Source organism: Crocodylus siamensis, chromosome 5, assembly GCF_052110815.1.
Source record: "Crocodylus siamensis isolate JL-2025a chromosome 5, ASM5211081v1, whole genome shotgun sequence".
NCBI lineage: Eukaryota > Metazoa > Chordata > Crocodylia > Crocodylidae > Crocodylus > Crocodylus siamensis.
Genome location: NC_143399.1, coordinates 22,891,115 through 23,009,365, shown reverse-complemented (window position 1 = coordinate 23,009,365; position 118,251 = coordinate 22,891,115). Strand labels below are relative to the sequence as shown.

The 118,251-nt window shown below is 43.1% G+C and overlaps 1 protein-coding gene across 1 annotated transcript; it reads right to left on the bottom strand.

Annotated features, from left to right (window-relative positions):
* Positions 1 to 7,151: 7,151 nt before the first annotated feature.
* Positions 7,152 to 115,789, bottom strand: ST6GALNAC5 (ST6 N-acetylgalactosaminide alpha-2,6-sialyltransferase 5). Its single transcript, XM_090048870.1, has 5 exons — positions 113,875 to 115,789; positions 113,450 to 113,716; positions 21,671 to 22,080; positions 17,040 to 17,147; positions 7,152 to 8,639 (listed from the first exon to the last, which is right to left on the bottom strand). The coding sequence occupies exons 1-5, from the start codon at positions 113,887 to 113,889 to the stop codon at positions 8,408 to 8,410; spliced, it is 1,032 nt and encodes a 343-aa protein (XP_089904996.1). The 5' UTR covers positions 113,890 to 115,789; the 3' UTR covers positions 7,152 to 8,407.
* Between the last annotated feature and the right edge of the window lie 2,462 nt (positions 115,790 to 118,251).

Below are 118,251 nucleotides of genomic sequence, written 5' to 3'. Positions count from 1 at the left end.
GAAAGGCACCCACTTACTTGTAATTTACCCTTTCAAAGGGTTTGCCTTTAGTGTTAGGTAACAAAACACAAACCTCTCGGGGCTCTCCTAACTTGGCTGTTCCTAGGGTGTTCCTTACAGAACTCCTTGCTCTTCATTCGCTCTGCTTGCTGCGAGTTACTTAAACCTTTTTATTCTTCTGGATTATAGCTAATGGGATTCCTCCAGCTACCAGAGTGAGTCACTGGAGTCCAAGAAGCCAGTTCCTCACAACCTGAGATGACTTGGAGAATAAGTGAAAGTGGGTAGTAAAGCAAATGTTCAAGAATATGTTGTTTGGCATGCAAAAATAATGCTGCTTTTCCTATCGTCTAAGTGTTGTAAGTGTTGGCACTAGCTTCACTGGCAGCGAATGAGAAAGCACCCCCCGACACACACATCTAGAGCAGTGGTTCTCAACCTATTTGCCACAGTGGCCACACTTGCAATTCTGAATGTGTTATGTGGGTTACACCCACACAACTTACTTCCTGTGAAGCCATTAAAAAACTGTTTTAACAGGATGTCACATGGGTTGCAGCAGTGTGCTGACTGGCCCACATGTGGCTCATGGGCCATGAGTTGAGAACCACTGTCCTAGAGGAACTTGATTTTGCAGCTGCTTAGGGAACTCCCGTTGGTCTCTGTAGCACCCTCCCCTCCCCACATAAACAGCAGCTCTTAAACAGGGGCCTTATTGCCAAAGGCTTCTGAAAGATATAACTTTGTATTATCTGCTTTCCTCATTTGGTTTAAGTGTGTATGTCTCCATGTGAAATTAGACTGAATAAACTCCAGCACACTTCACATCAGATTTTATTGCTCCCAGGCACAGTATTTACGCATGTGCCCAAAACTGCAGCATGTGGAGCTGGGGCTCAGCCTGCCAGGCCAGGGCTGCTCTGACCCAGGTCGATGTGCTGCAGAGGGGCTGGCTGGGGCACAAGGGTGCTTCAGTGCTGGGCTAGCCAGTAGGCAGCCCCCATACTGAAGCACCCTTATGGCCCAGCCAGCTCCATCAGTGTGTACAGGTGAGCTGCAGCATGCTAAATAACACTCCCAGGGGATAGTACTAGTGTTGGGCAGTGCTATCCTACGGTTGTGTTCATTAGTTTATGTGTAGATGCTGATGTTTTACTGCAGAGCTAATAAGGCAATTCCACAGTAAACATCTCATGTAGATGTGCCCAGCAGGCATTTATTCTGACCTTGTTGCAGAGGTTAAAGGGAAAAGAGGAAGCAAGCAAACAAACTTCTCACTCTTCTGTCCACTGTGCAGCCCATCAACTCTCTGCACATCTGAGTGCAGAGCAGAGGTAAAACAGGGGATCACTTCCAAACTTTGCAGATGCCACCATGCTGCAACCCCTAATGCCTGCACTATTACAGAGAGCATCGTCTTCCAGCACTTCAACTGCATCACTGAACTTCGGTTTTATATGGCCAAGCTGGCACTGCCTGGCCACTTCATGTTCACGTTTCCCCATTGCTTTGGATGTGTTGAAAACATGTTTAGAGGACCCAGGAGCAGGGTTCAATCTTTATGGTGTGAACACAGCTATTTCCCTCCCCCTTCTTTAACTCTGTTGTGCTCCAGTACAGAGCAAGTCTTCACCATACTGTTGACTTTTCCAATTGTTGTTTTAGATTTCCTATGCATTTTTAAAAGAGTCTATTACTCCAAACAGCTTTCCTCATATACCATTACGTTTGTCATACCTTATATCTGCTGTGCTTTGCAATAGAGAGCTGGAAATTCAAATGGGTCTGAATTTTATTTCCTTTCAGCAATGGCTCATGGTGCTGATAGTAAGATCCTATTTTGTTACAATTTATTGATCTTCATATATTTCTGTTTAACTGTTTCTTTACCCATTATATTTTTATCTTTGAGCAATGATTTTTAGTAAATGATAATTAAAATGGAAAGTGGGTCTTTTTACATCAAATTATTTAAATCAAAGCACTTAGAGGTGATTATCATATTTTATTATTTGAAACTGCTATTGGTGGATAGATTCCCTATTCAATATGCAATGCTAACTAGTACATCATGTAATACATGTGTAAAATATTCCAATGGCAAATTCCTGTAGTACTAAGAGTCTTTGCCACTGAAGCCACTACTATTTTAGCTCTCTGAGATCCAGCCTATTTTAGGTGTTTACCTTGCAGAGTGATGACTACCATCATATCTAAAAGGCTATCATCAATTTATGTTGAGACAAAAAACATTGCTCCCTAAAATCCACAAATAAGGGAACCCAGACCTATAATATCGTATCCAACTATGGAACCTTAACTGGGGAAGTATAAAGTTTAATCAAATCCATCCTAAAACTTCTTGTTACCCAAAGACTGAGTTTTCTCCAAGGCACAACAGACTTTCTATGAAAATTTAAAAACAGACCACCTTCCCAGCAATACTCTCTTAGCCACCAGGGATATTCCAGCTAATATACTAACATCCCACACCAGAACGGCATGCAAGCCTGCCTGACATCTACAAGAGCAAGATTACAACTCAAGAGTACAGACTTCAAGATATTACTGAACGTATACGCTTAATCCTCACACACAACAACTTCAGTTTCAATAACCAACACTTCCACCAGAACATGGGCACAGCTTTAGGTATCAAAATGGTCCCACAATGTGCCAACCTTTTTATGGCCCACCTGGAAGAACTCAAGATCCTCAAGAATTGCACCATCAAACCCATGCAATACCTAAGATATATACATGTCATCTTCATCATTTGGACCAAAAACCTGGAGTCTCTGATTGATTCCATCATAAATTCAATAACCATCATGCCTCCATCAAACTATCTCTTGAATACTCCAGCACCAACATTTCCTTTCTAGACACTATGATCAATAACTAGAATGGTAAAATACAAACACCATATACAAGAAACCCACAGTCCAACATATATCTATACAGAACCAGCAATCACCCTAAACACACCAAGAAAGCTGTAAATACAGTAAGCCCTTTGATACCGCTGAATCTGCATGGAGGAGAATATCCACAATTGTCACCTCAACTCTCAAAAGGGCTTTCACCCAAGAAGCCCTGGACACTCCTTCAGAGAGCAAGACCACACTTTTGAAAGAGCCACTTGATACCATGTGAAAAATTGCTTCTGTACAAAAAGAAAATACCTATGAATCACACACTATTACTTATGACATATCACCCTTCCCTGGAACCTACATGGAAATTCCTCAAACAATTGCAACCCATACTAGAAGAAGATCCAGTCCTTAAAGAGATCTTTCCAGAACCACCCATGCTAGCCTTTAAACAAGCACCAAACCTCACTAACCTCATCACCAGAAGTCAACTTCCTATGGTCCAAAACACACTGAATGGATCCAGACCATGCCAGGACAAGGAATGTAAAACCTGCCAACACATCTCTACCACTTCCACAATATCTACACACCCCACAACAGAACCATCACCATTCCTGGCTCTTACACCTGCACCTCCAGAAATGTAATGCATCTCATCCAGTGCACTAAATGGTGAAACCAAACAACTGCATACCAGAATGACTGCACACCAAAATCTGCCAAAGATACCCAATTACTTGTGGGTGTACACTTCTCACAAGACAACCACTCTCTCTCCAAACCTCTCAGTTTTAATCCTCAAAGTGAACTTACAAAACACCTTTTGTAGATGAGCCTACAAACTTCATAAATCTACAGGATACAAAAAATAGATTAACTATAGACATTGGATTTATGGCACATGATAACCTGCCTGACATCTGATAACCCCAGGTAACTTGTCTGCAGTTTGCCAGCTTCATTCTATCACCAGTTCCCCCACCCCACCTACCTGCCTCTCACCTATTGTCGCCCTTTCCCTCTGATTCTCACTGCCAAGCATTTGCATTTTTACAGACCTGTATTTTGCATATCGACTTCCATTTCACCCAGGAGAGCACACAAACACCACAAGACTCTCCTGATACCTAGAGAAGGGTGTTTCTGCCCAAAAGCTTGCAAAGAACAATTTTTCCAACTAGTTGGTCTAATAAAATATATCACATTTATCCAAAGAACCTTGTCTGCCTATGTCCTTAGACTACATGGCTACAACCAACTACCCTTATTTCATTTAGCTAATTTCCCTGTTTCCTGATGTTTCCCTTTTATTTGTTGGAGTAACTGTCTTGTGGGTTAGGTGAGGATCTCATCAAAGAGCTTTCTTTTATTTACTTTACCTTCAAAGCATCCATCTGAGTATTTTCCTCCTAGTCATAAATCCTGATGTCCTTACACCCTACTTGGGTAGAACCGATTGGATGCATCCGGACTAGCACACACGTGCGGTATGTAATGCTGCAGACCTGCCTGCGGTGCCGCAAACCACACACGTTGCACATGTAGGCATTCACTATGCTGTTAATTTGAAGTGAAGCAGGTTTTTTGACACTGGGAGATCCTGGCACCAGAAAAACCTGTGTCTGAAAAAAAGCAGGGCAGTATACGTGGCAGCGGTGTGTGCCACTTGCAACTGGAGCCTGGCCAGCTCCACCTGCCGGCCAGGGGACCCTGCTGCCAGATTGTTCCCAGTGGAGCCCCAGGTAAGGCTGCTGGGGCCAGTCCAGGTGCTGGCCCCAGCTTCCCCTACTCCACATGGGGCAACTTGCCATGCGGTGGAGTGTACGTGCAGGGTCAATGCCCGGGGCAAGTACCAGCAGCACAACTGTGCCGCTGCTATTTGTCACCAGGGAAATGCATGTGTGCGCTCATCTAGATGCACCCATTGATCTCCATTAGAAGTTTTCCTGAGGAAGAACTGCAGGATTATACCCTTAAGATTTTTAAATATTTTTCTTGGATGAGTATTTACTTCACTACACTGTAAACATCTAGAATCTTTTTCCATGTGAAACAACTGATTCAGTCTGTGCAGTCTTTATTCCTGATGTTAAAGGTTAGTGCAGAGACTGTTTAACAGGAGACCTGAGTTCTGTTCTCTGATTTGGTACTATACTTCTAACATGACTTTGAACAAGTTACTTTACCTGTTTCTCAGTTTTGCTATCTCTAACTATGGGAATAAATAGTATTTGCTTAGCTTTGTAAAGTCCTTTGAGACCTTTGAATGAAAAGCTCTTTTAAAGTGCATAGTATTATTATTTTATAACCTAGTGTGGTTAGGCAAACATTTTTGTGATAAACAAATGCAACCAATTTCTCCATACCTGGTTGCAGAGATATTCCCTGTCATGTTCAGTTCCAGTTGCATATGTCATAACAGAATGATAGTTCTTAAACTGAAAAATTTCAGCTGTAATGAATCTGGGTAAACAAGAGAGAAGTAAATTGGATGTTCAAATTTAAAATTAAGTATATCTTAAAATTGATATCTGTAAGACTTGTTTAAAAAATCATTTTTAGTTTTTAAGCTGTACATTGAAGCTCACAAATCAATAACAACATGGAACATCAGACCTAGAATGAAAGCTTAAAAGAGAACGTGACAGTGGTACCTACATCAGTAGCCCTACATCTGTCTAGCCTGTCAATTATTATCACAAATTCATATTGAAGATGTGTTTTTAACCGGATGAGACAAAAAGTTCTTGCCATATAAATGACCAATACTGTTTAGAATCCTAAATTCGTGGCTTCAACAAATTCCTTGGGCAATGAATCTGAATTCTGCATTGCCCCCTTAGGAAACTGGTTTTTCATACAACGTGTAATCAGACTTGGAGTTAAAGTCAGAGGAACTCACTGAGGCCAAGACCATACCAAGACTTAAAAAGGGACTGAGTGTTTAGAAGGAGACCAAAACCATTGAGAGTTATAATGGTGACTGTTAACAAAAAAATTACATTCAGGATTTAAGCTTCAAGTAATTCTCTGAGTGCTCAAGACCTAACTGAGGTGCACATTATCTTCTAATTATTTATGCCTTTTTTGGCCTACTTCATATATTTCACTGTTGGAGACAGGGTATTGGATTACAAGGATCTCAAGTGTGATTTCTGTTTGACAATTCTTATTTCCCTATCTGCTATAGAGAAGGGTCTATTATAACTGTCTAATCTATTTTTAACAACAATTTGTTAAGAATTTTACTGCACAGACACATACCATGTCCTGCAGCCATAGATTGATGGAAGACCTAAGACTGCTATATTTTATCATGACAAAAGTCCTTTTATTATGAAACTATTAATAAAATATCTAAAAGATAGGCCATTGTAACATCAAAGGAGCCAATGTAATCTATAATAAAATCTTTTACAGTTGCATTAAAAATGACTTGTAAATCAGTTTGACAAAAGTTCATCAACTTGAACAATACTTGCTGGACTTGCCCCAGCAGCCAGGCTGAAATGGACGTGCAAATGATCATTAGGTTAAAATCCATTCTTTTCTTTCTAAGATTCCTTGAAATAACATGGGTTATTTCAACGCCATCAATAAAAGGTTTATGTTAAACATTGGGTGAAAATTGGCTAGTGAATGGTTGTAAATAAATAATTGGCAAAGCAGCTTAGCCTGTCCTAGATTAGGATTCAGGTTTTGCATTAGGAGATAGTGTGCAGGAGGGAAAAAACCCTAAGAGGGAGGTTTAACATAAAACAGAAGGGCTGATCTAATTTGTACCTCCTGTTAGTTCTTATACTGCTTCCCTTCCCACCTCTGTGCAGTGACTGTTCAGATGCACACGCAATGCTCAGTTGGTATAAATAAAGCTATTTCACTCGGCACATCTGTTATTGGACCAACCTCCCCCACTGAAAACAGTCCAGAAGCTTTCACGGGCTGGAAGTGATTCATATCAGGTCTGAATCTGGCCAGTCATTTCTACTTGCTGTGATCTTATTGAGGGCACTGGGTCATAATGGGCTTAAGTAACTCTGAATTTAGCTGCACTCCCATGACGTATTGCAGTTCAGGTCTGAGCTTCTTGGCTTTTAGTGTTTCAGGATGAACTACAAACAACTGCATCTTTCTAATTTTAGCGTTTGTATAATGAATGAGCTTTAGCACCTGAACTGTAGTGTTTAGTGTAATAAGTAAATTACCCCCAGCAATTACTTTGAAGGAGGAAGTTTTAGTATTTTGAAGTGAACGGGCAAAACACACTGCAAATGAAATCCTCTTTATTCAGAAGCCAGTTATAATCCAGTAAGACACAATGTGAGTTTCCATATACAGAACTATTCATGTCTACCACTTCGATTTGCTGGGACTAGCACTCTTGAGTGCATTATGAAGAAAGTGCCAAGTTTTTTGTCTTTATCAGGACCATTTCAGACTCAGAGAACTTAATTCACTCAGGATCTTAACTTTAATGCAATCCAGAATCTACAAGGAAAAAGTCAGTAAAGTTAATGAAACAGTGAAATGCAGTAAGTTTGGTGTGGCAATCTGATAAACCACAACTGATATATATTCTTCTGGCTGATGTAGACTGAGATCATTGTGTAAGAAATACCACTGTCTTCTGGAGGGGAAGGCACCTGATCACGTATTTTGAATCCACTTCTGGCTGTCTTAAGAAAGCTCTTAGACCTCCAGCATTGACTCCTCTCATTTCTTGATTATTTATACAATGCCACAGATGGTGATGAGAACTAAGAACATAATGCAGTAGACCTTGCCTTGCCGCTCCCCCATCCAGTTAAAAAAAAGAGAAGCCTGATGTTATAGCTGCAAATGTACATTTACATCAAAAGGAATTTTCTTTGCCATTTTCATATTAACATGAGCTGTAAGAATGTAGAGTCTTAACTAGACCTTCACACGGGAATGTTCTTGCTGTTAATGACTCCATGCTGGAGTCATTTAAAAAGAAATGCAACATTTCCAGATCAAATATTAATTACATGCTAGCTAGAATCATATTTTTCAAAGAGAAAACTTCTAAACAAGAAGCTAGGCCTTTCTAAACCATCAGCAATATTAATTTGGGAGTTGAGGGATTATGAAAGGTAAATCACCACATAATTGTGAATTAGAAAAATACTGGCCTAGGTTGCATAAAAACCCCTATTAAATAAGTACTATAAGTTTACACTATGAAAATTCAGGGGCATTGTGCCTTAAAAAACCATAATGAATTAAATATCTTATTAATGATGTTCAGGTTGCTTTTTACAAATCACATACACGTACAGGAAGTCAGACAGCTGGACAATTTATACAGTATATTGGATTAAGATACACTTCGATACAAAATGTCCTTTTAAGTATTCTCTCACAGTAACTTCCTGAATATTGTAGCATTTTCATCCACAATTCCTGTTAACCTTTCTCTTTTAGGCTGGTTTGCTGTTAGCAGAGGTTCAATACCCTGAAGCCTGATACAGTAGGTGATTGTGATTGCCGTCTTGTGCATTCATTCCTCAGAACACCGGTTTAATCTCAGGGTGATTTATAGTAAGTGATTCGGGTTTCCAGTCTGGTTGAAAAAAGTGAATGTTGTAGGTCCGTGCCCAGTTCTCAAATACTCGTTTCTCTGTGATAAAACGATGATGACTGCCCTTTCGTCCCCGCTCATGTGAAATGTACATTGTACATTCATCAGGTCCAAAAGGTTCATAATAATGATAAGGTACTGAAAGATGATTAGGATCCCTGTGGAAGAAAGAAAATAGATGGAAGCCCATGATGTTCTTTTTACTGATTGAAAAAAGATGTTATCTCTAATAAGCTGATGGGTTCAAATCGTTTTTTGTCCCAGTTAAACTGCATTTCCAGCAGCTTGCCTTTCACTAGCTTATTTAAACAGTATTTGAATAAAGCAAAGCCTTTTCCCCCCATCCTCTTCCAGTTAACTAAATAACAATAGGAGTTCAAAAACAAGGCATGCTGCAGTGCTGAAGCATGATGCTTGAGCAAGATTTGTATCTAGTTTGTGACTGGTGAGAAGACCGGCAGAGGCATTCATGGTACAGAACAGGGGGAAAGGACCTGATCCTGGTCACTGAATTCTCTCACATCAGCTCCTGTGAACAGCCTTGATGCAGTAACCCAGAAGGTAATCACCCAATTTCATTACCGCCTCCCAGATATACCAAGATGATGGTATAACCTACTGATGCTCATTTGATAATCAAGTAGACCAAGCACACAAATTTATTATACTATCACCCATGTCATCTTTTTGACCTTGTGACTGCATTGACAAAACTCAGCAGAAAACTTATCCTATAGTACAGAGATGTCAAGTATATGGGTCATAGGCTGGATTGGATGTATGGAACCATATGATCTGGCCCTATATACTAACTACAGGGCCAGTCTGGATTGGGCCACGCCAAAGCCAGTGTGCAGCCATGCCAGCCCCCCCCGTACTGTGCGCAGCGTGTGCAGGCAGTTCAGCCCCATGTGCTATATGCAGCACATGCTGGCTCTGTGGTTTGCTGTGCACATGGCAACCAGGGCTGGCACAGGAGAGATGCCGCATGTAGTGCACAGGTTGGACCCAGTGATATGTGTGACACAGGGGGTCTGGGGCAAGGGCTGCACTCTGTGCACTGGACTGGACCCCCTGTACTGCCTGCAGTGTCAGGTCCAGGCTGCACATCGCAGGTAGTACGTGCCCTGTGCCATGTGCAGTGAGGCCCAAGGTATGCATGTGTTGCATATGGCATGCAGGTGGCACTCAGCACCATGAGCACTGCACAGGGGATCAGTCCAGCTATGGCCCATAGACAAGACTAGCAACCTTCCCCCAGCTCACGGGGATGGCTTGACACCCCTGCTATAACACAACACTTCATAAAGATTTTCTGCGTGAAGGAGCGATTTATTTGGGTCAAAGATCATTTTAACCCTTTTTAACTTGGCATTGATGGTGCCAGCTTTTGAAAAGTTGCTTATATTTAAGTTTAATGGCACGATAAATTTATTTTCCAGATGCCTTCCTTGTGTCTCTCTCGCTGTTGTTTTGAAAACTATACAGATTACCCTCTACACTGCTTTTACTATGAGTCTAGTTAAGTTGGCCTCACAAAAAAGCATCCAAATTAATGTAATTCTGGCAAATTAAAGAGGATGTTATTTGCACTTGTAGAAAAACAAGATCTAGGAATATTTTCTAGCCAACATGAACCCACCATGATGGTTCTATAGCCTGCCTAGCCCCTCCCGTTGGCTACCTATCCTGCACTGGCATAGCATTGCAACTTAGAGGAGCCTTGCCTTACCACTAAGTGGTAAACTGGCTCCTTGATACATTGCAGGAACATGCTGATGCAGAATCAGGGCTGCCAGTTGTAAACAAGGCTTTATTATTTTTAGAAAAAGAAAATATTCAGCCCTTGAATTTCATTTCAGTCAAATATTCAGAAATATCTATCTGCATTTTGTTTGAGGCCATTATTATTATTTTATACAATCTGTCATCTACAGAAGTATTTAATTTTTTTCTGACTTTTCATCCTCTATATTGCATGTATAGCAGTAATGTAAAAAATTGCTGCTGCTTTCCATTTATTCCTTAGATTAACATTTTAATTCAATCAATCTAGCTTTCTAATAACACAACCCTGAGATCAATCTTATACACAACCACAATAACTATACAATTACATTTTTGAAAATAAGATTGATTCTGAACTTATTGTACATAGCCACCCTGAAACTTAGAGAAATCTATTAATACATCTATATACGCACAGTTTTGAATTAAAAAATGGGGCTTATATATATATGTGTACCAAACATAGATTACTTATCTATCATCAAGTATAGAGTGCTAGATCTCAATTTTAAATTAATTTCACATGCTTTAAGTTTATTATAAAAGGTCCAAGATATTATAAAGGAAAACAGTCTCCTAGATGAATGTGTTTGTACCATTGCCATAAATCCAATACGTTATATTTTAATGTGATATTTAAATAAAAAGACTCACAATATATTTACAGGTATATGCCTTTGTTTTAGAGTATTGTTCCTTTCCATGAAGACTGATTTTACCCTGATTTCTCCAGTGTTGTATAATTCCATTTAAATCAGTAGAAATTCACAGGTATAAAATCAGTGCTGATAAGATCTGGCCCATGATATCCATACAATAAATGTACTTACTTTGGATTGCATTTGACTTAACTGCTGATGGGCAAATCATGCTATATTTGCTCTAGATTTGCCAAGCCTGGCTCTTCCTGGCCTCTTAAACTGTTGAAGGTTACATTATATTAAGGAAAGGTAGCCCATTTGGGATTAAGCTATGTTAGGACTGGATTAGGCAGAAATCCCATGCCTCCAGGGGGAAGATCTAAGCTATTAGGAACTGACCAGTCCCCGACTATTTAAAGGAGTTAATTCAAATGTATTATTCAGGGTTCTGAGTTAGGAACCCAAGAACTTGGAAAGGAAGAAGAAAGGAAGCTGGAACTCATCCATTGTATGTCCCCTTACTCTTTCCTTGCAAACATATAATCAGATTAATGTGGTGGGTCTTACTTTTTGCTTTGTTAGGGAGTTTCTATAGTAGGCCAAACTTCCTCATAGTAGGGCAGCCAGCTATAGCTGGCAAGGTCTATAACTTCTTGGCTTTTCTTTTAATAGGATTTAGATACCTAACATCAATGACCCTCTTTGTGAGGTTGGCTTTATAGCTACTGTATAGCTTAACAATACATTATTTTAGGCCCCAATCCAGGAAGTGACTCCAGTGGGACATCATAGGAACAGATATCTGCCCATGACATCATTTCCAGGATCAGTCTTTTACCCATTCTGTATAAAGTTAACAAGCAGAAATGGGTCTGAACCAAAACCATCTGCCTAAACCTGCCAAATTTAGGGGATGAGAACATCCAGATTTAGATTGGAATTTAGGGCTATAAACACAAAGGGGTCTTAAGCATAGCACTATAAAACCTGACTTTATCTTCTCCATACTGGAATTCAAAGCCTTGAGTTAGAGGCTGTGGCTGCTTATACAGTGCATAGGAAAAGAATTAGAAGCTTTGGTACCTATACAGTGCACCTAAGAATTAGATCTGCAAACAGCCAGTAAGATGGTGGGGGACTGGGTGGGAGACATTTAAACTAGCCAAAAGGGAATGCTGAGAAGGGAAGCAGGGTTTAGAGTTAAGCACCTAAGACCAGTCAATTTGTTTGCATGTATTTGGGAGGAGAGGAGGATGGCAGTCGTCTTCCCTCATTTTACCCAACAAATCCGTACTTAAAGCAGTCACCTAGTATGAGGGACTTAGCTAAGAGCCACCTCTGTCTCATTTGAAGCAAGGATTTGAAACTTGAGGTATGTAAAGTATCTCAGTGACTTAACCATCAAGCAAGTGGGTATTCTAAGAAGGTATCTCAGTCTCTCCTGTTAATGCTATTCCACTTTGCATTACATACATATTCATGGAGATGCCAGACCCAGGGTCTTACAGACAAAACCTCTAACCACCAAGCTATAGCCTCTCTCTGTATGAAGCTCAGTTTGGCTGCCATCCTCTAAAAACACTACTGAATCAGGCCCGGCAGGCAAAGGAGCTCTTAGGGTCTCCATCCTGGTGGGCTCTGGGCATGGACCAGCACTGTCCTGCCTATCAGGACTTGTGTGGTTTTGTGCACATCCCCTGCTAGAAGTGTAGATATTTTCTCAGAGGAGGCTGAAGAACCGATGGATTTCAAGCAACTCCTGAGTTAGATGGAACCAAAGCGAAGTGTCAGAGTATTAAAGTCTAAATTTAGGTGCCCACCATAGCAATTAGGCACTTAGATCTCTGTATGGATCTGCCTTTTTATACCTACTCTCTACTCCTCATCTGAATAACATACTACCATCCCAGCATGGAGTACCATCAGTTTCAAGGAAGTTAGATTTGAATCTGAACTGTGTGGCTTGGGTTACTAACATGAAACCCAAATTAACTGTACCATGTTATCTCCTAGCTCTGCAATTAACTTGTGTCACCAGAAAATGAAATGCATTAGTAATTTCTATGAGGAAATTGCTAGCCACATCATTTATTAGCATTAAAACAGATGCTATATTACTACTGACTGATACTGGACATTAATCAGTATTTTGTCAGTGTTAGCATGCATATTAATATCACAGCTGGGAGGAATCTGGGGAAGGCAGTTTGTAAAATATACTATATTTTCCAACTAATAGCCTGCCAGCGCTGTGACACAATAAGCACTTGTACCCAGTGTCAATCATTTACTCTTCACCACTTCAGTGCACATTTTTCCACAGATGGTATCCACCCACACAGGTACCTGAAAAATACAGCAAATTGTGTCTGTATTAAAAGGAACAAGGCAGAAAAACAAGGCCATCCCATATCCTGTTGCAGTCAACCTCTTGATTTACAAATTAAAATAGTTATAAATCAGGCTGATATGCACTTCCCCACTTCGGGTAAGTAATATATACGTTTTGAATGGTGAGTAAATTATCATTATTCTTTATTATCATGTCAAACAATGGATTTTGTGCCAGAGCTGTAAATATTTCTAGATTATTTTGCCTCCTCTTCCTAATGTCCTACTGCTCGTCTTATTTCTTATTGAGGACAGTTAAAATTGTTCCAAGCACCTATTACAACTTGCTTCTGACGATACAGATCCAAATCATGCATCCCTTACTCAGGAAATACTCCCACTTAGACCAAGGAGGATGGACTAAAAGAGATGGGGTCTCATGAATATTTGCCACATGTCTGGAAATATAATGCATAATTCCACCACATACAATTAAGCTACATAACATTTGCAAGGAGGCAGCTGGAAGTTGGGAGTGGGAGGTGGCAAGACCATCACATTTAGATGTGGTGGCCAAAGGAATAAATTACAGCACTTCTAACACAAATTTCCAAGCAAATTATCACAGGTAGGAAATGGCTTAGCTTCCAAAAAAAGGATCCTCTGTAGGAAAACAACATGCTTTTTTAACATGGCTCTGAACTGCCTCTGAAATTGGTCTGTAAAGATTTAGGGTCTTGTTATGCAATTACATTAATGGACAGAGTACACTCTGGGTGGGATGAACTCCATGGGGTCCGTGCAGAAGGCAGCAAATGGTATAGCACCATCCTCCCTCACCCAGCACTCTTTTGCAACTCACAGCTCAGGGAATTTGGGAATATTCTCCGTGATATTCTCCCTGATTTGATTGCCTTAAGCACCTGGTGGATGTTCTCTCTGGAGTTACTATTGCTAGAGGTAACACTAAGCCCCTGTGTCATTTCAACAGATAATACTGAGCAGCCCCAGGAGACGCAGGAACAGAAAAGGCAGCTGCTATGTTACCAAGCAAGGACCTTGGTAAGGATGACACTTCCTCATACTTTCGTAGGGCTGGAAGGGATCTCACGAACAGAGTCAATCTTATTTGTGCATTTATGGCCATCAAATATTCACAATAATCAAATCTACAATTCTACTTCCACTGCAACTGCCAACAAAAGCTAATAGTTCAGTTACATGCATAAATCACTCAAAAAACTATGGAGTGCTGGCACTAAGGCTGAAACCTTTTCATTCTGTAGCACAGATTCCTTCAGCTAGAATTCTTTTCCCTGCTCTGGTTTAAAGCAATTTGGTTAATGAACTTAAGCTAATAATTTTAACAGAATCAACTATGTGATATTCATGATACCTTTGAGATGCCCTTCACATTACAGATGTGATATTAATGTAGTTCCATGACAGTGATCACCCAGACTCATTACTCAACTAATTAATACTTAAGAAATAATGGGCCACAGTTACAGTTGTAAATTTGGTGGTATGCTAACTCTGAACAGAAATAAAAATTATACTTCACAAATCCCTCATATTTAATACTGATTATTTTGCTGAATATCAAAAACTGCATGCCTATCTGTATTTACCTGTATCAATATAGGAAACAGATCTTTTTACTGCACATTTGTACTGTACCTGAACTAGAATGTGTTATAAGTATACTACAGAAGCACAGCTTAGATGTCAAGATATTTCACAGCTCATTTCTATGAATCTTTGCTATAGCAATTTATGCAGGTTATCAGTTTCAGCTAACATACTGAATCACTTTTAGTAGTTTGTTAAAATGAATGTTGCTGCCCTGTCTTTGAAAATAAGCATCATGAAGTAGTTGCTAGAATATATTAGATTTTAATTAAAGAACTAAAGACAAACCAAGTGGTTCATGCTACAGTTACAAGAGCACCAGGTTCTTTTTCAAGGTGTTCTATGCGTGACCTTCCCCAGGCAAAGCCTCTGCAGTCTTACTAGGCACACTGAAGATATTTTAAATTTTGTTCATTAGGAAGCTGCATCTCCCCTTTACACAAGTAGGTAAATGAACCTTTGTGCTATAATTTGTTAATACCGGCTATAAACGTTAACTATGTATATCAATAGCAGTAAATATTATTTCTTGTGTTACAATTTACTATTATGCCATTTGGCTACAATGCATTAATTCTCATGAAGGTTTTACACATGTTCAAAGAAAGACTGTCTTGCTTTACGCTGAATTAAAGCATTATAAAGATTTATAACCGATGAAGGCATAAGGAACATTTTATTTACCACTGGAATACAACAATTTCTGGGCTAGGACAAGGCAGCCATTAAAATGGGTGCCAAAAACATTATCATTTTAGAGTAGGAAGTGCACAAGAATGTCTTATTGAAGTGATATGACAGAGAAGAAGCAGGCACTGTCAGCAGGAGTTATTTATGATGCCTGAGTCAGACTGTTTCCTTCAAGAGTTCCCAATGAAATCTGGGATCCCTGGTAGGGACAAGCCTTCCTTTCCTTTCCTTTCTCGTGCCCTTTTGACAAGGGATTTAGAAGAATTTGCAGATTCATTGGCATCTGACAGGGTCATGGCACGAGTGCTTCTGCTCTTACCTCAAACTTGCGACCTTTGGCCTGTCAATCACAAGTCTTAGCACTTGCACCATACCAACCCCAAGGACAGTCCAAGTTATAACATATGTCCTCAGTGCTTTTAGGAATTGAAACAAATTCTCCCCAAGCATAATTTGGTGTTATGTTCTTGTTTTGCATTTTGTGGGATCTTTAGTTCCTACCCTGAACAATTGCAAGGCCTTTAGCAGTTGCTTTTCAAGGCTCAAGGAATTAAAAACGATAAAAGCAGCCTTGACAATGAATATAATGAGCCAAGCTCTCTCTGAAACCTTGCTTTTATTGCAAAGTTGAATGATATGTCATTATAAAATAGACTTCACTAAGATAAAAAAGTTTGCTGTGGAAACGTCAGAGAAAAAACAATACTTGGAATGGGGAGTGTGCCAACTTGAGCAAGTAATGAAATGCTGTACTGGACCCATTTGGTTGTAAGCCCCGAGAATATGGTCTTTGTCTTGTAAAACAGATCAATAACAGACCTTTTTTTCCCTAGCATGATACCTCTGAAGGGTTAACTCCCAGTACTGGTAAATTTTCCAAAACAACAATTATGCTCCTCCCAACCTGCCAAAAATCACTGTGTGCCTGCAAAACTACATCTCTGTTTACAAAATGGGGAGCAAACACTTTTAACAATTCACTTTGCAAATTCAGATTTTGTAGGGCCAGGTTAGGGCTCCCTTGTTCCAGGCTTTTTGTGATGGGGGAAATAAGGGTCTTAATTAGGGCTGCTGAAAAGTTGAATTTAGAAACTAGACAAATTAGTTTCCTACCTTCACTGGTAGAAAAAATATCCCTTCAGAAATAATTCACTTTATTTAAGACTGATATTTTCTCTTGTTTTTTCCAGATTAATTTCATGCCAATTATTGCATTACTCTTAGCTGATAAATATTCAGAGGCTAAAAGAAAGCCAAAAGATGGATTAATTCTCCCTCAGTATGAACAAAAATTTTTAATATTTTATATAACATAATTAAATGCTGTTTGTTGTTTTCAGAACCAGATCTTGGGATGTGTTAATTAATTGCTTTGAGAGGACTGCAGACATGTTTCATGAATAAAAATTAAAGATTCAGATATGTATCTACAATGTTCACCCTTGCTGGCTAATATGCTTCCTGAATAAATCTTACCTGCAGAAATCCGGTGGCACCATGCCATAAACATTTATCCTGTCACAGAGCTCAACTGCGATACTCATCGTGAACCATCCCGTGCTAAGCCAAGTGTTGGATATCTTCCTGAAAGCAAAGACATAATTAAGTTTCCAGGGTGACAAATACTCTTGAGATATCTGAAGTAATTTCTGGGCAGTTTTTTTTCCAGTCTTGGGAAAGGCAATGAAAATTAGGCAACGAAAGACTACTCATTCATCACTTAATGAGTACCTTTGTGTCCTTTCTGTCAGTGGACTAATATATTTGTTGTCATTAATTTTGGACACTGTCACGTTAATAGTTAGCTGAACTTTTTGTTAAGTTTACCTTAGTTAACTATAGACTATGTCATTCTGATCCCTTATGATTTCTGCTATACTGGAAATAATATAGCTACGTGTATTCTAGATACAAGGACCATGTTCTGGTGCAGTAGCTACCTCCCTGAGCCACACTCCTAACTTCCTGCTCTTCGGGCCCTACATATTGTCCCCTCTTGAAGAGGTGGAGGGAGCCACTACAGTGCCTAGCATATAGCCTGGTGGTCAGAGCCCCTTGCTAGGAAGTGGGAGATGTATGTTTAAAGCCCCTTCAGCTTGTACGCTCATTGTCTGATGAGCATAAGACCTACACATACACTAATCACTGGTCTCTTGGGCTAAAAGGTGAAAGGGAACTTGTTTGCAACTAATACTGAGTTATGCACAATCCTCAGAGGTGGGAGGAAGGTGCTAAAGTTACCCCAAAAGCCAATGACATGGCCATGCTCTTCCTTTGGCCCCATAAGTTTTGTGCTTTTGGCTACCCAGTGGGCCAGGAAATGTGGAAGAATGCCTCCCCCAGTGTAATCAATAGCTTGGTGGTCAAAGCACTTTGCTGACAAGGAGAGATGAGAGTTCAAATCCCTTCAGGACCTAGGACTCAAGGTCTCTGACTTCCTGGACAGGTGCTCCTGCTACAAGTATCACTACCAGCAGAGGGCTCGTGTACTTCATAGTTCAGATACATGCTGCCCTTTGAATCCTGACATAAAGAAAGCACCTTTTTCACAGCCCTGAGTGAGACCCCTAAGCTCTGAAGAGCAGTAGGAAATCAGACACAACCTCTGTTTCCTATTGCTACCTGTAGGCACCTTCCTACAGAGCAAGAGGTGATCTGGGTCACACCTGGGAAACATCTAGGTCTCACTGTAGTCCTGTACAGTCTCAGTTCCTAACCTGTTGCTTCAGATCACCCTCCGGGGTCAGACGCTCACATTTTATTGCAGCCCCTAAAGAAGGTGAGCTAGAATCTCGGCCTGAACTCCTCAGGGCCAACATTGCTCTCTCACTATCCATGTATATGCAGCACCTAACACAATGGGGCCCTGATCTCAGTTGGAGTATGACGGATAACAGTAATAAAATGTAATTTCCAGATCAGCAGTGACTAAGTGGAGAGGGAAGGGACAAGAACTCATAGAGAAGGATTGCTTTTGAGATGCGAGAGGTTTAGTCAAGATCCCCTCCCCACCCCCAAGCATCTAGTCTGCTCAGAACACCCAGCTGGGCTTGGCCATTTTAGGTTAGACACAATTATTTTGCTAGTTACTCTGACATAGTTTCAATAAATAGGAAAATAATGGGCTATAACAAACTAATTGAAAAGGCAAACAATGGAAATAAAGAAGTTAAATGTGAAAAGTTGAACAAGCACCATTCTAGCTTCCTTAACTGCTTCAAATGCCAACACTGCAAGATGACAGTGTAGAAGCAGGGTTACATTGTCTTGCCTTTTCACAGAATATTTCAACAAGATTCAAACAAAAGAATGTCTACTGTTTTTACACCTAATCAGCTGTAATGAAAGAATATGAAGAGCTGTCATGTGCTTATTAGGGAGAATTATCAGATATTCTTTTATATGATGAACTAACACACTGTGCTGATAATTCTGTAGTGCACACTAAATTACAATTAAAGGCCTTTATGCTCCACCAAAATCTCGTTTATAATCTCTATGGAAATATTCTTCCTGCAGTTATTTCATTTATGCTTCCTTTATCTAATTACAGTAATATTGGTTCTGAATCATATTTTCCTAATGTCCCCATATTCAATTATAAAGTTATTTCAAGTACAGTTACTTTGCAATATCAACTATATTACTCTGGAGTCTTTGTCATTCACTGGACTACTTAATTGGTGATGTTTTTTGGAAGGGTTTCCTTTAGTTTTTAAATCTGCCCTTTTTATAACCATAATGCATACAATTACTTCTTTTCTTGTAACAGCAAAAGCAGAATATATGCCTTAATTATTGCAACCTTGCATTTAGATTTGTTCCCTTCCTCCACCATCACCATTTTTCTGTAGATAATCACTGAAAAGTGTTCAGTAAAAGAGAAATTATAATAGAGAACATTCCAGGTTGTTCAATGTTTTTCTTGCCCCCACAGCTCTGTAAATTGTCTTTTTCTACAAATTTCTTGTACTCATGTTTCCTTTCATCTTCCTTTCCTTTTACTGTGCTGCCTATTCATTTATTTTCATCTCTCGTTTTAACCTTCTTAGTCCTTCAAGTATGTCATACGTGCCCTCTGAAGGAGCATTTCTTTAAAGGAATATTTCTGCTACAGCGCAGTGTGTACACTCTTCTATCCAAAGAACCTGTTTGTAAGACTGAATTGCATAAGGATCTAAGTGCCCTTGATTCGTATTGGGACTTGACTTTATTCAGGACTGGGCCTAAAATACACTTAGTTATAGTGTAATTAAAATCTAAACTTCCCTCTGTGCCTTTCAGGAGATGGGTCGTCTGAAGGCCATTGCAGAAGTGCGAAGCCCTGACCTCACTGCACAGCCTCATACGGCTTGCTCAAATCACTCCCACGTACCAGAGCAGTAACTACATACCTGATACTCCCACAAGTTTTATAGGTTGAAATCGGAGAAGATTATAACTCCCCTTCCATTATAAGTCCCCCTCCCCTTCTTTGCTCTGGGTGAACAGATTAGGAGAAAGAAGTGACTTCACTACGCTGGTAGTATCCCTGCTGCTATCATTCCTCACAACCGTAGATGGGGCGGAAAGGGGGAAAGAGTCCCCACCACCACATCCCAGGCAAAGTTGAGGGGACTTTACTACATGGTTAATGTTTGTAGAGCAATGGTGCACACAGACCTCTGCAACATGGTGGGCTGCCAGGCCAGGATCAACGCTTTGTAATCACATGAGGCCCTGAGCACCTTCGTGATGTTTTCAATTAAATGTTAGCTGGTGGGGATGCATGGCAGTTCATGAGAAACTCTCAGGGTTGACAGTGATCCTTTGCTTCAGAGGCGATAAAGATAGAGACAGTGTGGGAGGGACAAGCCTTGGAGGGCTATGCTGAAACCCCACTGCAGGATGGATTCAGATACCTCAGAGGGGTGCTAACTATGGCAAGGGTGGTTAGGGCTAGAAGACTCCCTGCTGCTTTGTTCTTGTAATCCTCCACCTTGTAGGCTGGACTCATAAAGATCGGGCATGGAGAACTCTCTCTCAACTTCGCTATTAATGTCTTACTTGTATTATGGCAGACCCAAGGAGCCCTGATGGGCCACAGTCACGTTGTCCCAGGCTAGGAACAAACAGAGCCAGGAGATAGTCCTTTCAGCCAACAAAGTGCAATAGTCTCCTATGGAGGAGCTCTGGTTGTGTCCTGGAGCCTGAAAGACTGAAAGGCATGCCCCCCCAACACCATGTCCAGGTTTGGGCTTGAACTCTGCATGCAGTTTATGGTTGGGTAAACGACACTTCCTCAAGACTTACAGCATTGTAAACTCAGCTCTTCATTTGTATTAAGTGGGGACTCTTATACTGCTTTTAATTATGCCTATTTAATACATAAAAGCATTCATTCATTTAAAATAATACATCTGGGGCTTTTTCCTTTAGACAATAGCTTAAATACCCTTTTTTTTACATTATACATAACAAAGTTCTTGCATTGCATTGGGTCACTTATTAAAAATGTGATTTGTAAGTCTGTAAATAACACAGTTTCATAAAGATGTAACTATCATAACAACTCCCCTTTTCCCAGTTGGAAGTGTAAGATGAGCTATTCAGAAGCATCTAATGTATGAATAATGTGTATTTGTTTTACAAGAAGCTTTACAGCTCCAGTGTTCCAAGAATGCTTAAATTCAATAAACAGCCATTATAATTCACAGAACAGTGGCATTTCCTCTATAGGAAAGCATAACCTATCAATTTTGATTTTTCAAAACCAGTAAAAAACTGCTTTCAGGTATATTCCCCCAAAGTGAGATTTAACCACCATTTCTACCTCTCTGTTGTTTGTTTTTGTAATGTTCTTCCTTGGTTGCATATTGCCTGGTCCATTTTTATATTAAAATTTGATGGGGAAATATTCAATACATATTATTTGGATGTACATTTTTTACTTAAGTTACAAAGAGTAAGTGTTATTTGGCATGCAAAATCATATTACAACTAATAAGACAAGCACATTTAATGGGTGCAATGTTCCCTTTGATTTGATCTGAAGCTGATAAAAACAAACTACATTGTCCTTCAGCTGTAGAAATTGCCTTCAAATATACCTGTGTAGGTTTTCTCACCTGTCTTTGCCAGTTTCCCGCTTGAACAGGTCATCAAACTGAAGCATCTTGTGCCGAGAAATCATATATACTTTTAACTGAGGTAGTATTTGGTTCATCAGTTGCAGATTATTGTAAACCAAACCTTTTCCATCTCTCCTCATGTAGCTGCTGGGACCCCAGAAGATAAACACAGTACCTTGGCTCATATTTAACAGTTCATTGCGATTTCGTAGAATTCTCTGGATACTAGAGTGCGCAATGACTCGGAGGCTAGTTTTGTTCCCAACATCTTTTCCATAACCTCGAGTGGGCGCATCATTCATTCGTATGACACACTCAGTCTGGTCAATTTTGTTGCCCTGTTTGCTTCCCAGGAGGTGTCCAGAACTGGTTACTAGTGCACAACTCTTGCAGTGCATTTTTAGAGGCTGCAAAATATACATATAACTTCAAATCAATTACATTTTTCCGTTTTGTAGAAAATGAACAAACTAATATTAATACATTTGAGTGTAGAGATCATAAAACACTCTAGAAATACCTCTCACAGCTGTCCTGCCAGGTATCTAAACCCAGTTTATATACCCATTTGACAGATAGGGAGCTGAGGCACTGCCTGGTTACATGCTAGATCTACAAAGGGACTTGACTGCTTATTATAGCAGGCCTGTAAGTCCAAAATGTCAGTCCTCTGCTCAGTTGCTGCTTAACCCTGGAAGTGCCTGAAGTCTGTAGGCACCGAAGTGTCCAATCATAAATTTCCTTACGTGCCTCAAGTTTCTCTCAGCCTCTCTAGTGCCTACAGGGCTCAGTCTGGTAGGTGTTCCCAGGACCTTCCTAATGGCTCCGGCTCTGCACAGAAGATGGGGTTGGGGTGTAAGGACTGGAATCCAGGCTCCTCGCAAAGAATGTAGTAACCATTAAACTACAGAATCCAGCACAATCTCTCTTCTCCTCCCTGGCCCAATTAATATTCCTTGTCTTCAGTGCATAGAGTTAGTCACAGACTGAGAATTAGTGCTTTGAACTTTCTCTAGATTGTTTTTCAAACCAGTCATCTTCAAAAGATATACAGTAAAAAAGAGAAAGGAAATGTCCATATAATGTGTGCTAATAAGGCAAGATAAGAGAGAAGGGGAAACAAACTTAGATGAAAATTAAAAGTACCTTCTAAATCAGATTAAGAGACACTTCTGCCATTAGTAGAGGTACGTAAATATATTTTAGCCCTTTGATTAACATGAGAATTAAGGAGGAGAAATACAGAACGCTCATGATAATGGACTTCATGGCATCTATCAGGATGCAGCAAGTTCCTATTTGTGGTACAGTGAACCAAGAGGTAAAGACTGTTTCATGATGTGGCCATGAAGTGGATTTTAGAGAACAATGATGCCTTGCAATATCACTCACATTTTAAAGAACAGTTCTAAATGATCTCTCTTCTGTGTGTATCTCCTTCAACTTACTGTGCTACTTTTGGTCCTTTGTTTCTCAGACTTCTGGCAGACATTACACTTAAGACAACCAGTTAATTGTAACTTTAATAGTAACCTGGCCCCATGTTCAGGCAATTAGTGGTGTGATAAAATGGGAAATAAGACAAAAAATGATTCCACAAAAAATGTGTAATAATTTTGCAGCTGGTTTCGTTTGTGTCCTAAATTAAACATGTGACAGGATCCCTGCCATGCAGCCTTATGCTGACTGCATGGCAGGGTTTTGGGACAGGTCCTTGTGTGGCCTAGGGCTGGCTGTCAGTCTTAGCCCTGGGATTGCACCAGAGTCTCAAACTCCCCTAGTACGATTCTGGTGCTGAGATCACAATTGGCAGATGGTTGGTCTCAGCCTGGGACTGCACCAGAGTCTCCAACTGGTTCCAATGTGGTCGTGGAACCGAGACTGACAACCAGCTAATTGTCAGTCCCACCCCCAGGACACACCAGTTCACTGGGCACCCGGCTTTCTACTTGCTGGTGGGGGCTGGGATCATGACCCCGGGCTCCCTACACTGGCAAATAGTAATGGTGCAAGTAGAATCTGATCCCTGATCCCAAAATGTTGTGTCCTCCCATGGCAAGAGACACAACTGTTGGGATCATTGTTGGGATCACTGCACCATTAACACATGCAGTGGCCAAAGGACATAATCCTGGCCTTGCATTGTCCCACCTCTTACTCTATGTTTCTGCAAGGAAACTAAATACACCTATGTAGCAAGATCTCTGGCCCAAGATGCTAAGAGCAGAAAAAAGTATTTTGGTCTAGGAAAAATGTTTCTGGACCTTCATCTATGAGAATTTCCATCAGATTCCCAAAGGTCCAGTGTGAGGTCTTTCTATTTTGGTCTGTATAACACTAAAAAGACAATTATACATCTTTCTGGATTTTTTTTGAAAGTTCTTCTGGGCATTGAGCACAATTTGATTCCTTTATTTAAATCTTGTACAAGAGCTCAGATACTCTATCTGAAAATAGGTATTCTAGAATTCAATAAATAAATTCTATTAACTACATCTTAAATTTTTGCAAGAAGTAAGCAAATTCTCTAGGCATTGAAGTATCAGTTAGGAACTAATTTACCCTTGTAACCACAGAGCTGTATGAAACAGCACTGAAAACAAATGCATTTTTTGAATGGTGAAAGAAAATTCATAGTAAGTGGGGCCAATAAAATGACAATAATGTTAACTGTAACATTACATTTGACAACCATACATAGGAACATTGTGTAAAATACTGATTCATTAATGGAGTGAAAGCCATTGTTTCAGAACTAAGATTGCAAATGAGTTTTTATTTAAAGCCAAATTTCAGCCCCATCTTTTACATGCCTCATTTCAAAAAATATTTTTTTTCTACCAAATAATGTGCAATTCAGACAAAGTGATCCTTAATTTTAAGACTTTAAGAATAAAGCTGCTGAATATCATTTTAGGTTTCTACTGGTCTGTTACGTCTTAGAAAGAAGTAAAAAAAAAAAGGAGGGGGAAGAACTTGAAAGGGAGAGAGAAGCAACTGGAATCACCCTTTGTTGAAGCATTGCGCCAGGAACAAAAATGGTGCTGATTAAACTCAAATGACCAAAGTCACTACAAAATTCTTTGGCATCTCTACTAAGGAATATCAGCTCTGGTGTTATTAGTGTAGCTCATTATGTAAATGCTGTGCACCTTCAAGGCCTATTTAAGAATAGAAAGAGGAATGGATTAATGAGCCCTACTACCATCACCACTTCCTGCAGAACTCAGCCAGCCAAGAGGACAGGATGACAAAGCTTCCTTATCGAGCCTCTGTCAATCCCCAGTCCCAGGGGAAAAATATGAAAATTGCCCCCCAGGATCCTTATTAAGACCCTTATTATTGAAGACACACAGCAGTGCTTCATGATGTGCAGCCTTTCACAATCAGTAAGGTGAACAAACATGTCACCAATATGAAAAAGGGCTGCCCTAAGGTTAATATATGGGAGGCAGACAGTTAATGTTATCCTTCTCAAGCAACCCTCTCTCCCCCACCAACTGTCCTAACTCTGCAACCCCAGCACTGGCCTAGGGATAGAGATCCTGCTGGAAGCATTCAGGGCTACCAGGTACTTCTGAGCATAGACCATAACAGCAAGTGTTAGGATCAGATCTATAGGTAAGTTTTGGGATCAGATTCTACCTTATTTTTGAAAGAACCATCTCTGGGGTCCTGGTGGCAGAATCTGGCTCACCGTGCCTGAGCCACAGAGTGGCTTCCTTTTTAAGGCTATCCACATCCGCATAAAAGCCTTTTACAAGCTCCTAATCAGACATAAAGCATGCTGAAGAACCATTTACCACTTCTGATCCTGCAAGATAATTCAGGCATTAGGTGTCCATCGATTTCAACAGGAGCTACGTGCCTAAATACCTTGAAGCACATGAGCCTTAGTGCCTCAGCAGAAGGGCTCAGCAGACTCAGGCCTCGTCAATCCTTGTAGCAGCAATTGCCCATGTCATTAGACACTGGACTAGCGTCTTTCTCTGTCATTAGACAGAGAGCATGTCTCCATATATAACTCTCAGATGTGCGTCAGAATAGAGCAGAAGTTATTGCAGTGACATATTATCACACTTAGCATCAGAGACATGTATATACGAAACAAATTATTAAATCAATGTTCTGTGGTGCACATCTTTAATACTTTACAGCAGTGGCTGGCAACCTTTTCAAGCTGCAAGCTGGAACAACTGCCGCTGGTGTGACACGGGCTGCATAGCTTCAGTGCCATATCAGCAACAGGGTGGCTTTCTCTGTACCTGTGCCAGGGCTATGCAGCTGGGAGCTGTGCCCACACTACTGATGCTTCTCCTGGCCCCCCACTGCCTGGCTACAACGTCAGCACAGCTTCCAACCAATGGGCAGCTGTACTGGGACTAGGGCTGGGCTGCGTCCACACTCCCGCTGCTTCTCCCTGTACCCCCACACCCCTGTTCCCGATTGTGGTGGAGACACTGCTGGAAGCTGTCTGACCCCAGTGCAAGTTCCCACTGGCTGGAAATTGTGCCCATGCTGAAGCTGGTGGAGGAGGGGAGAAGGTGGTGGTGTGGGCACAGCTCAAAGTTGCCCAGCCCTAATGTATGCACACACACAGGCAAAGCCCTCTGGCTCTGTAGGCTGGATACAGCTCATGGGCCTTATGCTACCAACCCCTGTTCTACAGGTTAAGAAGGCAGGAGGGAGGCTGGCATCACCGTAGATTGGAGTCAAGATTGCTTGGATGCCCTGTTTGAGAAGTTCTGGGTTTCTTGGAATGCAACACATATTCAAACTGCTAAAACATGGCTGTAATCTGAACGTAATGAAGGTTTTATGTGAGAATATTCTATGAAATATGACTTATTTGATTATGCATACTTTAATTAAAACAAAGCAACTGTTTATGGAGGATTATTTTTTTTAATTGCCAGCAAATTGTCCCTTATTCCTATCTTTCCCACAAAACTAAGCCATTTTCATTCACACGTATGCATTACTATAATCCAGAGAAACCTAATGATATGGGTAGAAATATTCATGCTTTGTGAACTAAGGTTCCTAATGCAGTATTTACATGTATTTTCCTTTAAGCTTTCATCTGCCACTTTGATGAATTACTTACCAAAAGGCACTAAGGTGAACTTGCTGCTCTAGCACCATGCTTGGGAAAGCAAGATGAAGTGCTAATGAGGTTAAAGAAAATGTAGTCAGCACCAATGTTAACTCATATAAGTTGGAATATTTACATAGCAAGACATTTTCACCTAAAACAATCTCTGCTGCTTTCTTGCCTACTGAGCTACAACTTATTTGTTTCTTTTGAAAATCTGCCAAAAAACCCATCAATTGTAAGGAAACATGGGCAACCATGAAAACTTTTTTTTTAAAGAGAGAAATGTCAACGTTCACAAAAATCTGTTACTGCCCCTCTCTGACATACCTGCTCCAGTTTTCCCCAGTAAATTACTATATTTACTTCAATCTAAGATGACCCTGAATTTAAGATGAGCCCACCCTAATAAGTTTCTACACATGGAAAATGTATAAATGTTATAATTTTCCATGTATAGAATCTATTTACTAGAGGGTTGTCTTTAATTTATCCCCTACCCCCCCGCCCCACTGCTGCAAGAGGGGCAGGCAGTGAGGGATGGCCAAGACCAAGTAGCTTGCCCCCTGCTTCTGTCTGGCCCCCTGCCACCTCTGCCCCCTCCCTGCACCCCTGCAGCCTCAGGCCCCCACATCCCCCGAGCCTCTGCTCCCTACCCTATCCCCAGCGTCTACTCCCCCCTGGTCCTTGCCCACCAGCCTCTGCTCTCCCCCTTCCCTTCCAGCCTCAGCTTTCCCCTCCTCTTCCCCTCTTGCCTCTGCTCCAGGTAAAGACTGGAGCCTGAGCCACAGCAGCCACGTGCCACCCCTCAACACTCAATTCTAAGACCAGGGGCTTTCTTCCCCATGTTAAATTGGGGGTGAGGGGGAGGACCTTGGGGAGGACCTTGTCTTAGAATCAATCAAATACGGTACTTGTAAAAAAACCTCCATTACATAACATTCATTGATTTGACAGTTACTTCCTGAACTGCACAAAGAGGTAAGAGTATTCTGCAAGCAACTCTGATACACTTCACCAAGAATTTTATTTATTCCCAAACTATACCTATGGAATGTGGCCCCCAAAGGTGTGATTCTAGGTAAATCTACAGCAATGACATACCATATTTTGGATGCCAGTTGTTTTCAGTACCTTAGCACAGATAGCCAAAAGGGTATGTGAGTGTATTTTGCTAACATTTTTTCAGTGGAAGGCACTGGTTGTAAAAACTGTCACCTCCTTAAGCAATAATAATAGAAGAGCAAGACATTTCCTTGGGATTGATGACCAGATGGGAGAAGCTGGTGGCCTGAGAGACAGCTACAGGCCATTAAACCCAGGTAGTCATTAATTCCATGGAATGCCCTCTGTTAAGGTAATTATTACTGTTATATGTGGAAAATCCTTAAAAAAGGCCATTCCCAGACATATGCATTATGTTTTAAGAAGGCAGTGCAGATTTATGAACCATTAACATCATCTTAAGACACATCTTTTGAGATGCATACTGAAAAAATATGTAGGCTAAGGGGCATGCAGCTAGGAGATGTTTTTACCCATTATTTTGAAAGAGCATATGTAATGCATAATCAAGTAGTTAACATATTTAACTGCAACTCTCCTCACCAATTGTGAGCTCGTAGGTTGTTAAGCTTTTCCAGCTGAGATACAGAAAGTATGCTGTGCATTCAGTGAACCTGGGATAATGTGATTAGGGCATTCAGGTACTTTGATAATGCCAATAACAATAATAATAATATTCAGGACATTTTTAGAAAACATATGAGCCACACATCAGTCAAGGAAGTTGTTTGAATTCTCTTTCAGTGTTCCACTGACCTGAGCATATGTACATTTTTACTGCATACTTGATATATTCCCTATCTGAAGCCAACACAAATAAGGCAGAATAATTTGGGGAATAACTTAGTTAACTATGTCCTTTTTAAAACTGGCCATCTAGGATTAACCGCAGAGATTTATCATTCTGACTCAGTTTATTTTGCAGCTAAATATACTGACTAAAAAACCTCATGAGAGGCAAGTATACTTTTGGACCAACCCCACTGTTGGAAGAGATTTTAGATAAGCTTGCAATCACAAGTTGATCTCCTTCAGGTCTGAGAAAGCAGCAGATGCCACTTGAACTAGGTACTAAGCCCCCCAAAACCAACAGCCTGCAAAACCGGGGTTTTTCACAAGCTATTGTTCTATTGGTTACCTAGCTCAAGCTGCATCTGCTTTTTCTCTGGCTGGGAGGAGAATAATCTGTGCTTAAAAACTTACCTAAAATTTATCTCAAGCTTGTGGTTGGTCCAATAAAAGATACCACCAGCAAAAGTATTTTTGCCTCTCACATATTTCCATCACAGTTATACAACAAAAGCTGTGTTAACCGGCACTTTATTAGCCGGAAGACTCTATTAACTGGCATCTGAGGGATGCGGCGAAAGCAAAACCAGAAGTATTGCTTCCAGGGGACTTCCCATTTCACTGTTAGCCGAGTTTTTCCTCGCCACTTCTTGGGCCCATGGTGCAGGGCAAAGCAGCCTATGCGGGGCCCCCCTCCCTGTCCCCCGGCACACTGATGCCAGAGAGTGCACCAGATGGTGCACGTTTGATTAACCGGCATATTTGTTTAACTGGCATCCCCCATGACTGGGGGATGCCAGATAACAGAGCTTTTACTGTAACATCACTCCAATACTACTATGAAGATAAGGGCAGTTCTTTGCCTCATTTTGGAGTGACTAGAGAGTTTAACAGGGTATAAACAGGTCCAAATATGCAGTTGTAGATTTGTCCACTCTTGGGAAACCCCACTGTAGGATAAAAGTGGCAGAACCCTGGACTTCAGAAAATCAGACTTTGACTCGGGGAACTCATGGGCAGGATCCCCTGGGAGGCCAGACTTGAGGGGGCGAGAGAAGTCCAGGAGAGCTGGCTGTACTTTAAAGAAGCCTCACTGAGAGCTCAGGAACAAACCACCCCAATGTGCAGGAAGATTAGCAAGCATAGCAGAAGACCAGCTTGGCTTAGCAGGGAACGCTTCAGTAAATTAAATCACAAAAAGGAAGCTTGTAAGAAGTGGAAACTTGGACAAATAACTAGGGAAGAATATACAAGCATTGTTTGGGCATGCAGGGATGAAGCCAAGAAGGCTGAAGCACAACTGGAGTCACAGCTAGCAGGGGATGTGAAAGATAACAAGAAGGGTTTCTACAAGTATATCGGTAGCAAGAGGAGGATCAGGAAAAGTGTGGGTCCCTCACTGAATGAGGAAGGCAACCTAGTGAAAGAGGATGCAGAAAAGGCTGAAGTGCTCAATGCCTTTTTTGCCTCAGTCTTCACAGCCAAGGTCAGCTCCCAGACTACTTTACTGGGCAGCACAGTTTGGGGAGGAGGTGAGCAGCCCTCCGTGGTGAAAGAGCAGTTTAGGGACTACTTAGAAAAGCTGGACTTACAAATCCATGAGGCCAGATGGGATGCACCTGAGGGTGCTGAGGGATTGCAGATGACTGATGTGATTGCAGAACCATTTTCATAGTGATCAGGAGAGGTCCCCGATGATTGGAAAAGGGCAAACATAGTGCCCATATTTAAGAAAGGGAATAAGGTGGATCCAGGGAACTACAGATCAGTCAGCTTCAGCTCAGTCCCATGAAAGATCATGGAGCAAATCCTCAAGGAATCCATTTCTAAGCACTTGGAGGAGGTGGTGGTGATTAGGAACAGTCAACATGGATTCACCAGGGGCAAGTCATGTCTGACCAACCCAATTGCCTTCTATGGCAAGGTGACTGGCTCTGTGGATGCAGGGAGACTGGTGGATGTGGTGTACCTTGATTTTAGCAAGGCTTTGATATGGTCTCCCACAGCATCCTCACATGCAAGCTAAGAAATTATGGACTGGGTGAATGGACTGTAAGGTAGATAGAAAACTGGCTGGAGCACCAGGCTCAGAGAGTAGTAATCAATGGCTCCATGTCTAGTTGGCAGCTGGAATGAAGTCCTGGGCCTGATTTTGTTTAATGTCTTCATCAGTGACCTGGAAAAGGGCATAGAGTGCACCAGCAAGTTTGCAAATGACACAAAGCTGGGGGGAGTAGTAGATATATTGGAGGGTAGATGAAACACCTTGCTAGGGTTGTTTGACCCCAGTACTCTTTTCTGCCATTATCATGGACTTGATGATCTTCTCAGTTCCCTTCTGACCCTACCAACTATGAAACTAGGGCTAGGATTCAGAGTGACTTGGACAAATTGGAGGATTGGGCCAAAAGTAATCTCAAGAGGTTCAACAAAGACAAGTGCAAAGTCCTGCACTTAGGGCAGAACAATCCCATGCACCGGGACACACTTGGTGCTGACTGGCTGGGCAGCAGCTCTGCAGAAAAGGACCTGGAACCCGCGCCAGGACTCTCCTCTTGCTGCTGCCACCAGCGCTACCGCTGGGCCACGACACCAAGTCGTGAGGAGCTACAGGGCAGCCCCAGCATGGGCTCTGGGTGGTTGCAGTGATAAGGTCCCAACAGTGGCAAGTGGGAGGCAACTTTTGCCACCACCAGATTCTGCTTTTTCCTAGTGCGCAGCAGCAGCTTCTGCCCAGCTCTGGGCTGGGCGCACAGCCCTGGCCCTGGTCTGCCCCATGCGGCGGGTTGCATGCACTGCAGGGACCCCAACCCGGGGCAGCAAAGAGGCAGCATTGGTAGTAGCATCAGTGGTGGGGAGGAGCCACAGGGCAGCCCTGGCATGGGTTCTGGACAGCAGCAGTGAGAAGGGCCTGGCAGTGGCAAGTGGGAGGTACCACTTGGCCAGGGCAAGGACAGTTGGGTCTGGAGTGGGTGCTGCAGGGACGCTGACCTCCCATGCAGGACAGCCCAGGTTCAGGGCCGTATGCTCAGCCCGGGGGTGAGTCCCAGCTGGTCTCTATGGGGACAGGGCTGGCAGCAGCATCAGTCAGAGGGATCTGCCACCAGGGGTGCTGGGAAATGAAGTCTGGTTGTGGAGCCACTCGTGCCATGCTGTGTGCCTAAGGGTGGCAGGACACACCACAGGCTGGACGGTGCCTGGGCCAGGTGGGACCCGGGGACCTGCCGCGCACCAGACACAGCTTGCGGGCCATATTTTGCCTACCCTTGTGTTATGGTCTGGCAATCTCCACTGGAGTAACAGCATCAAGGTGACTACTGCAAGCCAACACTAATTAAAACAGCCCTGCCTGTCAAGGGTTGAACTGATCCCGATGGATTTGTCCCAGAGAAATCATTAACTCAACACTCGGTGGAACTTCAATCGGCTGTCAAATGTCTTAGTTCTGTTTGCTGGAAACAGAAAGAAACATGACAACAGTGTTACAGATGCTTTGTGGAGCATTTTCCAATTTGATGTAATCTCTGCTTTTTATTGACTTTAAAATCCATGTCTTTTTATGATAGGAGAATTTTGTTTTCAGACACTTTATTGCCTGAAAAAATCAATGAAAAAATGTTATTCCTATTTCAAAATGTATTTCCCTTAGAGGTAATTATTTTCTTTGTGATAAAATATCAACTAATTTTTACTTTGAAAAGGCCTCAAATTCTAAGACAAAGGAGACAACAGCAAAACAAAACAACACAATACCCTCCTACGGGATTGTACTTTACTAGGAAATCCACTTACATTTTGAGCAGCTGAAGACCTAATTTCAAAAGCTCTGGGTTCAACTCATACTGCTTTATGTGAGACCATTTTCTTCCCAAAGTAAAACTATTTCTGTATTGTGACAAAGGGAATTGGTAAAAACTAAAGAAAAACCCAAAAAACCCCCTGAAATATCTTCTACTGTTAAATGTAATTCAGTAACTAGTTCAAGAAAGAGAGTCTGGAAGTTCACAAACAGCAGTATCTCTGGACCTAGCACTGAAGACTTTTGAGGTATGCTGGGCCTTATAGCAGCAGGGAAAGGTTAAACACTACTTTCCAAATCCTTTTGGACAAATAACCTTTAGCTAAAAGTTTGAGGCTGTCAGAGCAAAATGTCACTAAGGCTGGTCTGAGCTGCCTCTGAGGTGTGGCCAGTACTGGGAGCACACGTCAGAGCCCTTGACAACCGAGGTTCCCTCTTACACTGCAACATCGCCGGTACTCAGTTGTCTGCTTAAAAAAATTGTGCAGGGCTGAACTGCAATGAGAACTGCTTACAGAGACCCCTCCACCACAAAGGCTGACCTGTTTCACTTATGAACCCATACCAGCTGCCTAAGAAACACCCAAATAAGTAAGTAAGAGCAATGTTAAAAATAAGAACTACTATTTAAAGAAAGGCAAAAAGCCTTCCCTTTTAATTTCACTGTAATCTAAGGTTGGGCCATGTTAATACTTAGGCTGGGAAATCCTGGAACTATAGGAGATGGTATAGCTGATGAAGAGGCAGGAATCTTTCTTTCTGGGTCAATAGTGAATTGTCCCTTTATCACAGAACACAAGGAGCCATCATTTCAAGGTCCAAGGATGGAATAATACTCTCTTTAAAGACAGCTTTACCATCAATGCACATTAAAAGGAGCATTTCTGAACTAGGGGGTCAGCAACATTTTTGGACACAGTGTCAAAAACATCCGCAACCTTGACTTGTAAGACAGTGAGGAAGCTGCAAAGGGCCAGATCCATGTTGTGGCAGTGCAGACCTGGCCCCTTCCCTGCTGTCCACCCCAAGGCATGCGTGTCAAGTAAAATGCCTTCATGTGCTACACTCTGGCACCTGAGCCAGGGGTTGCCTACCCCTGTTCTGAACCAAGATTCTAATGCTGAAGATAATACCGTCATGCCATTTCACAACACCCCATTAAGGACTACCTTGCAGACCCACCAATCTATCAAGAGGCCTTGAAAGCCATGGAGCAGATGAAGAACAACAAAGCATGTGGTCCTAATGGAATACCAGATGAAATTTAAAAGCATAGTGGAAAAAAGACCCATCACCAACTACATTACTATTCTGAAAATCTGAAAACATGAATAGACTCCCAGTGACTTGAGAAATGTCAGAATCGTAACCATATTTAAGAAAGGAAATAAACTGGATTGTAGCAATTACTGTGACATTGCACTCTTGTCCATAGCTGGGAAGATCTTCAACCCCATTCTCCTCAACAGACTCATTCCGCTCGTGGAGAAGACTCTATCCAAGTCCAGCATGGTTTCAGACCATGCAGAGGTGAAATAGGCATGATCTTTGTTGTTAGGCAGATGTAGAAGTGCTAGGAGCAACACAGAGAACTTACATGGCCTTCATTGACTTAACAAAGGCCTTTGAGTCAATCAACAGAAAGGCTCTATGGAAGATCCTAATGAGATATTGATACCTGCCAAAATTTATCATTAGACTTCATGATATGACAGCAACTGTCCTAATGAATGGCTCAGAAATGGACCCCTTCAGCATTAGAATTGGAGTCGAGCAAGGATGCGTGATTGATTGCACCAACACTTTTCCTTCTACATAACAGCTATTCCACATCTCATTGCTGATAGACTTCCATCTGGAATCAGCATCCAGCATCTCATGGATGGAATATCTTTACCATCAGCTGGCTATATTCCAAATCCAAGATAAGCAACACCTCCATTTTTGATCTTTAGTATGCTGACAGTTGTATTGTGTGCCCATTCAGTTGAAGAGTTCCAGGTCACTTAACTGCTTCTGTGAGATGTATGAAATGCCAGGACTCACTGTCAACTTCACAAAAACCAGTATACTTTACCAACCTATGCCAAACCAACCAGCTATTCCCTGACATGTTACAATAGAAGGCAGCCATTGGAGAATGTCAAGAATTTTCTGTACCTGGGTAGGCACCTTCCCCAAAAAGTAAACATAGATGATGACACTCAGTGCTGAATAAAATCTGCCAGCGCTGCCTTTGGACATCTCAAAAATCATGTCTTTGATGCATACCCCCCGGCTGACAACTCCTGATCTGGTTAGATTCTTCCTGGGTAGCTGCATTCTGATAAAATAAAGTTCCTTGTAGTTTCAATGGTGTTAGTTATTGGCGTGCTGGTCTAAGGACACAAGCAGATAAAGTTCTTTGGGTAAATGTGATATCTTTTATTAAACCAACTAAACAGTTGGAAAAATTGTTATTTACAAACTTTCAGGCACAAACACCCTGCTGCAGGCATAGGGAGAGTTTGCTGGTGTTTGTGTGCTCTCTTGGGTCAAACAGAAGCTCTGGAATAGAAGCTTCTGTTCCACCCAAGAGAGTATACAAATACCTGCAGAAAGGTGTTTGCCAGAAAGCTTGTAAAGAACAATTTTTCCAGCTGTTTAGTTGGTCTAATAAGAGATATCACATTTACTCAACAACTTGTCTGCTATGGTAGTTTCAATAGAACGAAGCATTTTTTTTTCCATTGTGCCATGACCTGTTCTGTAGTATTCCTTTGCCTTGTCTTAAGGCTACTTCCTTCTGTACCATAGTTGACTCCACTTGAATGATAGGCAAATGACTTCCCTCATCCATCTTTATTAAATTAAGTCTTGTTTTAGCCATGATTATGTTTGTTTTAGGGTCAGCACTGATCTTGATGGTCTAGGTGTCCCATGTCTCAAGCACAAGCACCGACTTTAAAACTTGTACCTCAGTAAGTGCCTGAAAGGCCACGGTACGACACTGGTCAGACACCACTCCCATAGCCATCTCAGAAGCAGGTGTTTTGGGTGGGTCCATTGCTGAAACCTAGTAACCCAGAAGGGGGAAGTCTATCAAGGGGTTTATCACCCTCCTTCCTAGTTTCTTTGTAGTTTGGGAAAACTGCCATCTTTTATCCTATGGAAAAGTAGATTTCTAGCTCAGAGAACATTTCCATGGTAAATATTTGTTTCCTTAAAACACTTCATTTGAAAACTGGAAAGTTGTAAACTAAAGTTTAATTTTACCAAACTCCAATATATTTTTGGATGAAATTTTTGGGCCTGAAGTTTTTTTGTAGTTTTCAGCTAAAAGGTTAAGCAGGTATCAGTCTGAGCAGTGCTGCAAAATGCCAAAAATTGTTGTTTTTCTGATGAAGAGCTAGAGTTTTCTGTAACACTACTCATTTACTAACCAGTTCTACCATACATGCCCTCTCCTGAGGTCTTATATCTTCCATTTCATCTCTCTTCGGTGTAGATTATTTTAGCTTCTTTTTCATTTTAATGGCATGAATTTTGTTAGTGGCTCCTCCAAATACATCCTAACTAGCTCCCACAGGGGATGGCTTAAGCAGAGCAGCCAGTTTGCTGTAACTTACTGTATACTACTTTAATGTCTTTTTTCCTAATGGGTAATATTTTTTCATCACTGCCCTTTCCACAGAATCTCATCAGTATTTCATACTTGATGACAGTACCTCCTAAGTTTTATCCAAGTTTAGTGTAATTTATTACACCTAGTTACTGGGTCTGGAGTAACCTCTGACACTGCTGACTTTGTACTGAGGGCATTAAGAAGCAAACCTGTACAGTAATGTGTCCTTCCTTAGTTTTCCCTGCTGATTAATAAAATAATTCTAGAGCCAAATTTTACTGTTACCTGAACATCCATGTAACTTACAATAGAACAAGGACTTTGAAGCCTTATTTTCCCAAAATTAATTTTCTTTTGTTCTCTCAGCAAATGTAGTTCGACCATTAGCTAAATATAGCTGTCTTCTCTATTTCTAGAATTAATTTCCAAAATTCATTATTTTGATCCCCCAAATACTTTCAGGAATGACTTGCTAACTGGTGTAGGAGTTAAGATGCAGGTTCAGCACTTTCACAACAATATGAAAAGAGGAAATATGGGAGAACCCCTGCCAAAGAATAGATTTGCTCAGTATCTGCCTCTCCAGATCTCTCCCAAAGGAAGCTTCAGATCCAAGCAGTGGTGGAAAGTTTTTAACTTTTTAGTTACTCTAATAAAAGGTATCAATAAAAAGCAGACCAACTTTTTAGTTAGTCTAATAAAAAGTACCGTTTTGGAACCAAGAGTTTTTTGTATAACTTTTTAACCAACGCTTTTCCATATAGAAGAATAGAATGCAAACCCCAGATCGAAATGTTCACAGAATCTGGATGCAGGTCCAAGTCCAATTTGTCCGGGCATGTGGCCACATCTCTCCAGCCTCTGATGGAAATGCTTTCCAGCTGCAAGCAAACCTCAGAAGTCAGAGGGTTTTTTGGTGCTGCTACGTAGCCCTGCTTTGACAACACGGTTGTTATACTTTGCATGCCTCTCCATGAGAGTGTCTGCTTCAGGTAAGGAGTGCTGCTTATTTTACTCACTGTGCATATTTATTTAGACTCTCTCAAACTTCTGGAGCTTTCATTCTTTAACTTCTATGCTTGTAAGTGTTGAGGCACTTATGGTGTAAAAGCAGAGAACAGCCAACATATTTATTTTTTGTTGACACAGACTTTGGATCCTTAGAGAATTTGCCACAAAAAGCTGCAATGTTTTATCCAGTAAACTGAAAATACTGATTGCCTCCAAAACAGTGACCCAATGACAGGCATCAAATAAACAAACAGAAAGGGTTAGGAGATACCATTTCTCTTAACAGTGTTAATCCTTACACATAACCAAGAAGCAAGCATTTGCAGCAACCTTTGCAATTCAAAAAAGGTCTGGCAGGACTGCTTTTAAAGATAAATGCACAGCTGCTTAAACAGATAAAAGATAAAACAAGCTAAATTCTTACACTTTTCCTTTGCTTGTTGGGCTGCTTGAACATGCAAATATTAAAGAAACACTAGCACTGTGGTTTCCCATTTTCTGAATTATTAACTGGAATGTGTCGTCAATTATTTAATGATAAATATGACAAGCAGTGAAAATGAAAGTGTGAGTGACCCTTTTTTATATTCATTTTGAATTCTGAAAGGAACGAAGCACGTCTGTCCAAATGCTACACTGATGGGCTCTTAAAAATATGGTGATTCTAGCTAGTTTTGTATGGTTGTTAGATAAATAATTCAATTTCCAAACATGACTCTGCGTCAAGAAAAAATAAAAAAGAATGCATTCCATAAAGCTTTCACTAGGATAATTTTCTTATACAAAGTCCTGTTAAGCACATTAGTCAATGAAGTCTTCTGCTTGTGTGAAGTATTTTCTGCCACATTAACTCTTTTTCAAGGGACTGCCTGCTAGTCAAAGCTTTCATTAGAATAATTAAAATATGGCTCCTCTCACTGGAAAGAAAATGCGAGTTTGGTTACAGGAAATTGACCACCTCCATAAATGTGGAACCTACCGCTCACATAAAATACAAACTAGCACAGCACACGAAGCTGAGTGAAAAGACAGCTTTTAGTATATGAAACAAATTTCCCTTCTTATTAGGCAGTATGATTACAAGGTGCTGATGCTTTGCCTTAAGCCACCTGTAGTGAATATAAGGTGCAACCTTGCAAATTGTCAGCACATATAGAGCTACGATTTAGAGGGCAGTTTCTATCCTGCATCCTATAAATGTGTCCCAAGAGGAAGATTAGTATCAATCATAGGCTTATTGGAGAGGGAGATAGGATACAATGATAACCTGAAGCTATCAACTAGAGTAATGGTCTAAGAAGAAAAAGCAATCAGAGAAGAGAAAAGAATATCCACAATGAAAGACAGAACTGGAAAATCAGGGAGGAATGCATCATGTTGATGAACACGTGCTGTTATACAAGACAGAGACTCATACGAACAATATGCAGGCTCTAAAGAAATGATTATTGCCTAATGTTTATCTTAAAAGGAGTGCAAATAGACATCCATATTACATCAAACAGCTTTACTTTTGTTCAGGAGTCTGAACACTTGCACTAAAAATGCAATAAAGCCACAAGCACAGTGTTTTACCCATGCAAATTGCTATCACTGGAGCCTCAGAAAAATCCAGATTCTGTCAAGGGTTTGTACAGAAAGTGCTTGAAGGGTTTGGTCTCTTCATTCATAAGGTCACTTATGCCAAACTTTGTGCCTTGCCTGCTTAGTTTTTTATTCAGCAGTTCCCCTCTGTAAAAGTTATGTGCACTAGGGCTCTGCACCTTCAAATACCCCCTCTATATCGTAACAGATAGGCAAAGCTGTGCTCGAGACCTCTCTTTCTGCAGCCTCTTAGACACACCTTTAGGAGTTTGTTTTACAAAGGTGAGCTCCACCACCCCTTCAACACCAAGTCTGGAATTTTCTTCAGGTTATAGCACCCCTATTTCTCTCAGTGGCCTCCCCAACTAGCCAAACCTCTAACTAGTCTCATTTTTAAACTGATCATGACCAGCAGTGATCGCAATAATTCAGGGACCTTTCCAAAATAATCAATCTGTTATTACTCCACTATAACACAGCACAGATTCCTTAGGTTAGAAAAACCAGGCCAAACTTAAGACTGAATCTCTATGAACCAGAGCAACTATATACACCATGTTGTCCTTGAACCCATCTATCCATTAGACTGGGTTGCAACAAAAATTAAAATACAGATTCTCCATGTTTGGTACATTTATTCCAAGATCTCCCATTATCTGTCATCAAAATGTCCAGCCACCAGGACTCCTATTGTTTCCCCAAACCACTCCAGTCTTAGGAGATAGTTCAATCCAGTTTCTAGTTCCTAATTCATTCTACCCCAGACTTCTACCTGATTTTATTTCTCTTAGATTCCAGTGGATAACAGTACACTGACGGGTGTAGAAGGGGGCTGGTAGAATATCTTCCAAAGAAACAAAATATCAGGAGAAAATACTGATTCATTGCACTCAGTGTTTAGCTGAAAACTTTGCAGATTCAATACATTTTCACCAAATACAGGCAGGGTTTCAAGGTAACCCTTCTTCAACTCCTAGTGGGTCCCATCCCAGGGACAGATGTTGAGAGTCCCTTGCCACTGTTCCATGAAATTTACATTCTTGTCAATTTCACTGTTGGTATTAGCAATGAAACTGACAACATTATTAATTTCACTAGCCAGCTGCAGAGTATGGAGAACTTTTGGTTCACCAGAAATTTAAAAACAAAACAAAAACAAATATTTATCTCTTTTTGGAGAGAGAGAAGGGGAAACTGGTGATTTTTTAAAATTTTTATTATACAAATATTAAAAACAAATGGTGAAAGCACAAAGGCATGGCCCTCTCAGGGGCTGATCATGAAATAGCTTTTAGAAACAAAAAATGTCATATCACCATAGACTACTACCACCTCTCATGGGGTTACACATGTAGGACTGGCTATCTGTCTTTCACCTTGCAGAGGGCCCCCTTGATGGCCCAGCACAACGGAAACAGACCCATGTTTTGTTGCAAGATGAAGTGATCAAGTTCATATGTGACACAAGCCCAGATCAGGAAGTGGAAGAATTGGAGGTGTCATTAGAGCTGGCCCCTGTGAGCCAGTTTCTGTGCCTCTTCAGAGCTATCCGTTTGGTCTGGCCCAGAAAGAAACTGACTAAGCTGATCATGCTCCTACCAGATAGAGAAGTCCCAGAGAAGTCCAAGTCCACCATGCCAAAGAGGGCATCATTGCTGAGGGCGGCTGCTGCCAAGGGCAGTTCAGTAAGGCATGGAAGAAGATATTCTTTACCTCTTCCTCACAGAAAGGGCAGGCCGCAGATGCTGCTGGATTTAAGTGGCGGACAGAAGTGCCCATGGCCAGGGCCCCATGCAGCAGCCACCACTGGAGACTGCCAGTTCTATTAGAGATTATTAGCTTGTACACAGTTCCCCAGGCTGAGTGGCCTTGCTCTGGTGTTGCTGCAAATAGGTTGGTGCCTCCAGGTTGTGTCAGGGTGGGTAGAAAGACACAGCTGTAACGCACTTTGGCTGTCCACATGTGTAGTGCCTTCCTGGATATGATCTCAAGGGAGATCCCATTACTGTTTTTGCTGGATACAGGGAGGTCAGGAGTGCTGGGACTGCTATTTTCATTGCTGTCCACAGCTGGAGAAATGGACAGAGATAGAAGAAGGCTGTCTAGCAAGCTGCCAGCAGGGAAAATTTCTTGTGTACAGAGGTGTCTTTTAGAGATGACTCCCTGCTGGATGTGGTCATCTTCGCTTGCAAAGGACAAACAACGGGTTAAATAGTACTACTGGACTTAGATGTGAAATTTTAAAGCTATCTGAGGACAAAAGTGAGAAAGCTGAATGAGGTGGAGGACTCAATCAAACAAATAAGGTGCACCATATTATTAAGAGGTCTTTCAAAAAAATCCCAAATCCTGTACTCTCTTGTTATTTTAATTACTGTTTAACCGTAGTTTGGCTTTTGTTTTTGTTTTTAACATTGAAAAAGCCTAAATTAAACCTGTCATCAGGAAGCTTTAAATTATAGAACCAGCATTCATTCTTCTGACCACCATGTTGTACCTCTCCCTGAATTTTGGCAGCAGGCCATAATCATAGCCTTACATGGATGAACTTTTATTGAACAGTTTCTTCAGAGCAGTCAGCATACAGTAACATGGCTCGTCTGCACCCAGTGAGTAGGTTATCTTTTCAACTTTATTGCTCCAAATAAAAGGGGTATCTTAGTCATGTAAACAGAAGGCTTGACAAGTCTGGATTCTCTAGAACCACTTCTAAACCATGGCAGGGCAGGTAGAGTCTATTCTGCGTTTAAGGGTGACAAATCCAAATGCAGTTTATTTATAAAAGTCTTTCAGCCAAGAAGTCAGGTCTTCAGCTTCTGTAAATTTGCTCAACTCCAGTGGAGAAAGATCTGGCACAAGAGGTACAGCAGCAGGAACAGGAATGGCCCTTGATTCTTGCTGCACCAATTATACTATCTGGTGCTGAGAAATGTTCACATTCCTTAATGCAGGAGCAAGCAAATATTTTGGGCAGAGAGCCACTTACCCAGTTTTGGCAAGCTGTGGAGGGCCATGTGGGTAGCCCCGCCCCTTGAAAGGTACCTGGCCCCCTGGTCTCCATCTTGTGACCAGAAGTCCCTCCTCTTGCCCCAAGAAGTACTCCTTTCAGCAAGGGGTTTGGGTATAGGTTTATGGGTGGCTGTGGGTGTGTGGGGGATGGTGTGAGTGTATCTATGGGGTGGATAGGTGTGGGGTATGTGGGTGTGGGAGCATGTGGGTGTGTGGGTGGGTATGGGATTTGTGGGGGCTGTGCATGGGGGGAGGGTGGCTGGAGTGTGAGGGACTGCATGTATGGCAGTGAGGGGTGTTGTGCATGTGTATGGTGGGGTGTGCTTGTGGGACTCGCCCTATAAATGAGCGCACACATACCCCCAAGGTATGGGTGCAGCCCTGTGCTCCCCAGTACTGGTGATGCAGCCGGGAGCCACGTGATGCTGGAGCAGTGCCAAGGCAGGAGGGTAGGGAAATGGCTGAGGGTGGGGCAGGGCTGGGCTGGTGCATTCCTGCTGAGGCTCCCCCTGGGTCCTTCTGCCTAGGCTCCTATCATCTTTGACAGGCGGCTAGGAGAAGATAAATATTTTCTAAATTTTTTTACAGGCTGGATAGAATGCCTCAGGCCATATTTTGCCCACACCTACCTTAATGGCAGACTTTAGTTTCTCTTTTCCATTTCTAAGGTGTGTGTATGGATGCTATATCTAGAAAGAGTGGTAACTCATTCCAGGAGATGTTCTTGATACTGTCGCCACCAGGTAGCCGGGGGGGCGAGGTGTCTATTGACCACACCAGACACAAACAGAGCATCAGCTGCATTATATTCACGCGTTATATGGATACTATTTAAACAGAACTTGTCACTGCTACCATATCTGTTCTATCTCTCTAAAGATCCAGGATAATAAAAATGTAAGCGTCCCCAAGAAAAACAAGCCATACTAGCAGCCCTTGCAGAATTCCAGACACTGGCATAAGACTGAAGGTTTAACTCTCTTTTCATTTTTAATTACCGTGTCATTCTGAAATGGAGGACCTATCTACCTTATTCTAAGCCATCCACACTGCAGGTTTTGGAGACTATAATGGATATATAATTTGCATCCCAGCAAACCCAGCAAAATTGTCTCAGCAGCTTATTTTAGTGCAACAAGCATGAAGGCTATTTTAAAGGTTCAAAAGTCAGAATTTGCAATAAGCACTGCATGTCTGGCAAAATAACTAACAATAACAGGTGAATGTATTTGCTAAAATAGTTCACATAGTGTTGTATGAAGAAGTTTGTTACTGCAAAAATACCGAAGCATATCCCTACTGGATTTTTTAAAAGCATTTGCTGTTTCTGGAACCTCAGATCAAATGCCTGGTCTAATCAGAGCAGAGAATCAATCCCCAAACCTTTCTAAATAACAGATACCCTTTCTGACAGGTCAGAAATAAATACATCACACAAAGTTGCTCCTCATGCACAAACCAACCTCAAACTGACAGAAGTTAGGAAGGAACGCTCCCTCTGGATAGATCACTCCATCCCTGCTGACGGCCTCTGGTGCTGAGCCCTGTCACATACTGCACTACACAGAAGGCTCCAAGGGCTTCTGTGCTTCCAATGACTTCATAATGCAAAATACAGAAACAGTCCTGGGGACAGAGATCAGCAACCAGGCCTCCTCTCCTCTAAGCTAGCTTACTACCCAGGAAGCAACATTGTCATGTTCCCTCTGGCCCCACAAGGGGACTCGGCTGCACAGTACCACAGTTTGAATGGGAGGAATGGAAACAATATGAGCAATGGAAACATTGTTACCCAGAACAATGACACTATTATTATTAGGGCGGCCTCCTGGGAGTTGGAAGATGTGGCATTGGGCCCCCTAAGCATGATAAGAGAGGGCTGAACCTAGGTTTCCTCACTGAGCACTCTAATCATTAACTGAAAAAAGTGAACACTACCAACTTCCTAGCCTGGCCACCTTTCACAAAAAGTGCACAGTTCCCCATATTGCCCAGCTGCTTCTGGTTAGGGCATCAAAGGCATTCAGAGCAGTGCACAATTGATATCGCTGCATCAGGAGGTCTAAGCCATAAATGTGCAATATGCACACTCTGAAAACAGCTCTGAAATGTCTGGGACTTAGGTGGTGGGACACCTACTTTCTGAATCCCAACTGGGTTTAGGCATAAACTGGGTGCACCCAGGAGGCTTGTCATGAGTTTAGACAGCTCAAGATCTGGTAGCAGCTAAGTAGCAGCTTTCTGCACTGGAATTTTGGACTTAGGTGCTCAAAGCAGGATTTAGGCACCTCAGTTCCACTTAAGTCTTTATTGGAGTCACAGTCCTATGCTCAGTAAAAGTTAGCAAGAGCCGCTTCTTCATGTGCGTGCCTAATTCATCACTCTTCAAAAGAGCGTCATAAATCTGTCAGGGACACCTACTAATTGCTAGTAAATCATCAAAATTGGAAGTGTGACAAGCTTATTCAAAAGGAATAAAGGTGAAGAGCCTAACATATTCAAAGGGCTCACAGGGTAAAGGCTGTCATTTTACCAATGAACCTGTAATCTATGAGAGACTAACTGGTGCATAATCATCGCTGAATTTGAAATCAACCCTCCACAAGGGGACAATCCAACAAGGTTAGACAGTTATGGGACTATAAAGCTACATCAATTGTCCACTGCTGTGGATTATACAGATGCCTCTGATACACTAACCAGAACCTGCTGAGCAACACAGGGAACTATGTGCTGCCACCTACATTTGCTCACGCCATGCTGCTAGGGACAGGGTAGGAGCTGCTAGGCTAACTGGATATCTCTGGAGGATCCCTTCACGCTCAAGGGATCCCGCAGGCCCAGGCTTCGCAAAATTCTCTGGCTCAAAGGAGGGTTGAGCCTGGGCCAGTCTCTTCAGGGAGCATTTGCCACTTCTGATTTCATAAGGGGAATAGAAAGCATTTTAACCATTTGTTCTCCAGTCAGTCAATATCTGTGGTAGGAATAGCCCCAAAATAAATCATAACAACATATGTTGTGTTGATATGCCAGCATGCAAAAGGTTAAAACTCATGTGTCCATTTTTTAACCATAGTTATAGAAATACTCATATCAATGTCACCACCAGGTGAACGTCGCAAATCTTTTCTCTTGGGGCAGATTTTTGCCCACAGGCCTCTAGTTTTTAGGATACAAAAACTAAATAAAATATGGGTCATGTTAAACACTGTGAGTATGTACCTGCAGGAAAAAACCTCAGAGCTGGCCATGGAGATGGTCTAAACTCCAAACAATAATTTTTTGATGCAAAGAGAGAAGGTGTTATTAAGAGGACAACTGAATCCTTATGCCTTGCACTTCATCCCTTTCATTACCAAGCACACTGGTGTAATGGGGTGAGGGGGTCTAGGGAGGCCAACTCTTCTCTTGATGTTCCATTGCTGCCGCCTCAGTGCTGGGTGGCTCTGCCCCGGTATCTCCCTTCTCCTGACTCTTCCGTCTTTGTTAAAAAAGCGAGAGAAGAAAAAACAACTTGCACATTTCTGCAAACAAGGAAAGGGCCAGTGAATTAAAGAGCAGGAAAGGAGAAATCATGTGAAAGAAAAACAATCTTACTTTACCCATCACCCATTTACTAGAGAATAGTTTCTCCACCTGTGCACGTGTACCCCTGGGGAGTACGTGAGACACAGGCAGGGGGTATGTGGGTACCCCAACACTCCTTCTCTCCCGCCCTCTTTTCCTCTCAAAACTATGGCAAAAAAATGGTGCAATTAAAAAAGTTAAATTCCCCGGTAATAATTTGGTTTTCAGCCCTCCTAGATTTGGCCAACATCACTTCTAGCCCAGGTACATACTTGAGTTGTGCACCCCCGGTATAAAAGGTGGCAACCCTATCTACACCAAATTGGACATCTGTCATATCACGGCCTTATATACACAGCCATTCTCCCAATATATGGCACACGTTAGTCTGCAAATATAAAATTTCCTGGACAATTGAATGTTGGGGTACTTATTAAAATGTTCAGAAGTTAAGGGGTACTTGCTACTTAAAAAGTTGAGAAACACTGCACTAGAGTATGTTATAATGAATCCTAGGCTTTGCCAACACCAACAGTAGTGAAGGACTTTCTTAGAGCTAATCAGCTAAACTTGGCTTAGTGCTAACTTTAGTGCATGTAAATGAAGGCTTATTGTCCAGCAGCAGCACTTCAGATAATCCAAAAAACCCCAGGCTAATATGTAGTAACATTAAAGCATGTCATAGCTTTGGAACCATAGACAGTGTGGTCTGGACCTGCCATTTTTGCCTCAGCTCATTGTTTTTAAATAGCCAGAAAATATTGTTCCATTGTGTTTGAAGCAACACTGCTTGCTGGCTGGTTGGATTTTTTTTTATTCCTATACTCAGTAGGTGTGCATAATAGCTGGGATATGCTGCAATATATTTCCATGGTTGCTGCTGTAGAGCAATACTTTGCATAAAGCTTTGAAGTGAGTGTTCCTTAAGAGAGGAAGTCTGTATTACAGAAGCAGCACTTATCTCACATATAAACTATATATTCAAGTTCAATGCTTATCTTTTCATTTAAAATCAACCTCCTTTTGAAAGTCTGCACCACAGGAACTTGCAAATAAGGAACGCAAGAGACACTGAACTGATAGCCATCCTGACTTCATTCAGTGACATTATTCCTTATGAACTGTATGCATGAGGTTTGTGTGCTGTGTAAAGCTTTATTATGGAATATGCGAAAACCCTACATATTTATTATGTACAGATTATATTCTATGGCAATCTAGTTGTGGGTATTTTGCCTTAAACATTCAAATAGCGTTTTTTCTTATATATTCTGAGCTGTGCAGAATATTCTGAGTGTGCTTACACTTGCTGAAGATCTGTCTCTCTATTATTATACAGCAATTTGTACAGCCCTAGTTTAACTTTGAGCAATAGCTATGTCTTCCACTCTGAAGCTACCTAGGGAAGAAACACTCTTACACCGATTTTTAAAAAAGTATCTCCTTTACTAATCTTTTCTTAAGTTACTCAGGGCAATTTGTGCCTATGGAGTTTAGTTTGTCTAGCTACATCCAATAGCAAGAAACGCTTTTACTATGTTTTGTACAGGACTCATCACTAAAATTTATTATGTAATAAGTACAGTGGCTACCTCTGAAGAAAAATGCCTTCTTCTTCTCTGGAGGAGACAGCAGTCGCTGTCAAACTCCTCTTCCTCCCCACAGATTAGCCCTAAGCACAATTATCAGCATTTTATTTGTTCTTCCTAGTTAGAGTAAATTCTATATAAAGTTCATGGGAAAAAGTTCCATCTCAAGCAAAATTGGTTTTAGGAATCAATCAACCTATCTCATCTGAAAAGACCTAAGCTGCCTAGAATTTTACATTTGTGAAAATGGTTACTAGGCAGTCAGTAAAAATGGCTAAATGATTTTACAATCATTTTCCTCTGACATAGGAAAATTCTTATTTTGCTCGGCAATACACATGAATTCTTTACACTGTAAAGAATGAGTAGATACCATACAGTACAGTGCACCTGGACATTTAATTCTTGTGTATAGTATACTATATAGACACTGATAAAATTGACAGACTTGCCAGCAGAACGTTTCTATCTTGAATAGTTTTCCACCTATTAACCATTCAACATAATAGCATAACTTTTCTTATTTTATCGTTTTATAACAACTAACAGCTTTTTTATCCAGCTAAAGCTTCTCAAATGAAGAAGAAATAATAATTGCTTAGCAGGTCAGATAAAACAAGTTACTGTGGGTAGAGAAAATCCAGGTATTTCACAAGCTGTCCATACCATCAGAAATAACATTTACTACATGAATTTTCTCAAGCAGAGATTTCTGTTCACTGAGAATGGGTAAGTGCAGAATTACAAACTCCACAAGAAAGTATTACATACTCTCTGTGAAAATTAACCATAACAAGGGCTTCCTTTTTATCAAGCATTAGTTCAGTTTTGCTGCTTTCTCAGTAATGGAGGAGATTAGCTTTCTCCTTTGCAATCACTCCTTTCAAACTGTCTTCAGGCATTCATTTCTTCAGTTATTCACAGGCAGACTGATACCACAGAACAAGTATCTCTCCCATTGCAGGTTGTCTTTCTGCTTTGTACCAATTCTCCCCTCCATTCAAGTTTTCTTTTTTTGTTTCACTTCCCAGTGCTCACTTCTTTTCTGGGTAAAATACCTAGGACCAGGATGTCACACTTACCTTGTGCCCAGGGCTGGATCCAGATTGTTAGACACCTTTTGGACCGGACCCAGCTTAGGGCACAAACAAGCAGTGGCAGCTGCAGCTCTGAACTGGGATATGCAATGGAGGCTCCACTCCAGCACCGGATCCAGGCACACAGTGGGGGCTGGCAGCCAAAGAGGTAGGGCTGCAGCAGTGGCAACAGGCAAAGCAGCTGGAGGGTGCTGTGTCAGTCCCTGCCACCAACTGCTATGTCCAGTGGGGTCCGAGAGCACCAGGTGGGTGCTGTGGCAGGCCATGCCCCTCAGCCATTCCAGCGTGGGCCAGACAGAGTGGCTCTGTGGGGCATGCATTTGACACCCCTGCTCTAGGCCAGAAATTCTGCAATAGCAGTGATGCAACAAAATCATACCCACCTGGTACATTTGAACACCTCTGAAAGTCATTTTGTAGGACAAAGAGAGAGTGACAAATCCATGAAATTCCTGGCTGTCTTTTCAATTTCAGGCTGGTAGTAGAGGCAGCTGGACAAAACTTTTATAATGAGCAGCTTATGCAGTGAATTTCAATCTTTTCTCTAGTTCCCATATTATACACCCAGACAGCAGAAGACAGAACCTTACCAATTCATTTGTTAATTCCAGAGGGCTACCCAAATGCTTTATATGAACTCATTTCATTTTATGTGGTCACTGTTTTTAACAGGGCAGGGCCGTTGCCTTATCACTTGCCTCAGCATATGCACAAACAGACAAATCAGAGCAAGGTAAAAGCAGGGCAGGGACCTATGTGAAGCAGCTGACATGCAGGAGCTATCATGCACATGTGTTTATTCAGAGATAAGAGAAATCTAAACTAAGGAAACTTAGGCCTCAAAGAAATAGAGCAAATTGACTGCAATTTCACTTCCTGTGGGGTGACAGTGAGCATCCAGGTAGTTACCATGTGTCAACTGCTCCACAATAAGCCCTTTTAACTCACTGTAATTTGGTTGTTTGCCCCTAGCCAAAATCACATCTGCTCCCTATATGTGCATATGCATAACTTTAATCAAGAATGGGAAGGCCATTCCCAGTCCATGGGCTTTTATCTCACAGAGGAAGAAGGTGGAAGCTATTCAGGGGGTTACACCTGAGATTTCACATGCTTTCTATAGCACACAGGTGGTTCTGTACTTACAGAATTATTAGAGATTTACCTACATTTGGATATTTGTCTGGATTGCTTAATTGCTTTGTTGTCCAGTCTCCAACCTTGTCTGGTTGGTCCTAACTGGGAAGGGTGGGACCACAGGCTCTATTCTGTGCATTTCTTCTATTCCTTGCCTGTCCCTTCATAAAGGGGAACCTGGGGCTGACCTCCTTTGTTTGCTACGCTACTCCTCCCTCTTTAGAGAAGACTGGCAGCTCTGCCAAAGAAGAGAAAGCAGTTATGAGACTTCCCTGCCCATCTCCTGTTAAAGAAGTAAGGTCCTTCTGCTCCTATCTTCTTCCCTCCCCTGCAAGAACGCCAATGACTCCCCCAGCCCCACTCCGCTCATTCACTGATGCAGTGTGCAAGTGGGTCTGTCAGGTCCTAGTTTCTGTCAGGATCTTGACACCCACAGAAGACAAACGAGTACAAACGAGTAAAAAAGGAGATTTTTTCTTCTTAAAAAGCAAGTGAGATTATACGTGTTTCATTGAAACATTCAGCAAAATCCTACATGGCAAATGAGACACACATTACAGGCTGCCTTAAAAATTGATCCCAAATGAATGAGTCACCTTGTCAGTAAGTGAGACTGGCAAGTCTGATTTGTATCACAAAGGCACCATGATCTTCTGGCATCACTGATGGTACTGTCAGTGGAGAAACTAAAGATGAATACAGACACATAATAAAATCTCTCACTCGTTCGCTGCAGACTTACTCTGGGCTTTAACTTGGATGTTGCACTGACCTCCCTTATCCATCCACACAGAAAAACTACTCACCTGGGCTTTAGGGTAAGGATAAGTTATGTTTCCAGGATGGAGGCTCAAACTGAAGCTTTGCCTCAGTCCAGGCTGCCAACCCACCTACTTTACAGTGAGGACACAAGCAGGGGTGGATCTGGGGAACACACTGGTATACTTGCACCCCCTCCCCACCTTCAATTCCTGCTCCACGCAAAGTTTAAAACCAACTGCCTGGCAATGGCCACAGCATATCTAGTCAGGCAGTCCTGGGGGAATCACTTGACTTCACAACTCTCATTAATCTACCTGATCCCTTCTAAACTCTTAATTTCACAGGTGTTGAAGACCCTCTCTCTTTTTAAATGGTCGTGAAGTTCCACCACACAAGCTATCCTTCCTTCTGCAGTTCTGGTGTCTGTTAGCTGCTCCTGGTAATGAAGCTATTTCACAGCACTGCAGACTGTTTTTAACTCATTCCAATGAAGTTATATTTGGTTTTGCTTCAATCCTAACCTGAATAATACAGCCCTAGCCTCCCAGCATATTAGTAAAGCTTTTAACCTATTTTTAACTGGAGAAACCTGTGTAGCCCACAGCAGCAGCCTGCCCTTGCCCTGCACACAGATCCGAGGGGCACATATCCATGGCTCCCCTGGGGGTATGCGTAATGGTGGGATTCCTCCACTTCTCTCCCTGCACCCCTAGACATGCCTTTCGCGGCTCTGTCCTGCGCCCTGCCCCGGCTGGGCCGCACCTGCCCTTGCCCCAGCCTCACTCCCTCCCTCACTGCAGGGGCCTCAATCTTCATGCAGCGTTTACTGGTGACATTATAGGCCACATCAGCCAGTAAGTTTCTGTGTCTGGATATACCTTTGTTGTTAAACTCATTCTCTTAAGTAGCAATGATGAATTACAAAAATAATCTGCAATAAAAATATTACATGTACTTGCATAATTAATACATATGCTTACAGACAGAAAAAGCAATAGTATAAAAAAGGAAAGACAAATTTATTTATCACGTGTCACACACTGTTCTGCCATTTCCTCTTTGTTTCCTACAGACCTACAACAGACCACACAAGAGTGATTCATTTTGCAACCAATAATCCTGGTGAGCTTCACCTTTAACTCAGTGGTTTTATGAAATTCACTCAAGCTGCCAAGAGTGACAGGTGTTCAGAGATGTCTACTCCACCATGAGTACTTATGACATCATTTAAGTTGACCCAGCTCCTAAAGTAGTTCAGAACAGAACTAGAATAAAACATATTGAATAAAATGGTCAGGATTACCTTTATTATATTAAAGTCTCAGCTCACCCCCTTGAGGAAGAGAAAGACAGACAAGCTTTTCCCATATCATCAGCTTTTCACAGTCTTAGACTATTTCTATACAAGAAGCACTTTATCCTCATGTCTAGCAAAGTGTTCCCTGTATAGATAGGCTCAGCTATATGGCACAGCTGTGCTTTGTACCAGTACAGTAACACCATCCCTTATAAACTATACAGATTATATCACTACAAGCATAGACTTGCCAGGAAAACTGGGCTCCTACAGATGTGTAGGGAGCCTGCTTTGACGTGCTGGAAATCCAGTGCATTGGAGCCAACTTGATTCATCCATGTGGGAGCACGGAAGCTGATGTGCTCTCACAGGTCTCCGTGTCACATGTATCAGTGCCTCGCATGTCCCCGTGCTGAAAAAATGGCAGTGGGGCACTTTGAAATAAAACACATTCAATGAGCTTTAGCTCAAAATGCCCTGCTGCTGTTTTTTCAGCATGGGGTGCATGGGGATGCTGAAACACATGATGCACTGGTGCTTTTATTTGGGGTGGCTCGCTAATTAAAATGCCTGGTGCTGCATCCCAGAGCACATGTAAAAATGCCTACTGTGTTTTCCTTAAGGGCTTCTGCCAGCCCAGCTATACCAGTCAGGAGTCAAACTTCTCACTCCTGACCACTGGCCAGAATTCTGTAGTGAAAGCCTGGCCTTTTATCCCTTCCCTCCACAGTCAAAAGAAACCGGTGTGTGTTCCTTTTGCTGTCAGCCACTACAAAAACATCTGACAACTTCCACTGGTACTGAACAGCACTGACTGGATCCACAGCTCTGAGCTACACAATAATCTAACTTCTACAGTGCCCCCACGCCGCAAATGAGAACTCATGTCTCATACTCTAAGGTGCCTTTGACTTGCAAGCACTAATTCTAAAACTCTATAAGCAAGTGATTTTTTTATTTATTTATCTATTTTCTTGTTCTCTAAGGTGGCGGTTCCTCTCAATATGAATTTTCCTTACCACTTACAGTTAGAATCATAAAATTATACACAATTAGGGTTGGAAGGGACATCTAGTCCAACCCCTTGCTCAAAGCGGGACCATCTCCAATTAGATCAGGGGAGGGGACCACCTCCACTTAGATCAGCTTATTGTTCAAAATATGGCCTGCGGGCCATATCCGGTCCAAAGAGGGGCTTTGTGCAGCCCACGGCGTGTCTCTTGGTCCCACCTAACCCAGGCGCTTCCTGGCCGTGGCACATCCTGCCATCTCCTGGGCACATAGTGGGGCGGCTCTGCAGCTGGACTGCCTTTCTAGGTAGCGCAGGCAGTGGTGGCTTTTTCCAGCTGCTGCCACTGCTGGCCCCAGCCCCATGGTACTGGACTCATCCATCCAGGCTCAGCAGCAGCAGCAGCAGCAGCAGCAGCAGTGGCGGCTGAGGGCAGAAGCTGTTGCTCAGCCTGGGAGAAAAGCAGGTCCTTCCCTCTCACCACTGCTGGGCAGTTCTTGGTGCAGCTGTCCGGAGCCTGTGCTGTGCTGGGCTGCTCTGTGTTACCACGGCCCGGGCCACCTTGTGGCTACTCTGCACTGTCACTGCTGCTGCAATGGGCAGTCCAGAGGTGGTAGTGATGGCAGTGGAGCCACAGGGCAGCCCTGTGTGGCACGGGCTGCAGGAGGCTGCACCCAGAACTGTCTGGCAGCAGCGAGGGGGAGGGACTGTTTTTCCCCCATGCTGATCAACAGTTTCTGCCCAGCAGCCACTGCTGCTGCCTCTGCTGGGCCTGGAAATGACAGTCCGGAGCAGGTGCTGGGTGTCCTGGGTCAGAGCTGCGTGCACAAGTCCCTACTGGTACCGTGGGGCTGGGGCCAGCAGTGGCAGCAGCCGGAAGGAGCTGCCCCAACCCTGCTGTGTGCCCAGGGGGCAGCAGGACACACCACAGCTGGGTGGCACAGAGCAGGCGCAGGGCAGGCTGGGGTTGTACACAGTTGGCGGTGGCAGGGAAGCAACGTAGAGAGCATGGTCTCTGGGCTGATGCTGACTGGCTCAGGGGGGCACGCACAGGGGGCTCTCATGCATACCCCACCACACCCTCAATCCCTCCCCCACAAACTTCACAAACACACCCTCCCCCACACACAATCACACATCCCACAAACACTGCACCCACCCACACCCTCCCACACAGTCCCCCACAACCCCTCCACACACCTGCATGCTTCTGAGGGAAGTCCTGGTCTCTACTATATGCACCCCCCCATGCCCCCCACACACCTCCAGCCATCCTCCCCCTCCACACACCCCACAGCACCTCACAAACATCATAACCATCCACACCCCCCACACATCCTCACAATCCCCCCACACCCCCACACCCTCCCCCAAACCCCACATATACACATTCACAGCCCCCCACGAACCCCATACCTACCCCCGCATATCTCCCACCCCCCTCCACCCCCCTGCAATATACAAGACTATGACTTCATTTTGAGCTATTATGCAATAACCTCTATATACACAACACAAACACACAAAAATCAAGGCAAAATATATTTTAAAAATAAAATTAAAATACGTTATTGTGGATTTTTGATTCTGAATATATAACTTATTTGTTTTTTTGCTGGTTCCAAGACAGCAAACCCCATTCCCAAAACAAGTACTTTGGGGGGCAATGAGAGGGACTTCCAGTGGCAATGATCAGGAGCAGGGGGCAGGACTTCCAGTCCCAAGATGGCATTTAAGGGGCGGGGCGCTTGTCAAGGGCGGGGGAAGGGAGCACCCCTGCAGCCCTCGACAGCTAACCAAAAACTCATTAAGTGGCCCTCCAGCCAAAATAATTGCTTGCCCCTGAACTAGATCATCCCAGGTAAGGCTTTGCACAGCTGCCTCTTAAAAACCTCTAAGGATGGAGATTCTACAACCCTCCTAGTGAGAAAATTCTTTCTAATATCTAACCTAAACTTCCTTTGCTACATTTTCCATTGTTCCTTGTTCTGTCATCTGCTACCACTGAGAACAGTCCAGCTCCATCCTCTTCCAAACCCCCTCCAACCCCAAAATCCCCTTTCAGTCTTCTATTTCTAGACTATAAAAGCCCATTTCCCTCAGACTCTCCTCAGAAGTCATGTTCCCCAGCCCCCTCACTATTTTCATTGCCCTAATTGCTGGACTCTCTCCAATTTGTCCACATCCTTTCTATAGTGGGGGGCCCAAAACTGGACACAGTACTCCAGACACAGCCTCACAAGTGCAGAATAGAGGGGAATAATCACTTCCTTTGACCTGCTGGCAACACTCCTAGCAGTGCAGCCCAGTATGCCATTTGCCTTCCTGGCAACAAGGGCACACTGCTGGCTCATATTCAGCTTATTGTCCACTGTTAACTCCCAGGTCCTTTTCTGCAGAGCTGCTGCCCACCAGTCAGCCCCCAGCCTGTACCAGTACATGGAACTGTGTTGTCCTAAGTGCAGCACTTTACACTTGTCCTTGTCCTTATGTAATCTCTTTTGGCCCAAATTTTTCTAGGTCACTTTGAATCCCACTCTTATCCTCCATCGTATCCACTATTCCCCCTAGCTTGGTGTCAGCTCCTAAGTGCATTTTAAAAATAAGAACTGTGGAATTTCAACACTTTTTAACCAAGTTCTCTTGGATTAAAACCAGAAAAGCAATTGTAAAATTGACACTGTTCAGGGTGTCTATTAATTCTCCCCCACATTCACTTCCATGTCAAATGTATTCAATGAAAAAATTTTCCCCTAACTCTCTGCATATGGGTCTCAAAGTCACGCCAACTTCTTTTTGCTTTTGACTGCATCCTGGGGGTAAAGCTTCTAGAATTACCAGCCAATAATTCCATTGATAAGTTTCATTCAAAGAAGCTCAGTTTATTCTGCAATCAGAACCCTTCACAGTGCTTGGTATGAATGGCAACAAAAGGGGGAAAAATCCTAATGCAAACCATCTTAGGAAACAGTAAATAGCAGCTTCATGATACTCTTCCCCAAAGCCTGAGGAAGCTAGACTAGAGCATGTTCCAAGGACTGCTGGTTCATTTACACAAAATGGTCATTGAATAAACAGTCCTAGGAACAGAGGTGTGTTTCTAGTCTTCCTGTAACCAAGTGAAGCCTAACTTTTGGTCAGAGAGTGATGTACACTTTTGCTCTCCCTTCTGGCTTATTGAAACTTAAAATCTTTTCAGCAGTGGCCAGGCTTTAGCATCCTAAAAAGCCTGTAGCTTTAAGCATACTATCACCTTCAGCATTATCATTAGATAAGGATATACATGATATACCTTGGCTCAGAGAGCTGGTTGTTTTGAATCCCATCCTGAGGCATCTAACTCTTACCAGACTGTGTGAGAACCTATGCTCCCTGTTTGGGGTGATGGATTCTACTCTATGGTCACAAGGAGTTTGGTTTTAAAATGCTCTGTATTGCAACATCTAAGTCCATTTTTTGATCCTGCCTCTAGTCTGTACCCTCTTCTGTCATTTTTCCCACAAAAGGGAGAATTCAGGATCAGAGTCACTAGTGTAATCACCAGGGTGTTAACAGTTCCATGAGAGACTCTCTTTTGCTTTTTTGTTGGTAGTTTATATACACTAGCAGATCTATGTCAGCTGGATATGGCCTAAGCCATACCATTTTTGATCCATACATTCATAATCAATGACAAATATCTATGGCTTAAGCCAGGGTTGTCCAAGTGGAAACTTGCAGATTTGGCCCATGAGGGGTTACTACGAGGCCCCCCAGGCTCCCACACAGCCACCACTGTCTCTATTGCTCTGGCTGCAATATTTATAAACATTTTAAAAATACATATAAAAACATATTACATATACGCTGACACACACATCTTGCATATATTCACCTCTTCTCTTTATCTCTGTCATGAATTTGATAATTTCAAGCAAGTCCAAAAGCACATTTCCTGTAAGGTTACAGAATATCGCATTCCACTCACATGTACAGGGCCGCACTGATATGGCCCTGTTTTTTCTTGAATCTAGATTTGAATGCATTCCTGGACACCTTATTGATTCAAGAAATATCTGAAAAGCATCAGAACTTTAGCACTAGTTTAGCTCTTAAGACAAGTTTCAAATTCTGACTCAGCATCTTTGAAACCAAGCTCTTACTGCTGTGCACATGGACATACTAATGCAGTTTCCTGACATTATGTAATTCCAGAGCAAAATTGCATTAGTGTATTGACTTAAAATCACCTTCACTGTAATATGCTTCCAAGATTGCTTATAAAATGCAACCTAAACAGTACTGCACAAGGAAAAACATATCTGTCCTGTAGAAAATAGGAAAAATAACCTTATTGGGCAGATGCATTCCAAGATTTTAATTCTACATCAATTCCTATTTAGCAGAAGTTCATTAAACTCCTACATCATGAGCCTGACCTAGAAAAGTAAATAAGTACTCTACTATTCCCCTCAGAGTCCTGAGTAACTAATAAGGAATTATAAGTCAAATACATCCCCAAGTGAAACACAACTGTAAGGTTCATCAAAATGAGATGGATTGAAATGCAGGACTAAAAAGTAATTTTGTTTCATAGACCATGAATTAATACCATATTTCCTTTGTTCTTCTAAACTACAACTATGAACAACTGGGAATGAAAAGAAGGCAATTTCATTCACCAGCCTAGTTTGCTCCTTCCATTCCCCTTATTGCACTTTCCCCTAAAAATAGCAAGTTACTGTACTTATACAGCATCTTTCATTATGGAGCTTAGAGTCTTTTATAAAGTTGGACAGGTAGTTGACCTCTAAAAAAAGTGCAGAAACTAAGAAACATAGAATCAGAAACCGTTAAGAGATGACTTACACAGTCACACAGCAAGGCAGTAATGAAGATAATAAGACCACTTGGGTACCCTGGCTCATCACCCCCTGTTCTAGCAGCTAAACCACATTGGCCAAGGTTTTCTGATCCAGCAAAACTCTTAAATACATTTTTACTTTAAATTTTTGCCAAGGAAGGTATTTGCTGAATCAAAGCCTTAGTTCCTACACAAATAGAATGAAATCCTGGCTCACTGGAGTGAATTATCAAATTCCTCTTGATCTCAGTGGGGACAGGATTTGCCTTCCCTTTCTAAACGTTTCTGAAAATCTGGCCTTTCATATGATGACCTCAGTTACATCATCCAAACTATGTTAAAATAGTTCCATGAATAATTATTTCCTACAGCAATTAAACCTGTGTCATGTAATGAGATCCCTTTCAGTGTCTTCTCGACTTGCAAACGTGTATCTCTAACCTCCTTTTATGCTGTTTTTACCATTGATCCAGGGATGTCTCTACTTGCCCTTTTTGGTTCAATTGCTACAATGTCTTTCCTGCAGTGATCTCACCAAACCTAAACAGCACTTTGTAGGGCTGTGTGAACCAGAATCATTTTGTTTTGACTTCCATTTCACTGTTTCGCCGGGACAGCATTTTGTTTTGAATTTTGTTGTTTCGAAGCACTGTTCCGTATCTTTTTGGTGAAACTGTTTTGCTGTTTCGACAGTTTCAACATTTCATTCATAGGCTATAATGGGGAAGCAAAAAACTGCCTATAACTTTGTCATTTCTTACCTACTTCAGATTAAACCTGCAGGGATGGTAGTCTCTTCTGATGCCATGAGGTCTGCCAAGTTTCAAGGAGATAAGATTTTGGGAAACAGCACCTCAAAGTCTTGAAACCAAAACTCATGTCACATATGCGTGTTAAGGTGCAGCACGGTGAAAACTACAGGGATTGTGGCCCCTGCTGAGGCCATGAAGCCTGCCAAGTTTCAAGGAGATAGCTGCAGAGGTTTCTGGGAAACCGCACCTCAAGCTGCTGATAAGCAAAACTTGTGACGTGTGACTGTGTGTATGTTAAGGTGCAGCTGCTTTTCCTGTCCCTCCCCCAGAGCACTGGGATTGGAAGGGACCTCAGGGAAAGATCACAGTCACTGGCCAGCTACACATCTCAATATCAAAGCAGACTTCCCCCATCTTCCCCTTCCCTCTCCTTAGTTTCTGTTTCCCTGCAAGCAAGCCCAGCTTTGAAACTCAAAATGTTTAGAAACTTTCAAAACATTTCGAGTGCCCTCATTTCGTTTCAAGGCTGTTTTAAAGCCTTTTGTTTCATTTCAATTTCATTGTTTCAAGCTCAAAACAGCATCAAAATGAAACACCTGGCAAAATTTTACACAGCCCTATCTAGTAGCTATTGTTTATAATCATGGTTCATCTGTTTTGCTATAAAGCACCCTCTTAAGTGCCTAAGGCCCATTTCCAAAACTTTGTCCTGTAGCCTATTCCCACTGATTTTGCAGCTGTCAATGAGCAGGGCTTTGCAGTGTGATGGCTAAGATTTTAGAATATGTATTCCATTCATGTAAAACACAGCGTTTGAAAGGAATGTGGCAATATTATGAATACTAATTGTATAGGTATTTTTGTTCAGGCATTCAGATGCCATAGTGATGAGTGTGGTATAAATGCTTGGATGGACACAAATAGCCACTATAGAAGAAAGGGCTTTTAACATATGGAATTTGTGCATGAATTCTGACCCAAATAGGCTACTCTCTCCTTCCATTTTGTCAGGTATGAAATGGGTACTGGATACTTACTGCATAATGCTGTAAGGTTTTACTGTTATACAAGTGAAAGGAATTCTGGGGTCCTCAAAAGAAAGGGGCCACATAAAATGGAAGGAATATGAGCAAGAACTGAGAGTCCTTGGAATCACAAAGTTAAACCAGGGAGGGTGAACTTGGCCCTTCACCCTTCTTAACTTCATGCAGTTTGGTAATCAGAGTTCCTCCTGATGAGGTCTTGAAAAACTCAGGTCCTGTCTGTTGTGGACACCAAAGCTCCCTCCTACCTTTCACAAAAAATAAAGAGAGGTGTTTGTCTAAGTCAGGTAGAAGGCAGGGCAAGATGAATGAGCTAGCCTGTAATCAGGCAAGGTTCTTTGAGCAGATGCGATATCTTTTATCAGACCAACTGAGTATTTGGAAAAAAGTTCTTTGCAAGCTTTTGGTTGCAATCACCCTTCGTCAGGCATAGGGAGTCTCTGCTGTTCTGAGACTCCAAGGAATAAGAGAAGCTAAAAGTGTGACAGGATGTCAGCAAGAATGTAAATAAGTAGAAATCAGGACACCAAAAAGCAAAGCGGGTGAGGGAGGGGAGGAGGGGCGGGAAGCAGAGGAAAAAAAGGCAAAGGTGAGTCAAGGAGTCTACAGTAGTATAATTTAAGGGAAAGCATCTCTAATCAAAGCGTCTGCAGCATCTCACATATTCAGCAAGTCAAACTATAGTTAAAGCACCCCTGCCACCATTTTGAAGCACCAGATTACTGAATACACATGATGCCAAGGCTGCTGGAGCATGCTAATTAGCATGCAAATACAAATAACTGAATCTGCTCCAATGCATTTTAATTAGAAGGCATCAGAGCAGGCACTGGGCACGTGTACAGGCGGGTGTGGCCTTCTCTCTACAAAGAGGCTTTGTAAAGCAGCTGGGGACTCTTCAAGATGAAAAGCAGTTGAGTTAAGTTATAACATACCTGTTAGATTTTAATTTTACCTGATGTAACCCAGGCGGTACTCCAAGAGGTACCCCCTCTCTAGTTGAAGGGATCAAAGCAGGTGCACAAGCACTGTGGGAGGTATAGGGACTCTCCTCCCCTACAGAGCAGAGCCAGACCACCAATGGGGACTTAACCATATACCTTTTAATACTGGGAACATAATAGGCATAAATCAGAGGGTACAGTGGACACTACAACACCCCAAGGGGGCAGGATTCAACAAAGGTTAGACACTTACAATCACTGACAAAACAGGGTTAACAAAATATAAAACTCAAACAGAAGAACAAACAATACGGATTGGTGACATATACAAAGGGCACAAGATGCAGAATGTCAAATGACAAGGAAACATAGGGCCTTGGTACCTGGAGGGGGAGAAAGGGGGGAAAGCACAATGGTCCCTTTCCACTGCAAGAAGATGTGCTTCCTGTTATCTCACTCAGCCTGGCTAGGACTTGAACCCAGATCACCCACATGGGAGGCAAGAACACTGCCACACAGCTACCACTGGTGGCACTACTCCAGCCTGCTAGGGGTCTTGACCTTTCTGGAGCCCCAGCCTCACATTGAGCTGCTTGGCCTCTGATTGGAGGAGCTGGAACCAGAGCTGGGAACCTCTCAGGTTGCTGCTCAGATCATTCCTGGAGCTGGGGAGCCTCTCCTGCCGGCCACACGCCGCACTGCTGAGGGTCCCACTGCTGCCTGCAGGTCCTGCTCTTTCAGGCTCTTCCAGGGCACTGCTCCTGCCCCACTGGCTCAGCTCTTGCCAGCTCTGTGAAGCTCCTTCCTTGTTGTCCCTCACTGGTCTCTCCTGAGTCAGCCCATGCCGCCCCTTTTATCCCCCTCCAGGTGACTCAAGGGGCCAATCAGGACAAGGGCGGGGGGGGGGGGGGGTCTCTGGGGCCTGATTGGTGAGGAAAGGGAATCCCAAGTCCTCCAATCATCTTTTGCCCTTTCAAAACTCCTGGGCCAGGTCACTGCCAGCCAGCCCGTCACACTGAGGTACTTGTAACGCTGATTGTTCATTCTCTACTCATCTCTAAACCTAAGACAACACTGTTAACTATGCAGCTACAATACCGTACCTGGAGAAAACTGTGAATGGAATTGCTGAATTGAGATTGTCTCCAAGGAACTGTTGCCTAGTATTTTTAGCAATACAAAAGGACAAGTAATTGAAATGCACACAAGAAACTGTTTATTCAACTGGTCAGAAATCTGACTGCTGGTAAGGGAAATCTTTAGCTAGACAAAGAGAGAGGGTTAAAAATACGCAAATAATTTGTTTTCCTGTGGTCCAAGCCTGGAAGCTCCTAGTCTTCTGTTTAAATAGGTGATCAAAACACACTGAATAAAGCCCTTTGGAAGGTAACACTATCAGATGGGAAATAAATTGTAATGGGAAATGTAAAATAACAACTGGTTAATACTTTTTTTTTTATTAGGAAGATAGAAACAATTATGTTGTAAATGTGGGCTAGCTCTCAAAGAGGGAGCGCCAACTCAGTAGGTATTTTGGGGATATCATAGTCAGAGGCCCAGCCGAAGAGTGGGGTTTCGTGCCACAGGCAGTCCTTCTAAGAAGGCTGTCACACACTGTTCACAGCTCTGACAGAAAAAGACAGACGTGGCTTTCGGCTGCAAAAGTGCCAAGATTTTACTGCAATATTGTTAAACCAGCTAAAATCTACCAATTATTCTGTAAACCAAAGAGTAATACTAGTGACAGGACATTCTGTGTCTCCCCTTCAGGCAGTTTAATATCGCCTACCTTTTATTTTCCATTTTCTCTCTGTTCTGTAAAATGCCAATAAATCCTTCTTTTCTTTAATCTATGCTTAATTGGGTTTTTGGCTGTTATCTGGGGAAATTACTTGCTCATGTTCCTGAGGGAAGCAGAGCACTGTCCTCAAGAGGACTGAATGTAACAGTCAGTGCACTGGTCAAGGGCAAGGCAAAAGCTGTTATCTTCTTTCAGAGCAGTGCCCTGGAGGGGTCAACGGTATTATTATGGACACAGGGGCTGCGTCTAAATGAGCACGGCCGTGCGGTATGTGGTCATATGTGGAAGGCAGCAGTGCGGAGGGATATTCTGGGGTGAAAAAAACCTGTAGAGAAAAAAAAAATGGAGTGGTGCACATGGCGCTGCCCAAAGCTGAAGCCTGGATAGACAGAGCTGCACTCCGCTGCCAGCCAGGCTCCACACAGCAGATTGCCACTGCTGCAGCCCTGGGAAGCCCCCAGGACTCTGGTAAGACCGCTGGAGCCAGCATATTGCTGGCTCCATCCTTGCCTACCCAACCCAGGATAACTTGCTGCGCACCAGCACGCACGTGGCACAGTCATTCCCTGGGGACAGCTAGTGGTGGTTCAAGGTTGTCCCCAGCTAGCTGACAACAGCTAGTTGTTCCCAGGGAGCCAAACATCCATGCATGTCTGGACTTGGCCAGGGAAGGCAAAACTACCTGAGAACACAATTTGCTATCAGCTACCTATATACATGTGATGTACTATTAATGCAAAGTATGACTGCATAGGAAAGTGGAAAGAATAAAAGATTTTAAAATTGAGAGATGTCCCAGAATGTACTTCAAGATTTGTATACACACAGAAGTTGTAGCATTTTACCTATACCAGTACAATTAAAAGTAGCATTATTTTCATAGTGTGGATGCACACATACCCTTATAAACTTGCTTGCACCAGAGTAACCTATAAAAGGAAGGACAATGAGCCCTCCTGGGATAATGTACCTTTTCACTGATACATGTGCAGCCACACTAGGATTTTATCAATTTAAATACTTTGGTAGAAAAATCACATCCCTAATTTAAAAAGGGTAAATTGGTACAACATTCCTGCACTGGTCAAGCCTAACTAAAAAAGGAGTACAAAACCAGAAGAATAAGACAGACAGACAGACATCTTTTATTTGCTCATCAAGGACCAGATCACCTTTTTCTTTAGGACATTCTGTATATATTATATAATTACAGAACAGGAGAAGAGGACCTAGTTAGGTGAAATACTGAAAACTTCCCCAGACATGAGGGGGGCCCTCTATTTAAACTGGTGTTCAGCATCTTGTAGGTCTAAGTTTTGATTTTTTTGTCTTGTGTCACTGTGGTATTTGGAATATTTATTCAGAATGTGTGTATTCCAAATGCTTCCATTTTCAGAACACAATTTACTGTATAGACAGAGTAGCAGACTGTCTGTTTCCTGACAGTACTGATAAGAACCAAAATGTTTACAATGTAAAACTGTCTGAGAAGCAAAGCAGCAGACCCCTATAGGACAGGCTTCAGACAAAAGTATCTAGTACTGAATCTGAAATAGCTTAAATGGACATTACCAACCCGCCCAGCTTCCCAGAAGCACTCCTGAAACACCAGATGTCCTCATAAGTACAGAAACTGGGGAATACAATAGTTTAACACAATATAAAAATACTGGATTCTTCTCCCATTATGTGATTTCTGAATACTCCACAGAAATGATACCAAACCAATCAGTCCTAACCCGAGGGTGTAGTTAAGATAGTTTTCCCCCTAGGAAGAACACGTTTCCAAACAATGCATAAAGTGCTTCAATCAGGCTATACCCTGCACTATTATGCTTGGATTTCTGGAAAAAGATAACCCCACAAACAATGGAAATTAACCGTCGTGCTGTCCCTACCATTGACTGCTCCTATTTCTACCTATACTCTTGAGTTTTGACTCCTGCATTCCTGACCTGCACCCTTGAACCATTGTTCATCTCTTCTGTACCAAGCTCCCCTAAACCAGGCAACTTGGAAAAGACTGTCATCTCCTTAACTCTACTAGTGTTACTATGGAAGAGCATTTTGGGGGAAATAAATAGCTCTGAACCAAACTGTGCTCTATGAATTATTCTGATGCAAGTCAGTGCTCTAAATACATTTTGTGTGCTAAAACAAATACAACTGTGGATATTTTTTTATATTTGAATTTACAGAGACCATTATGAAAAAGATTAACTATAACCAATGCCCAAAAAACACTAATTTAAAAGGCTGGTTCGGAATCAAAAGAAGTGGGAAATAGCTCACCAGTATGTTCATTTTAAACTCATACATCAGAATCTAACAGTATTAAGTTGTGGTCTTTTGGTTTGATGTACTGGATTTTAAGGAATTTTGCTTCAGATAGCTAAAGGTAATCAGGCATCTAACTCCCGGGGACAGCAAGGGGATTTAAGCACCTAAAATACTTTTGTAGATCTGGGTCTTTGTCCTTCTTAAAGGGATAGTCTCTCCACTACATTATTCCTTTGTCAATGTTCAGTAAGAAAAGCCAGTACTTAAATCCAGTTATGGCAAGGGTGTCAAACTCCTGGCAGGGGTAAGTGGTATCAGGGAACTGTGGGTGTTAACACAGCTGTCACATGTCCTGCCACTGTCAAAAAATGTCTCCAGTAGGGATCCATATCCTAGAATTTGACACTGGGCCCTTTCCCCACTCTCTCCAAAATCCCAGTCCCTTTAGGAGCACTGTGGGCTAGATTATGCAGCTCTGTGAGCTGGATCTGGCCCATGGATTATGTTTGTCACCCCCAAGTTATGGTACCAGTTATCAGAAGGTGCCAGCAACTTTCTCACTAATGAAAGTATTTGGTTTGTAGCTTTTTTTATTATTCAAAATGTGGACATGTCCCAAGAGTAAAGTTTTTGGGTTTCAGAAAGTCTGATTTTTTTTTCCACTAATATTACTATTGTCATGTTTGAATTTTATTTGTCAAGTTAGAGTGCCGATGCCAGCAAACCAAAAGATCTGGTAGGATTGCAAACCATAAAGCCCCCCCATATTAGTGGCCTTTAATTCTTTGCTGAAGGTAGCATTACAATTGGAGTTGGTTAAAAGTTGTTCTTCACACTTAGGAGCTTGTGATCTGCAGTCATAAGTATTGCAGGTGCTAGTCACAAGGTTGACCTTTTGAACCCACTGAGGGCAGCCAAATGAATGATGTATCTGGGTCAAATGATGTATCTAGGTCACTGAATATGTATCTAGGTCACAGGTGAAAAATTGTAATTGGCAGTCAAAAAATCATCCCACTTTAGACACCAGGTGATTGGTCATTGCTGACTATAAATGAAAGCAGATTCCGCCATTAAGTGGAGAACTCCAAGCACACCAAGGAGACACAGTCAGCAGATTGGCCACCTGCAGACGTCTCCCCGCCAGCCGTTCTTCATTTGGCGTATCTCGTTCACCGGTTCGTCTGATCGTTTCATCAAAGAGCTCTCGGAAGGTTGATCGAAGTGCATTCCCTTATATGAGCTGTTGACCAGTTCTGGGACTATTGAGTCAGGTAGCCGCACCTATCCTGGGCTTTGGCCCCAGGGTAGAAAGCAAGGGCTCGGCTCAAGAACCCCGTGAACCAACAGACCTCTCTAGTTTGTTTTATATTCATGCACTGTAACTGAACAAAGCCAGCTATCCTGCCTATGCTACGACCATCTGTAGCGTGAGTACAATAAACCTTTGTTATAACCAATACGCTTAAGTGACCTGACTCGTCCTCGCCACTAATCCCCACCTGTCCGGTTATCGATCCCTTCTGTGCCAAGCTGGTCGTGCCAACCTAGGCTTGCAGGTCAAAGGGTATGCCGGTTACGTGGTGCAACAACTATTACAATTGTGGGACTCCACTGACTTCTGCAGAATCATTTCTTGTTTAGAGCAGCATCATCTGGATTAGAATCAAGTACATCATATTTTTGTAAGTACCAATGTAATGGGTTTTACAGCCTATTAGAATTATAAATCTGGTGTCTTCCTTAAAGATCATCATTTTATAATCGCACCAAAGTAAGAAGCTGAAATGTTTCATTCTTAGGCCTTTATAAGATCAAATTTAAGCTCACAAGTGGTAATAGAGATCAATTTGGTACACCTATCAGTTCAACACATAAAGAGTTAATTCCAAACAATCCAAGCCTTTAACATCCCAGAAAACAATTCATGAACAATCTTGCAAAAAAGTCACTCCGCAATTTGCTTTGGTGAATATTATTTTTCTTCATCCCTTTCTAATGCAGCTTTGTACCAGTATGTTTAATAAAGCAAGTAACATTCCAACTCTTTGTTAGAATTACCTTCGACCCTCATTTCATCTTAGCTGGAGATAATTACTTGGTGCTCAAGTGCAAAAAACATTCTTGAATTTCACTAAGTTACTATTAGACAGATTTGTGATCAAATAATTCAAAATATTTCAGCTGACTTTTTAATATTCATCTCCTTTCCTGACAAGTTTATAGTCAACCAAAACTCCCAAATGATTTCAGGACCAAGTCCATAATCTGGTAAAGTCAATTGGTCCACCGATTGGTTTGTACATTCTCTTTCCAGACATACAAATGTATGTCTGTTGCACTGACAGATGTGTTCAAAACTACATTTATCAAAGATGGAACATATGATATTAGAGGTGCACTGATACATCAGCAGCACTAATAAAAGGAAAATTGACATTATTGGCAAATGGCTTTTATTGACTGATGTGGCCGATAATGTCGCCAACAACTGCTGTGTGCATGCACACAGTCACAGCATGCACGCAGCCAGGAGTGCAGCCTGGCAGCTTGGAAAGCAGTGTTCAGCTGGTAAGTCTGTTGGGGGAAGGGGTGGGATAGATCGAGGCCCCTGTGGTGAGGGAGAGTGTGGAGCTGGGGTGGGGGTAGGGGCTGCCCAACCAGGGTGGGACAGGGCATGGAACAGAGCTAGCAGCTCATCTTGGGGGCATGTGCCCCTCCGGGATGTGTGCATGTGGCAAGGGCAGGCTGCTGCTGCACACTCCAGCCTCTTCTCAGCAGCTGCCCTCAGACCAGGTGGGGTGGGGCAGGGCGGGCGGCAGAGGTGCTGGGAGGGAAGGCTGAGGGGGGGCTGAAAATTCACCATATTCACCTCTCCTGGCACTGCCACAGCCTGCCCCACCCCACCCTGCCCTGCCTGAGTGCAGTCTCCAGGAAAAGGCTGAAGCAGCCCTGGCTCTGAGTGCACAGCAGGCAGTTCACCCTTGCCTCGTGCACAGAGATTTGGGGGGGGGCACTTGCCCCTTTGCCTTGGCCCACTGTCGCTGGGCAGCACCTACCCTGCCCCTGTTCCTGCTCCAGCCCCACTTCCTCCCTCACCATGGGGGCCTCAGTCTGTCCCCCCCAAGCTCCTTCCCCCCAACAGACTTACCAGCCAGACACTGCTCTCCATGCTGCCAGGCTGCATATCGGCAATTAGATTGGTATCAACTGATGTGGTTGGTCAATAATTGGCCATCAGTATCAGCCCAAAGAATCTTTATTGGTGAACCCTTATATGATATATTATTTTGATCATAGTACAATATCTAACATATAACAGTGATGTACGAATCAATCATTGCTTTTTGTTTGGGTATGTCATATATGCCGTCAGCAGAGCCTGTAAAGCAGTCAAAGAAAATACCTTGAAATTCAGTCACAACTTAGTGGATGACTGGTTAATTTTATGGAGTCTAGACTGAAGGATTGAAAATTACCATGCATAAATTTGAATCAATAATTTCTGAGCATTAAGTAGTCACTGTCTTAATGATATGTATAGTAAAACAAGGAGAGTTATTTTCCAAGGCTCTTGGAAGATCAATAAGAAACCCACAAAAGGCTATTTTTCAGTGAACATTTAAGTTTCTTCATAACTGTTATTCTACTAAGGAAGTTACGTGTTCAACTCCCATTAGCGTAAGTAGAGGTTGAAAGAATAAATCTCTATAGATCAAGATAAGAATATGTACAAGACAGCTATTGTTTCACATGTTCCAAGACAGCCTACATTTGACAGAACAGTGTCAAAGACTCGCTGACTGTTTTAGCAAATTAGGTTTATTCTAAGTATATTTTATAGGATTACAATTTGACAGATGTTAGTTGAAGTACTTCACCATGCTACACAGTTGATGAGCACGTTACAACAATAGGCCAAAGAAGACAAAGCAGCACAATCTTTTCTAAGTACTTTGCTAAGGGCAGGGCAAGCCGTCACCTCAGAGATCATAGAAAAATCATAGAAATTAAGGACTAGAAAGGACTTTGAAAGATTCACAAAAGTTTAGCACTACAAGGGACCTCATGTGATCATTAGGTCCAGCCCCCCTGCTCTGGGCAGGAAAGACTGCTGGGGTCAAATAACCTCAGCAAGGTGTGCATCCAGTCTTCTTTTGAAGACCTCTACGGTAGGTGCCTGCACCACCCCCACTGGGAGTTTATTCCAGAGTCTAGTCACATGAACCATAAAGAAGCTTTTCCTTCTATCCAGTCTGAAACGTTCTTATAACCATTGCTCCTGCTTTTCCCCTGGGGTGCTTTGGTGAATAGTTGTTCACTTAGCCCCTGATGCTCACCCCTGACATATTTGTAAGCTGCCACCAAATCCCCACAAAGTCTTCTCTTTTCTAGGCTGAACAGTCCCATATCTGTCAGCCTTTCCTTGTATGGCTTGCTCTTCAGTCCTCTAATCATACGAGTGGCTCTTCTCTGGACTCTCTCAAGCTTCCCTACATCCTTCTTGAAGTGTGGCACCCAGAAGTGGATGCAGTACTCCAGCTGCAACCTCACCAATGCCAAGTAGAGCAGGAGAATAACTTCCTTAGTTTTGCTTAAGATGTATTGGTTGAGGCATGCCAGAATATTGTTTGCTCTGCTAACTAGCATCATACTAGTGGCTCGTATTCATTTTATGGTCAATTATGACACCCAGGTCCCTTTCAGATGTGGTACTAGCTAGCGTAGCACCACTGAGCCTGTAAGTTTTTTGCAAATTTTTCCTCCTGAGATGGATGGAGATTTACAGTTCTCAGTGTTGAACAGCATCTGGTTCTGGTCCACCCATTTAACTAATGTGTCTAGGTCCAACTGGATCATCAGTCTACAGTCTGATGCATTGCTGGACTTCCCCACAGTTTAGTGTCATTGGTGAACTTTGCCAGTGTGTTTTTCATCCCCACATCTAGATCACCACTGGCCACCTTCCAGCAGGGTGACACAGAACCGTCTATTAGTACTGTCTGGGTCTGACCCCACAGCCAGTTTCCCACCCATCTGACCATTGAATTGAGCCCATAGTCACCTAGTTTTACCTTGAGAGCCTCATGGGACACCAAGTCGAAGGCCTTCCTAAAGTCCAAGTAAATGACATCAACCTCATCTCCCTTATCCAGGTGGTGAGTAACCTGGTCATAGAAGGAGATGATGTTAGTCAGACATGACCTACCTGTGGCAAAACTGTGCTGGCTGTCATTCAGAATTTTGCCTTCTACTAGCTTATCACATATGGACTCACTGAGAATTTTTTTGAGGATTTTTCCTGGGATAGAGGTCAGGTTGACCAGCCTGTAATTCCTTGGGTTCTCTCTCCTCCCCTTCCTGAAGATGGGCATAACACTGGCCCTCTTCCAGTCTTTTGGGACCTTTCCTGAGTGCTACGAGATCATTGAGCCCAACCCCCTGTTCTGGGCAGGAATACTGCTGAGATCAATTGAACCCAGAAAGGTGTTTGTCCAGTCTCCTCTTGAAGACTTCCGAGGTTGGGGACTATACCACCTCCTTGGGAAATCTATTCCAGATTCTGGTCACTCTTACAGTAAAGAAGTGTGTCAGAGGCATAAGTCTTCAGAGGCTACCCTCTACTTCATCAGAGCTATCCCCTGTGAAAGTGTATCTCTCTGAAACAGTTATTCTCTAATAGGGACTGACATTACACATAAACTGGTTTAAGTAATCAGAAACTGGTTTAAACTTGTAACAGAACAGATGCTCAGTGTGCATAAACCAGTTTGAAAATTACTGAAACTGGTTTGAGATAAACCTGGTTGAATGTCCTATCAGACTTAACTGATTTGGGTCAAACCAGTTTATGCAATGCCTGTCCCAGACTCCTTCCTGGTTTAACTTAAACCAGAGTCCCCCAGCATCTCAGATGCTTTGCAGCTCTGGGAGTGCCAGACCCTGCCCCTCTTCTGCTCCCTAGCTGGAGCTCCATCAGAGACAGCAGACACAGCAGGGTCTGCTTGGCTTCCCCTTGCCCCCCACCCCCATTCCCCTCCCCTCTCCCACAGCATGGACTGTAGCCAGCATATGGCATGCTAGCTAATGCTGAGAGATGTCTGTGTAAGGCAGACAGGACAAAGGCAGACAGGACAGTGTCCACTTAGGGCTTTTTGGAGCTAATCAACAAGTCAGCTGGTAATGTCCCTCCATTCCTTCCTTAGGAAAAGCTGTTTAAGAAGAGCTTGAATTAAAGAGAGGCTTTTGTTTTCTTGATGGGCTGATAAATGCTCTGTTATCAGTTCTCTGCTGGGCTGGTTAGGATTAGTGTCAGGGGGAGGAGATGAGGGAGAACCCCTCCCTAATCAGAGTCCTGCCAGGGCCTGGCCATACTTCTCCTCCTTCCCCCCCTCCCTTCCCTCAGCTCAGCACTTTGAAAGGGAAGAAAGGGCTGCTCTAGTGTCCCTTGGCTTCTAGCCTCAGCCACTGGGGATGTCCGTTCAGTTATAAACTGGTTCAGCCTAGCCAGGTTAGACTAACCTGCAAAGATTGAAGCAGTTTAGGCTCAGGCTTTTTGAATGTCTGTCCCTCGCCTCAGGGCGTCTTTACATGTACTCCAGGGGTGGGACACTTTAATTGGAGCAGCTCCAAGGGGCTCCAATTAAAATGCCTGCAGCATCTCATGTATTTAGTACCCCTGTGCTTCAAAATGGTAGCAGGGGCATCTTAACTAAAGCTGAACCACACGCGTGTAGATGTGCGGGTTTTGCAGATCCTAGACTCCCACCTAGTCACCACTCCACCAATTGCTGTTGTGGCAGTGGCTAGGATCTCCAGGTTCTCACTCCCTTCATTCCTGGGGGTAAGAGGCCAGGCGCCCCTTTGTCAATATACTTTTACATAGTGAAAAAGTTTTCCTATCATGTTAAATGTGTCTTAGAACCACAAATGCACAGTCATAAATGCAAGGAGTGACTCAAGTGAGCCCACACAAAAACACACATGTGCTGTTAGTGAAAACCTTGGTTTTGCTGACACAGAAATCATTCTGGGAAGTAAGTATTTATAACCACTGAAACATCATTTGTCTGAACTCTCCTCTGTAGATGCATTTATAGTCATCACAGGAATTCTTAAGTCAGTCACCTATTCTAGGTTGTAACATTCTCCATTGCTCTTTGATTTTTTGGTGGTACCTGAAACAGTAAATAATATGTTTTCCTATTATTTGAATGCCACAATAGTACATTGGAATTAATTCTACCACTATCTGGTGGAATGCCAACAAAAAATGTGACAAACCTTAAGCAACTAGCATGCTGTGACCACAGTTCATCATATTGATTATAATTGTTCACCACTACTTTATGCTCCACCTGTGGGCTTGTTCTACCATATTCTCATATTATCTCTCATTTCTCATATACTTCAGCTGCAAGTTTTTGGAGTAAGAAGCACCTACCTCTTTGTTACATGTTTGTACAGTGCTTAGTATGTTGTGGCTTGGGCTCTTAGATGCTACAACAGAATGGATGTGTGACCATAATAGAAAAAAGTGCCTGTATTGCAATTTTATTATTGATTGTACTTGCCTACAGCAAAGTAGGACAGTTACTTCTCATCTTCTATCTGCTGCAGAAACTTTTCCTTTTTACTCACTATGAAGATAAAACAGATATGGAAGGTGGTACCTATGGAGAAGAACTAGAATTTAACTAACCTTAAAAATCTTTAAACTAAGCCGGCTGGGGGATGGGGGGACTACTGCCACTGCTGGCCTGCTGAGCGACCCTTGCAAAGCCAGCAGACCAAGGCACTTAAGGGGGCACTTAAGGGAGCCCACCCCTGCCCCAGCCCTGGCACAATCTGTGGGCAAGGCAAGAGCCCCCAAGGGCACACTTGCCTGCCTGTACACTAATGCCAGGAGCCTGGGTAACAAGCAGGACGAGCTCGTCCTCCTGCTCAGTGCAAAGAATTATGACGTCATTGGGATAACGGAGACCTGGTAGGACTCCACCCATGACTGGACCACGGGTATAGAGGGCTATACCCTATACAGGAGGGATTGTGTTGACAAAAGGGGCGGGGGTGTAGCTCTCTATGTGAAGGAAAGCTACATGTCCCTGCAAGCTGATGTTGGCGACCGGCATGGACAGCTAGAGACCCTCTGGGTAAAAATTCATGGGGAATATGGCACAGGGGACACAACGGTGGGAGTCTACTACAGACCTCCCACTCAAAGTCCTGAGCTTGACCAAGAGTTCGCCCGGGAACTGACTGAGGCCGCTTGCTCCAGGACCTTGGTTGTCATAGGTGACTTCAATTACCTGGACATCTCCTGGGAAGATCACTCAGCAAAATCCGAGCGGTCGCAAAGCTTTCTCTCATGCGTGGATGACCTCTACCTGACTCAAGAAGTCTATGGGCCAATGAGAGGCAAAGCGCTGCTCGACCTGGTACTGGCTACGGGGGACAACCTAGTCGGCGACCTAGTGATCGATGGGAAGCTGGGTGACAGCGACCACGAGCTGATCACCTTTACTATCCGCCGTAAAGCTGGCAAGTCAGTCAGCAACACAGAAGTCCTTGACTTCAGAAAAGCCAACTTTGACAAGCTCAAAAGGCTTGTCGGTCAGGCCCTCAGGGACGATGACCCCAGGGAGATGGGAGCGATCCTCAATGCACAAGCTAAATCAAGGAAGTGATCCTCAATGCACAAGCTAAATCTATTCCAACACAGAAGAAAGGCAGCAAGAAGGCACAGCAGCCCTCCTGGCTCTCCAGGGACCTAGTGGACCTCCTGCGGCTAAAAAGGAAAGCCTACAAAGGATGGAGGACGGGATTCACCTCCAAGGAGGATTATTCTGCACTGGTCCGGTCCTGCAGGGAGCAAACCAGGAAAGCCAAGGCTGCAACTGAACTCCAACTAGCTTCAAGCATCAAGGACAACAAAAAGTCCTTTTTCAGATATGTGGGGAGCTGGAGGAAAAGCAAGGGCAATGTTGGACCCCTGCTAAACCAGCTGGGGCAACTGACAACTGACGCCCAGGAAAAAGCCAACCTATTAAATAGGTACTTTGTGTCAGTCTTTCATTAGTCCCATGGAACGCCCATGCCTGATATGGGACAGGGAGATCCGGGTGATGGGGATCCCCTACCCTCCATCAATGCTGACCTCGTGAAGGAACACCTTGAGAAGCTGGATACCTTCAAGTCAGCCGGCCCTGACAATCTGCACCCCAGGGTACTTAAGGAGCTGGCGAGCGTCATAGCCCAGCCCCTGGCACGGATCTTTGAAAACTCCTGGCGCTCTGGTGTAGTGCCCGAAGACTGGAAGACGGCCAATGTGGTGCTGATCTTCAAGAAAGTGAGGAGAATGGATCCGGCTAACTACAGGCCCATTAGCCTGACTTCTATCCCGGGGAAGATCTTAGAAAAGTTTATTAAGGAGGCCATCCTTGAGGGACTGGCCCAGGCTAACATCCTAAGGGATAGCCAGCACGAGTTTGTTGTGGGTAGGTCTTGTTTGACCAATCTCATTTCCTTCTATGACCAGGTGACCTATCACCTGGACAAGGGAGAAGAGATTGATGTCATATATCTTGACTTCAAAAAAGCTTTTGATCTGGTATCCCATGATCACCTCTCGGCCAAACTGCCCAGTTGTGGCCTTGGCTCCACCACAATCTGCTGGCTGGGAAACTGGCTCCGTGGTCGGACCCAGAGGGTTGTAATTGATGGCAGTCACTCATCATGGTGCCCTGTGACCAGTGGGGGTCCCTCAAGGCTCTGTCCTTGGACCCATACTGTTCAACATCTTCATTAATGATGTGGACATTGGAGTCAGGAGTGGACTGGCCAAGTTTGCCGATGACACCAAACTTTGGGGCAGAGCATCCACACCAGAAGATAAGCGGGTGATCCAGGCTGACCTGGACAAGCTCAGAAAATGGGCAGATGAGAACCTCGTGGTGTTTAACACCAAAAAATGCAAGGTTCTCCACCTTGGGAGGAAAAACCTGCAGCACCCTTATAGGCTCAGCAGTGCTACGTTGGATAGCACTACAGAAGAAAGAGACTTGGGGGTCATCATTGACCACAAGATGAACATGAGCCTCCAATGCGATGCTGCGGCTAGTAAAGCGACCAAAATGCTGGCTTACATCCATAGATGCTTCTCGAGCAAATCCCGGGACGTCATTCTCCCCTTGTACTTGGCCTTGGTGAGGCCGCAGCTGGAGTACTGCGTCCACTTTTGGGCTCCACAATTCAAAAAGGATGTGGAGAAGCTTGAGAGAGTCCAGAGGAGAGCCACGCGCATGATCAGAGGTCAGGAAAACAGATCTTATGATGACAGGCTGAGAGCCATGAGACTCTTTAGCCTGGAAAAGCGCAGGCTCAGGGGTGATCTGATGGCCACCTATAAGTTTATCAAGGGTGACCACCAGGATCTGGGGGAACGTTTGTTCACCAGAGCGTCCCAAGGGATGACGAGGTCGAACGGTCACAAACTCCTGCAAGACCATTTCAGGCTGGACATAAGGAAGAATTTCTTTACTGTCCGAGCCCCCAAGGTCTGGAACAGTCTGCCAGTGGAGGTGGTTCAAGCACCTACATTGAACACCTTCAAGAGTAGATTGGATGCTTATCTTGCTGGGATCCTATGACCCCAGCTGACTTCCTGCCCTTTGGGCAGGGGGCTGGACTCGATGATCTCCCGAGGTCCCTTCCAGCCCTGATGTCTATGAAATCTATGAAATCTCTATACAGTTTGCAAGATAAACTCATAATTTAGTGCACACAGCTGCATTCTTCAAAAGGACAAGAGGCCCCCAACTCTGGAACTACTAAAGACACCCTTCCTCCCCTCTAAACTAAATCAGTCTTTCAAATAGAATCTGATTATTTTGTGCACAAAACTATTAGTATTTTTACTGAAAGAAACTATTGTTGTAGGAAACAAGGGAGGAGAGTTTTTTTTATATTGTAGGCTTTCATTTTGTTACAGACTCCATCCCCAGCATTATGAATTTTACCATGTTAATAACAATTAATAAAAGGTCTACATATGTATAGGTCTACTCCCAGGGGACACTGGATCATTACTGAAAGTATCATGTATGTTCTGAACTGATTCAAGATAATCTATATTCAACATGGGAACATGAAACCATTCTGGTATTAGACTAGGACAACCAGCAGTTTATGACTAAATCAGCATGACCCCAACTTAACTATAAGCATGCAAGTATTCCCATTGAAGTCACACACAGAAGTACTCAGGCAGACAAGGTTCTTTGGGTAAATCTGATATTTTTTATTAGAGCAACTCAATAGTTGGAAAAAATTCTTCTTTGCAAGCTTTTGGGCACAAAAACCATACTAAAAGTTACACACAAAGCAGTACCTTAGGTACTACTTAAGTACTGTGCCAAATTGCAGCTCCAATTACAGTTCTTCCTTTGTGCTAACATCTTGCCAATGCAAATGATGGTGGATCCATAAACTGTCTGGACAGCTTATGGATTAAGGCCCAAAATAGCTGTTGGAAAGGGAGATGTCTTGCTGGGAGAATCATTCAATAATTTGTCAAAAGTAGTCCAAGAAATTCCTGCCAGGGTATTTGGAGAAATGGAGAGCTTCCTCTGGGGCACTGCTAAGACTGTTTCTAGATGTGGAATTTGGCTGAAGTGTACATTTTCACAGGGTGTAGGAAGCACAGAAATTAAACTGGGATGTTAAAAACTGTTCTGAGAAAGGTCACTATTTAAAAATCATCAGCATTTAACTCTGGAATTAAATATAACTTTTCTCTTGAATAAATATTTCATAGTAAACAATCTTTGGAATTTTAACACATAATTAAGTGTAGAAATTATTAAAAAATTATAGAGTTTGAAAAGTTCAGCAACATTAGAGATGTAGTAAACAGAATTTGCTCACTAAAGACTTTTAGAAAAAACTTAAGCTGCCATGGAATTGGAGGGAAGGTTCTTTTGTAGATTGAGAACTGGTTAAAAAATTAGGAAGCAAAGCATGGGGCTATGATCACTTTTCCAGATGGAGGGAGGTCAAAAGTGGGGTTCTTTAGAGATCTGTGCTAGACCCAGTTTTATTCAACATTTTTATCAATTACCTGGAAATGGTGCACAGTAAAGTTCCAAGTTTGCAAATGACAGTAAATTATTCCAGGTAGTCAAATCCAAGCTGACAGAGAAGCTGCAGAAAGAGCTCACCAAGCTGAGTGGGTAAAAAAATGGCAGACAAACTTCAGTGTCAACAAGTGCAAGGTAATGAACATGGAGGAAAATAACCTCAACTACACATATGCAATCAGGGTTCTGAACTAGCTATGATGACTCAAGAAAGAGGCCTTGAAGTCACTGTAAATTATTCTCTAAAAGGGTCAGTGCAATGTGTAGTAGTGAACAAAAAATCTAAAAGAATATTTGGCAGCATTAAGAAGGGAATAGAAAACAAAATGATGAACATCATCATGCCACTATCCAAATCCATGGTATGCTTACATCTTGAATACTGTGTGCAGTTCTGGTCTTCACATCTCAAAAATGATGTAGTGGAATTACAAAAAATACAGAGAAGGTTCACCAAAATGATTTGGGTTATGGAGCAGCTGTCACACCAGGAGACACAAAAAATTCTAGGGCTTTTTAGCTTGGAAACAAGAAAGCTAATGGGAAGGGGGAGGGGAGCAGAAATGACAGAGATCTATAAAAACATGAAGGTATGGACAAAGTGAAGTTATTCACCAGGTCCCAGTATACAAGGACCAAGGAGCACCTACTGAAATTAGCAGGAGATAGGCTTAAAACTAACAAGAAAACATACTTTTTCACACAATGCATAGGTAATTTGTGGAAATCATTGCCACAGGAGGCTGTAGAGGCAGAGACTAGCCAGGTTAAAAAAGGGACTAGACAAGTGGTGCTCAAGCTCTTGGCTCTGGTGGCCAGATGCCTGGCATGGAACTGGTCTATGGGCCAGATCAGGCCCTGGGATCCAGGGCTGCCTCTTCCTACCCCTCAATTGGGCCCTAGGATCCAGTGCCACGGCCTCCTACCTGTGGATCAGGATTGGGTCCTGGGGCCTGGTGCTGCCCCCTGCTGGCCCCCACACTGCGATTGGGCTCTGGCATCATCCCACCTGGTCCTGCATGCTGGGATCAGGTGCTTGATACAGCTTGCAGGACCCAGGGCTCCCTACCTGTTGGAAAACTTGGCAGCAGAGCGGTGGTACAGCTTCCCCACTGTCAAATTTCCAGACCCATGGGGACCCATGTGGGCTGGATAACATGGCACCACAAGCTAGATCTGGGCCTGGGGTTGAGCACCCCTGAACTAGACAAATTCATGGACAGTGGCTCTATTAATGGCTATTAAACAGAACAGTTAGAGATGTTTTCTCTGGTACCTCTAAACCAATGATAGTAGATGCCAGGGAGGGTAATGAATAGGGAATAGATTACTATAGGTACACCTGGTTCAGTGCTCTTCCTCTAAAGAATCCACTCCCACAACTGTCAAAGAGAGGATACTGGACTAGACGGACCATGGTCTGATGCAGTATGACACATTCTTATGTTCTTAAAGAATAATCAGATTTGCTTTCACTATCCACAGAACCCTTAAGACAAAATACAATGCTACCAAGACTCGTGGACCACCAGAATTGTCGTTCATGGATCTTTATGGGAGATAACAGAATGAACCTATTTTGTGGGGGAGGTACTTGTACATTACACTAAAGCCTTTGTGCTCTTTACAGGAATAAGGGTGAGATAAAAACAAATCTGGAGGAAAAGATGGTTCCTGAGATTCAAAATGGGGCATAGGTGACTGAGGCAAATCCAGGTCATATTGCTAATGACTCAAAGATGTGATCATATGACAGCAATTTGCCAGGCAATAGAAAATGGTTTAGCACTGTAAGTTCAATTTTTAATGGAATGTCTCTAATCACAAAATAATATACCATCATAGTTTTCATCAATTGTTCCTCTTGGTGACAGTCTCAACAGAGAAGCCAAAGATTATAAAAGGATTTAGACACAATGTCTGAATGACAAGGCTGTTGTAAAATTATTTGTGTTTCAGAACATTTATTGATGTTTGTAAAACTTTTTTGCTGATATTTCCAAACTTTTTAAAATTGAAAACATTACCAGCATGGTTATCAAATGTTTAGATTTACTGAAAGCAAAAGTGTTTGCTACTTGAAAATAAATAACAATATTATGCAAATTACAGGAGTGAAGATGGCTCAGTGGTACAGGTTGGAATGTGAGAGACCAAGGTTCAGTTCCTTACCCCACCAATGGCAGCATGTGTGAGCATAAGGAAGTCACTTGGTCCCCCTTTGTAAGAACCTTGGAAACAGGATGCTCATTACAGGTCTCCACCAGATTACTTGCAGGCTGCAATTTATGTTCTCCCACTGACACCAACATTACATTGATATGATGGAAACTGGGTGAATGCATGGTTTGAAAAATGTACTAAGTCTAGGACATTGCTAACGACCCAAAGTTGTGATCTTATGACAGCAAGTTCATAGGCAGCGGAAAATAATTTGGCAGGCTAAGTTCAATTTTTAATGGAACATCTGTACCTCTCAGAATAACAAACCACCTTTGTTCTCACCAGTTGTTCCTCTTGTTGGATCAATACATTTAAAAAAATGAGAATAGGTCTGCTTCAAATATTCTGAATTGAAAATGGTTTTATTTATTTTTTATGTCAGAATGACTATCAAAAATAAACTGATAGTCTCTACCACTAAAGCTAGTCTCCTGACACAGAATTGAAAGAAACTCTCAGGATGGTAAAGGAAACCTCTTTCTGACCTGTAAACATAAGGAACAAATTCCCAGGGTTTCTGTCCACATAGAACCATGCTTACCCACTACACTCATTTCACTTAAGAAATTGTTCATGCCCTCTTATCACATACATTATTTCATATTTGACGAATAATTAAACAAGGTTGAATGCCATTAGGGAAGATTCTATTTCATAATGGAATAAGATCACATCATCTTTACTATTCAAGTTCCCTCTGATCAAAAAATCACAGCTAGGGGAAGCTTCCTGACCAGAGGCCCTGGTTCTCATTCTAGGTTTAGGCTCTGGATTCAATCACCCTGACATAAAGCTAGAAGGGCAATGCAGCAGTGCACAGATAATCCAGGAAATTTTTGGAGAGTGTTGGAGATAACTTCCTGGAACAAGTGTTACAGAGGCCAAGTAGAGGCCATGCTGTTCTTGACATGCTGTTCACAAACAGGGAAGAATTGGTGGGGAACATAGAAGTGGATTGCAGCTTGGCCAGCACTGACCACAAAATGACTGAGCTCAGGAGTCTAAGGGAAGGAAGGGGAACAGCAGAGTAAGGACTTTGGACTTCAGAAAACCAGACTTTGAATCCCTCGGGGAATTGATGGGCCAGATCCCCTGGGAGGCCAATCTGAGGGGGAAAGGAATCCAGCAGAACTGGCTGTAAAGAAACCTGACTGAGGGTGCAGGAAAACTAGCAAATATGACAGAAGACCAGCCTGGCTTAGCAAGGAACTCTTCAGTCAATTAAAACATAAAAGGAAGCATACAAGATGTGGAAACTTGGAGAAATGACTAGGGAGGAGTATAAGAGTATTGCTTGGGCATGCAGGGAGGAAATCAGGAAGCCCAAAACACAACTGGAGTTGCAGCTAGCAAGGGATGTGAAGCATAACAACCAGGGTTTCTATAAGTATATCAGCAACAAGAGGAAGATCAAGAAAAGTGGGGGTCTGTTACTGAATGGGGGAGGCAACCTAGTGATAAATGATGGAGCAGGTCCTCAAGGAATCCATTTCTAAGCAGTTGGAAGAGAAGGTGATTAGGTACAATCAGCATGGATTTATCACGGGCAAGTCATGCCTGACCAGCCTGATTGCCTTCTATGATGACATGACTGGCTCTGTGGCTGCAGGGAAAGCAGTGTATCTGATATACCTTGACTTCAGTACATTTTTTGATACAACATACTTGCAAACAAGCTACGGAGATAAGGTTTGGATGAATGGATTGTAAGTTGGATAGAAAACTGGCCGGCTGGATGGGCTCAAAGGGTAGTGATCAATGGCTTGATGTCTAGTTGGCCACTGGTATCAAGTGGATGGTCTCAGCGGTCGATCCTGGGACTGGTTTTATTCAATATCTTCATCAATGACCTCAAAGTTATCATCATGGAATAGGTATTATAACTTCTAATTATATACTATTTGAGACAATATATTCATGTAACCTTTTTAAAAGAGTTTCATAAATAAGGTCACAACAAGCCATGGACTATATTAGGAGCCCAATCTTATGGAGTTCCCAGAGGCTCCTCTATAGATTAGTAAAGATTAAAGAAAACCACTCTACCCAATGGGGCTAAATTAAGCCCCATCTCTGTGATGCTTAGTTTCAATCCTCAAATGGTGGATTTGTGTCTCCAGAGAGAACATGCTTGCTAACAGCATTATATGGAGATGAGCAATAACAGACCTGATTACCTATGAAACAGCCCTATTATCTCTCTGCAAGTTTGTGTGCACACAGTCAAGCCCTTACCTATCTCTAAAACTGCAAAGTTTCAAGAAGTTAAATGAATAGAGGATTCATGGAGGAGGAGTAGATCTGGGCAAGAAGGAGGAGTCTGAAGATAAACAAAAGGAGGGAGTGGCAGTAGAAACAAAAGAGAAACATTTTGAGCAGAATATTCCAGAACTTATCTTGAGTTATAAATTTCTGCGTATAGACTTTCCATTGATTTGAGATCTAGTGAGGGAATGGTATGGTAGAAGGGAAAACCTATCATGGCAGCAGGCTTGCCACACCATAAAAGAGAAGAAATCAAAGATGAGAAGAAATCTAGAAGAAAGTGAAGAAAGCTCCAAGCTAACAATATATGGCTGCAGTGCTCATTTGATGTCCTGCTAATACTGCATGGCAAAAATATCCCCCAAATATCCATGATTAATTTAGTGAATTGGAGAGAGTTTACCTCCCAATGACTTCATAAGTATCTAGTTCAGTTAGTTTTGGTAAATAAAATAACCAAATTATAAGTCAGTTTTCTGATGTACCTGCAAAATGAATCTGAAAAAAATATAAAAAATCATTGCTTTAAAATGTGTAGTGTGTACCTTCTAAAAATGAAACTTACATCTATCTCTGAGTTTTGAATAATATGCATTAAGGTTACATCAAACAACAAGAATTCACTTTTTGTAGAAAACAATGATTAAGTTGAGGGTTTCTGACCAGTGATTTAAATAATGATTTAACCCCATTTGATTTAAATAAAATCCACTTTGCAGTATACTGGGTTGCATTAGTAGAGGCATTGCCAGCAAATTTAGGGAAGTGACTATTTCCCTTTATTTGGTACATCTGGAGCATTATGTCTAATTTTGGGCCCCCCACCGCCAGAAGGATGTGGACAAATAGAAGAAAGCCCACAGAAGGCAATGGAAATGGTGAGGGGTGTAGAACATGATTTATGAGGGGAAGCTGAGAGAACTGGGCTTATTTAGTCTGCAAAAGAGAAGATAGGATTTAGTAACAGGCTTTAGCTACCTGAAGGGTAGTTCCAAAAAGGATGGAGCTAAACTGTTCTCAGTGGTGGCAGATGACAAAACAAGGAGCAATGGTCTCAAGTTGCAGCAAGGGAAAAATAACCTCTCTCACTAGGAGGGTAGTAAAGCACTGGAACAGGCTACCCAGAAAGGCTGTGGAATCTCCATCTTTGGAAGTTATTAAACCTGGCTAGATAAAGCCTTGACTGGGATGATCTCGTTGGTGATGGCCCTGCTTTAATCAAAGGGTTGGACTAGATGACCTCCTGAGGTCCCTTCCAACCCTCATTTTCTATGATTCTATGAATGTATTGCATTTGAAAATAAATTTGCATATTCAGCATTATTATTGTTACTAACAAAGTACTTAAATCGGAGTCTCATGTTAGGAATATACAGAATTTTTTTTTGGATGGCCCATTTTCCATAGATTTCTTATCATTTCCCATGAAAAAAACGTGTTTTTAGAATGCACATCTTATTCTCTAAGCAATCATCTGTATATGAAGTAGGAATCTTCACAGCTGTCACAGAAAATATCTGCAGCTGCCTACAAACGTGCACAATGCTATCAACAAACAAAACCTCACATTTAACACCCAACTACATTTACTCCTAAACATCACAGGCAAATCTGCATGAGTATTTATTTAGTAACTAATGGGGGTGGAGCAGGTTTGGATTTATGACATCAAATGGAACTCCTGTTTTATTAGAGTGCAGATGTGAGAGATGCCATTATTAGCTGCTAATATGTTCATCATTTAAATGCCAACTGCCTGCCTTCTTTTATATTAAGTTTGTGGCAAAAGATGCATCTGTAGCTGGATTCGCATTAAGAACATAAGCCTACATTTTCAAAAGCATGCCTCTCTGTTTGGGTACACAGTTTGAATATTTTGAAGTTCTATACACCTGCCCTCGGAAAAATCAAGTCCCTGTGAAGAATTTCAGGCTGGACACCCAGAGGCTCAACATCCCAAATTGCTAGCCATGTTTGAACCTTTATGGCGCGTCCACACGAGCGTGCACATGCCACTTCCCCCACCTCAAACCCCTTTGAGGTGGGGCAACAAGTACATAAGGGAATGAAATAATCTCTGCGCTGCGAACCTGCAGTGCGGGGAGAAAACTAGACCCCTGGATATCCAGGGGTCTAAAAAATTGAAGCTTAAAAAAAAATCGGCGCAGGGCACGATCCCAGACCATGCCCTAAGACAACCGGAGACTGGGTCCTCCATGGAGACACTCTGGTTGGTCCCTCGCCCTGGTGCTGAAACACGCAGCCGGCCAGGCCACGTTTCAGCACCAGGGCTCCAGTGCTAGTGAGTAAAGGGTCGGGGGGCTAGAGGGGAGGAGGGGACCATGGGAGAGACCCCCAATGGCTCCGCCCACTCCCTCAGCCCCCCTGACCCCTGCCACAGCCAGCCCCTCCCCGGCCAGCCCCGACCCCTACTGTGGCCGGCCCCCCAAGGCCCCTGTCCCATGCTGCAGCTGGCCCCTCCCCTGCCAACCCCCTCCCCTTGCCCTGGCCTAACCCTAACCCCATCCCTATCCCCCCAAACCTCCCCATCCCTGCCCCCCCATACTTCAAAAAAATAAAAAAACCCAGCACTTACCTGCACTTCAGCTGCCGTGTGACTGACTGGGGCCTTGCCCGCACAGTGTGGAGCAGGGTGACAACCCCAGCGGCCCCAGCCTAAGCCCTCCTGCCCCTCTGCTTCCCTGTGCTGCCCAGGGGGCTCTTCCAGGAGGCCCTGGAGTCCCCCTAACCCCTGCTTTTTTTTCTCCACTTTTTTTCGTTCTTTTTCTGTGGGTTTTTTTTTTTAAGTGATGGTGCCTGGGGTTGTGGGGGTATCCTTGGGGGTCTGGGGGTGCAAGTTGGGGGGGTGGGGTAGGGTGGGGAACCCATTGGGGGGTCTGGGGGAACAGGGGGTGTGGCTGGGTGGGGCAGCCATTGGGTGGGCTGCATTAGCTGGTGGGGGATGGGGCCAAATGGGGCAGCAATCAGGGGGCTGGGGTGGGGCATGTGGGCCTTGCAGTAGGGTGGTAGCCCCTGCAGGGGCCATTTGGCCCCCACGGGGGACCAAATCCCCTGTTGGGGGGCCGAACCCTTTGTTTCATAGTTTCTAGGGTCGGAAGGGACCTGAGTAGATCATCTAGTCCAACCCCCTGCCATGACAGGAAAGAGTACTGGGGTCAAATGACCCCAGCAAGGTGTACATCCAGCCTCTTCTTAAAGACCCCCAGGGTAGGAGCCAGCACCACTTCGCTTGGAAGTTGGTTCCAGATCCTAGCCGCCCTGACTGTGAAGTAGCATCTCCTGATGTCTAGTCTGGATCTCCCCTCTGCCAGCTTGTGACCGTTATTCCTGGTCACTCCTGGCAGTGCTCGGGGGAACAATGCCTGCTGGTCCCCTCTGACTAGTTTGTAACAGGCCACTAGATCCCCCTTCAGCCTTCTCTTGTAGAGGCTGAACAGGTTCAGGTCCCTCAGCCTCTCCTCATAGGGCCTGCCCTGCTATCCCCTGTCCATATGAGTGGCCCTCCTCTGGACCCTCTCCATGTTGTCCACATCCCTCTTGAAGTGCGGCACCCAGAACTGGATCCAGTACTCCAGCTGTGGCCTGACCAGTGCCAGAGAGAGGGGGAGGATCACCTCCTTGGACCTGCTCGAGATGCATCTTTGGATGCATGACAAGGTACAGTTGGCCTTCCTGACTGCATCCCCACACTGCTGGCCCATGTTCATCTTGGAGTCAATGATGACTCCAAGATCCTTTTCTGCCTCTGTACTGACAAGAAGGGAGTTCCCCAACCTGTAGGTATGATGCCAGTTGTTCCTCCCCAGGTGCATCACTTTGCACTTGTTGGTGTTGAATCCCATTCTATTCTCATCCGCCCACCCTTGTAACCTGTCTAGGTCTGATTGCAGCCTATTCCTCCCTTGTGAGGGGACTGAACCCTCCTTTGGGGGGGGGGCTGAACACCTTGTGTGGGTGCCGAACCCCCTTTTGGGGGGTCAAACCCTTTGTGTGGGGGATGAACCCCATGTTGGGGGGCTGAACCTCTTGTGTGGGGGCTGAACCCCCAAACCCCTGTTGGGGAGCTGTAGCCCTTGTGTGGGGGCTGAACCCTCTGTTGGGGGGCCAAACCCCTTGTGTAGGGGCCATCACCCTGTGAGAGGGCAGAAAAATATTTATCCATGAATTCATGAAACCTGCATTTGGAGTTCACTTTATTATAATGAGACTTGCTTTAACCCTGTAGATATATCAATAAAACACTGTCCAACTGATTGCTGTCTCTGTCTCACTCTCTCTCTTTATAGTGGTCTTTTGTTTTACTTGTGGAGGAGCATGGATTTGGGGGTATTTTAGAGAGTGACTTTGGGATTTTTTTTAATCGGGGATTTTTCAGTTTACCAATAGGGAACACCAGAATTCCTGCTAGGGAGGCCAGTGACAGGACCCTGCTTGCTCAGAGCTGGCACCTTGGACCCATCTGGCTGTTGCCACTGTTGGGGGGCTGTAGCACCTGTGGGAGGGCAGCAAAATATATATTCATGAATTCATGAAACATGTATTTCGAGCTCACTTTATTATTATGAGACACTGGTAGGCTTCCACATTGCTTTAACACTGTAGATATATCAATAAAACATTGCCCAAGTAACTGATCACTGCCTCTGTCTCTGTCTCTGTCTCTCTCTTTCTAGTGGTCTTTTGTTTTAATTGTGGAAGAACATGGATTTTGGGGTATTTTACAGAGTGACTTCTGCATGTTTTTTTCATCAGGGATTTTTCAGTTTTCCAATAGGGAACACCAGAATTTGTTCTAAGGAGGCCAGTGGCAGAAACCTGCCTGCTCAGAGCTGGCACCTGGGACCCAACTGGCTGTGGCTGACCTCCTGGACAAATGGGGCCAGGAGGACATGCTTTGACAGTTGAAAGCAGGCCACCTCACCTGGAACATCTTCCAGGCAATAGCTTCCCAGATGGCTGGGCAGGGGCACACATAGCAATAGTGCCTCACAAAGGCCAACCCTGAAACTGCAGTCCACTGGCAGTTGGCCCAGAGGGGCAGATGCTTCTATTAGCTGTGCAGTCCCCATCTGAGTCTGGCAGGTGCACAGCAGGTCAAAGCCAGGCAGCAGCCCCCACTGCCAGACTGCTACAGTAGATAGAGGGTGCAGGGAACTTTCAGGGCTGCTTCAGCAGTCCAGCTGGCACAAGGGGTAGTGTCCCCAAGTACCAATTGGCTGGGCCTCAGAAGCTCCTGAGAGCTAAAAGCCAGGGCAGCTTTTTATACTGCTGGAGCCAAAACAGGGTAGCTTTTTATACTGCTGGGGACAGCATAGGTGCTGGCCCTGGGCTCTAGCTCCCCCTGGCTGAAGATCTGGGAGGAGCCAGGCAGGTTTATTTTGCCCCAAGTGGCATAAAGTTGTTTACATGTGCACTGAAGCAAAAAGCCCCAGCTCAAATTTGCTCTGCTTCTATTTGAGCTGCTGCAAGTGCATGTGCTTGCATGTGTGGACACACCCTCAGGTTCCAGGCAGAATGTTATTTACAGATGTCGTATGCATCCTCTAGTTATGAGGGTCAGCACTATTTTCTAGTTAAGATATGAGTTTGAGTTTGAACTAAATGTAATGACTGCACCCTTATTGTGGGGGAAAGGCAAAAGTGAATAATCTTAGAGCCTAAATCAGCACCCTAGATAGCACAACAACCTCTAAACTGGATTTAGGACAAAGGTAAAGTTTGAATTTGGAAAATCTAAAAGACCTTAACTAGAATAATAAATTTGAAATAATAATTGACAGAACAAGGATGTAATTCTGAAAACAGGACCTCAGGCAAAGGGATATGGAATTTACTCAAAACATGGCCATTAAACAGCAATGTAAAAGAAGCAAATGATGAAAGACATCAAGAGAGGCAAATCTTTATGAAATATACCACAGTGTAGCAGAAAGTACAATCCATGGATAATGATGCAGGATAAATTTGAAAGGAAAAACGTTATCTCTAAGAAGGAACGCAACTCATGTACTTCTTTCAAACACATCTTAAAAGTAAGATTAGTATTCAGAGAGGATCTAAAAAAAATGACACTCATCAACTTTTTTCTGACATCAAGCTGGGTTAAGAAAGAGAAAGGGAATCAAAGGCACACCCCACATATCATCAGCCAGCTTAAGCAAAAAGTAAGAGATGCTTAATGAAAACAGACTGCCTGAGGAAGGAAGGATGGATCAACATTAACCCACTCTCTCAGGATGATTCTGGACAAAAAAGGTGGAACAGTGAATTGCAAATCTAAGAGCCTACAATGAAATGATCATAAAGTTGTTTGTAAAGGGCTGACCTGCTGCCCTGGGTTTAAACCTAAGGGCTAAAGTATGGACAGTCAAAAAGCCCAAGGCTAAATTGATTCAGTCTTTGCAGGTTAGTTTAAGCTGCACAGATTCAATTGAAACAGAAGTGAACAGAAATTTACCTTTGATTCAGGAAATACAGCTACATGCCTGCAGTGACTCAAGCCAGAAGCTGGGGGGTGCTAGAGCACAACTCTCTGGCTGTGTGTTTACTTCTTCTTCCTGCTGCCCCGAGGTCTCTGGGATTTGCAGTCCAGAATTAAAGCATCAGGACTCTGCAGGGTTGCTTATCACTTCCCCTTCCTGGTTCCAGGTGCCTCTGGGATTTGTAGTCCACAGTTGCAGCCAGCAGTAAGTTTCAGCAGGGGAAAATGTGTTTAACCTCCCTCCCTGGCCTGAGACTCCAGCCAGGGTTTGCCAGGGGAGGAGAGGCAATTCCCTCACTGTAGACCGAGTTGCATCCCCAGCTGGGCTTGCCCCCCCCACCCCGTCAGCCAGCCCTCACTACTCCAGCTAGGGAGTTGGGGGAGGGGGGCAGGCAGCCCTGCTGTCTAGAGTAGACAGCCCAGCCCGGTCCAGGTCTGGAGGCTGGAAAGTATGCTGGGATGCTGAGGGACTGTGATTTAACTTGAACAAGGAAGGGGCCTGGGACAGAAGTTTCATAAACCAGTTTGATCCAAATCAGTTCAGTATGATATTATATTCAACCGGGTTTATCTTAAACCAGTTCCAGCCATTTTGAAACTGGTTTATATGCATTGAGCTTCTGTTCTGTTCTGTTACAGGTTTAAACCAGTTTCTGATCACTTAAATTGGCTTATGGGTAACTTCTGTCTGTAGCTGTAGAGAACTTATGGATCCTCTACAACAGAGAGCTATCAGGTAGTAAATTAATTGGTGAGGAGAATGAATAGATCCATCTATCATTTGATAGAAATCAGGAGAGTGTTTGATTCTAGGATACTAAGGATATACAACACTTTAAAACTGTTCCTGGAAGATGGCTGTAAAAGTAGGTACATTTCTGTACTAAGTCAAAATATCAAGAAGAACAAAAATAAGACAAAGACACACCGTATCTCCACAGACCAGCTTACAACAACAATAAAATACTGAATAGACTACACAGGAACAATGAAGAGGGCTTTTGATGCACACAAAGCAGAAGACAAAGCATGCTGTGAAAAGAAAGGGAATTGCATTTGTTTCCAGGGGTATGCAGCAAACAAGAACCATCTAACAAATATAATAGCAATGATGTGCATAGAAGAAAGGGCTAGATAATGTTTTGTCCTGGACTATGCTCTGACCAGCTATTAAATGGAACTGAAACCTTGATGCTATGGATTTCTGTTCTTAAAAAGGAAGAATAAAAAAGGAAAAACATCAAGCACTTCCAGTTTCACAAGCCATGTGTGATGTTCACTGATGCCCATGGACACACTTAGAACAGGGGTTCTCAGATAGTGGCAGGTACACCACTGGTTGTGAATGTGTTTGATGTTTCATAATTCACTTAACAAGCACAAGTTAAAAATAACTTAATTATTTAACTCAAGCTGTAGAAAACATTCATTTTAAACTTAGCACTTTCACAATGCAGTCCTAGGTCAACTCAGTCCTTCAGTTTGTCAAAACAGCAGCTGTAACATGTACACAGTTCCACATTCACACATTCATAGTTAAATGATCCAATGGATAAATTTGGAACCAGTGGCACTTAAAACTAGGCATATACATTTGTGTTTGCAGGATGGGGGGCGGCTTTCAAGTGCTGCTTTGAGAGGGAAGAAGGTTGTGATTTCATTGTGGCAGGAAAAAGGTTTATGTGGCCCACAATAAATACACAGAAAACATTTTGGCGTATCAGTACACCCAATTAACATACAAAGTTTTCAGCTCTACTTTCCTAGGACAAAGCCAATCATTCATGGTGAAAATCTGCCCCCAAAATTTCACAAGGTCAGGATTTCACCCTCAATAGTCTACTATCCAATGTGAATTGTCTCTATTTAATAAATTCCAGCCATGTATGAAATGAACATACTGTCTACATTCTTAGTAGACACACCACAGGGCACGTGACATCCAGGCAGAAAACGGAGATAGCCCCCAAGGAAGAATAAGTCATTATTATTTCAAAAGACATTGATGCTAGTAACTGGCACTGATTTATTACAAGAACATCAACAAGGGAGGAAGCAAGGGGCCAGGATATGGCTCCAAGTGTGTCCAGGCGAAAAACTGGTGAAAGGCTGAAATACCTAAGATTTGAAGGAGCCAACAGATAAAGTTCTTCCAGAATAGGCAGAGAAACCAATGCGTTTAATCCTGTTCCCAAAGCTGATGATGCATTTCTCTTTGGTGTGTAAGGTAGGTGCTTCATCCCTCTGAAAAGGATGCACATAGGCAACACTATTTAAATTCTAGATGATGATAATCTAACCATGACATTACTGATTCTCCTTCCTTCCCTCTCATTTATTAATATGAACTCCTCCTCAACCACAGATATATAAATGATGCATTATATGAACCCTGACAACTTGCCAAGTGTACCGTAGCCATGTAGACAATAAATAGTTCATGGTTTGCAGCATAACCTAGTTGTTCCTAATACCAAAACTCCCACTGACTTCAAAGGCCTACTGGTATACATTCTGGAAGTTTTTCAGGGGGAAGCAGGTATATATATAAATTACATACAAAGTAATAAACAGCCTTAGTAGCTCCAGATAACAACAAAAATGCTGAATACTATTCAATATTCAGCATACCAAACAGCCATATGCCCATCTCTCACTGAAGTCAGTAGGAGTCAATGTAACTTATCTCATAAAACAGTGTATATGAATAAAAATGGATACTTTTCTCTTTTTTTTAGTTCACAATTCTATAAATAGTAAATTATGTGTTAAAATGATTTAGAATACATGTATCATATCCCACTAAAAGCAATGAGGAATAAAAACAGAATTATGGAAAATAATTCAAATTAAGATAAATATGATGACTTTTTACTAATTTTTTTCATTCTTTTAAACAGAAATGGGAGAGAATAAGGGAATCCATTTTAAGATTAGTGGAACAAGAAAGCTAAGCACTGTGACAATATCCAAGAGCACAGGATAGAACCAGGAGTCTGGTGGTATAAACTATTCTGGGCAAATATTGGCAGAGGGGGCTGGCACTTATTTCTTGCTGTTTCCTTCTAGATTGTCCCCCATGAAGTTTAATTTCTTATCTATAAATCAAACCACAGAAATTGTCACTACTTTCTATTCAAAAGCTGAAATTTAGGTTCTATAACATATGGTTAATCTTCTGGAAAACAGCATTAATAGTGGCATGCACAGTAATATCAAAATCTCAAATAAATGGATTTAACAGGCTTTTGAAACAACTGCATAGATAAACTCATCAATCAAATTTAAATGCTTGAATAAAGCAATAATGCTGCTTATTAAACATGTCTACAGAGAAACTGATAGATTCTATAGTTGCTAGGAGCAGCAAAATGCCGCTGAGAATATTCATAATTATTGTAGTTATCAAAGTAAAAAAGTGGCTATATAATCCACTAAAAACGTAATGGGGAAACAAACAGAAGAAAGGAAATTGAGCAAGAAGTGAAATATAATGAGTGGAAAATATAAATATACCCTGTTGTGGGTTATATTGCAAATATACTAATACAAGATATTAAAGTTTTTATTGTGCACTACAGAGGCATAAGATTTCTCATCATTTTAAAATCCCATCGTCTTCCACAGCATTAATACTGAGCTAACAGAACTCTTTTGGTTCCTCTAAAGAAACATTTTCCCTTCTTTCTTGTTTACTTAATCATGGCTTTGCTGTTTCTTGTTTTCCTTGAGCACCCAAGTGCTATCGGATGATTCGTACAAAGTAATGAGTTTAGAGACTTACCAACATAATATACAAGCTTACAGGAACATGTTGCTCACTGGGCTTTAGAGCAAAAGTTTCTAATATTCTGTGTTTGAGTGGCATATTCTAACTGAATACGTGTAAACTGCAAGCACTGAGATGAGTGAATGGCACCTAATACAGAGGACCACTTAAAAGGACTGTGGCTATTCAGTACCTGTAGGCTCTATTAAAGGCCATATAGTGATACAGTATGCTGACACTTAGGGAGTTTATACACATGCTCTGGGAGTGGAGAGTTGTGGTGCTTTAATTAGAGTGGCTCTTGAAGCCACTCTAATTAAAGCACCTTGTGAGTCTTGTATATCAGTGTCCCTGAATCTGCTCCAATGTGCTGGAATTACAGCAGGTAGGAGCAGCTTCCCTGCTTGTGTATAGGCATGCTTAAAACCTATCACTTTCTTCAAAATTTAACCTTTACTGAAAGGACATTAAGCCTCTAACTCTTTTAATTTCAAAAATAAACTTCCTATCACGACTAAATCAAGTCTTGACCTCCTGAAACAATTATGAGTGTTATCTATAGCCCCCACTCCACCCCCTTTTTAAAGTGGCATTGGCTCTGAAGCCCAGTGATGATAACTTAAATGGCAGCATTTTTAACTGATTCTTCACTGATTAGTTATATATCATCATCAGGATACTGTAAAGACCAAGCAAAATGCCATAACCTTCTATTTGACAATACATAGGTGAATGTGATGGAGCAACTTTGGTGCTCCATCACTTCAAGGGCTGAGAGCAGGCAACCATCAGGTGCAGGCCAGCCCTGATGAGGCAGCCATTTTAGATCCAGGCTGGGGGAGCAATTTGCTGCAAGCAGCTGAATGAGTAATAATACCTAGTGGAGTTGCTCTTCACAATGCTTTTGTGGTAAGGGAGCAACTATGGAGGTGGTATAGTATGGATTCTTGCATATTAGTTATCATGCTTAAATGATAATAGTATTGAATTGATCAACCTCTATGATTGTATTAGCTTTATTTTTCTTTGTCTTTTTATAAACATCTCAAACTCCATTTTGTGCTTGTTTCCTGCTTGACTAAGTAGATGAACTTCGTATGCCCTTATGTATGTGAGTGTTTGTGTGAGAGGGTGAATAGTGAAAGAATAGTAACTATTTGCATGAAAACAGAAGAAGATTTAATTGATTGTGTAAGCAACAAGATGCTGATGTATAAGTTACCAGACAGTAAACTAATTAAGCTAATTAATGGATGGCTGAAGAATTTGCCTGTGATCAACTACAAAGGAGATGTGCAGAATTCCTTCTTCTCACTACCCTGCTATTTGAACTACACAATACTTCAAGGCAGAGATACCAACTTTACTAGAATGATCTCAAGTTGAGATAACCAGAAGATACAACCTCTAATTAAAAACTGAGCATGGAAAAACCCCAATGCTAAACAAAAACTTGAAATCCCTATGAAAGTGAAATGCAGACAAGCCAAGATGTGGAATCTACTCTTTGCAACCTCCTGGAGCACAAGCGCATCTGTTTACCCCTGCCCATTATCCTCAATGAGCCTGGGCTGGCCATCCTGTGCTGACATTGCATAATGTCTGGTGGTAACTATAACATTTTACTGGAGTGGGTTTGTCTCTGTTTGTCTGTATGTATGCTTGTGTATGACTGGTGTATCCAAGCTTATGTATCTGCTTCATTTGATCAATAAATACAGCATTTTGCCTTATCCCCCTTTATAAGGTCTCACTCTTGATTTGAGCAATTGGCAATTAATTTAAATTAACAGTGGCAAGAGGTTCCTATAAGCCCAGTGGGGTCCAGAGCCCCAGGAAGAAGGCTTTGGCCTAGTGAAAACAAGGCCTGGCCTAGCAAGGGGGCTAACAGCTTGTAGGCCTACAGAAGGGGTCAGGTAAGCCCCAAGTAGATCTGGCTCTATGGTGAGGCCCAGGAGGGACCCCTCTGGAGTATGGGGGTTGGTAGCTGCTGGGCTTTCTGATCCCTCACACTCTTCAGTGCAAGGAGGCCAAGGCTGGAAGGCCAAAGGGCAGTTATGCCCAATGCGAGGGGCAGGTGAACTACCTGGCACCCCAGTTGGCCTAGAGGTGGGGCCAGAGCCCATACAGGCTGAAGACCCTTCAATGCAGGGGACATCACAGCTAAAGAGGGTAGGGGTCAGCCAGCATGCTGGCAGTTATATCAAAATAGGATCAGAATGAAAGCTGTGCCCAATGAGAGCAACAGGCCAAGTACATCTTCCAGGTGCCCTAATGAAGGAACTAGACTAGGACAGGTAGGCCTGCTTGGTCCTGGGTAAGACTGAAAACTGCACCCTGCCAGGGAAGGGGGGTCTGGTGGGGCTGCCCATGGTGGGACAGTCCCCCAGAAATGCTAGGCCAGTTACCTGCCCAGTGAAAGGTGGGTTGGGGTGCCCAATAACCACAGCTCCCACCATCTGGTGGGTCATTAAGACTGGAGAGAAGGAGGGCTAGGCCTGCCCAGGGAGAGTCAGCTGAGCCCAGTGTGAATAGTGGAGTCCAGTATGCCTAGGCAGAGGCACCTGAGCCCATGAGGGTGTAAGACCCTGAGGTCCTAGTACAGGGGTGGAGTATGGGCCCCAGCAAGGGGGGGCAGAGCAGTTACCCCAGTGAAGGGGTGGAGCGCATGGGGCTAGAAGCCTAAAGAATGGCAGAGTGCCCACAAGGTGAGTCAGGGCCTCGGAGAGGGGTGCATGTTTTGAGGCCTGGGGTGGGGGGGGACAGTTAGACCCAGGAAAGTCCTCAGACACTTGAAGCCATGAGTGGGTCCTAATCGGGGAATTAAATAGATGAGGTACCTGGAAAGGGGCTCCAGTCAGAACTCCACCCTGAGCAAGGCAAATTTGACTCGCCATTGTGTAGATAAGGGTCCTGAGATGCTCCATGGTAGTCAGTCAAGGAATGCAAGCAGGCAAGCCTGATGGCCTAAGGGAGCAGCTGGGTAAATGTGGCCCATGTGGGGCAGAGAGAGGCCTACTGAGCATGGGTGGGGTGCCAGAGGCCCTGTGAGAGCGGGTGGTGTGATTGAGGCCCATCAGGGTCCTGGGAGCCTCCTGGAACAGCTTTGAGGCACTGCAATCTGCACATGCATGCTGGTGGGGATGAGCCCATGCAGTGCATTTCAGACCATCCCCATGCATAGGGCCTGGGACAAGTGCCACAAACAGCACCTACTCCAGGACCTATTCTGCACACGGCAGCTATGCAGAGCTGATTTGGGATCCCGTCCCCCCATGCTGGATCCACTGTCTGCAGCAGCTGCTCGAGCCAATCCAGGATGCAAACTGTGCACAGCCTCTGTTCTGGCCAGTCCAGGACATGCCCACATGTGGTGTCTGTTCCAGGTGGTCTAGGGTAGGAACTGCATGCAACACAGGTCCTGGAGTGGATGCCATGTGTGACATAGTCCTGGACTAGATGAACCAGGCATTATGGCAACACCAATAACAAAAACCCATTCTGGAAATATATTCTCAAAGCCAACAGATTATCTGCCAGGAAAAACAGTCCGGCTTCCTAACAGGCACTTGCTTCCTATGTTTTCTACACTAACTCTTAAATTAGTACACAGGAACTGTCACACTATGTTCATTTGTTTGCAAAAAACCTGTACATGAAAAAAGAAAAGAAATTGACCCCTTATCACTGAAGACGGATTAAAACCTGTCTTCTCTAAATGCTTTGTTTCAATAAAAGCATCTTGTAGTAAGGGTTGTTTGATGGAGATGTGTCCTGAGCTAAGTATCAGTCCCACAACTACGTGTCCCCAGTGGGAGCTTAGAGAAATGCTTGAACAAATTGTTTAAGGCAGGAAAATAAGTATTTGGTATTGGGACTGTTAAACTTCTGGTTAGACATAGGTGTTGATAGTATTTGTTCTATTTCCTGGCTGTTTCTCAATAGACCCAATATGAATAAAGAGTAAAGTGCTGAAAAATGGGAGCTAAACCAACAGAGCAGAGGATACAGTGCTCACAGCTTCTTTGTTCCTGTATACATCTCAACATGTTGCCTGTGCCTATATTTTTAGAAAGTTTCCACAGCTTGTCTCTTCTTAGGAACAGCTTGTGCTACCTGAAGAATTTGCATCATATCAGCTCGTCTGGCTGCCCTCTCTGAAGTAGGGAATAAGTAGACTGGGTTTGAAATACTTCCTTTTTAAAAAACAATTTCAAACACAGGAGGTTTAATATGCCTGATTCTCCTTATGTTAAGGTTCTTTCTCACTGCTCTACCAGTGTAAGTTAATAATAAACAGACAGAAAATATCTCCTGAGAAAATTCCTGTGCAGAGGTCTCAACATCAACCCTTTGCTCAGCCCCTCGTACAGGCTGGAATAGACTGCAGAGTCTTGTGGCTACTTATGCTCCCCACAGTACATATGCGATTATAGGAGAGTATAAAATAAAGCAGCTGCTAGGCTTCTCTAACTCATGTAAATGTCCAAGCACACTACTTGCTCTACTTCAGTTCAACCCAGGAACAGACTAACTGAGAGCCAAAGCACCCATCTAACAATATGTGCTAGAGTGTCTATATAAAAATCTCAATGGCTAAATGTGTCAAATACTTAACACTGTCATGCATTTTTTTCATTCATACAGGTGTTCATTCCTACATCTTAGGTTTCAGGTTGAGTTATTAAACCCAATTATACATCTGTGTTTTGTTTTTTTTTCTTCAACATTTTAATACATCCATGCATATGAATGCTGCTCTCCTTTTCCCCAGATTTGTAATGCATTTAAGAGATGCTCAGGATTCACATTAACATCTAAGCAGTAGCAAAAACTGTCACTTCCACTTCAACCCTCTTGGCTCCCTGATTACAAAGTTCTATTAACTGAAAGACAGCACCAGTTCACAAAGATAATCAAGAAGAAAGGTCAGAAGCTTATGAAAGAATTTTCTGGCCTTTCAGTGAAACAACTGGGATTTGTGCTCAGCATTAACTCACAGTATTAAAAAAAACAAAACACAACAGGGATTCAGTGGTCTCTTAAGAGTAGACATGATCCCAGCTCCACTCATAACGAGGGATCCTGGTTTTCCATTCATCATGGAAAAACTGGTAAAATGTGGATTTTCTCATTTTAAGAGAGAACCCAGATTTTCTCCTTTAAAGGATAAAAATGTGGTTAAGGCAGGTTTTACCTTGCAGGCTGGCAGAGCCTGCTCGTTCCAGCTTGAATGAGGCTGGGGGGGAGCAGGAGGAGGGCGGTCAGGCAGGGGGTGCCATTCACATGTGCATACGTACATATGCACATGGATGCCAATCAGCCTGGAGAGCTGCTTCTGCAGGTAAGTTGGGGGGAGGGCAGGGATTGAGGCCCCCATAGGGAGGGAGGGAGTTGGGCAGGGCTGGGGCTGATGCCCATCTAGGGCGATGTGTAGGGCTGGGGGCCAGGGCCACGCATGGCCACAGGGCCTGGGTGGGGAGCAGGATGGGGCTGCAGGCAGCTTATCCCGGGTAGGCGTGGGGGGGATGTGGCCCCCAGATTTGTGCGTAGGGGTGAATGAGGGCTGCCTACTGTGGGGTCAAGGCTCCCTGCCCTGCTGCCCTCCCCCCTGCTGCCCTCTTCCTGGGGCTCCACAGGCCAGCAGGCAGGACCCAGCATGGCAGGGCAAAGTGGGGAAACTTTGTGCCATTACTCTGAGCCCTACACTGCCGTAGCAAGGTGCCCCCAAGGAGGGCCTTGCCATGGGGGCTCGTGAGGGGTGTCAGCAGTGGAGGGGTGGGGGTGGCAAGTGGGAGCCACCTGCAGCAGTAGTGTTGTGTCGCTTCTTTCAGGGGGTGTGCCACCAATCTCAGCGGGTGCACATGCACCCACATGTACCCTCTACACATTGCCAATGCACAAAACTGGGGTAAGCACTAAACAGTTCTTTTGAGGTGCCCATTTGCTTTTTTAAGAGTCTAAGTCTCAGGTAATGGTCGAGCTGCCTAAGTGTCAAGCCAATACTGGGCATTAAGTGCAGTATCAATTTTCAGGATTGCAGGAATCTTTCAATCACCGGTTCAAATGCAATTCACTGAAAATGCAACAGAAAGCTGCTGGTGTATGATGGCTGGTGAGGTATGGGAAACAAGTGTGGTGGTCTAAATCCTGAAATAGCTGCCATTAAATATGTATTTATGTCACTAATAATGCTGCCAAGACTGGATGACAAGTGACCATCTGGGACAGTCTTAGCACAGAGGTCAAAGATTGAACTGGCAGCATGGAGACTGAAGTACCCTTGTGCTCTTAAAGGAAAGTCTCTTCAGAAAAGTAGTAGAACACACTGGCAATGAAGCTTGCACTGCCCTTCCCCGTGGTGTCCAAGTGCTATGGAAATATGATGAACTTCAATCTCCAAGCTGTCAATTCAACATCTTTTACAAATGCCACATTCACATAAAAATATTTTTACATCAGTTTCTTTTTCCTTTTGCAGTTTTTAATTATTGAAAATAAATTATACAGGGATTAGTTAAATCTGCTAAATAAGAAAGGAAATCACTTGATTATCTTTCATGCAAGACCATATTTCTTCTCTCCTTCACCAGGTTCAACTTATTTGTTTTGCTAAGTATATTAAAAGAGACATACAAGGGATAGATAAACTCCTTATGAGATTAGGCATTTGGTTCTGGACAAGGAAAATACATTGTTTTCTAAGGGTCTGATCCTACCCCAGACCAACAGGAGTCAATAAGAGACTTTCTTTTGACCTCTTCCCAATGTGTTCTATACAGAAGGATTGTGCTTGGAGAAAGTGAGAGACCAGGTTCAATTCCAACCTTCAACTGAAAGAATACAAACCTGCACAGCCCAATTTCCTGATGAACACTGTAACCACCAGCTATAAACAGCTTCACAGTAGAGGGGCATACTCCACCCATCCCGTTGAATGTATTCCACTATGCAGAAAATAACTGCCCATTTACTGGGCCACAAGAGAAACAGGAAACGAGTAAATGCAACTCCATAGCACAGTGGGCATAGTAATCACCTAGGAGTAGGAAATCCTGTATTCTAGCTCCCATTTCTAGGATGTCTTAATGTAAAATGCACTCCGTCTTTGAAGGAGGGACCAGAACCCTGGACTCCCTATTGTCGGTCATGCTTACTCCTCGTTTTTTTGTTTCAACTACTGTATTTACTTGAATCCAAGACAAGGTTTTCAGCATGGGGGAAAAGTCCCCTTGTCTTGGATTCAGATATAATGCAAGGGCGGGGGGAAGGAGGCAGGGAGGTGCTGCAGATTTTACTCTGGCCCTGAACCTGGGTTGGGGCCAGAGTCAAACCACAGCAGCTGCCGGGCTCCCCCCTTCACCTGTCCTCTGCAGCCTCTGTCCCTCTTCCCTTGCCCCTCCGTTACTGTCAGGTGAGGCTCTAGCTCCAGCTGCATTTCTTCCCAGGGCACAGAGCACTTGGAAATTACAACCCCAGTAATTTAAAAGAAAACTACTGTTCTGGATTCTAGGTGCATTCTTAAATTAGAGATGATAAAGTTCAGCTATCTGTGTCCTAATCCTGACTGACTAAGGATCATAAATCCCACAGACTTTCATTGGGAATTGTGCTCCTAAATCACTTTAAGGCTTCTAAAACTCCTGATCTTAGATTCCTTGCAGGGCATCAAAAAGTCTGGCTCTCATCATTTTATGCTTCAGAATTCCCATATGCAATGGGAATGTACTGTAAAGAAATGTGGTGAGGCTTTATTTCTTAATATACCTAAAGCAGTCTTGAGAGCATCAGAAGCAAGATGATATGCAAGTGCAAATATTTTTAAAGAGCTATTGTTTCAGAAAGTCAAGTGGACTTTTATCTGTGCAAACCAAAAATATCCAAGAGGAAAGGAGAAAATTTAGGATTCTTCAGTTATTTTTTTCAGATTTTGTTAACTTGAAATTTGGAGATTAACTGGCTTTGACATTTTGGAAAAATAATATTTCAGAAAGCTAAAATCTATTAAACAAGTGTACAGCATCTTCTGTCAATCATAAAAAACACATACAGCATTTAACTTCAAAACTGTATCATCACATTTAACAATTATCTTTTCCAATTCTGTGATTACATTTGTGTGTGCAAATGGCATACAAAAATATAATTATATGAGCTGTACATTAAAGCATCAAGTTAATTAAAAAAACCCAAAAAACAAACCCAAATTTCTTTTCAGATAACATTAAAATCATTAACCAGAACAAGGAAGGCCATTCACAGACAAAATCTAAACCACTAATACCTATCAGCACAACACAGCAGCCCCTTAATATCACTGAATTATGTCCTGTTGTTTCTAGAAACTGAGCTTTAATCCTCAACTGTTAATTTGACTTTGGCTCCCAACTTCACTGTTCCTTTCATGCAGTTTAATGTTGTGAGAATATTTGAAGTCTTGCCTTGCTTTGTCTAAATATGCTGTAACTACAGCACATTCTTTCTTTGTGACTTAATGTTGTAATTTGAAAAGAAAATCTAAGAGTAATTACTGATGTAATAAAACATGAACACACTGTAGACAACTCTATGGAATTTTAATTAGGAAAAGTAGATTGTGTTATGATTTCCCTGTCCTCTTTTCAAGAAGTTGTCTCCAAGTGTACATCTCATTTTCATGGATTTAAAGTTTTCAACATTTTTTGTCAACCCCATCTTCAGCTTTTAACAGTATAAACATAAAGAAAATGGTGGTGTTGCTAAATATGATAACATCCCAAGTTCAATCTTCTTACAGAAGAATGTATGTTTAAGAGCTTTCCTCTTTATTCTTTGCTCTGTACAAATATGCTAAAGCATAAATATTGGTAAGGTTGATTTTTTTCTTAATTTCTTTGCACTTAGATCCTGCTTAAACCAAAGCCATGTCTAACCAGGCTCTGACAGTAGATTAATACTCCTGCCATACCAACATGCTTGAAAAAGAAGCTTAACTTTATGCTTAAGGCACTATGATGTCTTATGTGCATTACTATACAGAAGCACAATTTTAATAAACACAATGTAATGCAATTTTCAGTACTCTCACTGATGATAAAGCATGGAGTATAAAACAAGAACATTCACAGATCTGTTTATTTGTCCAAGGGAAACAAAGAGATAAATTACAATGTTTATTTCTACAAAGTGTTACTTTTACATTGCTTTGCACAGACTGCACCCTGAAAAAACCCTTCTGATAACAGAAAAGAAAGACACATACAACCCTGGTCATCCACATTTGAGAGTAGATGGAAGCACAGTTTTGGCTACAGTACATGATGAAAGTCCTCCCTTACATTTAGCTCTGTTACAGCAGTTCCTAATTTACTACCAGCTATCAGTCACTAGGTTTTCATGCATTTTCTATAAGCAATGCACTCAACAATTTAAAAAAGTTTTTGTCAAGGACTTCTGCAATTTTATCAACACAGCTTTGCTCAAATCCAACTTTCAAGTAACTTTAATCGTCTTTTCCCATCTGTTACAGACTCTCCAAGATAATCATCAAATCAGAAAGTTCAGAAGTGAGCCTTTTTTATAAAAAGTGATAAATATTGTTTAAAATACAAATATGATATCCCATCTTCACAACACCATGACAAAAATTTATGGAGAGGCATAATTATAACAAATCAGTTCTGCAAATTTTAAAATGAACTGAGTCTCCTTTTCATCCATCACTATTCTACATGTGTCTGAGAGCACCACTCAACGTATTAGGGGTTTGTCAGTGTTTTTATCATAAATCCCATTTCTAAGGTGCTCTTAACTCAACAACTTTACTGTACTCTGTATCAATATGAAGCCTGGCAGATCTGTTTTCATCTCAGATGTGATCTTTCTCACTCTAGATTGAAAAAGGCATAGCTTTTTCACTTAAAAAAACAGGAGGAGGAGAAGAATAAGAAAGAGGTTAGGTGTCCATTAGCTGGATTTTTATAGTAGGTAACTTTGTTTCATACAACTTGCATCTCAGGATACTTAGCAGAGTTAACCTGCTAACCTACTATCTAAATATATTTTGTAATTGATGAAAGAGGAAGAGAGAGCACAGCCAAAAGCAAAGACCTAGAACCAAAATCTATTATCATTCAACTCTGACATCAGTGGGAGCTTTGTGAGCAGGGTGATGGCAGGATCGAGGGCTTACTGCTGCTTCTATTGAAGCTGAAGGATATTGTGCCATTGTCTTCAATGAGACACCAGCAGGGTCCAACACACTTAAAGTAAGATGCCCAGCTATGCCAAGTTTGGGAGCAAAAGATGATTTTGAGGCATCACACAATTCTCCAGGGGTCAAAATGCCCCCAGACATAAATTAGATTAACGTAAGGACTATTCTACATTATACCTACTACTACAGCCCCAGAGGGACGGCTGTGCTGCGAGGACATCAAGCAGAGCAGCACAATTGCTGGCCCTGATACTCTACTTCCACTACTAGTGCTCTCCTGTGATATATATAGCAGCTACTTGGAGTGCATGAGAAAGCAGCCTCAGCTGTCCCTGAAGGCAGCTTTACAGCTGCTTTTTGCTGCTGCAGAAGTGCAAGGCAGACATGGGTGCAGCCAGGAAAGTAGCTCTAATTTTTTTTAAATGCGACTTTACAAAAGAAGAGATAATCAAATAAGGGATAAGTATGCATTTGACTATGTAATGTATAGTAAGGACCCCCCAAAAGTATTGTAAAGCTTGAAAAATGAAGTGGCCCATTCATACACCTAGCAATAATGAGAATATGTAGCCAGATTTTCAAAAACAATAGCCTAAAAAAAAAATTGAAAGCAGCAGCAGGCAGAGAGGTCAGGGCCCTTGTGCATGGCACAGGTGCGGCTCCAGTCCGCGCTGCGTGGGGGGAGGGAGCGGAGCCTGCCCTATCGCCAGGGCTCCCAGGTCTGCAGCTCCAGCACTCGCAAGGAGAGCCATACTAGAGCCAGCTGTTTCCCCTGCTCCCTGCTGTGCAGGTCCCTGCACCCTGCTTGGAGTGGAGGGAACCCCACCCCCTGCTTCCCTGTGGAGTCCAGTGTGGGGCTTCTCCTCTTCGAGTGTGGAGCTGCAGGCGTGTGGTGCAGAGCCCCTGCAATAAAGGCAGCCAGTGTTGCACTGGGGGCAAGGAGTGCAGCCCCACGCAGCCTACCCGGCCACTTCTATCCTGGGGCTCCAAGCTGCAGACCTGCAGCTCCGCATTCATAGCCAGGAAGCCTCATGCTGGACTCCATGTGGAAGCACGGGGTGGGGCTCCCTCCACTCCAGGCAGAGTGCAGGGGCCTGTGCAGCAACGAGCAGGGGAGGCAGCAGGCTCCAGTGCGAAGCTTCCCCCACTGCAAGTGGTGCAGCTGCAGATGCGGGGAGCAGAGCCCCCGTGATAGGACGAGCTCCACTCCCTCTCCCCATGCAGCACTGGCTGGAGCTGTGCCTGCACCAGGCACGAGTGCCCTGACCTCCCTGCCTGCTGTTGCTGCCAGGCAGCAAGGGCTGCACAGCATGGGGGCGGTATGTGGAGGTCCCTACATCCCCCATCCTCACGCCCACACCCTGCCCAGCTGAGTCTCATGCTCCTGCTGCCCTTCTGGGGGAGGAGGAAGAGGGGGAAAAGATCCCCCCAGCATGGAACAGAACCTCCCTCTGCCGCCTCCTGCTCTGGGGCCATACACGGTGGCAGGGGGGAAGGGGAGGAGGAGGAAGAGTACCCATCCAGCACCACACAGATGCCCCTCCCCACCTTGGGAGGAGGAGGAGGGGGAAGAGTGCCTCCCAGGATGGACCAGAGTCCCCTACCCCACCTTGCGGGACAACCAACGCAGCATGGCCCCGTTAAAGTGAAGGAGGCAGGGAGAAGGGTTAATTCCTCCCTCCACTCCTTCCCTGAAGCCAGGGTCTACCAGCTCCAGGGCAATGCTACAGGCCCCTCCCCTTTGCTCTCTGGCTGACAGGCAGACCCTGGCTGTGACGGAGACAGAAGGGAAGGAGGGAATAACTAACCCTCTCCCTGCCCACATTTCCTTAATGGGGCCATGCCGGATGGTGTCTCTGCTAGGGCTGGTCCCTGCTTTGGCCAGAGAGCAGAGGAGTGAAGTCAGCCCTGTGGCTGGAGCAGAGAGCCCTGCCCAGCCCAGAGAGCATGCCAGGATGCTGAGGGAGTCTCATTTAACTTAAACCAGGAAGCAGTCTGGGACAAACAATGCATAAACTGGTTTGAGCCAAATCAGTTAAGTCTGATACTACATTCAACCAGGTTTGTCTCAAACCAGTTTTGGCCATTTGGAAACTGGTTTATGTGCACTGAATGTCTGTCCTTAGCCCAGATATCTGAACATTTGGTGGTGGGAGAGCAATGGCACATCTCCCCTGCTGCCAAATTTCTGGATCTGTGAGGAGCCATCTGGGATACATAGCATGGCCATGTGTGCTAGATTAGGTGCCAAAGGCAGAGGGAGTCCCCAGGGCCTAACCCTGGGATGTGGGGGGTAGGTACAGGCCCCAATCTGGCCCACAGACCAACCCTATGCCACTGGGCCTGAAGATTGAGTGCCATTGGTATAAAGTAAATGCTGCAAAGCTAGAAGAAGAAACTGGACAACCCCACTCAAAAGTACTGGAACTAACCACATCACTGAAAGACTTCACATGTGCCTGAAGGAATCCTCAGGGGATGAAAGGGAATTATAAAATGTTTTCTTGTTAAAAGTGTGTAGGCTGTAGCCGTGTTAGTCTCAGAACATAGGCAGACAACCAAAGAACCTTCTTGTTAAAATGTATTTGGACAGAAAACAATTACCAAAATACTGATATAAATGTCTGAGGAGTTTTACTTTTCCAAGAGAGGTATCCCACAAATATCCAGGCACAGGTAGGTGAACCGAGAAAGCAGTGGCAGTGTTATACAGAGGCCCACGGGTCTCCTAATCACTGCAGTGGAGCCGGCAAGAGGTCAGTGTGTGTGGTCACACCTGATTCCTACTAACCTTTATGTTCTGTGGTCCTGAACAGGTTGATAAGTAGGGTGGTTCCTCTGGCCTGCCGAAGACAAGTTAAGGGGATGTCACAGGATCAGTGCTTAGTGGCTCAAATTCTTCAAATGAGTATGGAGAGACTTTGTCAAATACAAATGGCCACAGCCAACTGTCCTTGTAGGGGGCCTGATTATGTGCCTCCTCATATCCTTCTTATATTTTGTGCACAGCATGAGGGTGCATTTCATTGCAAGTGTTACAGGGCTCATCCATAGAAAAAGGAATGCAAGAAAAAACATTCAGAAGTGTAATGAGCCTGAATGTAACCCATGTAACTACAGAAGAAGCTTGCCCCTCTGAGCCTCAAAACCAGGAGAAAAGGTTTTATCTTAGATGGGGGCACAGAAAGAACCATGTTCTTAGTGATAAATGCAGTCTCCAGAGCACCTTGTCTTTTTCTACCTGTTTATTTTTCAGTGATCAGTCTTCGAAGGACAGCAGTTTTACCTTAAGTTTCCTATATACAGTATCTGATATTGAAGTGTGGTTTTGCACAGACTTTCCCTGTTGAGTTTTTCCTTAGAGAAAACTATTGGGGACTGATATTCTACTGAGCATTATTATATCTATTCTATGTATTGCTGTCCTCCCATAGCAGAGAGAAAGATATATTCACATTTAATACTAACTATATGAAATGTATATATTACTTCCTTGAGTTTTAAAGACTTAAAAATGTAGAAGGATGTTAATAATATACTAAATTGCAAAGATGATATTATTTGCTGGAACATTTGGCAATACCAGAAAAAAAAAGCAGGACATATTCAAAATATATGTAATGCTTACTGAGAGTCATTATCTTCTCATTTTTCTTGGTCTTTCATAACAAACTCTCTCTTCTGCAGTGGGATTTTTAGTACAATTCCAAGAGTATTTTAAAGGGTTACATTTAAGTATAAATCATGTTTTTATAAATTCCAAACCAATGTTACTAACAAGATGTTAGACTACTATCTGGTATTTTTAAACTAACCCGTCCTTCTTGTTTGCTCCTTGTACTGTGGATTTACTCTTCATAGTCCTCCTATGTCAGACAACGAAGCTTTGCCAGATGGCTCTCATGTACTAACACTGTGCCACTGTTTGAAACTGAAACACCCAAGAGGAATGTTTAAGTCTAGTTAGTATGTATGTTCTGTAACTACTTCCCATCACTTTTAAAAATTATCTAACTTCACCAAAAACTAAAATGGACAGCAGTCTTTTAAGAATCCAGTATTTGACTACATTCAGTATATAGTTTGCACATCCCTTATACATTTAGGACTGTGGCAGTAGGCCACCTCTGTTTCTCCCCAAAAACTGCTCTGTGACAATTTGGTTAAGATGGGCCCTTACCTTTTCTCTTTAGGTAACCTGAGCTGGATACATTCCTGAGGGAGAGGGGAAATCTGCTCCCTCTGCCTATGTGACTGGCATCACATACCTGGGTGAGGGGCTTGGGCTCCCTGGGGAGCTAGGAACTGCCAGTCTGCCCAGCAACTAGTGATGCATTTCAATTTGCTTAGCTGACAGCAAACAGGTGCTGGCCTCCATTGGACCAGGTAAATGAGGTCATAAGGGCTATATAAGTTAAGGACTGCCCAGGAAGAGGTGGCAGCAGTCATGAGGAAGACTCAGAGAGAGAGAAAAGCCGGGCCATCTAAAACTTGCCCTCTCCCTCTCTCAAGATTCATGATCAAGGAACTGCCCACCTCCAGAGGGAATCTCCACCTGCCTCTGGATGATACTTGTGAGTAAGTTACCTGAGCTCCAACTAGATATATAGCTTGCAGTAACTCAGATGGGTGATCAAAGGCTACCCAGCCATGCCAGTTTGCTCTATGGGATTTCTCTGATATTGCTCTACCCTGTACCCTATTCCAACCCTACCCTTGTAACCAATAACATTCTCCTTTGTACCTAGTGTTGGAGACTTATTGGGGGTGGGTCTACATTATGCCTTGGGGTCCCCTTGGTTTGGCTGACTAAGGGAGACCTCTACTTGTGCTTCTGACTGAGGGAAGCAACCCAAGTTCTTGAAGTGAATCAAGTACTCTCAAGGGCTACCAGGCCTGTGTTTCCCAGGGTGTGCAGAGCTAGAATCAAGCCCATCCCTGGGTGGTGGCAGTGTTACCTCCAGGCTAGTGGGTGTGCTCCAGGAAGGGGGTCAGCCAGACATGAGGTGCCCCCAGGGAGGCATTCAGAGCCTGGAAGGTGGACAGGCACAGTGAGGTGGATGGCTCAATGCAGGAGCGCCCCCTACTGGCCCACCACAAGGACAACACCTCTCTTCCAGAATACAGCCAAGCAAGAGTGGATACAGGATTTCCCAAAGGGGGATGCAGGAGCAGCAACCCACACTGAAGGGGTGGCTACACCCCCTGCTCCTAGTCTCCTCCACCCCATTAGCAAGGGCAGACTGTAAGTCCCTAAAGCAGGCAAAAATCCCCCCTTCCTGCTCAGAGACAGATCCCTTTCCTCCTCTTCCCACCTGCACCCCCTCCCTCTCCAACTTCCCTGCCTACTGCTGCTATTTTCTCCACTTCTGTAGGACAAGGAAACTCCAGAGCTAGCTGGGCTAGGCTCAGCTTGGGAAGGGTTCAGTGGCACTAGCATGGTGGCAGAATGGTTCCCCCCACCCTGCTCAGAGCAGATGCGAGGAAAAGGGAAGCCCTGTCCATCAGTGCTGCTGTCATCCCCATCCCCAGCTCAGTCTAGCCCCAACCTCTGGGACAGAGGAACCATGCCTCTGAGCAGAAAGGAGGAGCAAGGGAGGATTTTCACACCTGTTAGAGACTTTAACGAGTCCTTAGAAGCTCTTGTGGTGTATTGCAAAAGCACCTCCAGCCTTGGCCCACTTCACTACTTCCGTGTCGGCAAGGGAATGGTTCTCACATAGCTGAACTCCATGCTGCACATACGCCTTGTATGGCCCATCAGAATCCTACCCAGCGCCTTCCCAAAAGAACCACATCAGTTCTGCTGCAAGTCTCTGAACTCATGAAAGAGAAATAAGATTTGCCATTTAGGATCCCAAGGGAGAATCTGGATCTTATTTTACAACTGCACTGTGCAGCCATTTGGAGATTTTTTAAGGATAATCTGATAACTCTTAGTAGGACTTTCTGAACTGAAAATATTTGCTTTTCCAGCTAATAGGAAGCTTCAGTAATTTACTTGGTCTTAAGGCATTTAGCATTAACTGAGAACAAAACAGTAATGACTAATGGAGACACATTGCTTAGGGATGAAGTGAGGCAGTCTGGTGCTTTGTCTCACCTTGAAAGTGGCTTTTGTGCTGTCACATCAGTTTATATCAGCACTGAACCGCCACTGATTTGATCATAATTGTCCTAATTAGAAGTTAAATTAATGCACTGAGTTTCTTAATAATCAATGCTACCTCTGCATCAAGGTATTTCACAGAGTGCTTTACTGGGCAAGGCAGGTTGGACTAGTACAGAGGGTCAGTGATAAAAGAAAACCATCTGTATCCAAGTGTTCTATAGGTTTCCAGACACGTCAATAGGTCTTAACACCTCACAATTTACACTTATGTTTCAGATTAAAAGGCAAAACTTAAGGAACCGTATCGAGAAGATGTTGACAAAAATTAGTATCTAAACAGCAAAGGCTTGTTTCCACAGTAGTCAAGAGAAGCATGACTGGGCCCCTTACAAGAAGTCCAGTTTACATTTTGGGTCTTTCAACAAAGATTCATGATGGGGACCTACCCAATTCATGACAGAAGCAGGGTGCACTGCCGCTCCTTTAATCTTGCAGGTTTAACTACGATGCAAAATTAACTACGGTCAACTGTATCAAACTGTATTAACATGCTATTAGCATTAGCAGTTAGTCTGAACACCTATCCCGTCATTTATAACTTTCCTGAACTCAATTGACAGGCTTAGAAAAAACCTCTTCTCATTTGGGTCCCTAAAAGAGGAGGAAAAAACACACAAAATGTGTAGAAACATTTAGTAAATAATTAAAAACACACTTTAGTTGTTAAAATCCCACATATAGATACATTTCAGGACAGAGGAAAAAGTGATCTATGCCATCTACACTCCTCTAAGTTCTGATGGTGTCTCTCACCATCTGGGGATGGACTCACAGCTGGTATAAACTGCCAGCTCCACCTCTGACACTTTACATCAGTGAAGGACTTGCCCATGTGCTCTATTTCCACAGTAAACAGGCTGTTATCAGTGCTCCTTTATTTTTGTGTAAGCTATTACATATCAAATGGCAAAAGTTTATGTAGGATAATTCTGTATCTTGGGCACAAAATAAGGCCAGAGGGCAAACACCTTCAAATATCCAATAAATTTGGGCACTGAATAATAGCTGCACTTCTTTTTACTGACTCCTTTTGTCATTTAACTAACAAGCCCTGACCTTTGTCCAGAGTCAGCTGAATTTGATCTTTGCTAATTCTTATTTTATAAAGGCTTATATAACACAGATAGCTGTAAAATATTCTCCTCTATCTTTTACTTCTCTGTCCAATTCTGTCATCCCTATTGAAGCCATCTACCAAGTCCACGGAAATTTTGTTCAATTAAGGAGTACAATTAGAGAGAAAGAGAGAATCTGGTCCTTTTCTTTAAAAGAAAAAATAAATGCACAGTATTCTGAGTTGACTGATACAGGCAGAGTTAGCAACAGACATGTATAAAGCACTTCAAGAGCTTACAGATGGAAACAGTGCCAAGCCCGGACTGCCGGCTGTTTGCAAAGGTGCCAGCAAGCTGGAAAACAGCACTCAGTACCATTTTCGCTCTCTGTTGCATCCTCTGTAATGCAGACTGAATGTTATCACTCACTGCACAAAGGTGCTGATAAAAACTTAAAGTAAGGATAATCAAAATGCAATGAACTAGTTTTATGATTTGTTAAACTGAGAAATAAGTGATTGCTATGGTAGCTCAAAAGCAAATGCAATATTGCAAACATTCAGATGACTGTAATTCTCTAAAATTAATGCACATGCATATAAATATATTCACTCAATGTAATTCACTGTGTTGCTGAATTTTGCCTTTTTCTTCCCCTCAAAAGTTTGGTCAAAATATTACAATTTTTTCCACTTTTTAATCTATTAACTTTTTATGACTATTTTACTGACTCTATGAGCTTTTAGAAGCAAAGATTAATTGTATATCTTCAAACACGGAGGCACTGCCATAAAACAAGCCCAGTTCCTACTCTGTTACCAAACTACATCCTGCTGAGACTTGTCACAATAAAGACTCCCCCAACAAGGTTATTCTAGAATAAAGTCTCCCCCTTGTGGATCTATTACATAACAAAGTTTCCATCAAAACACTGCATAACAAAGCCTCTGCTCCTAGGCTGATCTGTGAAACCTGTGGACAGCTCACTTCAGCATATGCCCTATCCCAGGAGGCTTGACCTCTCCTAAAAAGAAAAAGAGATATTCTATTTTCACATCCCATTATTTTGTGACTTTAAAAAATGGAATAAACCAAATTCCTAAAACAAATTCTCTTTCTCTCCATTACCACATTTGAATTAAGTTTTTCAGCCATGAATGTTTAATCTGATGGTCGCAAGAGCCATTCAGGCCAAACTGTTGTTTCCTATTTAATTAGGAATTTCAGATGTTCTATCTAACACTTTCATGGCACTAAGTAAATATAAGGGGTTAGGGTAAAGTAACTTTTTTCTCCCTGTCCTTGAAAAAAGTTTCTCTTATTTACATAAAGTAATTATATCCTAGACAAGTCCTTATATCTGAGGGATTATGGAGCTATAGAACTATTTGCAGAATGATTCCTCTTCAAGCACTTCATTAACTGTACTGTTCTCTGACATTTTATTATTATGATCCATTAAAATGATCATACTGGTCATAATGTTCTCTGAAAGGGCCCAGACTTGGGCCAAAGCATGGAGACATTTTATATGCAAGATTCTTCTTTTTTTTTTTTTTTTTAAAGAGTATACCAACACCAATCAAAGTCTTTGATGGCTTGAGATGTTTTTCAATTATATCTGTGACAAAATTCTCACACTTTATTCATGGTATCAACTGTTGAGTCAACACTCGGGTAAAGGATCCCTACCGCTATCCAGAGGCATGTCCTCGCATTCATTTCAGAATACGATGGTTAAATAGTTATTTCCTGAAAGTTCCATAATACTGCTAGACTTTGTTTTTATTGCTTCTCTCCTATCTCTATGCAGTAATTGCTTGTAAAACATTAGCACTGTAATTTATTGCTAACACTGTGCTTTTCACTTGAATAAATGAGTAAAAAAATATTACATCCCTTTGTTTGATGACTAGACAGACAGACTGACAAAGCTTGTTCCTGCTTCTGAAAAAGTGGTTAACTTCCATTAAAAGTAGGGATGCAGGATTACACAGAAAGAAGTCATAAAAGCTACTGGTTAGATAACATGGGAGACTGTTTTCTCTCTCACCATAGAAAGGATACTGCATTTACAGAGACAGTGCAAGCTTCCCTGTGCTAGCTTGTCAACGTGTCTCAGTTTTGCTCTGAAGTGGCAGCTCCTAAGAGGAGAAAGAGCAAGTACTATTCTCTGTGTCCCCTCAGTCCTTGACCTCTCAGCAGCAACTTTTAACAATCTGTGGGTTTTGGATAGATCGTGATTATATTTTTACAGTATGTACATCTAGCCACTGGGAACTAACGTGAGACCACCTACACATTTCATAGTCATTAAATAGTAAAGATTTTCAACTGTTGGAGATCTAGGATACTACACAGGAAATGCTGGGAACCATTCAGACTTTTTATATATATCATTTTTTTAGCTCAGTTTAGCTCAGTAAAATATATTTTGCCACTTCTGAAGTACAGGAGGCTGCTGAAGCTGAGAACATTGGTTCTAACATCTGCTGGCTGATTCAAGAAAATTGAGTTGGTTTGCAAAAAACTGAACAGCGAAGGATAAGCAGCAAAGGATAGCTGATAAGAGTTTTTCGCAAGAATCACCTCAATTTGGTAAATGAGAAAAGTTAGGTATAATATGAGCTGTGTGCGCTCATCTCGTTAGCAGACCTAGGACCACAATTCATATTGCATATAAAAGGAAGAGGGAGGTAGTGCAGGTGATATTTAAAACAGTGCCATTCTGTTCAACAATATTCAAGCCTTGACTTCCAGGAAAATACTATCTTCAAGAATAAGACAATTTGTTTCAGAACCTGTAGCTTGCCAAGCACTAGACCACTACTGCTATTGATGACACATAGTGTATCACATTTTACTAGGCTGGATAATTTTCAATGTTTATCGCTGAAGAGAAATGCCAAAACAACCTTTGCATGTGCCAATATAATTCTTTTCTGATTCTTATTAATAAACTTAGTATTTATATAGCCTCTGTACATGTATATGTATATACATCATAAAGCAAGTCACACATAGGCACCATACAAACAACAAACTCAGTTCTCGCAGTAACCCAAAACATGCGAGATAGAAACACAAAGTCAAAATATTTTAGCTTCCAGATTTAAAACTGGTTTCTATCCTTTTGTCTCTTATTGCTCAATTGTTATGCAGCTTTGCCTGCTGAACACATAAAAAACATGTAAAGATATACTTCAGTTCAAGTATTTAGGATGGGATATCCAGACTCCATATGGAAAATTAAGGAAACTAAATTGTGGAAATTTGCTAGCCAGTCTATCTGAAACATCACCTTCTTTCTCACCGTTTCAAACCTCTCACCATTGTATACACTCATTCAGTCTCATTAATGGTGCTCTGTCTTTTACAGCACCATATCTGAGCTTCTCATCCTCAACCCTACATAATTTTACCCCCTCTGTTGTCATGCTGTCAATTCTCCTTTCATGGTCTCGTCCACTCTTTTCATCTCCCTAATTTCTTTCTCTTGCACTCTGGACTTTTCTACTGTCCTTCAGGTTGCCTTCTATGCTTAGAACAGCCTCCTGTATCCTATATCCTTTCTTTCTAACAATCTTTCCTTCTAACTTGCTCTCAACATCAATAGTCCCCCCATCCTTGTTTACCTACCTACACTATTGTTCCCTCGCTCAAAAAATGAGAGAAAATAAACATGATGTCATCTGCGTATTCAAACCCATGTAACTCCATATAAATTGTAATAATAAATTAAATAAAATGGCCAGATCACAGTGGTATCCCTCCCTCTGTGCAGAGGGAAAGTTCACACAGACTTCATGGTATAGCTCTCCATTGCTTCATGGGGCATGGAGGCAGGGACATGCTGGCGTCATGGAAGTTACCTGGAAAAGTTCATACAACTTCAGTGAAGGCCTGAGCTGCTACTTACTGCAATGAAACTCATGAACAGAAAGTATCTTTAGGTTTTGAGATGCATTATCAGCAAACCAGAGGAGCAGCTGTTATCCAAATACAGTATAATACTGAGTCTGAAAAGCGATGTGCAGTTTTGGTTCTGGCGTTGCTGTCTGGTGTTAGGAATATTGCTGGGTCAGAAGAACCAGTGATGGGGATCAGGGCTTGCTCAGACCCAGCCTGCCACTTTAATATTACTATTTACAATGACCATGGTCACTTAAAGCTGTTCCCAAATCAGCCCTGTTTATTTCACCTGCTGCAGTCAAGTCAAACAGAAAGAAGACTTACTTAGCTATAAGAAAACACAAACCCCATGATGCCAAATACCTGCCATATCTACAGGTGAGATGGAGACATCCATGGGGAAGTGGAAGCAATAAGCTATCCAGCTACTGATTCTCCACGCTTCCAGAGGCTACCACTTCACCTGCTGCTGCTGCTGGCTCTGCTCCCTTTGGCTCCCACTGACACTGATGCTGATGTTATACGAGGGCCACATCCAGTCCTCTCTGAATGAGGGCCACTAGGGTCCATGCTCCTTTGTGACAAGCAAAACAGTCCTGCCTTTCAAACATTCACAAAGTGTAAGGGACCGTCAGACCACCTGTCTGCGACAGGCACGTGAAACCAGCTGTATTGAGCCCAATAACTTGTCATTGGTCATAGTGTAGCATTCAAATTTCTCATTCTAAACTGTCTGGTTTCCAAACAAGAGCCTAGAGGCCAGTGTCCACCCTCCTACCCCCCTCGGATGTTTGGCATCAATGTCTGTCCTTTGTGAGGGATGTTCACATGTGACCACCTGAAATAATGGATCCCTCATTCTGTTCACCCCTAGCTAAAGGGCGCTGGAGATTGAAAACCTGCGGAAACAGGCTACCAGGCAGACCGCCGCAGGATTACATCTTCTCATCTCAAGATAAGGGATGCCAGTCTGTCCGCCTGAGGTTAACGAGCAACGTCAATGCTGCTGAGGAGAAAGGGCAACAAGGTATGAAATAAAAGCAGTGCCCCAGAAGTGCCTTTTTGGGATGGAGATGCTGGTCCCCAACTTCCCTCTGGCACGGAGAACATCCTTCAGCAAAGGAGATGCTCTCCAGCACAGGAGAACTGGGCTTTCTCAGCCCGCCCGGAGACACCACAGATTACTTTCTGCTCTGAGTTTGAGCCCATTTCTTTGACCTGGCATGAGCACGCTCCCGAACAAAAGGCAAGACCCAAGCCTATTTCTCTGCACCCGCCTGCCCCTGCCAGGGGCCGGGAGAACAAACACGCGCCCTTTGCTCCAAGCGCCCCAAGACACCGAGGCGTTTGTCTGGAAAAGCCGTGCCCAGACACCGAGCTGCTGAGCCTGGCACGGAAGCGGAGCAGAGGAGGAGCAGCCGAGGCAGCGGTGAAACACCTGCCACCCCCCCGCCCGGGCCGGGCCTCACCTTGTGGGCCAGGACGCTGATGTAGCCATCGAGGAGCCCCGTCCCCGCGGGCAGCGCCGGGCGCCGCGGGCCACTGCCCGGCTCCGGCTCCGGCTGCGGCTGCGGCTGCGGCTGCTGCTTCTCCGGCCGGCCCGCGGCCGCCACCGCCACCTGCTGCCGCCGCCGGCCCGCCTCCTTCTGGCCGCCGCCGCCGCCGATGCTGCTGTACACGAGCAGGACGCTGGTGCACATGGTGGTGAGCGCCAAGCACACCGCCAGCCCGTGGCGCTGCAAGGGGGACACACAGCGCTGGGACCCGGCCGGGGGAGCCCCTGCCCGCGGACGCCCCCGCTCCCGCCCCCGCCCGGGCGGCGCCAGGACCGGCGAAGCGGGGGCAAAGTTGCTCCCCCTCCGCGGCCGCCCGGCCCGGCTCCCCCCGCACTCACCACCAGGGTCTTCATCTCGCGCTCGCGGGGGTCGGCAGCCCTCAAGCCCGCGCCGCCGGGGCCGCTTCTCCGCCGCGGCTCCCCATGGCGGGCGGCACGCGGGGCGCGGGCGAGCGCGGCCGTCTGTCTGCGGCGGAGATTAGAGACGGAATTAAAACTGGACCCTCTTAGTCTGAGCGAGACACACGGCTGCCGCCTGCCACTGCCTGCTGGGTCCTAAACGACTCGGCTTCCCTCCGCCTCGCCGCCGCCAGCCCAGAGGCGGCTTCAGGGGCTGCAGAAGTGAAGTTGTGTGCGCCGTCGGGTCCTGCTGCGCCCGGCGGGCAGGGGGGCGCCTTCCCCCATCTTGGAGCCAAACGGGAGAGAGAGGCTTTCTACAGCTGCCGGCGCCGGGTCCGCGTTGGCTCCCCAGCCTTATGTGACACCGGCGTGGTTTTCTTTTTTTGTTTAATCCTGCTTTTAGCACCAAGGCACAGTCTCCACCTTCCGTGATTCCTGTTTGTCCTAGTGGAAAATTCATCACTCGCCAAGCATGGGCTGGGTTTTGTGAGGCTTGTGGTTTTCAGGCAACAATCTTTCGTCTAAATTATGTTCAGGGGTTTGTTTTTTTCTTTTTGTCAAAAACGTAACACCCACCCTGCCTCAGACTGTTTTTACTGGGCTCTTTAGAGCCTGGTGCTTCCCCTGTAATGCTTACTCTCCTCTGCTCCCTCGTTTAAACGTGCTGCTCTCATTTTGAAGCAGACCTGTAGTTTCTTGTAGTCTTGCCTCTAATGCCATCTTTCTCGGAGCTGGACAAAAAAACCCAAAACCCCCCCCATCTTTCCGCTCTTGTTTGATAAGCAGTCCTCTGGAGTCTTTCCTTATTTCTTCCTTTGGTTTTACTGTATTAATGGTGCATAGGTTAATTGTGAAAACTTTAATAAAGCCACTTAAATTACATGCGCTTCTTGCTCTGGGTATTCCACATTTATGTATGTGCCCCTTCAAAGCCGCCCATTGTAAGGTTGGTTTCTCATAACGTTATTAAAATGACAGCATAGCATTTTTGCAAAATAATGTATATCTTAATTATGAACCTATTTCTCTTGGAACTAGTCATCAAAAATAATAGTTTTAATCTATGGCTTCACATCTAACCTATAGCAATATAACATTAAAGATTACATTAAGGAGAAAATGATCAGCAAGCTAACTCAACCATGATCACAAATAGCATCTTTCTCAAGGCTGAAATTGTCACTGAAATCCATTTTTCATATTTACTTACTCATTGGTAGAGTATCAGTGGAACAAATACCATCCCTAGCTATAGCACAGCATGCGGCATCTAATGCCTTTTAAGAAAGTAGAAATTATTAGCAGAAACAATGTATGCCACATCAGTGGATAGGGCAGTAAACATGCTTTATCATTTGAAAGAAGGTTGTTGGTATTACAGGCATAGTTGCTATTTATTCAATTTGTGGTTTAGGTTGAATAGTACCAGTTGTTAAGACAGGAGAAGCAGTATAAAAAGAATCTTATCAGGTCTTGGTAATTCTTTATTATGCGGTTGCACTTGACACTCAAATTAGTGAAACAAAGGGCCAACTTGATGAATCATTGAAAGCAAATTATCTGTGGCTCTCCAAGGCTTCCTGCAATAGACTACAAAAGGCAGCTCATGCATTTTACAGTGCTGTTTCTCAACTATCAGCAAGCAGGTTTCTGGTGACTGACACTGCTCCTCTAAAATATTTTGCCATGCCAAACTGAAGTATCATATTTGTGATTTAGGCTCAAGGCTGTATGTTAGACATCTGTTACACCGTATGTCTGACCAAATTCATTAAGCTTATGTTTTTTTGGGTAGTTTGGGCTGGTTGCTAAATCTATTGATAAAGTAGGCAGGTTAGATTTTCTAATTTAATGCTGAGCTTGCCTTGAATAATGTCCAATTTTCTGATTCTCAGGTATTTAATTAGATTGCCATGATGGTCATGGACATTATTCTTGGCAGTCAAATACATAGTGAAATAAATAGAGGAGTGAAATGTAAATTCTACAGAGGTTTTTATGTGTAAGCATGGGAACTTTATAAGGCAACTGGAAAACAGCCCAGCTATTTAATTTCATTTTAAGTTCCCATAAATTAGTAGTTTCAACTTTGTGGGTTTTCATATTTACAGGTGTGTATTTGTGCTTACATGTGCATGAATGTATATTTATACTCATACATATGTTATATAATAATTAGACTTGCAAGAAGTAGAAGAATACTGACTGAATTCATGAACACTTCATCAACTTGGAAACAAGTCAATAAAGCATATTTTAAAGTTCATTGGACTTGACTGATTCAATGAAAAGTGAATCATATAGCCATAATTTCTTTTTAAAATGCCAGGGATACTGAAATGGATTTCCAACTACATATTCAAAATTCTGCCTCGGTGCCCTGTTTACATGAAGCATTGCAGCAACTGCGTCCTATCAATCAACAATCTTGTTTGCTGCTTTTGGATGACACGCTTCACCACAGTCTATGTCAGTTGAAGACTTGAGACTAGTGTCATCGATATTGATTTTTTTTTTTTTTTGTATCCCTAGATATTTTCCTCTGGCTGGGATTCTCCTTGTGTATTTATATATAGCCCGCATCACTATGGTATCTATGGGGTTAAAGTTGAAACAGTAGTGTGAGCTCTCACCATAGGAGAGAAAGAAGAGCCATGGCTAAGCAGTACCTGAGTGAGGTGAGGAGATTTCCTGCTGCTTTAGCAGAGAAGGAAGCTGGGTACACTGCTCTCTTACCTCCTTCAATTTTACTTTAGCCCCAGGTGGTATCTGAAAGAGATGTAAAGAACCACACAAGGGTCTGACCTGCATGCAGCAGTTGCAGGGAGTATAGGGGAGGAAAATGTCAAAAGAAAACAGATGGAGTGAAAAATACATGAAGGTAGCAGTGGCACAGACAAAAGCAAACTTCTCAAGACTGGTAGCAGACTTGGAATGCCAGAGATCTTTCTCTGATCCCTAAATTAACTTTTGCTTAGCTTCTTGGACTGAATGGCTTCACTACTGTTTATATTTGTTACCTGCCTGGCATTCCAGAGGCCACAGGGACTGCTCACTAGTTGGAGAGCCTTTTTACTTTCTTCTCCTCCTTCAGTGCATCTCTGAATCCTTTGACTTACACAGGCTGAGTGCAGATTGGGGGCTGGGCAATGCTGGTATGTTGTGCTCAGAAGCACATGTACATGTGCATGGAGTGAGGCCGTGACACTGCCATCATACACACTGGCTTATACCTTTGTGGCAGCAATGGCAAGAGCATGTAAGTGCAGCAAATGCCACATGATCATGCAGCCTACTCCATCGCTTCCCCAGTCCCCTGGAGACATTCTGTTTGTGTCTGCTGACATCCCCAAATCACCGCTGCACAGATGCCACAGCTGCTTATGCTTCCCTTCATGTCCTTAATGCTTTAACCTTAAATTTTTAATTATTTTGTGACTGTCAGCGATGCTCTTTGATACCAAAGTGGCTCTGTTGCTTTAAAATAATAAGCATTGTTGACTGTGATGATGGAGAGTAATTCTGACTGCTCTGCGCCCAGTTTTGAAGGGTGGCAAGAAAACTGTAGTCAAGTACACAGGAGACAGAGGATCAGAAAGGAAGGTGTCTGGTGTGGTACAAAATAATCAGTAGTAGGGGAGATCGCTAAGGTAACCTGCAGGAGGGCTGCACACAGCTTTATATAGTTCTACCATGCATTCTCTATAGGCCATGTACTTGCAGAAATAGTGCTAGTAATAGTACTAGTAGTTTTTAAAAATTGTCCCAAGACTGTTTTTCATATAGGTGCCTTACTTACTATGGTTATTTGTGGCTGAGAATGAGGAAAAATATATTACAAACAAGGTAATTAATATATATCTAAAAATCCAGAATATACTTTTAGAAGTTTGCTGTTTTGAACCTTTTGAGGGCCAGAAGCAAGTTCTATTAAAGCTGTAATTCTTCCCTCTCTGGAGGTAAAGGCCCCACTGAAATCAATCCTACATTCCTTATTGAGTTGACTGGGGCTAGGACCTCATGCCAAGAGTACAAACCTCCCATTTCTAGTTTTATGGGTTCTTGCGATCTCATACCTTAAGCTTGTCAGTACTATAAAAAAGAATACTGCCTGTCCTGGGCCTCAGGTCAGTGAAAATTTGCAGGGCAACTGGGAATTCCACGTTTCAGGAGGGAGGAAAAAAACCTTTTTCTGACAACTTGATTAAAAAAGTGTGGCTATCTGAAGGCACTAGGGCGCTAGAGTACAGTGGGGGGACTGTATGGATTAATAGGCAGAGAAGCAGTCCAAGAAACATAATAAATACAATCCATCAC

What these genes read in the sequence shown, in the direction of transcription:
- ST6GALNAC5 (XM_090048870.1), bottom strand. An exon ending in TCAGCGTCCTGGCCCACAAG is followed by an intron (nt 22,081 to 113,449) that starts GTGAGGCCCGGC and finishes TATATTTTGCAG; the next exon opens with CCTCTAAAAATGCACTGCAA. An exon ending in CGGGAAACTGGCAAAGACAG is followed by an intron (nt 17,148 to 21,670) that starts GTGAGAAAACCT and finishes CTTTGCTTTCAG; the next exon opens with GAAGATATCCAACACTTGGC.